The sequence below is a fragment of the Humulus lupulus genome, chromosome 8 (assembly GCF_963169125.1).
Source record: "Humulus lupulus chromosome 8, drHumLupu1.1, whole genome shotgun sequence".
Classification (NCBI taxonomy): Eukaryota; Viridiplantae; Streptophyta; class Magnoliopsida; order Rosales; family Cannabaceae; genus Humulus; species Humulus lupulus.
In genome coordinates, this window is record NC_084800.1 from 32,574,615 (window position 1) to 32,718,793 (window position 144,179).

At 37.0% G+C, this 144,179-nt stretch overlaps 8 protein-coding genes and 1 long non-coding RNA gene across 14 annotated transcripts; 7 read left to right on the forward strand and 2 right to left on the reverse strand.

Annotated features, from left to right (window-relative positions):
- Positions 1 to 7,429: 7,429 nt before the first annotated feature.
- On the forward strand, positions 7,430 to 9,111 carry LOC133793657 (uncharacterized). Of its 2 annotated transcripts, XR_009874914.1 has the most exons (4): positions 7,430 to 7,555; positions 7,658 to 7,710; positions 8,181 to 8,242; positions 8,960 to 9,111. It is a non-coding gene; the product is annotated as an uncharacterized LOC133793657 (long non-coding RNA). The 2 variants fall into 2 exon arrangements; XR_009874913.1 differs by lacking the exon at positions 7,658 to 7,710 and having other exon boundaries at positions 7,448 to 7,555.
- A 6,449-nt stretch (positions 9,112 to 15,560) lies between these two features.
- On the forward strand, positions 15,561 to 20,850 carry LOC133796689 (acetyl-coenzyme A carboxylase carboxyl transferase subunit alpha, chloroplastic-like). The gene is made up of 11 exons (XM_062234315.1): positions 15,561 to 15,715; positions 16,100 to 16,530; positions 16,784 to 16,858; positions 17,336 to 17,443; positions 17,525 to 17,685; positions 18,030 to 18,144; positions 18,240 to 18,394; positions 18,627 to 18,678; positions 18,764 to 18,832; positions 19,181 to 19,258; positions 19,661 to 20,850. Exons 2-11 carry the CDS (start codon positions 16,147 to 16,149, stop codon positions 20,678 to 20,680), a joined length of 2,217 nt encoding a protein of 738 aa, XP_062090299.1. The 5' UTR covers positions 15,561 to 15,715; positions 16,100 to 16,146; the 3' UTR covers positions 20,681 to 20,850.
- A 27,988-nt stretch (positions 20,851 to 48,838) lies between these two features.
- LOC133796690 (DEAD-box ATP-dependent RNA helicase 8-like) lies at positions 48,839 to 54,240 on the forward strand. Its single transcript, XM_062234316.1, has 10 exons — positions 48,839 to 49,693; positions 50,520 to 50,580; positions 51,729 to 51,963; positions 52,274 to 52,512; positions 52,618 to 52,869; positions 52,957 to 53,137; positions 53,347 to 53,435; positions 53,508 to 53,581; positions 53,675 to 53,787; positions 53,875 to 54,240. Exons 1-9 carry the CDS (start codon positions 49,368 to 49,370, stop codon positions 53,751 to 53,753), a joined length of 1,536 nt encoding a protein of 511 aa, XP_062090300.1. The 5' UTR covers positions 48,839 to 49,367; the 3' UTR covers positions 53,754 to 53,787; positions 53,875 to 54,240.
- A 4,558-nt stretch (positions 54,241 to 58,798) lies between these two features.
- Positions 58,799 to 61,688, forward strand: LOC133796691 (transcription factor MYB17). The gene is made up of 3 exons (XM_062234317.1): positions 58,799 to 59,187; positions 60,221 to 60,350; positions 60,711 to 61,688. Exons 1-3 carry the CDS (start codon positions 59,052 to 59,054, stop codon positions 61,429 to 61,431), a joined length of 987 nt encoding a protein of 328 aa, XP_062090301.1. The 5' UTR covers positions 58,799 to 59,051; the 3' UTR covers positions 61,432 to 61,688.
- Positions 61,689 to 62,095: 407 nt separating this feature from the next.
- LOC133796692 (remorin-like) lies at positions 62,096 to 64,703 on the reverse strand. Its single transcript, XM_062234318.1, has 5 exons — positions 64,491 to 64,703; positions 63,309 to 63,359; positions 63,122 to 63,209; positions 62,829 to 62,910; positions 62,096 to 62,629 (listed from the first exon to the last, which is right to left on the reverse strand). The coding sequence occupies exons 1-5, from the start codon at positions 64,654 to 64,656 to the stop codon at positions 62,435 to 62,437; spliced, it is 582 nt and encodes a 193-aa protein (XP_062090302.1). The 5' UTR covers positions 64,657 to 64,703; the 3' UTR covers positions 62,096 to 62,434.
- A 13,918-nt stretch (positions 64,704 to 78,621) lies between these two features.
- Positions 78,622 to 79,504, forward strand: LOC133793659 (uncharacterized). The gene is made up of 2 exons (XM_062230960.1): positions 78,622 to 78,807; positions 78,889 to 79,504. Exons 1-2 carry the CDS (start codon positions 78,751 to 78,753, stop codon positions 79,351 to 79,353), a joined length of 522 nt encoding a protein of 173 aa, XP_062086944.1. The 5' UTR covers positions 78,622 to 78,750; the 3' UTR covers positions 79,354 to 79,504.
- Positions 79,505 to 83,114: 3,610 nt separating this feature from the next.
- Positions 83,115 to 84,848, reverse strand: LOC133795242 (uncharacterized). Its single transcript, XM_062232696.1, has 2 exons — positions 84,618 to 84,848; positions 83,115 to 84,497 (listed from the first exon to the last, which is right to left on the reverse strand). Exons 1-2 carry the CDS (start codon positions 84,846 to 84,848, stop codon positions 83,115 to 83,117), a joined length of 1,614 nt encoding a protein of 537 aa, XP_062088680.1.
- Positions 84,849 to 92,146: 7,298 nt separating this feature from the next.
- LOC133796693 (tRNA-specific adenosine deaminase TAD1) lies at positions 92,147 to 100,364 on the forward strand. Of its 5 annotated transcripts, XR_009875525.1 has the most exons (12): positions 92,147 to 92,364; positions 92,511 to 92,631; positions 93,034 to 93,224; positions 93,348 to 93,479; positions 93,564 to 93,677; positions 93,946 to 94,112; positions 94,185 to 94,261; positions 94,349 to 94,468; positions 94,546 to 94,633; positions 95,196 to 95,305; positions 95,778 to 96,975; positions 97,158 to 99,338. XR_009875525.1 is itself a non-coding variant. In XM_062234320.1 (11 exons), coding segments are annotated over exons 1-11 (1,299 nt in total). In that variant the 5' UTR covers positions 92,147 to 92,186; the 3' UTR covers positions 99,354 to 100,364. The 5 variants fall into 5 exon arrangements, 4 of the variants coding, with proteins under 4 accessions (XP_062090304.1, XP_062090305.1, XP_062090303.1 ...); XM_062234320.1 differs by lacking the exons at positions 95,778 to 96,975; positions 97,158 to 99,338 and adding an exon at positions 99,353 to 100,364; XM_062234321.1 differs by having other exon boundaries at positions 95,778 to 99,339.
- Positions 100,365 to 102,079: 1,715 nt separating this feature from the next.
- On the forward strand, positions 102,080 to 105,233 carry LOC133793660 (uncharacterized). Its single transcript, XM_062230961.1, has 6 exons — positions 102,080 to 102,379; positions 102,481 to 103,052; positions 103,816 to 104,008; positions 104,212 to 104,276; positions 104,459 to 104,669; positions 104,742 to 105,233. The coding sequence occupies exons 1-6, from the start codon at positions 102,164 to 102,166 to the stop codon at positions 105,099 to 105,101; spliced, it is 1,617 nt and encodes a 538-aa protein (XP_062086945.1). The 5' UTR covers positions 102,080 to 102,163; the 3' UTR covers positions 105,102 to 105,233.
- Positions 105,234 to 144,179: the final 38,946 nt, after the last annotated feature.

Sequence of the window (144,179 nt, forward strand, 5' to 3'; positions counted from 1 at the left end):
ATTACCTTTGTCGTCCATCCATTTCTTGAACTTGGCGCATTCCTTTTTCTCATGTCCCTTCTTTTTACAGAAGAAACACTTGATGGAATCCTTCTTTATTTCGCCTTGGGGAGGCACTTTATTTTTCCCCTTGTCCTTCTTGGATGGTTTGCGTTTCTTCCCTTGGGTGGCTGTAATGCCCCAAATTTCCTAATAAGGTTTATGTAATGACCCACTAATCTAGACTCTTGGACCATTATCGAACTATACATACAAATTCTTACTAAAACATACATTTGCGAAAATACCATAATTTATTATAAACTTGTAGAAACAAAGGTTACTTTCATAAAAATAAGTAGGATATGGGTACCCATTGTCTTTAAAACAAAAATAACTTGAAATGAAAAGAGTTACATAGAAAATGCGGAAAATACATGTAAAACCATAAAAAAAAATAAAATGAGACTACATCCTCGAATCGAATAACGCTCGGCCCCTTGACTCCATTCATCATCGATACACATCCTCTAAGCGTCACGAATCTTACCGCCTCTAAAGCTATTTTCCTGCACATAAAACAGAAAGGAATGAGCCTAATGCCCAGCAAGGAAAATCTAACACATAGTCATACACATAAATTTCATAATAAACGTAAAGACATATCATAACACTTAATACATACACTTATTATAATGGCCATTATTACTTGGGGTCCCATAGACTAAACAAGCTTATGCCCATGAGATTAGTGGGGTCCTACTAGCTAAGTAGGCATATGCCCATAATCTTTTTGGGGTCTTGTTAGTCAAATAGGGCATAAGCCCAAGCCTACAAACATACATATTAATAACACATTTAATAACATATCATATTTCATAACATAACACATAAGAGAACATAAGCAATACACATATAGATTCTATTCTATTTTCTTTACCAAAGTTACCGGGATATGTGGACTGAGTTGGGACTTTTGGGAACACTCCTAATAACCATTAAAAAGAGTGAGTCTAAAGAAGAAAAGAGATGAAATGAAAGGGATGGAAAGACTAAACCATTGAAAGTTACACTTACCAAAACTTATGTGCTCAAGAGCTTAGATTTCCTAACCAAAATAAAATGGGGTTAGGAGACTGAGTAGAAGATTAAGAGAAGGGAAAATAACTTAAAACAAATGAACTAGAGTTTTGGTTACCTCAAAGACTTGTAAGATCAAATTACACCACAACCGAAATACTATAGAACCTCACTTCCCAAAGTGTTTGATAAGCTTATGATGTTTAAGCTTATGATTTTCCCAAACCAGGTGTTTACACTCTCACACTCACTTAACACTAGCAGTTTCTGAACTTAGAGCAAAAGGTGAATAATGGCTGGGTACTAGGTCCTATTTATAGAGTTTGGGAATGAAAGTATCTTGATTTTACTTGAATAAAAATAATGGCTTTCTAGGTGAAAATCATTTGAATAATCGTTCAGCAGAGGCTGAAGGCTCGTTCAAAAGATGCTGGACTTTTGAAGAAGTTTGAATGGCTGAAAGGAAAAGAATTCAAAAATGTTTGAATTTATGCTGGAGGAGGCGATATATCGCCTGGGCCAGTATGCCCGAGGCGACCGTGCATCGTCTCGTGTTTTCCGTATCTACGTGCTGCGATATATCGGCACACGCTGAATATTTAAACACGAAATTACACATTTTTAGCTAAGTTTGAATGGAGTAAACAGCCTTGACTAAGCCTTCAACGTATTCAAAGCTGCTGGCTGACCCTATAACATTCAAACTTTACCCTTATTTAATTTAATCCTCAAAAATACTTAATCCTTAATTACCCATTCATAACATGTGCTTAAAATCCTATTGGTTGATATCTAAACCTTATAGTATAATAAATATAATCCTTAATTATTAGTCATATAATCAAACCTTAGGTTATACTTAATATTCTTAAACTATAGGTTATACTTAGAAAATCTATAAGTACTACTATGAGTGTCCAAATAATTCCCGGTCTGAACCAAAAATCCACAGTAACAAAGATAATACTAAACATACTATAATACTACTAAACAATTAGTTAAGTAAAGTTCTTGGACTCTACAGTTTAGGACCTTGATTAGGAGGCCGGGAGGGCCATAATTGATTTATTATAGTATTTAATGATTATATGCATGTTTACGTGAATTATATTATTATATGATGGTGAATGCATGCATATGGGCTCATATAATAATTATGAGGGTAATTTGGTAATTTGTCCACTGTGGGCGTAATTGTATATTTTGGGTGCATGATTGTGATTAATTAATTTAGCCACATTATAAGGTGGATTGGTTCGAGCTATTCGACATGAGACGATCATGAGGTGTAAGTGTTCGGTCTAGTCATAACGGGTTTAAGTTCGGGGCTCGGGGTGAGTCTCGGGGTGAATTTAATGATTAGAGCATTACCGGGAATTAAAGGGTAATGGGATGTGATTTATTGGTATTTGGGAATATTGAGAATAGCGGGAATTGGAGAGCGTTAATTATAATTAACGAGATAGGCGAGAAAGGACGGTTTTACCCTCGGAAGCTTTTAGAGGGGTTTATTTGGCTTAAGGGCATTATGGTCTTTTGACCTTAAGGATTTATATCAGCCTAAGGGAATTTTGGAAGGCTGTGGAATGATAATAAAACAGAGCCTATCTTCATCTTTCTCCCTTTCTTCCCGTACAAGTTCTTCCTTCATCCTTTCTTTGAATTTTGAGAGTCATTTTGAGGAGTTGAGCTAGGAGATCAAAGGTGGGAGTTAGGGAACTTGATTCAGACATTTAAGGGGACTCAAAATCATTTCTAAGGTGAGTTCTAGCTATTGAATTCAGGTTATGCTCTGTTTTCCTTTTGGTTTTCAGCTTAAGGTTTTTGATGTAGAAAGTGGTAATCAAGGGGAGTTTTTGTGTATGTTTGGTTGGGTTTTGATGAGGGGGAGTTATGGGTGATGTTTAGAGGTTTAATTGAGTGTTTGGAGAAGGTTTGGAACTAGTTTGAAGGCTTGGTTCTAAGGGAATATGCAGGGGAGGTTAAGCTGATGCGTTGCTGATTTTTGGCTGATCTGGGTAATGAGCCGCGACCTGTCTTTTGTGTGCCGCGGCCTAAGGTGACTTCTGAGGCAATTATACCTCTGTCAGGGAGATGAGCCGTGGCATGGCTGTGGTGAGCCGCGGCCCATCAGGGCATATTTGGCTAAAATTGTGTTTTTAGCTAAGGGATGCTTGCCATAGGCCTCGGGGTTGAACCTAGTACCCGGTTAAGTGGGGATTGATGTCTCGGAGGCTAGATATTGGTTTGGGAACTTATGTTGATCATTTTTATTGATGATACCTTATATTAGGTTATGGCTAGGTGACCGCTAAAGGACTAAAAGTTGATCGTTCTCAAGGGTCGTTCTTTTAATCGTTCTAGCTCGACTTTGAGGTAAGAAAACTGCACCATGTGTATATGTGACATGCATGGCTATTATGACGCATGTTGGTTGATTATTGAGTATGACATGCGTGGTTATTATTGATGCATGTCGGTTGATTATTATGTATGACATGCATGGCTATTCTTGATGCATGTTGGTTGACTATTAAACGTGACAGGCATGGTTGTTATTGGTGCATGTTGGATTGCTGGATATACTGCATATGATGCATGAGAAACATGTGATTAGGACGTGCTTTGCATACTGGGTATGATATTGTTCAGAGCTTGAGCCTCTGTGGTTGTAAATGGTCCTAATCGTACTGGTATCTGTTTAGTAAGCATGCTAAATACCTTGTTTATGGATATTGAACATGTGGTATATGTTTGGTGGCATGACTTGCTTGTGTATGGCACTGACTAGTCAGGGACCGACTCTAGAGTCGAGATCATGCATTGAATGGCTCTACGGCATTAATGCTAGACCGACCCTAGGGTCGAAGAACTTATAAGCGCTTGCCTGGTCTAAGACCAGATGATTTCAGCCAAGGTATATCACCCCGGTGACTGTTTGTCACATGGCTGGGGGACGCTGTCCTTAGTTACGACTCTAGAGTCGAGAGGATGGTTATGTTGGTGACTAATCACCATCCACCTATCCTAATCAAGCTTATGAAGGAACCACCTATCAGTTAAGCCCTGGTGACCCTATCGTCACATGGCTAGAGGAAGCTGTACCCATTTCTGTGACTTTTGGCTATTGTCACCTACCTATTATGGACCGTTGGTCCTGAATGGCTGTACAATTACTGTTGATATTATATCAAGTTGTCTGTTGACATTATATCATGTTATCTGTTGATATTATATCATGTTACCTGATGATATTACGTCATGTTATCTGTTGATATTATATCATGCTAGATTGTGTTTTCTTGCTGGGCTTCCGCTCACGGGGGCTACGTGGTGCAGGTAAAGGCAAGAGGAAGCTGAACCATCCTTGAGTTGGAGAGCTTAGGTAATGACGTGTACATATGCAGCTGCTCGTCCGCCACGGCCGAGGTTTAAAGTGGAACTAGGGTTGAACCCTGTTTTGCCGCTTAGAACGACCTGTTGTAAATATTTTCTGTAATAAACTCTGAAATTATATTTTCGGGATCCCAATATATATACTAAACGTTCTAGTGAAACGTTACATCCTAGCCAAGGTTTTTAATCCCTAAACCGCTAATCATACTTAGTTACACATTTTGGCCAAATGACTCGATTAGCAAGTTTAGCACTGTTTACAAGGCACACCGTAACGGTCCCTGGAGTTTGGGGCGTTACAGTGGCCATGTGAGCACTTTCACCTTGTTCCTGCAGGAGCCTTGCTTCTTCTTGAGCACACATGGTTATCAGTTCATTGATACTCCATTTGTCTTTATGTGTGTTGTAGGAAATTTTGAAAGGCACGTATTGAGGTGGAAGATTGTTAAGGATATAGTGGACCAGGAAGGTTTCAGGAATGACTACATCGAGCTTCTTCAGTTGAGCAGAAATGTCCATCATCTTTGAAATATGTTCTCTAACTCCTTTGACACTAGTGAGTTTTGTGGATGAGAACTGGTGGATGAGGTTGTTGTAAAGTGGTTTGTCCGAAGTGTCGAACTGCTCATCGATCAGTTTGATCAAGTCTTTGAATTTCTCAGGTTGCTCCACCGATCCACGCATTCCCAGAGGGATCTTGGACATAATGAAGATGATGCTGAGGCGATTGGATCGCTCCCATTTTTCATATAGTGCGATCTCAACAGCAGTGCTAGTCGCAGTGATTGCACCAGGTTCGTCCTTCCTTATTGCGTAGTCCATGTCAGCGCAGCCTAAATGAAGAAGAACTTGTTCCTTCCAGATTTTGAAATGATCACCCCTAAGCTCAGGAATTTCGGTAAGGATTTTAGCAAAACTAGAAGATGATGAAGAAGCTGCATGAATAAGATTACAAACTTAGATTTTGAAGATTGAGGCTTAATGAAGTCATGTTTTACCAATGTATAACATGTTGAATAATGAAATTTTATTAAACAAAAATTGTCTGTGGGCTAAATTTTTAATTTAATAAAATTAGATGTATAGGATGATAGATTATTCAAACGAATTATTTGGGATAAATTAAGGTTTGATACTTTATCTATATTAAACTTTATGATAAAACTATTAAATTAATTTTCATAACTCCTGTGGGTAAATTAAGAAAATTAATTTAATATATTATCCTAATCAATTATATAAACATAATAAAATCCTTGTGGAGTAAAATTATTATATCTATATAATCAATTACAATTTATGTCCATTATGTGATCCTTTCAAATTAATATATAATTTTATATAATTAAAGATGCTGTGGCTACTCCCTAATTATTTAAAATTATATGGTTCACTAGACATTATGTTTTAGGCTATAAGGAAACCTAAGAACAATTTCGTTATAAACATAATAGGCAATCACAGAGAGTAGTGCTCCTAGTGTGGCCGTCCGAAGATCATTAAAAACCGTTATAGATTGAGCATTTGTCTCGGTTTCATGCGTTCTTATGTCAACCACAAAATTGTTTATGAATTATTCATAATTTTATTCACCCTAAATGTTTTATGAATATTAATGTGCTAAATATTATTCAACCTATCTTAATGTTTGAATATAATCTAAATATATGTAGCACAATAATGAAATATATAACGTATTTAAAATAATAAAGTCATATATATAAAATTAAAGATAATTATACTTAGAATAAATTTGCATGATTAATAACAAAATAATCATACAATTAGCATAATTAACTATATGTATGAAAATAAATACAATAATTCTATACATATGCTTGGCAAAAATATTCATGCATAAAATAATTGCACAAACTTAATAAGACAATAAAATCATTTATTGATTTTGTGAATTAATAAAATAATTGCACAAATTTAATTGTAAAACAAAAAATAATTACATTCTTAAAATAGCACAATTATTTAATATTGCATGAATAAAATAAATATACCATCCAATAAATACACCAAAATCAAGTTGTTGACCGCGTTTTTGGCCAACGACGCAAGAACTTCAAAAACGACAAACCTTCAAGAGAAATAAAACGACACAGACGGTTTTTGAACAGAAAGTAAATAACACACGCAATTTTTATAGTGGTTCAGCCCCAATATGTTGGTAATAGCCTAATCCACTTAGAGTTGTGATTATAGATCCGTACTCAATGTAGCACCCACATTATTTTGATATAATATAGCCAATAATCACATGATTGCATTGCATTACATATCATACAATATGTATAATTTGAGCATATGCATATTCTTATAAGTGTTTTCATGTATAAGTATAAAAGTTGTGTATGTGATGTCTATATGTATGCTCAATATTATTAACCTTGTGGCATTTGAGTTGTCTTTTATGGGTGTTTGATGTGCTCAAGATATAAGAAAGTATGAAAAATATGGACAAGGCATGGAATTAAGTGGTGAAAGTGAGATATAGAAGGCAAAATAGTTTAAGTAGTGAAAAATAGTACAATGTCGATTACTAGTATTTCGGTGTAAAATTGAGTATTTATGGATTTACCAAATGTAATCGAGGTATGATTAAGGTCTCATTGATGATGTAAAAATGGTTTTAGAACCATTAGATCAATTCTTGATGGGAGGTATACATAATCAGTGGTATTGATGCAAAGTCAAAACGAGCTTAGCATAAGTGCGCTACGCTCGATCGGGTAAGCATAACTATTGGGTATGAAGTCATATGAACCTAAGGTTTGGTGTGAGTGTTTTACACATAAGGATAATAGGCCTAGCAGATGATTAAGTCGAAATTATTGAAGTGATAAGGTTTTCATAAGTCAAAAGGTGAAATGATGAGATGAAAGGTGTCAAATTTTGATACAATAAGGCTAAATCATTGAAAATAAGGAATTTTCATCAACCTTATCACTTTGCACGACCATTATTCTGAAAAAAAAAAAAAAAAAAAAAACCAAAAACCATTTCTTGGGTGGTTTGAAGAAATTCTAAGGAGATCCAAGTGAAAGCAAAGCCAAAGAAGTAGATTAAGCTTAGTTCTAGCCTTTTTATGGTAAGTTCTTGTACTTGGAAGTTAAACCATGTTTTTGAATTTTGCTGAGAGTTTATCTATGGTATTTTATCTTTTCTAAGATATTTCTTGGTGGTTTCCAAGTGGTTTGAGGTTTAGAAAAGCTTGAAGAGATTGTTTTCGCCGAAAGTTGCTCTGTAAGTGAAATTTTATGTTTTATGAGGTTTTTGGGGTTATTGAAGTACAAGCTGATTTTTGGTTATTTGATTGAGTTTATAAGAGAGTATATATGTTTATAAATGTTTGAATAGATGTGGAGACTCATTTAATTTAGGTGATGATCTAGGAAATTAGAATTTTATCAAAATCGGTATATGATAACTTTATGATGAATTATGTTGGTATTTGGGATATATATGGTTATGGCAGGTTATTTGATGTTGATTATTGGTTGATTTTGATATTTGAGGATAGCTAAAATTAAGGGGAAACTCTGTCAAAATTTCTCCAAATGTCTAAGATAAATCTAATGCTCGTTCTAGGTGGTTTAAGGCATTTTAGGCATGTTTTGGGTATGAAATTTGATATGATGTTTTGTGGGTATTTTTAAATGAGAGTTCAATGTATTACTGCCATCGTTATGATGAGAAATCCATGCCATTTTCAGGATAAGCACATCAATACCTAAGACATCACTTGTTACACGGTGAAATATATTTTGGACAAAAGGTAAGTAAAGTACTCAACTGCAACACAAGAATTACATGTTATGTGAAAGTATGCATTATATGAATATTTTGTGAGTAAGTGGTATTAACATACATTGACACTTCATCATAAATTTGTATGCATGGCATAATAGTGATATGGTAAATTATTATATGATATAAGACCATGCATGATATTATGATGATTAATTATATGATGCCTTTGCAAGTTTTGTGCAACATAAAAGAAAGTTGTAATAAGAAGTTTAAGTTCAGTGCCACTGTTTTGAAAAGGCAAATGAAAGTGTTAATAAGTGTAAACGGAGGCCTATAGTAGGCTTATAGTGGCTGCCCAATAATTTGGGCTAGGTTTTAGTGAACCAATAATATTGTTTGCCATGTTTCCGTTTTATTTCTCCTCCATATGAGTTATTGTTATATGTATTGACACCATAGTGTGTGGCCGCCTTAACTCTTGAGCCCGACGGGGCAACGATGGAATAAGGTTTTTAATGTGCCCTACTGTGGTGATGGCTAGCCGGAGGAGAACCCATGTGATTTTGTATTATATGTGTAACAAGCCCTGCAGGCATTGACCAATTCAAACAGTGTGCACAATATTAAGGGGCCCAAAATTTAAAAAGAAGTTGTGTATGTCCATTGATATTGGGTAATCATTAGCATTGCATGCATTACTTTGCTTACTGAGCTTTAGGCTCACAGTTGTCTTGTGTTGCAGGTAGAGAAAGAAATGTGTGAATGACATGAGGAGAACTGAAGCATGGTCCTGACCCTGATTTGTACATATGAACATATCGACCTTTTTGTGGGTTATTTCAGTTATCAGTGAGATGTTTGTAATAAAGTGTGAAGTTATGTTTTGAAAACAAATTGGGTTATTTAATACTTATGTATAATATATTTGAGACCCACTTTATGTTTAATGTAAATAATGTGAAATAAGTTTTCAAGTTTAAAAAAAAAAAATGTCCACACTTTTGCAGTAATAAATTATGATATAGTTTTAAAACGTAACACCTCAAATATGGTTTTAACTAAAATAAGTGAGGGTGTTACACTCAAGATCAGATGAACTGAGCCAACTGAGTTTCTTCAGTACAGATTACAAGAATACAAGAATTCGTTATGATACCAGCACTTTCTCTCTCTAGAAAACTCAGACCCAAAATTTCCCAAAAGTCTCTCAAAAGAAGAGGAACCCCTTTCTGATCCCATAAGTCATATATTTATAGGCTTAGGATCATACATCTGATATCCCCTAGAATCGGGATATTTTATTATATTTATTACATTTAAATTACAAAAAACATTCAAAATGTAACAAAACCCCCAATTTGTGGGAAGAATGAGAGATTATCGCGCGTGCCAAGACCGATTCTTGTTGAAGCCGTTTCTGGGAATCTTGACTTAGTCCTCCTCTATCTGGTCGACCCATATCTCCTACTGACCACTCATGCAAGTGCTGGTCGGACACATGCATGCTGGACATATGCAAGTGTTGGTAGGACATACACTTGCTGGTAGGACATGCACTTGCTGGTCGGACATGTGCATGGTAGTAGGACATGGGTAGGACATGCACTCCTCTCCTCTAACATGGTACGTTCTCTCTAGTCTAGCATGCCATGTCTCTCCTCTAACATGGCACTCTCCTCTAGCATGCCATGTTTCTCGTTTAGCATGCCATATCTCTCCTCTAACATGGCACTCTCCTCTCTGCGGACCAAGATCCGAGCACCACCCTTGGGCTCTCCTCGGACCAAGGTCCGACCACTCCACCTTGGGCTCTCCTCGGACCAAGATCCGACCACACCATTGGGCTCTCCTGGAACCAAGATCCGACCACCACCCTTGGGCTCTCCTCGGACCAAGGTCCGACCACTCCACCTTAGGCTCTCCTCGGACCAAGGTCCGACCATGCCCTTGGGCTCTCCTCGGACCAAGGTCCGACCATGCCCTTGGAGTACTCCTCGGACAAAAGTCCGACCGGGCACACCCTAGCCCAAGTACTCTCCTCAGGTGCACTTGGCTTGGACATGCCACCTCTCAAGCAGTCCAAACTTTTCACTGATGCACTGGGCTGCTGCTAAGCCAGATCACCCAACTACTCCATGCCACTTGCCATTTCTATTGCCACATCATCATTTTCAAATTTTTAGGATAACACAAGTAATTGCACATTTTAATTAATTTCCAAATATATAATTTACCAAAATTATATGTTTTAATTAAATTGGCATAAATTAAAAATGAAATTTATTGTCTAAATAAGCATTAAAATCAAGAAAATAATAAAATCCCAAAATAAATAAATAAAATGTAATTTTTCAAAATTTTCTTCAATTTTTCTTAATTTTAATTTTTTTTAAATCTACCACGGGGAAAACAACATGTCGTTTTTCCCCTTAGAATCGTCGTATGACCCATCAAACGACGGGTCATTTTTCTGCGGCAAAGACCAAAACGACATGTCATTTTGGTCATCTTCTTCAGCCAATCCAGGTCGTTTTGACCCGGTTTCCTACAAACGGGTCACGTGACTCGGTCTACAAACCCAACTGGAAAACCCCATTTTGACGTCGATTTTCAAGATTTTAAAGCCCGGATCTATTAGAAAACCTTATATAAAGTGATTCATGGGATTATTTTGCATAAAAAATAACTAAAATCGGGCTTGAATTTCAAAAAATAAAATCGGCCATAAACGGGTCCGAACGAAAAATCCCGAATGAAAACAACGCTTTTTACATCCAAATTCATATATTTTCGCGCATAATAAATCTAAAGCAATGTCTAAAGAGATTCATGATGTTTTATTACTTTAAAAACAAATAGAAACCAAACTTTAATATCATAGAAAACTTTTGGTCATTATCGGGTACATGAAGGTTTCAAAACTAATGTTGGATTCTCAAAACTTGATTTGGAATAAGATCATTAGAAAAAATAATCCAAAGGATTTCTAATGCTACTTATATTGAAAATTAGTTTTTGAAACAAAATTAAAAAAAATTGTTATGAATATGGCCAACTAAAACGAAATATATATATATATATATGAATATAAAGACATATATAAAACAAATAAATATATATATGCAGATAAAATTAACAAGACAGAGATAATTATGACTCTGATACCAAATGTTAGAATAAAATAAAATATAGGCATATGAACAATTTTATACGTAGGCGGAATTGATATATATATAGATTGAAGATATACGAAGAGAGGATCGAATATTATATGCTTCCAGCCATTGCAATTGATAATCTCGAACGAAAATAATTAGAACGAGTAATCGGGCTTATAAGCTCTCACTAAGTCTTTAGATAGAGTTACTGAAAGTCAGAATGAGTAGTAAGCTTGGAGACCGGTACTCTATAGAATGAGACATACTATAAAGTCTTTGCCACACTTACAGAAGAAGTTGAGATATTCTCTCAACTTAATTGAGATATTTAAGAAATTCAAATTAAATGTAGACCATTAATTTTGATATATTAAATGAATAAAATATTCCAACATTAATGACTGTGAAAGCCTCTTTCAACGATTTATTGAATAGAAATCGACTGTCGCCGACTCTCTGTCGCCCGACTGTCCCTCTAATAAATAGTTACCAAGTGTCAATTACTTCCCTAATTCACGTGACTAGTAATCTACTTCACATTTGTTAATTCTCATCCGTTTGGACATTTTAACAACACATGTGAATATAAAAACATTCTATCATATATCTAGTAAGTAGTGTGTATTTAAATATGTTATTTTATTAAAATTATATTGTTTTAAATTTTCTTTATTATTTACTTGTAATAACATTTCGTAGCTGTCAAAATGATATAAAATAGTATATAATGTTAAAAATTATATTTGAAATACGTTGACATCCAATACTTTTTTTATATATAATTTTATAACAAATTTATTTTTTTGTTTTTTTATTCAATTATATGTTTAATATGATATTATTTTAATAAGTGATTTTAAGTTTAATATTAACAGTAAATTATATTATATGTTTAATATGATATTATTCTAATAAGTGAGTTTAAGTTTAATTAAATTTTATTTACATTATAAAATGTATGCTTTTATTAGATTTAAATAATTATTATTGTAAAATATATCAAAAATATCATATTTTAATTTGTTTAATTAATTATTATTTTTAAATAATTATAATTATAAAATATCTAAAAAATATCATATTTTAATTTATTTAATTATTTATGATTTTAAAATAATTATAATTGTAAAATATCTCAAAAATATCATATTTTAATTATTTTATTTAAGTTTAAGTATTTACAAACTACCGTTAAATATAAAAATATTATGTTAAAGTTAACATTAAAAAAAGTAAAAAACCGTTAAAACCAATAATTTTTGTTATCTACACACTTATTATATATAAAAGAAATAAGTAAAAAAAAAAAGATTACTTGTAACGTATAAAAAATTGGTATTTTTTTTAAAACATGATATGACTTACAAATAGAGAATAACAAAATTTATAACAGTAATAAATTAAAGTATTTTATTCTATATATAACTTTAAATAATTATTTTAAAAAATATATATTTTGTATTAGAAATAAAAATTATAAATATATTAAAGAATCAAAGTTGATGGTATTTTTAATTATTAAAACAATTAATTTGCACAAAAAAGATACTATTTTGAACTAAAAGCAATAAAATTAATTTTAATTTTTTCAAGAATCATAGATAAACGCAGAATTTCTCTATTGCTTTATTGATAATCTGACTTTTAAGTCTTATTTAAATTTTAATGAATTTTTTTATTATAAAAAAGATATAAAAGATTATAAAATATAAATATATTTAAAAGTAGAATTCCTAAAATACCATCAACGTTCATACTTTAATATGTTTAAATTTAGTCTATAATTTTTATTACTAAGAATTTTTTTAAAAATAATTATTTAAAGTTATATAAATAAAAATTATACATAGAATTGAAGAAAAAAACAAAGAAAGAAATTTGTTATAAAATTATATATATAAAAAAACGTATTGCATGTCAACGTATTTCAGATATAATTGTTAACATTATATACTATTTTATATCATTTTCACAGCTACGAAATGTTATTACAAGTAAATAATAAACAAAATTTAAAACAATATAATTTTAATAAAATAACATATTTAAATAGTTACTACTTACTAGATATAATATATGTGATAGAACTTTTTATATTCACATGTGTTAAAATATCCAAACGAAGGAGAATTAACAAACGTTAAAGAAGAATCGTTAGTCACGTTAGAAAAGTAATTGACACTTGTTAACTATTTATTAGAGGGACAGTCGGGCGACAGGGGAGATGGCGACAGTCGATTTCTATTCCGATTTATTACTCGTGACAAACGACTATATCTGCAACCCATTTACTCGACAGTGGTTCCTTCTTCCCAAACTCCCTCCACGAGCAGGTTATTCTCTCCACCATATGTTTGGGTTGTCGTGCGAGAAGGAGGAGGAGAAGGTACTAGACACTAGTTGCAATAGATTATTCAAGTACAGGGTTTTGCTTGTTTATGATAAGCTCATACCCCAACCTGATCAAACTTTTCGCTTTCAGTACAATGTGGTCTGTTTCCGTTCGGAGACTGGAAAGTGGAGCCTATCAACTTTTCGCTCAACACGTCAAAGGATTTCCGTGGTAGAGGAAGGTGGTAGCGACAAGGTCATTTTCTTCAACGGAAATTTTCACTGGCTTATGAAGTGTTCCAAAACCAAAACCATCATTATCGTTGCCTTCGATCCCGATCGAAATGTATGTCGGCGTATCAGACTCCCCAATACCGATGACTTTTGCGCCACCGTCAGTTCAACATCTAAACCCAAATTCTTCCTGGGAGTGAGTGAGGGCCGTCTACGGTTAGTTAGGGTAGAACAGAAGGAGCGGGAAAAGTGCTTGCGGCAAAACTTGTGGAAGGTTTGGGAAAAGAAGGACGATAATCTTAATAATCGCCAAACGACGTCGTCGCGACGGTGGTCTTGGAGTTTGGTGCACAACACGGTAGAGGAAGAGAAATGCAGCATGGATACAGATGCGATCTGTTTTCATCCGGAGAATGGCGACGTTGTTTTCTCCATCTCAGAAATATTTAGACGTGTCTTTCGTCACAACATTCGAAAAGGAACGCGTGAAGAAATATTAGAAATTGTCAAAAAACATGATATTGTTAATTTTCGACCACGACTTGATCATCAGATCACCTCAATAGAAGTCACCTTAGCTGACAATGGACGATCTCCTTTTCCTTTCCACCTTACTCGTCTCACCCCGCCAACTCCACTTCCTACGCTTCCTTCTACTTGATTAGTAGTATTTTCTTTTCATTGTTAGCTTTTTGTTTTACTTTAGTTGTAATTGTTTAAATTGAATGTTGCCAGTGGATGGTGTTGTGTTTTTTATTTTCTAATTTCTAAGATTTTTTTTATATTCATCTTGTTAGTAGAAAACTGGTAATGCATGGAGTGAAAACTGAAAGCATATTGATTTTTGTAAAGATACACTACATTTTTTAGTTATCCCTACTTTGGAAAAACATATGCAGGTTTTAAGCATTGATTATGAGCAGTTTTTTGGGTGACATGAGTACTCAATCGTTAATTGTTGGTGGAAAAACTGGAGCCAACCATAGTAGCTTAATTGTTAATTAGTGATTTTTTAGTAGTTGTTCCATAAGAAAAGGAAATGGAATTTGACCAAAATAAAGATATAAGAGATTAGAAAAAAGGAAAAGTTTCTGAATCAGCCGTGGCCGCATTTGACTTGCCATCATCTCAATTGCAGCCAAAACTAGTTACTCTAACGCTTGTTAATCTTAAGCAGAAAACTAGGACAGGTGGCATGCTTATAGCATAGTTCATTTCCCACTAGACCTTGTAATGTTTTTTTTTTTTAATTTTTACTTTATCAGTATCATATTTTAGATGCATAGCCTTTGGATGTCTTATGCCTGATATTGGTGTGGAAGATAGAATTATAGATGTCTTATGTTTGTAAACAAGGCAAGAAGGAGGTAATTGATATTAGAGCAATATATCTTTAAATAATTGATGAGATATGGAAGAGGAAAATTTGAGGACAGGTGATTTTTTTTATGATTGGAGGGGGTTTATCCATTTTGAGGCAGACGTGTCTATAATTCTATCTTCTCAAAAGTACCACCAACTTCAATTCCACCGATTCCAAGAGCACGTACATAACACGCACCAATTTCACTTAATCCATTCCCACAAACCAATTACCCATGGTCTCCTTCCCGTGAGATTTACACGCGCCTTTTTTCTTCAACATATATACATATAACCCATCAATCATTGTTGACTTTCAGTTTTATCTGTGTTATGCATTCAAAGCCAGCTCCGTACGAAAATTGAGACATTTTTTTTCAACTTTGAATGTCAGCAGCTCTACTTATGATGAGGTAACCAAATTCTTGATATTCTGTTTGCTTTCTTAGCAGATTGAGAATAAAAAATGGGAACTTAATCTATCTGACATATTGTTATGGTTGTGTATATGAGAAGTGATTATTGAATGCTAATTGTGCTTTGATTAGCATTGGTTTGCATGAAACTTCTCATGCCCTTTCATAAAAATTATGTTATTTAATTGCTTATCTCGAATTTGGATGTGCCAGCTTTATGTGGTGTTTTTCCTTACCCAATTTCTAAATTCTTTTAGTTTTCCTTTTTAATTTTGCTGCTCATCTTGTCCATGGAAATGCATGGAGTGAAAAATGAAAATATATTGATTTTGTTAAAGATATGCCACATTTAGTTGAGCCTTTACTTTTGATAAAATACAGGATCTAAATATTGATTATGAGCCATTAAGTTTTTGGATGAGAATTAGATGAGTACTCAATCGTTAATTGTTGGAAATTGTGGTGGAAGAACTGGAGCCAACCATCATAGCTTTGCACAGACCCATTTGTATTCTGGAAAGGGTATATTTGTTTGTGATTTTCTTAGTAATAGTTCCATAAGAGAAGGAAATGGAATTTGGCCAAAAGATATGAGAGGTTATAAGATTAGAAAAAGGAAAAGTTTGTGTGTTAATGCCAAAGTTAAAAAGGGGAAGAAGCATGATTATCCCTGGCCGGATGACATTGATCCAAATATCAGCACAGGGCATTTGAATTACCTTTCTCACTTCAAGCCTCTGACTGAAAAGCCAAAACCAGTTACTCTAGCTTTTGAGAAGCCACTTGTTGATCTTGAGCAAAAAATCATTGAGGTCAGTTGTCGTTGTTGTTTCTCACTTGTTTCCTCATTTTACTAAATTACTTCAAGCTGTTACAGTGGCTTAGAGTACATATAAGTGCTGCTGAATTCCTCTGTTTAGTTTAAAAGTACTTTAGACATTTTAAACCTTGCATATTTTAAAAGGATACTTTCATAAGGGTTGTGTACTTGTTTTTTTTATCCTTAATTATGGGTATGTTGTTTAAGATTTTTTTTAATATTGCATCAATTTTTTTTCTTTGAAGGTAAGAAGAATGGCTGATGATACTGGTCTAGACTTCAGTGATCAAATTGTTGCTTTAGAGCAGAAATATCACCAGGTGAATTATTCAATTTTGGAGCTTCAATTGCATTCTCTTAGTGTCATTACACCTTGCAAGCATTTATTAGCATTATCAGTATAAAGAATTTTGTTTCATATAATTATTGGTGATTATTTTGTCTTCTGTCATTATTTGTTTCAAACAACTTAATTCATTTTTAAGTGTCTGATTATTGCAGCTGTGATATAGAATAGGGTATCAGGAGACCTCTTTTTCTGAATCTGATAGTTTGGATTGAAGCTAATGTTGGCTGCCAAATCAAGAACTGATTACAGAAGCATTTTTGTAAAACTAAAACGTAGGTCCTAAATTAAAATAAGATCTAAAACCCTCGTCCGGTATTTGGGGTAACTGATTCTTTTAGAGACTCGGAAAGCAATTAGTTGTTCCTAACAATATAAAAGTCTACATAATTGGACAATTTCCTTTTAACAATAGTGTGATACTAACTTGAAGATCTTCTCTTCTACACAGGCTCTGAAAGATTTGTATGCACATTTGACACCGATTCAACGTCTAACTATTGCTCGACATCCTAACAGGCCAACTGTTCTTGATCATATATTAAATATCACAGAGAAGGTATTTCTTTATATTTGTTGCATGTCTGGTCCTGTATGGAAATGGTTTTAGTTTACTGTTGTAGTGTTTGATGTTATATAGTGGGTGGAGCTCCATGGAGATCGTGCAGGCTATGACGATCCAGCTATTGTGACTGGTATCAGAAGCATTGATGGCAAAAGCTACATGTTTATAGGCCATCAGAAAGGTAGAAACACAAAGGAGAACATTGCTCGCAACTTTGCTATGCCGACTCCTCATGGGTACGTGTTAATTGGAAAAGAGTTGAAGTATTTTCAGTATTTATCAGAATCAAGAGCTTATATGCTAAAATTATGTTGAGAATCTAAGAAGTTCTATGCAAAGTAAAGTTCAATGGATAAGTATAATTTTCCTGCTTAAAGACTTCCACATTTTTTCTTGGAATTGGAGCTGTTTTTCCCTTTTCCTTTCCCACTGTTGCAGAAATGAATTTAGGGGTGGCAAAATATTACTGTTCACTAATAGAAAAATAATTATAAGAATTACTGTACATTAGCCATACACATCACAATTTAGATCTACAGGAAAAATTGCTCTGCTTGATTGAATTCCTTTTTGCAAACAGATATCGAAAGGCTTTACGAATGATGAAATATGCTGATCATCATGGTCTTCCAATTGTTACATTTGTTGACACTCCTGGGGCTTTTGCTGATCTCAAATCCGAGGAACTTGGTCAAGTGTGTATTCAGCATTTCTAATTTGGTACCACCATGGTTGTTTCACTTAGTTCCAATGTGGTCTTGGATAATATGTTCTTTAAAACTTGATGCAGGGTGAAGCAATAGCCCATAATTTGAGAACTATGTTCGGCTTGAAAGTGCCCATTGTAACAGTTGTTACCGGTGAAGGTGGTTCTGGAGGAGCTCTTGCTATTGCTTGCTCTAATAAACTATTAATGCTAGAGAACTCAGCTTTCTATGTTGCGAGGTGATTATATTGTTCTGTTATCTTTTTGTTTGACAAGATATCAAACAAATATAACTTATCTATCAGCAGCCCTATTTCTTGAGTTTATAAATTAAAGAAACTGCTTCCCTTCTTAAATTTAGTATTTGCCAATCCATTTCTTGAGTTTTTTTTCCTTAAATACAATCAATACATGTATTTTATGCTGTGGCTCCTTGTAATATATTTTTGGTGGCTCTATTCATCTGTGAAGCCCTGAAGCATGTGCTGCAATATTGTGGAAATCTTCTCAAGCAGCTCCTAAGGTATTCAAATAAATGATTATATGATGAGATTATTCAGTGTATGGACCAGTTCTGCTCAACTTGATTCAATTTTAAACTTATGTAGGCAGCTGAAAAGTTGAGGATAACAGCTCTAGAGCATTATAGGCTCAAAATCGCTGATGGTATCATTCCTGTGAGTTTTATGTTCTGTTTCTTTTGAGGTTGATATATATATATATATATAAAGTTCATACTTTCTAAGAAAAAAGAGATCGAAATCAATCGTATAAGATTCTAGAGCTCTATTATGCTAGTAGCAATTTTTCTATCTTGTTAACAAAGATAATTGGATCTGATCATAGAAATATATATGATGTAATCGAATCTATGTGACTGGTCTCGATTGTCATCCAAGGATTTGTCATTATTAGTCTCTTCAATGTTTTCTTATAGATCTTTACTTAGATCCTGATATAAATCTGCAAATATCTTAGCTTGAGTTGTAATTTAACATTAAAAGTGATGTTGGTGCTGTTCACAGGAGCCTCTGGGTGGTGCACATGCTGATCCTGCATGGACTTCCCAACAGATTAAGTTTGCAATCAACCAAGCAATGGAGGTGTTTGCTAAAAATCCATATTTTTCATGCTCTCTGATTATATTTCACAAAATAGGATTATTTTTTTCCCAGTCTGACCTACATAATCATTTATTCAACAAAATGAAAATACTAAATGGTGATGGATCTTTTAGAAGTTCTGCCTTATTAGGTGGAAAGTTCTAAAGGTTTTCTCTCTGTCATTGTCCTCTTCCACCCTTTCCACATGACAAATATATGCTACATTAACATTTCTGCTTGATTCTTTAATTGAAACCCAACTGATCAACTAATTTCCTCATGAAACATTTATGCATAAGCATTAACTATTAATCATTGTTTGACCACTCAAATAGTTACTTAACTTTTGCTTGTTTGATTTCCTAGTCACCTACCAATAACAGCTATATCAAATCTACATAGGAATTGACAAAGATGGACCATGATGAATTGCTCCGCCACCGAATGCTCAAATTCAGGTCGATTGGCGGCTTCCAAGAAGGCAAACCTGTGGACCCTAAGAGAAAGCGAAATATGAAGCCATCTGAGGCAAACATGCCAAAGGCTGCTGATATAGAGTCAGACATTGAGAATCTAAAGAAGAAGATTGTTGAAGCAAAGGGATCATCTGATCTAGTTATTATCCAATCAATTGAAAAGTTGAAGGAAGATGTAGACAATGAGATAACTAATGCATTCATTTCAATGGGATTACAAGAGAAGCTTGAATCACTCACGTTGGAATTATCTAAAGCTCTAATAGGCCCACCAAACCAGCCCCTTAATCGTAGTTTAAAGGAGAAAGTTGATAAAATTATGGAAGAATTTACACGTAATTTGTCAAGACCAGGTGTATATCTTGGTTTGAAGCAGAAGCTTGAAAAACTAAACATGGTTAGCAGGCTGATTGAGCTGAAGGAGAAAGGTGAGAAACTGAAAGCAGAAATTAACCAGAAAATTCCTGATGAGGTTAAAGCAAAGATGGGCCATTTGAAGAAAGCTCAGGAAAACTTGTCAAAGGGTGAAGCATTGGATAAGGATTTGATGGAGGAAGAAGTTGAAAGAGCTAAGGAAGAGTTGATGAAGGTTATAAAGTCAGCTAACTTGGAGATTGTTGGGGTGACCAAGAGAAGAATTGCCACACCTCCTCCAGACTTGAAAGAGAAGATGGCAAATTTGAACAAAGATATTTATCAGGAAATTGATAAGGTTATAAATCAAGATGGTCTTAGCACGAAAATAGAAGAGTTGAAGAGCAGCATAGAAAGTGGCTCGAGTCCAAAAGACATACAAAAACTGGAAGCAGAGGTAAAAAAAGAGATTCTTGCTACTTTGGATAGCAAGAAACTGAAGGAAAAGGTTGAGAATCTAAGAATGGAATTGACATCAGCTGAGGAAACTGTTAGAGAGGGTAAGCCCGGTGCCGAAAATGGAAGATATTAGAATAATGTGAGATAAAGAGGGTGGCAACCAATAAATATAACTTCATATATTTATGTATATGAATAGAAATCTATATCAAATTGATGTTTAGCTGTTTGAATCTCACTTTTCGAGTTGTGAGATGTTTGTATGAGGATGTCATGTATTTGATATAAATAATTTTATTGTATCATTACTATTTGTTTATGTAAGTTGGAGTAAACAATTGAAGGGAAGAGTATATAGAAGATGATAAGATAATTACAGACATAATAGTGACAAAAAATGATGAGATCAGGTGAAGTGGTTTGCCAAAAGCAAAAGCTACATACAAAAAAAGGTTGAGGTTAAAGGGGTAATATACAAGGTTATTATTGGATATGATTACTCAATCACTTTCCACGTAAGAAAATGGCTGATTTTATGCGAAGGAAAGTGGATTTAGGAGAAAAGCATCCTTTTGCTTTAAATAATTTGCATGGTGGAAAAATGACATAACACCAGTACTTATCTTTGATTCTGCTTTATGTTATTCTTTGTTTTCAGGTTTTCTTTTTTGGGTTTTAGCTTTGCAACCGATCACAACGGATTACTATATTATTTATATATACTATGTTTCTACATATATATATTACGTCAAATATATCCCATCAACAGTTACATTAATTTTTATCATTGTTATTTAATGATTGTAAAAAAATTAATTGGTATTAATTAGTTACATGTAACCTGATACTATTAGGATCATATAATTTCTTTAAATACTTTTTCCTTATAAAATGTCTATTAAGATTTATTTAATTTAAAAAATAAATTTATTATGATCACTAATTAATTTCTGACATTTTAAATAAAATTGGTATAAATAGTAAGGCACTGAATTCTTAAATATGACCTTTTTTAAAAACAAAAAAAAGTAAATAAATATATTGATGGGTTTTATATATTTTTTATAATACAGAGTTTTATAATTTTAATTATGCTAATTATTATTAAGTTTTAACTTTTTGTAGTATTTCTCTCTCTCCTAGTCCGAGAGATTTATACTGTCTTTTTCGACATTTTTTTATTTTATTTTATAGATATGGTCAGATGCAATATGTATGGGAAACTTTACTATTTATGCATAATAGTGGGTATAATTACTAAATAATACCAGTACTAATAAATTTTTTAAATTGGTGTTAAACTTTCACCGAGTACCAAAAATACCCCTCTCATTTTTTTCCACTCAAATTTTTTCCCACACAAACTCTCTCACTCTCTCAATCCCTGAAACCCAAAGGAAACCCTCTGCGATAACCATCACCGTCGATCTCAAGCTCTCTCTTTCTCTTCTCCGAAGTCGGCCTGTCGAGCCAACGGCGATAACAAAGCTCGAAACCCATGTCGTCGAACCCATCAATCGAACCCATTTCTCATTAAGGTATATTCTTGAACCCTCGTGATTATTTTTTGTTTTGATCCCTTTGAATCTGGTGGTGTGGAATGGGTATGGTAGTTCTTTGGTCTGGGTTTTTCTGTGGTTTTTTCTGGGTTTGAACCAGTAGCTCGATAGGTTCGATGAAGGTTCGATAAAAGCTCGATGTTATCTATGGTAATATATGAAACTAGCTCGATAGGCTCGATTATGGTTCGATAGTAGGCTCGATAGGGTAGTTTGAATGGTTCAATGGTGGATCGATAAGAGCTCGATGGATCTATGGTATTAGGTTAAAAGGGCTCGATAGGTTCGATAGAAGCTCGATGTTATCCATGGGTAATATATGAAACTAGCTCGATAGGCTCGATTATGGTTCGATAGTAGGCTCGATAGGGTAGTTTGAATGGTTCGATGGTGGATCGATAAGAGCTCGATGGATCTGTGGTATTAGGTTAAAAGGGCTCGATAGGTTCGATAAGGGTTCGACAGTAGGCTCAATGGATCTGTGGTATTAATAAACAGGGCTCGATAGGTTCGATAATGGTTCGATAATAGGCTTGATGGTTATTTATGTAGACAGATTTTTCTTAGCTCAACAGGCTCGACATTGGCTCGATAGTGTATGTTTCAGCTCGATTATAGCTCGATAGAGCTCGATGACAGCTTATTTCAGTTTTTTGATGAATTTTTTTTGAATTTTTTCTTGATTATGTTTAACATTCTGTTTTCTTACCAAAAAAAAATTCATGTGTTGTTGCAGATGCCTAAGTTGCTTGTTCCGTTCAGTGATCACTTTCCTGGTCGAGTGACATATCGGGGTAGTAGTAGTTTAAATCACATTAAGACTAGGTTTGTGGAGCTCGGGCTGCTTGAAAGGGCTAAGGAATCCCCTTTCAAGCAGTTCTTTTTGCTTCGGAGTTTAATTTCTCCAGAGTCTTGGTGCATCAACTGTTGCTGAGGAAAATCTCCAGCAACAACGAAGATGAGGTGCATTTTTTCTTAGGGTCGCAGTCTTGTAGATTCGGCATGGGAGAGTTTACCCTGGTGACGGGGTTGAATTTCAGTACCTTCCCGTCACCAGAAGAGTTGGAAGGGTGTAATCTCAGCGACCGGTTGATAAAGGAGTATTTCAACGATGCTGAGAAAGTAAAGCTCTCACAGGTGGACCATGCTTTCAAGATTTGTACGGTTGTGGAATATGTGTACAAGCTTGGTCTATCTTTGTTTGTTGAGGGGGTTCTGAATGCCATTGAGGGAAAGTTGCACATTTGGCGAGATATTCTGAAAATTGTTGAGGACATAGAGTACTTCTTCAGCTATCCATGGGGGAAGTACTCTTATAGGAGGCTATTGCAGTCTTGTAAGAAGGACATGGTGAAGCAAAATGCCAACTATGATGCCAAGAAGGATGCCAAGGTGCAACAATAGTCCAAGTACAGTATGTATGGTTATGCCCCGACCTTACAGTACTGGGCATATGAGGCTATCCAGCAGCTTGCGACGGAGCTTGTTGTGAGCTCGGGAAACATGGTCCCGAGGATGCTTAGTTGGTCGCATCGGAGGAACAAGGATTTCACCAAGTTCGTCATCGTACCGATGTTATTGAAGAAGAATGTAAGTTATATTTTTTTTATCTATATGCTTATCTTTTATCATTATTTGAGTTAACCAAATGTTTTATGTTGTTTGCAGTTGATTGTCCTTCCGATGTTGAAGCCTCGGCCAACAGGAAAAGACTATTATTTATCTTTGACAAAGGGAGATCTTCCCCTTTATCCTGGGCTTAGCCAGGATCCCTCGGAGGCTGATGAGGAGGAGGATGCGACTTTTGAGAAAATCGCGGAGATAGTTTCTCAAGCAGCCGAGGCAGCCAAGATATTTGATGATGCTGCCCCGGGGGAGGAGGTTGCAGGTCCCACCCTTCCTTTTGACCCAGCCTCAGCCTTCACCCCAACATCAGCCCCAGCCTCAACGTCAACCCCAACACCAACCCCAACACCAGCCTCAGCCCCTAAGTTCGCCGACTTGATTGAGCGATTGGATAGAGTCGAGGGTCGATAGAAGACCCTCCTGAAGAACCAGTCAGTGATCTTGGACGTAGTCAGTCAGACCCTGACATTTATTAAGGAGAAACCGAGGGGCTCCAATGAAGATTCAGACTCAGAGTCATTGGATATTCCTCTAGACTATGTTGATGATCCAACCACGCCTCGTACCATCATTGTGACACCTGATGCTAGGACTCCGGGAGTCGTTATTGTCAACCCTGAGGATGTTGCTGGGGTTCAGTTTCAGAGGACTAGACGCCAAAGACGTAAGTCAGATTGGTTTGAGGACTACACCGATCCCACAAGGAAAAGACCTCGCACTGATGCAGTTGCACCAGCAGAGGAGGCTACACAGGTGTTGGACCCTCTCAAGAAGCCAGATCCCAAACAGTATAGGACAATGTGCAAGTGGCTGCTTGGAGACATGCCCAACAAGACCCCGAGGGATGTAAAGACTGGGAATCATGGTCCAGCGTGGTTTCTGACGTGGAAGACACCCCAGTCGTGGCTCAATGATGGGGTAAGCCATTTATACATGTTCTGTTTTTACTGACTCGATATGAGCTCGATGATAGCTCGATATGAGCTCTTGATGGGAGTTTCCAGGATCGAAGTGAGCTCGATAGGAGTTTGATAGGGATGTTAAAATAGGGTTGTTGTTTACTGTTTGAGCTTAGCTCGATGTGAGCTCGATAAGAGTTTGATAGGGATGTTAAAATAGGGTTGTTGTTTACTGTTGAGATTAGCTCGATGGAGCTCGATATGGATGTTAAAATAGGGTTGTTGTTTACTATTGAGATTAGCTCGATGTGAGCTCGATGGAGCTCGATAATAGTTCGATAGGGATGTTAAAATAGGGTTGTTGTTTACTGTTTGAGATTAGCTCGATGGAGCTCGATAGGAGTTCGATAGGTATGTTAAAATAGGGTTGTTGTTTACTGTTTGAGATTAGCTCGATGAAGCTCGATAGTAGTTCAATATGAGCTCGATAGTAGTTCTATGTGAGCTCGATGGAGCTCAACAGCAGCAATTTATGATGGTCTTTGCTAACTTTTTTTATCGTACTCTCTTTGTAACATATTGGTGCGGCAGAAGACATGATTCGTATGCATCGCAAGTATTTTCTCAATATATATCGATAGAATGCAGTTGTGATGAACAATTATTTCTCACAAGTGATACCTGCTCGATATGATCAGTACAGGGAAACAACCGACAAAACAAAGTATACTTGGGATTCTGACATTATGTCCATGTTGACCGGCATCGAGCAGCAGTTTCTAGCATCTTGGGGAGGAGCTAAGGATGTATATTGGTGCCAGAACTATGGACAACAACATTGGTTTGCCATTGAGGCTTCCATTTCTAGTTGGACCCTGACTGTTTATGATTCGGACAACTCGGTGATTAGTGGCGCAAAGCTTGAAGAAATTATGAGTCCATGGTGATTTTTGCTTCCTTCTCTGTTAATGCAGAGTAAACTGTTTACTGATAGCTTGATGTTGAAGATTCCATCAACAGGAAAAAGGTCGCATCAGTTCACATGGCGTCGCAAACAGAAACACTAGCTCACTTAGTCAAAGAGAAGGTAACAAATATCATCTTCATACTAAATTTGTTTCTAACTAAAATTATAGTAATGTACACTTAATGTTTACTTTTTTTTTACAGTGGGGATTATGGTGTGTATGCTGTCAAGCATATTGAGCATCTAATGGTCAGTTTTCCATTGGAAACTATCTGCGATGAAAATATGGAGGTGTTCAGGAACAAGTGGACCACAGACTTGTGGTATCAAAATTTGTTACCTTGATGATTGTATATATACAGGGTCTTTACATGTACAGTTTCTTGTTCACATTTTTTTTATAACTTTCATGGGCTGTTATCGAGCTAATATCAAGCTATATCGAACTGTTATCGAATTTTTATTGAGCAATATCATTTTCATATCGAACCATTATCGAATTACTATTGAGTTATATCGAGCTTCAATTGAGCAATATCATTTTCATATCGAACCATTATCGAGCTACATATTATCGAGTTCATAACGAGTTTACATCAAGCTTAACATAACTTTTAAGAAAAATCAAATAAAAAATGAGGGAAAACAAGCTAGGTTATTAATACAACAAGTCCAAATGGGAAAAAAGAGTTTATAGCCTAGCTTTGTATGTAGCCCTGTTGTGGCCAAGACCACCACACATGCTACACTTGCTCTCTTTGCGAATGATTTCGCCACTCGATGGGTAGCGATTTGTCTTCCTTCTTCCCACCTTATTCTTCTTCGGTCAACCAACTGGTTGTTTTTCAACGGGAACCCCAACTTGCATTTTCTCTATGTTCTCGGGAACTTCCCAATCATCCTCGTTGCCATTTGGGTAAATTGTTTCTTTGTAAGGCTCCATCCACATCTCAGTAGTGTAATATGGTGAACACAGTGAGTAAATGTTGACACTGCGCAAGATGGTCGCAGCAACACCATGAACACAAGGGTAACCCATTATTTGAAACTGGCCACAAGAGCATGATTTGGTCATCAAACTCACCTCACCATCACCTTCTGGGTCTACCACATGAAATTCAAACTGTCCAAGAGGATGGACTTTCAAGTACCTTGCATCATCCGCAATGCCTGAGACATCTTTCTCATATATTGTTGATAATTTGGATGTGCACTTCTCTACCTTCTCACAACGCGCAGCAAACCATGATTGAATTGTGAAACAAATGAATTCCACAAAAGTAGTGACTGGGAAGGTTCTTGCGTCTCTGGTTTTGTTGTTGAAACTTTCAACATAGTTGCTTGTCATTACATTGTATCAATTCCCGGGAAAGTAAGCACGAGTCCACTTATCGAAGCCACCTTGAGATATTGAGCTATGGCAGGATCCATTTGCTTTATATTGTTGAAGAACCTGTGAAATTTTGACTTCCAAAATGCATAGGCCGCATTCCACATCTCCTTGTGACAGTGATCGGTCTTGAACTTAGCGATTACATTCATACTTATGTGATGGTAGCATACGCCATGGTAGGCATCAGGGAAGACCAATTCAAGAGCATGAATAATGCTAGCATGCCTGCCTGATACAAAAGACAGATTATCAACAACTCCAATGGCTTCCTTCAATTTCATCATGAAATACTTCCAAGAAGCATGATTCTCACTGTCAACAATCGCGAATGCAATTGGATAAATGTGGTTATTTGCATCCAATGCGACAGCACACAACATGTGGCCACCGTACCTTGACTTCAAGAAAGTGCCATCCACACATATAACAGGACGACATGATGTAAATCCCCTTCTACAAACTCCGAGTGAGAAGAAACAGTAAAGAAAGCGACCGTCATCTGTGACAAAATCAGTTATTGTACCTTGATTCTTTTGCTGCAGCATGTACAGGTAAGAAGGTAACTTGGAGTATGATTCTTCAGGTGTCCCTCTGACATAACCGAGTGCCTTCTCTCTGCATCTCCAAGCCTTCATCCAACTCATATCGATCCCAAAATTATTCTTCATATCCTCATTTATGCTGTTTTGTGGGTAGCTAGTGCCATCAGTAGCATATTTGTTCTTGATAAGGTGCCCAATGACAGAAGGTGCTGCTTGACGGTGGTCTTTTTGTCGCAATTATAGTGAGCAAGTATGTACACTATTATAAACAGTGATCTCAAACATCTCCGATCGCGCTACTTTTTTCCCTCTTATTCTCCAACCACAATCAGGATCCTTGCAGGCGATATATAACACATCAGTACCAGACTTCTTAGCCATAAACTCAAAATTATTCTTCATTGCAAAGAGAGCCGCTTTGGTTTTCAATTCCATCTTGTTCTCAAATGTCTTCCCAAGATGTAATTCCATCAACGCTACATCGGATGAGGGTGATTCAAAACAACTAGAAGTCATGATATCTTCTTTTGTAAACATGGGAGCACTCCATTTTCTGTGATCTTCTGTTGAACATATTGGAATGTTCCCTGCATAGTTATATTCTGTTCCACCAGGACGACTAGAGCTGGTGCCAGGTGTTCGACGTCCTTGACTTGGTGGGTTCGCCCGTGCAATATGACGTATTGGTTGTTCTTGTGCTTGTTCTACTTGAAAATGTTCAGCTACTGGATCATCATTCACTGAATTGTATCCTAAGTCCTCATTGTGTTCAGCTACTGGATCGTCATTCATATAGGGGTTGTACTCATACTGGTTGTCCCTCAGGTCACCAATAGGACATCCTAAAGTATTGGCTGCTCCCTCAGGTCCGGGAGTGGAATATGGGTCTGCAATGACAATCTTTTTAACAGGAGTGACACACAAGGCCAACCTTTCTTTAGATGTTACTCCTAAGAATGCACAGACACCAAGATCACTTTCGACGTGAACAGGTGTAAACGGTTGGTCACCGCATGTGTAAGGAACCTCCAATTTCAACTCATACATCTGTTTATCAACTTTAAGTTCCTTGTGCAATATGTCAAGAAGTTGCAAGTACGTTACTGTTGGATTAGCTTATACAGGATCTTTATTTATTTTCATGTATATCTAATATTAAAAAATTAATACGAGATAGCCTAAAACATGTTTCTAAAATTGAATTCAAAGAGAAACAAAGAATAGAATACTTACAGTATACGCAGCGGAATTAAAGAGTCCTTCCTTCAGTTTCTCTAACTCTTGTATCCTCTCTGTCGCAGAGTATTATCAAGAAATTGAACCGATCTTCTATTTTCTTCACAATCTTCCAATGTATCCTTAGAACCACCTAGACTAGTGTGGGCAATTCTCAACACATGAGATAGATATAGAGAGAAGAAGAGAAAATAACAAAGAGGCTTAGAAAAGGACTTGTGTTTAGAGAGAATCTAAAACTATCAGAAAATCTGACTTGTGACTTATCAAACTTATATTTTGACTTCTCTCTAAGCACTCATTTTATAGACTCAATTAGGCCATTTAATTTAATTAAAAAATAAATAAAATAATAGTCATTTTGAAGCCCTAGGTCGAAATTATCATGGGCTATAGGCCCGTGAAATTTCCCATTTGATTATAATCCCATTGGACTTAAAATCAAGGCATGTATTATTTTCTATTGATTTAATTAATTAAATAATTATTTAAATCCTTTATCAAATTAATTATTTATAATTTGAACCTTGATTTAAATTTATTTATTAATTTAGATACCAATTTATCTTAATTAATAAATCTGCCATGATTTCTCTTTTCTTCTCAAAATTACACAACTCTGTGAAACTATCCAAAATTGACCTGGTCAACTTTGATAATTCCAATTGATGATTAAATCAATTAATTGAGACTATCTAGATGATTTTATCCAAGGTACAATGGGGACCATGGGCCTATGAAATCAAGCTTCAATAAGTTATCATAAATCTAATAAATAAATTTACTAACTTATTAATTCCTCATGACTCCACTATAGACTTGGAATTGCACTCTTGACTTCATAGAACGCTCTATAACAAATATAGATACGCTATTAATTATCCATTGTTACAACCATAATTGTCACTCAATCCTCTATAGACGATCTACAATGAGATAGGACTAAAATACCGTTTTCCCCCTCATTGTATTTTATCCTTAAAACACTTAGTTCCTTGTAAATGATATTTCAGTAAACTAATTTAATTACTGAAATGAGATCTCTATCATTTAACACCTTGAACCAAACTAAAAGGAAACCATCGTTTCACTTCTTCATCAGAAGCTATAGATGTTCATATCTATGATTAACACTCCCGCTCAATTATACTACCGAGTTCTCAAGATGTAAGTATGGGCTAGTCCGTAGGGTAAGCTAGTAACGAACAAGTCAAAGAACTCAAATAATACAATCAGTTAGAATATTAACCACTCAAAATTGAGATTGAATTGACCTATGGTCAACTATATGATATGACTAGAATAGATAATAACGGTATGTTTACTTATCTTATCAACTGTCAATATCGGTCATGTCCGATGTAACAAATACATCCGATCTTATCTACTTTGCTAATGTTCTGGAAAGAACATAACACTGTAATGTGTAAGTAGATCATATCGTAGATTGGCAAGTCAGTGTAAATCCAGTGCACTGACTAATCAAAGGACTAACTTATTTTGAACATATAATCATATTTATATTCTACTATGATTACGTCACTATAAATAAGATTAGCTATATGCTCGGGATTCAATAGAAGTTTATATTAAACAAATAATCATGAAAATAAAACATTTGAGCAAAGTGATTAACCAAGTCAAAAAATGATTTCTATTCTTTTATTGATAAGAAAATGAGATTACAAAGAATTTGGGTTTTAATTAGGGCATAAAACCCCAACAAACTCCCACTTGCACTAATTGAAACTAATGCCTTAATTCTACTAATCTCATTTCCTTGATATGCTTATCAAATGTAGCTTCTGGTAGTGTCTTTGTAAACGGATCCGCAAGATTGTCTTCAGTTGCAATCTTCATAACCTTCATATCTCCCCTGGCCACATATTCTCGAATAATGTGATACTTCATTTCTGTATGCTTACTCCTCTTGTGACTTCGAGGTTCTTTCGAGTTGGCTATCGCTCCTGTATTGTCACAAAACAACACAAGCGGTTTATCCATTTTTGGAATAACACCAAGATCCGAATAGAACTTCTTTGGCCAGACTATTTCCTTAGCTGCTTCTGACGCAGCTATGTACTCAGCCTCCATGGTGGAATCTGAGATTACAGACTGCTTTACGCTTCTCCAAATCACAGCTCCACCCCCAAGAGTAAACACCATTCCAGAAGTAGACTTTCTGTCATCGACATCAGTCTAAAAATCTGAATCGGTGTAGCCTACAGGGTTCAGAACACCACCCTTGTAGACTAACATATAATCCCTAGTTCGTCTCAAATACTTCGGGATATGCTTAATTGCTATCCAATGTTCCGGTCCTGGGTTTGACTGATACCTGCTCACTACTCCCACTGCATAGCAGATATCTGGTCTAGTACACAACATGGCATACATCAGACTTCCAACTGTAGATGCGTAAGGAACTTTTCTCATTGCATCTTCCTCTTCAGGAGTCTGGGGAGACTGCTTCTTTGAAAGATGAATTCAATGGCGGAACGGTAGACGCCCTTTCTTGGAATTTGTCATTGAGAAACGTTCAAGCACTTTATCAATGTAAGCTGCTTGAGATAAAGCTAAAAATTTGTTCTTTCTATCCCTGATGATCTGGATACCTAGAACATAACTTGCTTCATCCAAATCCTTCATCTGGAATTGAGTGCTTAGCCAATTCTTCACATCTGATAATTTCTTAACATTGTTTCCAATGAGTAAGATATCATCTACATAAAGAACCAGGAATACCACTATTTGATTTGCCTTCAGTTGGTAAACACAGGGCTCATCAATATTTTGTTCAAAGCCATAGGTTTTCTTTATTTCATCAAACCTAAGATTCTAGGAACGAGAAGCATGCTTAAGTCCATAGATGGGCCTATTTAACTTACAAACTTTTCCTTCTTGTCCAGATACTTTAAATCCTTCTGGCTGATCCATATAAATGACCTCGTCAAGCTTTCCATTAAGAAAAGCTGTCTTGACGTCCATTTTCCAAATCTCATAGTCGAGAGCGGCTGCTATGGATAGGAGGATGCGAATGGATTTGAGCATGGCTACCGAACTAAAAGTTTCCTCATAGTCCACACCTTCTCTTTGGGTATAACCCTTTGCCACTAATCGAGCTTTGTAAGTCTCGATATTTCCATCAACACCTCATTTCTTCTTGTAGATCCACTTGTACCCAATAGCCCTAAAGTCACTTGGTGCTTCCACAAGATCCCAGACGGAATTTGAGTACATAGACTCCATTTCCTGTTTCATGGCTTCGAGCCATAGTTCCTTTTCAAGGCTTGCCATTGCCTGTTTGAAAGACAACGGATCATCATCACTAGTGTCACCAACAACCATATTTGTTTCACCATCCAAACCATAGCGAACTGGGTTCCTAGAAACCCTCCCACTACGACGAGGCTTCGTGACTGTTTGCTCAGGAACAGTGGTACTTTCTTCATTTAAATCGACTTGCGTCGGTTGTACATGAAGAGTGGGAATTTCATCATCAACTTGCGTTGATGACGATGGAACATTGGTTGGAGTCAATTCTTTAACCATTTCCTCTAAAACTACTTTGCTGCGAGGTTTAAAGTTTTGGACATAGTCATTTTCCAGAAAAGTAGCATTTGTAGAAGTAAACACTTTCTTTTCTGAATGACTATAGAAAAGTCCACCCCGAGTATCTTTAGGATAGCCAACAAACATGCAAACTTCAGTTCGCGGTTCTAGCTTTCCCTCCTTTTTCCTCAGGACATGAGCGGGACACCCCCAGATTCTATAATGGCGTAAACTAGGTTGGTTTTAATTAGGGCATAAAACCCCAACAATTGCAGTATCCTCCATCGGTATCACCATGCATTGAGGGTCCTTGAAAATCTACTTATTCCCTTGTAATTCTCAAACACCATTGTAGGATACAAAGACGTAGACAATAGAGCCTGTGTTGGAAAAAAAAACATTAAAATTATCAGGAAAACTGTCATTTTTTCAGACATTCATGAAAAAAGAACATTATCGAGCTTTATCGAGCTATCATCGAGCTTTATCGAGTTAGCATCGAGCTCTTATCAAGTTAGTATCGAGCTACCATTTCTTAAACTGAACATAAAACCTAACCAAAACCTCCATCGAACCCTATCGAGCACATATCGAGAAAACCTAAACCTATCAAGAAAACCTAAACCTATCGAGCTATAATTGAGCTCAAATATTGTAGGGTCCAATCAAACCCTTATCGAGTTTCCATCGAGCACAATCGAGCAACAAAAACTAAACCTATCGAGTTATAACCGAGCTCAAATCGAGCTCATAAAAGACCTTCTTCTACATACCATCGAGCTCATATCGAACCGTTATCGAGCAAAAAAGTTGCAGAAAACCCAAAAAAATGCAGATCGCGGAATCTCTCTAAAAATCCCAAAAAATACACCAATATAGACTCAAGTTTGTTCAAAATAGCCAAAAAAAGTGTAACAAATAATACCCAACACATAAAATGTACAATCTTATTACCCATGGTTTTTCTCCTCCAAAAACTCTCAAAATAGATGTTGTCTTTGATATTGATGACTTCACAGAGACAATGGAGATGACTAACAATGATTTTGACAAGAAAATTAAACAAATTTGTAGATTTTAGGGATGATTTCGTGAGAATGAGAGAGAGAGGAAGAGAAGGTTTTAGGATTTTTTTTATATAATGGGAGGGGTATTTTGGGTATGAGAGGAATGTTCAGCATCAAATTGAAAATATTAATAGTGCTAGGATTTTTTAGTAATATTAGGCATTATTAAGTATTATTTGTGAAATTTCCCATTTGTATCGAAGTTACATGCTACTAAAAGTTAAAATTACAGTTAACTTTTATGTTATAATTAACTTCGATTTACAAATGTGACTCGTGTATGAATTCAAATTATCTTTTATTACTAATTTCTTTGAAAAGCTTCACATGTATATAGCCTATAACCATTCATTATATATTTTTAAGGTGTTTTATGATTTTTTTTACATTTTTACTAGCTCATTTTTTTTTAATGTTTCAAAATTATAAAAATACGATTTACACTAAATATCAACCCACAAAACTTAACGTTAAACAAACAACAGGATATCAACACGACAACAACCCTCACAACAACAAAGTGCAATCCATTGCAGCTACAAAAAAACCAAAAAGCAACATAAAAAAACTCGTTCTTACATTTAAAAAAAAAAAAAAGCAACACACTGCAATACAATATCAAAAAAGCAACTTAAATACAACACGACGACAACCTCACAACAATACAGTGTTGAAAATGCAATTAGATATCAATTCATTGCATTAACTCAAAATAAACTAAAAAACAACAACAAAAATAACCTCCAAACAATTTTTTCCTGCATTTTTAAATATGTCAAAAATAAACTAAAAATATATCTCAAAATTACTAAACATATATCCAAAATAAACTAAAAAAAAAAAAAAAAACAATTGGAAAACAACTAAGCATTAACCCACAACATACTAACACATTAAAAAATAAATAAAAAACAACAATTGGGCAACAACTAGAAGTCAACACATAGCATACTAACATTTTTTTTATAAAAAAATAAAAAAATATCTGAAAACAATTAAACAATAATTAGACATAAACACAACAACAGAACAACTATATATATAAACTTAAACAACATGAAAACATCTATACATAAATCTAAACAACACAAAAACAACTAAACTGGCCTGAAAAAAAAATTATAAAAAATTTACTCAATTTGAAATCAACTAGACATCAACCAAAATTATAGGAAACTAAATATATATAAAAAAAATCAATTTACACAACAAGAATAAAAAATAAAAATAAATTATATTTATAAAAAATACACTAAAAGTACAAAATCAACTAAAAAATCACACATAAAAACACACATAATTTAATTAAACATAAAAAAAAACCAAAAATCAACCTATCCATATGTTTTATTCCTTTTATAACAAAGCTACCATTTTTTTCTTTTCCTTGCATTAAAATTATTTTGTAACGCCCCACGTCACTATGGCTGTTTCTTGAAATGACGATTGGAAAACTTCCCAGGAGGTCACCCATCATAAGATTACTCCAGGTCAAACACGCTTAACTTTGGAGTTTTCAAGTGATGGACTACCGAAAAGAAGATGCATCTTGTTGGTATAAGTAATACTCATTAATCCATTTAAGTCATCTTCAACTGTGTAGTCTCATACCTACAGCCTTAGAATCATCACACTTTACCTTCCCCAGTCGATGTGGGATTGCACAGTTTTTACATGGTCTTTCCTTCTGCGATCACGGGACTCTGACTGTCACAGTTTTATACTAATTATTTTTTATTCTTTCATGTTTTTTTAGAACTTCTTTCATATTTTTGCTACTTAGTAGTTAGTATTGAGTTTATGTTTAACTTGTTCTGTGACTTTGGATTCATTTTGATATTTACACTAATTAATAAGTCATAAAATTAGGAATAAATTTAAGTTGACTAACTTAGGGACGAAGTGGTCAAGAATAGAAATAAAATAGTATTTATTTTCTTATTTTTTTAGTGAAATTTTTTAGAATTATTTATCTTATTGTGTAAATATTAAAAATTTAAGTATGACTAAAATATCAAATATCAAATACTTAAAGAATCTTACTCGTAAAAAAATTAATCTACATAATAAGTTGTTTACATAATAAGTAGTATCTAGTATACCTCTTCTATATAAAAAGTGTGTAGATAAATCTGCATAATAAGTTGTTTACATAATAAGTAGTAAATTTAGTTTTTTTCTAGAGAAATAGGATAAATTACAACCATATTTGTAAATTATAGGGAAAATGGACATAAAGTCAAATGATATGGGTAAATGACTACTTTCAAAAGTGAGGGGGCACGAGGGTTATTTGTCCGATATGCTATTAAACAACACAAAAAACTTTGTCATAAATGATGAATTTATATGGTTTGGAAGAAATTGAAAAAAATTAACTAGTATAATAATAACATGAATATTTTTTGGAAGGGATGAAAACATGATAAGGATAGATATTTTTTCACCATATTTTGTGTAAAAAAACATAATAAATATGATTTTTACCTTCAAATTATTACCATCACTAAATTGTTGTTTTTTTATTATTAAAAATTCTCCTCGAACCATTACTACTACCAAATTATGCCTCTTGTCCAAAAGAGCTGACATGGAGTGCTAAGGAATTGACAAGTAACGTTTTCATACCCTAAAACATTGTCATTGTATAATTGTGTCATTTAAATTATTATTACATTGTAGAGTTGTAACCCTGAACTATTACTAATACAAAATCATGTATCCCAAAGTTTGGACAAAGGATCTATTTCTGATAGGTTTAATAGCTTAAGGACAAATTTCAACAATTGAAAAAATTCTAAAGCAGAATTTGGTAGTGATAACTTATATATTAAAAAAAGAGTAATGATATATGTGTTGGTATTAAATGATCAAATCAAATGTACACTATGGAATATGTGGACCAATTTTAATAAATATTAATACCAGTCAGTATCATATACATATGTAAATATTAAATCACATACAAATAGATCATGGACTACCTCTTGTAGCCTATCAAGTGTTCTTGAGTCTTTTTGTATAAATCAACGATCTTTCTATCCAGTGTTCCGAGATCTCACACCCTGATTGTAATGACCCAAATTTGCTAATAAGGCTTAGGATCTTGATTAGCGTGCCTGGAGAGCAATAAGTGATTTATTGTCATAATATGTGAATTTGTGTGAATATGTGATTAGTGATGCATGTTTAGGTGGATTAAATATGCATGTGGGCCCCGTTAGGTTATTAGGGGCATGTTTGTAATTTTAGCTTGTGGAGAGCATAAATGTGAATAATTGTGATATGTTCGTGAAATATCTGTGTTGCACGATCTGAGACAGTCCTAGGGAGCGGTTATCTAGAAAGTCACAACGAGGTCGAAAATATGACTCGAGATGAGTCGACGGGCATTTCGGGTATTAGACATTTTATGGGGTTATCGGGTTATGGAAATAAATATTTGGAGATATATTTGAAGATAGAATGCTTAGGAGGGAATATTAGGGAAATTTACCATTTTGCCCTCGGGGATGTTTTTGGTACCCCGAGCCTTGAGGTAACCTTAGGAACTTGAGTTAAATAAAACAAAACCAAAAGAAGCCTTAGAAAAAAAGAAGAAACCGACCCTCCCTTCTGCCTATTCTCTATCTTTATTTCCTCTAAGTCTTATCAAGGGAAACTTTGGTGGAAACTACTCAAAACTAAGGAATTGGGCTGGGAATCTTGGGAGCTAGAAGCTTGAAGCTTGAGGACCTAATTCAGAGACCCAACTCAGCTCAAGGTAAGCTTTAATCTTAGTGAATTATGCTGCTTTTAAGCTGAAAATTATAAAGTAATGCATGTGTGTTGAGTGAAGAATTGACTTTGAGTTTGATAAGGTTTTTGGCTTGAGTTCTTGTTGGGTTTTGTTGCTGAATCTATAGTATAACATCTGTGATGATTAGTTTGGATTGTTGGCTTGATTTTGGGGTTAATTGGATTGGCTTTTGAGGTAAAAATGGTGAGTTTTTCTGGGCTTGAGGGGTCGGGCCACGGTGCTGTTCTTGGTGAGCTGCGGCCCCTTTGAACATAGGGGCGTCTGGAGTTGGAGGTGCGCCGCGGCGCCCTTCAGGAAGGGCCGCGACGCGTGTAGGCTGATTTGAGGCAGGGCCTCGGGTTGAGCTGGGGGCCGCGGCATGAGTTCCTAGGGCCGCGGTGCTTAGTGCATTTTTGGGTTTTAAAGAGGTTTTGGGCTCGGAAATTCAATAGTTAAGGCTCGGGATGAATTTTATCACCCGAATTGATAGAATTCAATGTTCCGGAGACTAGAATTATGACCCAAAACTATTCAATGGATTATAACTTGATGGGTGGAAATTGTTAATGCGTTGTGACTAGGGTTTTGGCGAGGCTCGGATTAGGGGACTATGCTTGGGACATCGGTGCTTGGAAAGCTTGGGACACAGGTAAGAAAAATACTAGGGGTGAGCACGGTGTGGTTTGGGCGGTTTGAACACTTTTTAATACACCACGCCACAAGCGGTTTAGTAACTAGAACACACCATGCGGTGTGATTTGGTTGCACCAAACCGACCAAACCAAACCATTTTTTGCGGTGTGGTTTGGGCGGTTTTCCACGGTTTGTGTTAAAAAATATGCCATAACAAAATTTAAATTTTTTAAAAAATATTAAATCCTTAGTTCATGACAAATCCTTAATAAGTTCTAAACAACATCACAAGTTATCAATTAAGTTCAGTGAAACACAAAAAAAATATACAAGTCTCCCATATTGGGTAACTATAAAAAATGATATATATGTAAAGTTTATTTTTTTTAATATATTTGTAAGTATGCGGTGCGGTGCGGTGCAAACCAAAATTTCACATCGCCAAACCGCGCACCGCACCGCACCGCACGGTTTAGCTAAAATACAAACCATACCGAACCATTACACTTTTGACACCGCGGTTTGCGGTGTAGTATGGTGCGGTGCGGTCGGTCACCGCGGTTTGCCGGTTTAGATGCTCACCCCTAAAAAATACTGTTCCCATAAAGCTTGAGTTGCAGGGCACGACCCTTTATGATTGAGTTGCAGGGCTCAGCCCTACATGATTGTGTTGCAGGGCGTAGCCCTTTGATTGAATTTATATGTGTTTAAGTATCTGTTTAGTTATATTATGTGTACATATAAATGAATGAACGGCGATGGCCGGGAATGGCGAAGGCCGGGAACGACGAAGGCCGAGAACGGCAAGGGGCCGAGCGCAGCGTTTAGCACGCGGAGTGCGAGTTGCCAGGGCGAGACCCCAAAGGATACCTAGGATATCCTCACGGTGCAAACCGTGAACCTAGGGCCTGGTAAAGTGCATAGGACGGCATGGTCGTATGTGTATAGCCTGATGATGGCTTGTTTATATGTTAAGTGTTTGATATGCATATATTATCTGAGGGTTTTCCTGCTGGGCTACGGCTCACGGGTGCTCTATGGTGCAAGTAAAGGCAAGGGGAAAGTCGACCAACCTTGAGTATGGTGAGCGTGATGAGCGGCGCGTACATGTCTGGTCTGCCTGGCTGCCATGGCCAGGGGTACTTTTGGGAGATGATTGTACTAAACTTAAATTTTGTCGTTTAGCCGACTCTGGTTGTAATATCCAACATTTTCATTATACATTTTTTTATTATAAATCAGAGTTTTAATACATAAAATGTACAACTTTACAAATTTAAGAAATAGTAATGGAAAAATAGTGTTTAAAATATGATTTTATGTTTTTAATGAGATTAAAGAGAGAGAAACTTGAGTAGTCAAGTATTGGACCCAAATGTCATATAATTTTAATTGGGGATTTTTATAAAATTAAGAAAGTTTTGCTAAAGGGCTTATTTGAAAAGAATTTTAGTATTTTGGGTCCAAGTGTAATTTTTAAAAATAAATTAAAAAAAAAAAGGCTTCAGCCTTTCTTTTTACCCGAGCCCCTCTATCTCTCTCTCTCTCTCTCCTCAGAAACTCTCTCTCTCTCTCTCTCTCTCTCTCTCTCTCTTTCTCTCTCTCTCTGCGTGTTACTGTTGTCGACGACGTAGGAGTGCTTTCCGGCCACCACTTTTAGCCACGCGCCGGACCGTTGGATTCAGAGGCCTCCGAACTATCGACCTACACGGGAATCTAGAGCTCACTCGCCGATTAAACGCCTCAACCACTCGATTTAAGTTCGGCCACCCCGCGACTTCAAAGTTGCGATTCGGCCACCTCGGGCATCCGTTTGCCGATCCGTCACCACCATCGTGCTCCTCGTGTTGTGGGCTTCAAAACCCAATAACTTGTTCCTACATCTACCATAGTTGGGTGGTGGGCCCACCACGAGCCACCGCGATCCACCGTAGACCGACGGTCGAAACTTAGTGTTCGAGGTTTTGAAGTACGTTTTGAGTCTCAGAAAATCATCGTTTGACTTGTTGTGGAACCCGATCACTTTGGTATAATTTCTTTTACCTATATATTGTGATTTAATTGTGATTGATTAGAATAATTGTTATTATGTGTATTTATAGTATATAATTATATATTATTGATATATGAAATATTTTTCTGTAATTATACTGGCTGTCTGGGATTATATATATTTCTGATACAGGTTTTGATTTTGGGTTTGTCCACTTTATAGCCGTTGTGCTGTCTAATTTTCTAGAAAATATTAGATATTAAATAAAGTATAAAATACATATTTAATTGATTTTATATTAATATGGAAATTATTATGATTAATTAATTTTAATTATTATTGTTATTGTTTTGTTAAGTAAATCAAGAATACAGATTCATATATATATATATATGAAAAGTATGATTTATAGTAAACCTATTATCTAACCATTATTATTGTATATTAATATTTTTATTAATATTTGAATATTAAAATAATATCAAATATTATTTTCTTACAGTTATTGATATTTGTAAGACCAGTGAATTTTGGAGAAAGTATATTTATTATATCACTGGAATTGATATTATGACTAATTAATAATAATATAAATATTTATATTTATATTATTATCATTATATTGATTATTACAACTTTATGCTAAAAATATAATTTCTTTTATAAAATGATTATTTGAATATATACATTTATATACGTATTGCTATTGAAGTATTTTGTTATCAATATTGAAATAAGTTTAATTATAGACGATAATTATTATTGTTGTTTGGATTATAATTATTATTATCATTTATATAGTTTCTGGTATGATTAATATACACTATAAATAGTGTATATTTACGGATTAGATAGAATTTAATAAATTATGTGCCTTGAATAAGATTTGTATGGATTTGATTGATTGACTCTTGGTGAGCCGTTTTAAAATAAGCTAAGGACCTAAGGTAAGTAAATCTCACCTTTTGTGCTTAAGTGTAAGATGCATGACTGCATTGATTGTGTACATCTGATGAGTTAAGTATGGTATGATGATGATGCATATGATAAGTATGTGAAAAATGGTTATATGAACACCATAAGGGTGTTGTGTGATATGTAATTGATGAATTCTGTGATATGTGAAAGATGTCTTACTTGGTCAAGAATGATATGAATTATGTGCAAGTATGTGTTCTTATGTTGATGGATGTGTGGATTACTCTAGGTTCATGATTTGTTATATGTTATGATATATGAAGCGTTTAAGTTTTTAGGCTGGAAACCTTAGACCTGAGCCATAGCTCTACGTTAAGGTATAACAACGCCACCAACCCAAAGCTTCATATATTATGACTAAAGATGTTTTGAGTTATATGAGATGTGATACAATGCCTTGATTGAATACCATCAACACGAATCATGAACATGAACATTGGCATTTCAGCATCAGCATGTATGCATGGCATGTACAGTTATGTGATACATTATTATGTGATATAAGACCATGCATATGAATATGAGAAAAGTTATGAAATGCCTTGAAAAGTCTTATGTAAAGTTAAACATTTTAATGACACAAGGCTTAAGCAAAGTGATAATAAGATGTTTAAAAAGGGTGCCACTGTTTTGATGAAGCAATCAAGTAAGTTCAGTAAAGAAGACGGAAGTCTATAAGACTTACAGTGGCTGCCCACTAGTGTGGGCTAGGTCAGAGTTGACCATTCAGATATGTTTGCCATGTTTCCGTCTTTCTCCTCCATATGTGTAATAAGTATGGCAGCTATGGCAACGATGAAATGAGTGTTATGATGAGCCTAGCTGAGATGATGGCTAGTCGGAGGAGAACCCATGGGATTCTATATGATATGTGTAACAAGCCCTGCAGGCATTGGCTGAATCAAACAGTGTGCACAAGTGATATTGGGCCCATAAAAATGTGAAACTAAAAGAAAGAGCATAAAAGTAAAGTTTGAAAGTGCTTGAGCAATAAATGAAATGCATAAGTATATAAGTCAGCATATTAGTATATGTGCACTACAAACTCACGACATTCATGTGTATGTGTATGCATGAGATTTGCTTACTGAGCGTTAGCTCATTATGTTATTTTCCAACATTTTTCCAGGTGTGGCTTTAGCTGTTGAGCAACTTGTGGAGCACGGACTCAGTAGCAATGCAATAATGGTTTAGAGTTTTCATATGGCTGCCTTAAATTTAAAGTATTCATACGTGTAATAATTTCTACTAATAAGTTTATATAAATGTTTTAAATTTTTCTGTATTTCTTCGTATCATTTTATTTAATCATTTTAGTCAAGTGCCTAACATACTCGTAAACTCTAGAATTACGAGTATGTGACGAACGTACCCTACCTTAGGGACGTTACACTGGTTATTATTTTGAATTGTAAATATTTCTAAATAATATTTTTGGGATCTCAAACGTTAAACGCCTTGTAATTTTTAATGAATGGTTTATTTTCAAGTTTATGACTCTGATTATGGTTTAATTACACTTTTGCCCTAAAACCTCGATTAGCGAGTTAATTGCACATTTTAAACTCGCTTAGTAACGACTCTAAGGCAGTAGGGCATTACACTGATCTTCCACACCAATCCTCAAACACACAAGGACGTGTGTGGACAAGTAGGATTCAAAAGGTTGATATATGTGACTCCCTAGATGTACTCAACACATGAGATCTAGAGAGTTGTGAAAGAGATAATGTTTAGAGAAAACTATCGTTTTAGAGAGAGAGTCTGATTATCCATCACTATTCTGAATATCACGTATATAAGATTTTTAAAGATATTTAATTTAATTAAAATTAAAAACTAATTATATATTTTTATTTAATTATCTATTTAAATCATATTTAAAAAGAATAATTAAATAATTGATTAAACAAATTTATTTGAAATTCAAAATTCAAATCTTAGGGATAAAATCCCTGATGCTAGGCGCCACACACTATACTGTACAGTGTGTGTCGCTCAACCCTATTAGGGTTGCCATAATTTTCTCATTTGTTTATTTAATCAACTTTTTAGACAAATATATTTATTCTAACATAAATATAAGTTTTAAATTAAATAAATAAATATCATATTATAAATAAGATATTTATTATTTTATCTTTTTATATTAATCCAAACAATATTAATATTAATTTTAACCTATAGTTTTTCAAAATAAAAACTATATAGTTAAATAATTAATTAATTCATAATTAATCAATTACCCATAATTATCAAATAATTATTTCCTTGCCCTGTAAAATTAATTCCTTTGCAATTTAGTAATTTTTCTTAACAAATCTTTCTTTTGACATTTTTACCCTTGACATTGTAGGACAGAGGTGATTTAGGGACCATGGAACTATAATACGAAGCTCCAATAAACCAGATTATTAATTAAACTCTTTAATCTAATAATTTTATTTATTAATTCCATGATTACTCCATTATAAATATGGAATTGCACTTTAAGTATTTATATAATTATATTTACAGAGTTTTCTCTAGTAGTCCATTAATATAATCAATATATGTAGTTTTGTCCTCCATTATTGGTTCGTTAATTAGAGCTGGTCAAAATTACCGTTTTACTCTTCTAATTACCTCTTGATCATTTAGTACCATTAATTCACTAGCGAATAAATAATCTATAATCTAATTATAGATTTGAGCTCAATAACTATCCAGTTCCAGAATCAACCCTTAAGGGAACCAATATTCAATCCGTTAGGAAAGTATGGATTCTAATATTGTAATTTATGTTCCCAGTCATCCATGATATTAAATATCGAAAACAAAAGTCATTAGCCATTATTCTAAGAGACCTTAACGAGTGAATCAAAAGATCCAATAAACATAAACAGGAGTTCATGAATACTCATGATTTAGACTGATCTACAAATGATCATCTACTATAACAATAATTAAATATTTATGTCAAACGACAATTTTATAATGATAATTAATTCTCATTGGACCTGTCATATATAATCTCTATTATATACAACACATTTACAAAGATGTCTATCCACATCAGTAATCCGAATCTAGAATACTTGCATCTCGTATGCTTAGCAAACCGTACTAGTAACTATTCATTAAAGATTCATTACTTTAATATGTTACTGACTATTTTATTCATTATATGTGATCTTAATTCTCTCGTACTAATACAAGATCATATTCTCATGAATGACTACGGAAATTTTTTGATATTATTATATAATTAATTCAAACAATAATTATAACATTCAAATGTAATAAAATTGTATTTTTATTTAAAACTAATAAAATATTTTTACATGCTTTTAGGGTATTAATCCTAACAATATGCACACACAAATTATACATAAACACTGCATATACTTATTTGACAAATTACTTCAGCCAATCATATTTATATAACACACAAATATGATTGGTTAAAGTGATTTGCCACATAAGTATATATAATATTTGTGTGTAGTTTGTATGTACATTTATCATTCCTTAAAAAAATCCGCGTCAATTCTTAAAAATGTCATTTTAAAAAAAAGTATATAATTTTTCCTTGAACTATAGCTCTTGTAGAGTTTTGCCCTCCGAACTATTTTTTGTAGCAAAAATGCCCTCCAAACTATGGCAATCATTACAAATATATCCCTTCAATTACATTTTGTTTTTTTAATCAGATTGTTATGTGATCATATATCACATGCATAGTTATAGTAAAAAAGTCTATTTAACTAACTAAAGTTAGTAGAAATTAAGTTTATTGATGCTAAACATACAAAAATTAGTTTTAAGAATATATGTATATATATTCTCAAAATTTGTCATTATATCACTATCTACGTATGTATTTGACTGTCTGAATTGTCAAATCCCCTACATTAGCACAATATCAGTGTGCTACATGGGCAAATTGTGTTAAAAAAATGAACAAAATGCAATCTAATGGGCACATTTATGATAGTTTCTATAGTTTAGGGAGATTTTTATCACGAAAAAAAAATTAAGGGTCAAAACTCTACAAAGGTCAAAATTTCCTATTTACTTTTTTTTTTTTCAGCAACCCAATATTAAAGGGAAATTTGGGTATTTATCCATAGTGTGGATTCATATATCCAAAAAGTATCATCTTATACCAACATTGCAAAATAATGATACTATTTGCTTGGTTTCCAAAAATGCCCTTTCATTTTTTTAGCCTCCATCCCTCTTCTCACTCTCTCTGTTGGTTCACCATTTAATTATTTGGAGAGTCATGACAGCCACCACCAAAACATCATCACTACCAAATTTATTTGAAAAAAAGTCCATAACTTTGGTATCCTCCTCCGTTTTTTTTCTTCTCTTTCTTATTCTCTCTTAAAGTATTCATGGAGACTAAAATAAAACATCCCATGATAGTTTTTGATGATATAAAACTTAAACTCACTAAAAGTTCAATCAAGACACTAATTTATGCATTTTGAATAGATTTGGACATGATTTTTTTTGTAATTTTTTCACAATTTTTTAAATCTGAAACGTAAAAATTTGCAGAAAATTTGATATACCTCGATACACCTCGATGCCTAGCTCGATGAGCCCTTAAAAATCATGATTTTCATGAAAAAAACCATCTGTCTCAACACACCTTGATGCACATCGACAGAACTCGATGCAATTCATTGAAAGTACATAACTTTTCACTCGGGTGTCTGTTTAAGATTATTTTTTTTATTGAATTTGTGTATTTTTATGATCTACACGCCTGAGATGCGTACACACACATTTGGAAAGTTCAAAAGTTAAAAACATACCCAACTTTGAAAATATATGGGTATTGTTTTGAATTTTGGGGTGTTTTCAAGCTTTCAACTTTCCAAACGTGTTTGTACACATCTCAAACGTGTGGATCTAAAAAAAATACCCAAATTAAAAAAAAAAAAAAGACATAAAACGGACACCTGAGTGAAAAGTTATGGACTTTCTATGAATTGCATCGAGTTCCATAGAGGTACATCAAGGTGTATCGAGGCAGATTTTTTTTTTCATGAAAATTATTGTAATGCCCTGGATAGCTAAGACCATTACGCTGTATATTTTAAACAGTGTTGGACTTGCTAATAAAGTCATTTGGACATAAATGTGTAACTAGAAGTGATTAATGAGTTAAGGTTAAAATTTTTGGTCAAAGGAATATTTACTTTCATTAAAAAGTTTAAGTTCGTACATGAGATCCCAAAATAAACTTTTAAAAAATCCTTTACAATTCAAAAGGGTGGTTACAACTCATGCCAGCCTAAGCGGAAAAACTAAGGTTTAACCTTAGTTCCTTTTTGAATCTCCGGCCATGGCGGTCGAGCAGATTGCATATGTACACGCCGCCATCGAAGCTTCCCATTTCCCTTACTTGCACCACATAGCACCCGTGAGCCAAGGCTCAGCAATAAAACTTAGACATGCTCATAAACAGTTTATAATATATTACAAAATCATAATTAGCATGTTTAGCAGTAATAACCTTACTCGTGCATGCATTCAATCCAGATAAGTGACTGTAGAGTCACCTCGGGGCTCGTTGCCCTATTCTCTGTATAACCAGCCATAGGGCTTGCTAAGCGTACCTGGCGCTTTATTTTCCAAGTGACCATAGGGTCGGTCAAGTGTATACCACACTCCTGGATAGGCTAACCATATCGGCCTACGCTTAGCGCACTATTTTCGCCCTTGACTCATAAGTCAAGCCTTTCAATTAAGTAAAACAGATAAGCATACATTATATATTACAAGTATGCACAACACAGTTAACATGTATAATAAAACAGTCCATGCACAACACAGTTAACATGTATAATAAAACAGTCCAAGCATGATCATAACCATGTTCAATAACCGGGCCAAGCCTTAATCACATACTGAGTGTAGTTTTCTTACATTTGGTCAAAGAACTGGATAGATAAAAATGACCCTCGAGCACGATCATGTCCCGAGCCCTAGCGGTAACCTAGTCACAACCATAAATAATATCCTCATTACGATTCAATTCCATAAACAAACTCCAGGATCAATCCCGTGCCCTCGGGACCTCCAATTCCACCCAAAAGGGTGGTGGAATCGTCCCTCAAGCCCCCAAGTTATTCCTTAGCTCTAAAAATGAGGCTTGCTGAAATTGACACGGGGCAGGGGCACCCAAAGCAAGGGCAGGGGCACCCAAACAAGTCAGAGAATTCCCAGGAACTCCCTTGCATAGCGCAGGGGTGCCCAGAACAAGGGTAGGGGTGCCCAAGCAAGTAAGAGTGCCCCCCAAAGCCCTCTCCTACTTAGCGCAGGGGCGCCCAAACCCAGGGCAGGGGCGCCCAAACCCAGGGCAGGGGCGCTACCTCGCAAAACCATAATTTTTGGGTTTCCACCTGCGTTTTCTCTGAGCTCAACTCATCAAAACTCACCCCAAGTGCCAACCGAAGCCAGAAATGAGTACCAAAGTCAACATAATACAACTTAAGCAACACACCAAAAACTCACCCAAACTCTCACTAAAACTTGAAACCCAAATCTTGAGCTTCAAAGCTCAAGAACACAAGAAATCCACATAAATCAAAGGAGAATTTTTACCTCAGCTATGTAATTCGACCCCTAAGCTGCTCCTAACTCAATTCTCAGCTTCAAGCCTCCAAATTCCAAGCTCATTCTCCTCAAAATTCAAAACTTCACCCAAGTCTTCCAATAGCTCAATGGAAAACGAGGGAGAGAAAGTAATGGTGCTGCCTTTGGTGCTTTCTACCAAATTATGTGAGTTTCCACTTAATTAAGTCACCCCAAAACTTAGAAAAGACCAAACTACCATTTGGTCAAACCTAAGTCATTTATTGCCCTCAAGGGCAAAATGATATTTTGCCACCATTTCTCACTAATCCTAAAATCACCTCATAATTTCTCAATTAATTCTAATATTCCCAAATGATTACTAAATAATTTCCAATCCTCGATAAATTCCGGTAACTTACTAAATTACCCAAGATACGCCTAGGCTCACCCCAAGCTGGATATTAATCCCCATTGTGACCAAACCGCTAATTTGCTCGATAGGGTCGTCTCGTATCGAATAACTCAAATATATCCACATAATAATGTGATCTAAATCACAAAACACATATATTCACAAATACACATTTAACGGGTCAAAATTATGAAAATACCATTCTAATAAGAAATGAGCACTTGAGTGAAAAGTTATGCATTTTCTATAATTTGTATCGAGTTTCGTCAAGGTGTGTCGATGCAGATGGATTTTTTTCATGAAAATCATGATTTTTAAGGGCTCATCGAGTTAGGCATCGAGATATATCAAGTTTTCTGCAAATTTTTATGTTTCAGATTTAAAAAATTGTGAAAAAATTTGCAAAAAAATAAAAAAAATTATGCCCAGATATATTCGAAATGCATAAATTAGTGTCTGAATTGAACTTTTAGTGAGTTTAAGTTTTATAACATCAAAAACTATCGTGAGATATCTTATTTTAGTCTTTATGAATACTTTAAGAGAGAAGAAAAAAACGGAGAAGAATGCCAAAGTTGTGGACTTTTTTTCAAATAAATTTGATAGTGATGATGGTTTGGTGGTGACTGCCATGACTCTCCAAAGAATCAAATGGTGAACCAAGAGAGAGAGAGAAGAGAGATGGATTCTAAAAAAATGAAAGTGGTATATTTTGAAACAAAGTAAATAATAGAATTATTTTGTAATATTAATATAGGGTAATATTTGGAAACAAAGTAAATAATGGAATTATTTTGTAATGTTAATATGGGGTGATATTTGGAAACAAAGTAAATAATGACATTATTTTGTAATGTTTGGAGTGACATATTTTTATTTTTGATATATGAAGCCACAATACGGATAAATACCAAAATTTCTCTTATTAAATAAAAAAAACTCATTGTGGATAAAAAATGAAATAATTTAAAAAAACATCATTGCTTTATGAAAATATAATAAAAATAAAGGACGGAACAGCAAATAATGCACAATCTTTATGACGACGCCCTAGAGAGAACGAGAAAGAGGCTGTTTTTGTTTTGAGACGGTTTTGATTTAGAGTTGCACATTTTTGCTTCTTCCTCCTTCATTCCTAATTTTCATTTCTTGGCCATGGAACTCCATTTCCTTCCTCTTCTTCTTCAACTATCTCTCGCATAATCTCTCTCCTTTTCCTTCTCACTCTGTAAAAAAAAAAATTATAGGTAACTCATTCTCGTTCTAGATCCGTAGACGAAACCCTAACATTGTTTGTTTTGCTAAAATTGAAATCCTTTCTCTTGTTTTTGCTGATTTCGGGTTTTTTTTTTTCGTTAGAATTTCTGCTCGAGTTTAGGATTCTTCCTCCGCAAATTGATTTTCTATTTCGTCGTTGGACTTTTTTTTTTTTTTTTCCTTGAAATTTTCCGTTGGGAAATCATCTTGAAAGACCTTCTTTTGTTCGATCTTTCCGCCCAGGGAAACCCTAGTTACCTTCGCCTCCTGTATTTTTTCTGATTGGTGGTGATTTTTTTTGGAGGGTTTTTAGGGTTTTGGTTTGTTAAATCTGAGAAATCTGAATCGTGAAATGAATAATAATAATAATAGAGGAAGGTACCCTCCGGGGATCGGTGCCGGCCGAGGCGGGCCCATGAACGCCAATCCGGCGTTTCAGTCTAGGGGACCTCAGCAGCAGTACGTGCAGAGAGGTTTGGTTCAGAATCAACCCCAGTATTATCATCACCAGCAACAACAGCACCACCAGCAACAGCAGCAACAATATCATCAACAGCAGCAGCAGCAGCAACAACAACAACAACAGCAGTGGCTGAGGAGAGGTCAATTGGGTGGAGTTGCTGATTCCAGTGTTGACGAGGTCGAGAAGACCGTACAGTCAGAGGCCGTGGACTCCAGGTGTGTGCATTTTCATTTGATCTTGTTTAAATATTTTATTGTAAAAATGTGTTGGGTTTTTGAATGCTGTGCGAGTTTGTGGAAGTGGGTTGTACTATTCTTCTATGTGCTGGCGTGATTTGAGTTGGAGAATTGAGATGGTTGTAGAAACGTAACGTGAAGAAGAAATAGAACAACTATAAGCTGTGGTTTGGAATAGAGCCTATAACTCAGTTAGAATGAGTAACCATTGTAAGCCCATGAATCTGAAGCACTTATTTTATGGATTAGATTGATGCTTATGTTCGTAAGTTTTTAGTATGGAGTTTTAAGGGAGTATATGATGTAATTGCTGATAAATATTGGAGGTGAGTCTTTTATAGTTTGTTGTTTGCATTTGGTTCTGCATGGGTCGAGCAAGACCTTCAGATTTTCTGTCACGAAATGGGGTTTATGAAACAACTTTCAGGAGGCTTGTCGAGTTAGTAGTCTAATAAGAGTTTGTTTCCTTCTTGCCAGTGAAGATTTTGGTTCTATGTTATTTATATATGATTTTTGTAGAAATAAAACATATTTACAAATCTTGAAGATGATATTCTGAAATTTTATTTTGTCGAAGCTGTTTCCAGATATTTGTTTAATTTCAGAGACTGTATATGAATATTTTCTTGCTGCCGATATTGATATTCAGTATTTTTGGCATGCTTTCTAATTTGGGGTGCTTATGGTTTTGTTTTCATCCTGTTTTAAATTTATTCACTATCAAAAATGTATTTGCGAACTTTTTCACTTGCAATCTAAAATTTTTTTGCTTTTTGTTTTTTTCTTCTTTTACTTTTTTCTATAGTTCTCAAGATTGGAAGGCAAGATTGAAAATACCACCAGCTGATACCCGATACAGAACAGAGGTTGGTTCAAATTCACTGCTTACGTGCTTACTTTTTTTTGTGTTATTTGACTTGTATTTATTTTTTACTGGTTAAATAACCAAGCTGATTTTAAATTTCTTAGGGTTGAGTTGTATGAATTTAATTAATTAGGTTCATAGTAAGTTGAATGCACCTGCACTTAAAGAGTGTTGCTGGTATTATGTTTAATGTTGTATATTTGTAGTTTTATGCTCTTTAGTTGTTCATAGTTCTTACCCTCTTGTATTTTCCTGCAACTCCTTCCTACTATTCTTTTCTCTTGGACCCTAAAGTATGTGTTTTATAGGTTTTATATTAGAGATGCATGATAATTTAAGTTGAATTTGTTAGGGGATTCGTTACTGTGGTACTTGATTAATTATGGGTTTTATAGCTTTAGGTTTGACTATCCTTAAATAATCGTATAATAACTTCTAATGAAGCAAAATTTTATTATATAACATATATGGGAAGTTTTGTCTGAATTGGACCCTAAAGTAGTTTTATATGAATTTCTTAAATTATATGTTTGGTGTAGTATTTACGTAGTATTTGGTTAAGTGATCTTAGTTTTGTATTTGGTAAAGTTAAGTGCGTGGAAATAGCGAAGTTGGCTCCTAATAGCTTCCTCGACGACTCTGAATCTCCTCAATGGTGAATACTAGGCTAAGTCCCTGAAAAAGTTGCTGAGTTAAACATTCAACTGGTTTGGCTTAGAAGTCAGGTTGACTCGTTTCTATACTGAAGAATGGATGTGCAATGGATCTTTACCATGTATTGATGTACTTGCTTTCTCTTGCAGACCTAGATAGATAGAAATTTTCTTGTGCCACCATTCCCAAACCTGAACTAATCTTACATTACTTTTTTTTTTAGATTTCCTGTGATAAGATAACAGTTCTAGTTTTTTTTTTTCTTTACTTGAGTTTTGTCTTGGTAAATAGTTGGGGTGATTGCACAAGCTTGGATTGGATTTTTATTTGGTTACATGATTTTATGGTGGAAAATTGTGGAGCCTTTGCCTGTATAAGAAACTACTGTTTTTAGTCTTTTTTTAATGACATTTAAAGAAGAGAGAAAATTATACATGTAACAATATCTGTATACCATCCTAATAGTTCAGATCCCCTTATTAATATTTTTTACAGGATGTGACGGCAACTAAAGGAAATGAGTTTGAGGACTATTTTCTGAAACGTGAGCTGCTAATGGGAATATATGAGAAAGGGTTTGAAAGACCGTCTCCTATTCAGGAAGAGAGTATACCAATTGCTCTTACTGGTAGTGATATTCTTGCTAGAGCCAAAAATGGGACTGGAAAGACAGCTGCATTTTGCATCCCTGCCTTGGAAAAGATTGATCAAGATTTAAATGCAATACAAGGTCAGTTCTCTTCTCTTTACTGCCAAGTGTGTTAATTACCTTACAATATATGCCGAACCAAAAGATGGTGGTTTTACAACTTGTTTATTAAATGGGGCTACTTGATTGGGTATGCTAATATATCTACTAATGATTTTCAAGCACGAAACTTGCTGCAATGTTTTTTCTATTTTATCCTAGATGTAGAAAATGCATGTATTTTTTCAGCTAAAGAGTGTGTTACGGGAGAAATAGTTGGTTGTCCATGCTTTGATGTTGCTGCTATTGTGCTGATTTCATTTCCTAATTTAAATGCGCCACATTTCCACAGTTGTAATACTTGTCCCAACACGTGAGTTGGCTCTTCAAACATCACAAGTCTGTAAGGAGCTTGGGAAGCATTTGAATATTCAAGTTATGGTTACAACTGGAGGTACTAGCTTAAAGGATGATATCATGCGTTTATATCAACCTGTTCATTTGCTTGTTGGAACTCCTGGAAGGATTTTAGATCTTGCGAAGAAGGGTGTTTGCATCTTGAAAGACTGTGCTATGCTTGTTATGGATGAGGTATATACTTGACTGTTCCTTTAGTATGTGTACGATAACATGGTGGTGATGGTTTCTGGTGGTGACCTACATATGAATTCTAATGGCTCGTTATTTATTCCTCAGGCTGATAAGCTACTGTCTCCAGAGTTTCAACCATCAATTGAGCAGCTGATTGGGTTTTTGCCTGGAAACCGACAAATTTTAATGTTTTCAGCGACATTTCCTGTCACTGTTAAGGACTTCAAGGATAGATATCTTCAAAAGCCTTACATTATTAACCTTATGGATGAGCTTACTCTGAAGGGTATTACACAGTTTTATGCATTTGTTGAAGAAAGACAGAAAGTTCACTGCCTGAACACTCTTTTCTCCAAGGTTGGTTCTTGATTAAATTACTGATTTGTGTCTGCCATTTTTATTTTCTGATTGTTATTATAACATTATCATGATATCATTTTCCAGCTTCAAATAAACCAGTCAATTATCTTCTGCAATTCTGTAAATCGAGTAGAACTGTTGGCCAAGAAAATTACAGAACTTGGCTATTCTTGCTTTTATATTCATGCAAAGATGCTCCAAGACCACCGTAACAGAGTATTTCATGACTTCCGTAACGGTGCATGCAGGAATCTTGTTTGTACTGGTATGTATAATGTTTGTACCATCTGATTTCCTTTTGGTTTAAGCTTATGTAAATCAATTAGACTTTTTTTTTCCGTTGTCAGAGATAGTTAAGCTTGCCAGTTCTCTTTTTCTATTGTCTTGTGGTGGTTAAATTATTGTCATTTCTTAGAAATTTGAGGTTTGATTTTTTGTTTCTTATATTTTCTTCATTTTGTGGGGAAATTGCAGATTTATTTACTAGAGGAATAGACATTCAAGCAGTCAATGTTGTAATTAACTTTGACTTTCCCAAGAACTCGGAAACATATCTGCACAGGGTATGTAAGATAGCTTTTACGCAGATTTTGTCACCTCTATAGTTCTGTCCTTATGGTTCATTTCTCATTTAGGTTGGTCGGTCTGGAAGGTTTGGGCATCTTGGTTTAGCTGTGAATTTGATCACATATGAAGACCGCTTTAACTTGTACGTTATATTTAGTTTATATTGGATTTTTGAACCCATCTTATAAGTAGCTGATAATTTTTAACTTGCACAATATGTAAAATTATCCTACAGGTATAGGATTGAGCAGGAACTTGGCACTGAGATAAAGCAAATTCCACCCCACATTGATCAGGCAATTTATTGCCGGTAATTGGTTCTGGAGGTCATGATGTGTGGTCAACAATGTGAGTAATATTTGATGTTTCCATAACATAATTTTACACTTCTTCGGGACAAAGGATAACATGGTTTTACCATCTGTTTTTTTCAAGGTTGATAAAGCTACCCCAATCATGAAGGAGACAGCACTGCACCAAAAGAAAACAATCTCAGAATTTGGTATTTTTGTTGAAAACTCGTGGTTGATGTGGATGGCGTCTTCTCTCATGGAATGCTTTTATTAGTTTATAACTTTTGTAGCCCTGAGACATTAACAGGACCTTAAGAGAATTCTAGATTGGCTTATAAAATCCCCAGGTAGATGTTGGGTCCAGTTCGCAGTCTCCTTTGATTCTATATCATACTGGTTTGGTACTACTATTTTCCTTTCATTCTAGTTTGGTCAAAGTTAAACAGGTTGAAAAGTGTACTTTATGCAGCCAGCCAACACTTTGAGAAAAAAAAGATTATTTGCTTTTTTTTGGGGGTTTTAATTTTCGTTCTTGCTGCTCGGCTTAATATTATTATAATTATTATTATTTCATGTTTTCATTGCTTGATGCATTTGACCGGGTTAAGATCCACTGTCTTTGCATAATTCATCAGTCTTGTTAAATCCATTAATTTGCTTTTTGTACAGTAATCATAAAATACAGTATGGTTGGTGATGGTGGCTGAAAAATGAACAAGACACAAATTAAGATATTCGTTACTTTCAAAGAGTTTTTCCAATCGGTTTTAGGTCTGTGGATACAAGTACTGTAAATTGAATTAAATTGCTATACGCCTAGTAGCGCTGTGTATTCGACCAGATTAGGCTTCCCTTTTCTTTTCGAGGCTTGTGTTTTGGCTACAGTCGTTACTGGCCCTACTGGTACTGCAATCTTATACGATAGATAATAGTCTTTACCTCAACCCAAACACTGCCCTTTGTGTACAAAATTTAATTGGCGGCAGTCTTTTTAAACTTTTAGAGGCTCGTATACAGTTTTGGATTGATCGCACTAGTAACTCTCAGATTTTATACTTGCCCCCTATCCCTAAAAAATCTCAGAATTCTCAGAATTTAGTCATTGTATCACTTTTTGAGTTTTTACTCCGATTAATTTTTTGAATTTTTGGAACATTGAAATTGAATGGTCTCAGCTTGTTTTTTACTTCTTTGTTGTACTCATTATATCAATAATTGATTAAATTCGAATTTTAAGCTACTCCCAACTTAGTTGTATATTTGGCAGTCTTCACCATTTTATTTAAAATCAAATTTAAGCGTAGTGGAGAATTGATAAATTATGATTTATCTATGTACTTTTAGTATTTAAGTGGTTAGATAATAATTCACTTTCTTTTCCTCGTTGCATTAAGTTTTATTAAACCATGTCCGCGAAGAAACATCAAACAGGAATTAGTTACGTGAAGTTGTGTTAGATTTTATATTTAAAAAGCACAATCATTAATTTTTGAAAAGGAAAGCTCAATCATTAATTTTTGAAAAGTTTCCTTGAGCATGGGCAACCATATTCCCAAGTCTAGAAACATGACAGCATATACCACCTTCAACTAATGAGATCAAATCTTCTCTCAACACCAAAAATTCAGCATGTAAAACTGATTAAGTCATTCCTGAATTGGTAGTACAAAATACCACTACCTAACCATGAAATCACTAACAACAATCCCACAACTTGTCTCAACTGAAGCTACCTCAATTATTATAACCTTTAAATTTGCTTATTTTATATATAGATATAGTCTCATAAAAATGTATCAACAAAACAACTGTGCAACATTAGTTTTATCCAAGGTAATGCACCAGAAAATTTGACGCGAAAATAGTATAACAAGTTAACAACTAAAACTCGACCTTATTAATCACATCTTAAAATAACAGTAGAGTAAATATAAACTATTCAGTTATTTTATTTTGTATTGCGTTGGATTTAAAAATTAATGTCTCTGGTTACAGAGGTTTATTGAGGCAGAAAGAAAATAAAGTTATTCCAACTTTATTTATTAACCCCAGGACTACCTTTATTCTAAGTAGTTATTGAAAGCATAAAATGATGATGGGAAATAATAGAAGGGAATATACTTATTTGGTATCTGTGTTTTTGCAAAGTATTATTTTGGTATTTTTTATTTTCAATAATGCTCATATGTTACCCTGTATTTTAAAATCGTACATATTTGGTACCCGAAACTCAGATTTGATAGATAAAATTTTGTCAATATGATCAAACTGTTGTCATCAGTTATATGTAATTATGTAATTAAATTTAAATTTGTAACTTATATGATTGACAGCAATTTAATTAAATTGACAAAATTTTATCTATCAAATCTGAGTTTAGGGTATCAAATATGTATGATTTTAAAATACAAGGTACTATATGAGTATTATTGAAAACAGAAGGTACCAAAATAATACTTTGCAAAAACATAGAATACCAAATAAGTATATTCCCATATGGACATTGAATTTATTTATTTATTATTATGGAGGAAGGTCTAATGCTATTGTGTCCCCCATGATTGAGCAATAATCTTAATTATATCATGATTGACCAATGTAGTGGTTAAACCACTGTATAGTGGTATATAAATAATAATAATACTACTACTAATAATAATAAAATGGAATCACGATTATTTCAGGTGCACATGTAATTACAGGTCAAGAGTGAAGAAAAATAGGGGAGAGATCTTGAAGATAATGAAGGAGACTACAGACAACAAGTTCAGATGTAGTTCCATGTCTCAATTGAGATTGCAGAGAAGTGATGAGATGGATTCCTATATTTGACTTTTCCTTTTGACCACATTTATTAGGTATATTAGATTGAATAGACTTTTCACACTATTTGGCTGCACTCATTTATTGTGGTTCATTGTGAATGCTTGTGCAAGATGAGTTTTATTTGTTTTATTTAATTAATATTTTTTTTGTTGGATAACTTTTGGATGGGATGTGTGCCTTTTGGTTATATACAGTTTGTGTTTAGACCAATTGTTGCGTGAAGATATCAAAATAATTTTAAAATGTTAATGAAAGCGCTAATGAAAAAAAAATTGCACGATGAATCAATGTATACCCTATATATATTTATATATATATATACACATGCATGCATATGTAACTTAAAAAAGCATTAGATATGTTTGGTTGGAAGAAAAGAGGAGTGAAAGATGAAAGGAGAGGTGTATGAGAGATGGTAGGAGTAGGAGGGAATAGAAATCCTCTCCCACTTATAATTTTTAATCCTTCTATTATTGGAAGGAAGTGAGCTTTGTTTCCCATTTTCATGCATAATGACAATTATAAAAAACTTCTATAATTTCTCATTCATATCTTCAATCCTTTCTATTTAACAATCTAAAAGTTTACATTCTCCTCTCTTTCCTTCACATTCTCCATCTATCCTATTTTTCATCTATCCTACAGAAGATGGTGTTAATAAACTTAATCATGTAAAATATCTCTCACTAATATTCATCATCAATTTTTCTAACTTTTTATTTTCTTTCCTTCTTGTAGAATGAGATTTTCAAAGATTATTAAACGATAGACAATACACAACAGAGCTAGCTTTGTTTGGGCAAAAGCCATTCTTTTCCTTTATGCACAGGCATAATTTGAAGGTGTCACAACTCACGTGTCAAGTCGCGTCTGAACAAAGTTACACTTACACTTTTACTTTTCCTTCTTTCATTTCTAATAACTCTCCTATTTTCATTTCCTAAACAAAACCACATAAGTCTACTCTAGTTTCACTTCCATTGATCTTTCAAATGCATTTAAACTTAGTAACGTTCATATTAAGAAGAATAGAAAAGTAAAAAAAAAAAAAAAGAGACTTGAAAGTTAAGCCCCATTTTGGCCCAAGACTAACCCTGTAATTTCGTTTTCTCTTTTCACACGTACTAGCCTTTCGGGTTTTTTTTTTTTTTTTACTACCAAATTGAACAAGAGTAACTGGTAAAAAAACTTTAAGAAGTAAATCACTTTACCAAGATTTGTACTTTGACTTTCGGCACCAAAGATGAAGTTTATAAATAGAAATTTGAATAAGACGTTCTCTTTTATGTTTCTTCTCGTTTCTTACTTTGTGTTATTAGTTTTATCAGCTAGTGAACTCTGTAAATAATTATAGAGACAGATAATTAATCAACATTTATTACCACACATCAAATTATTGGTGTAATTCATCAAAATGTAACGACAGTACGGTCAAATAAAACAAAAATCAATTTGACTATCTCAAATGGAGTCAACTCATTGCATAACACATGTTATAATGGAGATTTAGGTTACACAACAAACTCCTTTACTTAACACTACGTATTCAAAAAATTGAAGAAAAAAACTGAGAACAGAGTAACGTTGAGCTAATAACAAGCATCTCACTAGTTAAAATAATTATTGATATGATACATACATGATACATCATGAGATTATTACTGGATCATGATCATCCACTTTATAATGATAATTTTGATACAAAGTGATCTCCAATCCATAAAGTTACTCATGATATTGCCATATAATGCTAATCCAGAGCAACTTTTATATGTCATATATTTATTTTGGTTTCATTCACAATTGGAGTAATAAATAAAAGGAGAAAGAAAAAACAGCGAAAGGTAGCAGGGTTCCACTTCATGGGGTTGTCCGTACTCTGTATGTCTTTGTCACAGACATTAATGCTCCTCTATTTCTCTCTCTCTCTTACAGTCTTCTTATTCTGTCACTGTTCTAATTAAATAAATCCCACTATGTCTTCTACTTTTCCTCCTTAAAGAGGATCAGCCATAAATGCTCTTTTCACACTCTTCTTCTGCACTTGTCATTACCACTTACACGTAAAATTTAAAAAAGAAAAAACAGAAAAAAGAAACCCCAGCATTTATATCTCTCTCCTCCATTATTTGGACAAGATTTTCCATTCAATGATGATTCAATTCTCTCAATGTGGTTTCTTCATCTATACCAAAGAACCAGCATTTATTGCCATGGACAGCTTTAAAGGCTCATAGGCCCCCCCTACTCTGCTCTTTGTCCTTCTCTTTACTTCACCACGTCAATAATTATACATACACATTTCCTATTTTCCCAGATTGAAATAAATAAATTAATACACATTATGCTTCAATATATATATATATATATGTGTGTGTGTGTTTGTTTGTGTGTTTATTAAAGTCTGAAAGCTTTTTGAAAGTTTGGTTCTGATCCTGGTGTTCTGTTCGGTGGTTTTGCTTTTTGAGGATTAAAAGGAAGAGAAAGAGAGAAATGGGAAGAACACCATGTTGTGACAAGAAGGGCTTGAAGAAAGGGCCATGGACTGCTGAAGAAGATGAGATTCTTGTTCAATACATCAAGAAAAATAATGGCCATGGAAGCTGGCGTTCTCTACCTAAGCTTGCAGGTTTTGACACTTTCTTCTTCTTCTTCTGTTCTGTTCTGTTTTGTTTTGTGGTTTTAGATCTTGGTTAGCTGTTCTGAAACATATGCACTATACTTGGCTTTTTGGAAGAAAAGAAAACAAAAAGTATGCTTCAGATTTGTAGTTTTGTGCTGAGTAATAAGACAAAGAGTTTCAAAAGTTAAGGACTGACCTCCAAATGGGGTAGTAGAAATACTGAAATGTTGTCTTTAGAGAAATTGCCTTTTCGTTTGACTTTTATTTTTTTGCTATTGAGTCACTAAATGTCTTGTGTTTGTTTAAGTACTCCTTTTTCTGTTTTCTTCTAGGCATGTTGCGTAGATGCATTTCTTGTCTTAGTTTTTGTTGGTTTCTTTTTAAGTTTCTCCCCCTTTTTCTTCACCCTTCAATGTCCTTGCAGGTCTTGCTTGAGCTGCAAGAAAATTATAGGACACTTATACAACCCTTTTAGGTGAGAAACCTGATGTAACACTGGAATATCCCTTAACATAATTTTTTCCTGGAGTGAGATATAGTTGGAGTCTTTCAAGTTTTATATTAAACGGTTTTTTTTTCTCCAATTTCATACAGGTTCCTTGAAAAAAAGACCATTATTTTGTTCATTAAGCTTTCTCATATGTATGCATGCAGACATGTCTTTCTTTTCTTCTAGCCCCAAACCCCTCTTTTGGTTTGCTTCACGAGTCAACTTAATAATCAGTATGGAAACTAATATCAAGTTCTCCGTTGCTTGCTTTTTTACAAGAGGGCATTTTCAGGTGTTCTTAGTTCATTTTTTGGGGGTTAATCTTTATGCTAAAAATATGCATATTTTTAAAAGCATCTTTATGCTATATTTGTATTCACATAAGTTATCACACCTATGTGTGAAACTGCAGTCCAATAAATAACTGTATGCCACTGATAATTAGTAACAGTAATACTGGACCATCTCTCCAATTGGGTCTACAGTAATATTGCTGTTTAGTCATTTACACTTCTATTGAATAATTTAGGTTTTCTCTTTTGTTTTTAGGTCTTCTTCGTTGTGGGAAGAGCTGCAGGCTTAGGTGGACAAACTATCTTAGACCAGACATTAAAAGAGGGCCCTTCACTCAAGACGAAGAGAAGCTTATCATTCAGCTTCATGGCATGCTTGGAAATAGGTACTTTTATCTGATTTCTTTGCCTCCTTTAGTCCTTTTCAGTTTTCCCTGCATAGGATAACTAATGTATATGGATTCAATCTATATATAGACTTCAAATTTAGTTGTGTATGTGTAAGCTTCTTTCCCAGTAGATAATTTCTTTTCAACTATTTCTTAGTACATTCATTCAAACCAGTTGTTTGTTCTTTACGAGTTGAACAACTTGCCAAAGAGGCAACTGCCTAAACATTACATTTTAGCATCATTAGACTATGTCTCGCCATAAAATACTTCTCTTATACTAAAAAGTATAGCTAGTTGATTCTGCATTCTGATCACATTACTATATAAATATGTATATATATGCATGTGTTTCAGGTGGGCTGCTATAGCTTCTCAACTTCCAGGAAGAACCGACAACGAGATCAAGAATCTATGGAACACTCACTTGAAGAAACGCCTCCTCTGTTTGGGACTTGATCCTCAAACTCATGAACCTTTCAACTCAAATTCTCACTATCCATCCACTACTTCTTCCCCTGCGTCGCCCACGACACGGCACATGGCGCAGTGGGAGAGCGCTAGGCTCGAAGCTGAGGCGCGCCTCTCAAGGGAGTCGTCGCTCTTTACTTCTACTGCTCAACCTTTCACAACAAAATCCAATGACTCTGACCACTTCCTACGCTTGTGGAACTCCGAAGTTGGGGACTCATTCCGAAAGGTAGCAGCAGTTACCAAAGATGACAAAACGACTTGTTGTAGCCCAGTTTCGCAGGCTTCGGTTTCAGCCTTGACCACTGAGGCTGGCCCGAACAGGCCTGGGTTCGACACCGTGGCCGGTGACCAAGCCGAAGACATGGATTGCAAGAGCTACTTCATCAAGTACTGTGAGGATGATCATCATCACGTACTTCTCGGTGCAGGGTCGGATTCGTCATGCTCGAATGACATGGAGGATTCATCAGATAGTTCTGCATTGCAGCTGCTGCTAGACTTTCCCATCAACAACGACATGAGCTTTTTGGAAGAGAATTGCGGTGATCATTTCGCCACCGATCCAGCCATGTTGTCGGAAAATTCTTTCATCTGCCGTCTCTAAAAGCTTGGGCTTACAAAAGTAGTTAGGTGTTAGGCCATGTTAATCGCTGTTTTTTTTTTGGAGGTTTTTTGCATTTTATGATGTCAAGATAGAATGGGTTGGCAGCACTAGTAGTACTAGTAACTATGGTGATTTTGGCTTTAAGAGCTAGCTAGACAATGGAGTCATTAATTAATATCAGGCCAACTAAGTAGGATTCAGTTTATATGTATAGACAAGACTTATATGTATAATATTATTATTGAAATCATATAATATTTTAGACTCTAATTGAAAGGAGTATTCTTCGAAAAGTCCAAAGTGGAACACGAACTTGTTGTTCTATTTAAATGTTATTTATTTATTCCCATGTTATTATTAGCAATTATTTGGTTGATTCTTATTTTTTCTTTGTGGCTAAATTCAAGTGTTGCTAAAATGAGAGGAAAGGTTGGTGGCACGAAGTTGGCAGAGCTTAGAGATTTTTTTTTCAAGAGAGGACAGTGTAGGTAAGGAGTGTGATGGGAAAGTACCCAAAAAAACGACCATATATGACAAAGACAAATGTTTAAACTCACTTCTGGCGCTAGAAGTTTTTACCTTTGCAACTGTTCGTCATAAACTAATGAAATAGGATCCTCACTTATGAAATTAACCAAGGTCAAAATTTAAAAAAGAAACAACATTAAAGCTTAAGAACGACAATGGCCTTTTGCTATTATTTTCAAAAGCACATCTCTTGAAAACTAATATAACAAACATATTGCAATCGTTGGCAGATGAATCGAATATAATTTGTTCAGCAAATCTCAAAACATAATAACAAAAATTCCAAACTTTTTTTCTTCTTCCTCCTCTTATGTAACAAACATGTTTTTTCTACACAAACTTGGGTGATAATGAACAAGTTTCTAGTGCCCAGCTGATATTTTCACACAAAATAAAAGAAACCAATGAGATTAAATTGTACAGAGCAAAATAAGGAGCCTTCATAAGATTGCTTGGGCCGCAAGTAAGAAATAATTTAGAAGCAGCCAAGGAACTTCTTGGGAATTTTCCCAGTAGCACGGAATTTGGCAGCTGTCTCCTCTGCTTTGAGAATTTCTTCCCCACGAATAGCTTCAACCGATGCCCTTTTCTCCTCTGCTTGTTTGTGAATCTCAGCCACTTTGTTCTTCATTCTCTCTCCATACTCTGCCTTTCTCTTCTCCAATTGTTCCTGTTAATTATCAACTTGATTATGAGCTTCTACATATGTATTCAGGACTCTGCTCTACAAGTGCCACTTTGAAAGAAGTAGCCAGAAAAATGTCTAAACAAAGTACTAGCGAGTATAGCTATCTCTCATTCATATATAAATGAATACAAAACAAGGTCTATAAAAGTATCTAGAGTAACTCATACAAGAAGATAATCACCTCTTTTTTTCTCAGCTTGGCTTCTAAAGAAGCTTTCTTGCTGTTTTCCCACGCAGTAACATTAGAGAGTTTCTTGTGAGCCCTGGTTATGACATTACAGTCATTAATTAATTCCTTTTTACATATATATATATACATACAAAAAAAATATATATGCCTTTTGAAAAAGGTTTGGACAAATGGTTTTTTTCTTTTTGGCAAAGAACTAAAACTAATGTGATCAAACTATAGAACTTAAGAGTTATACAGTGATAACAAGTAAATCAACTAAAAACTCTTGTTAAAAGCCTTACTTGTTTTCAACCTTAGATTTTTCACTTTCTTCCCATGCTTTAACAAAAGACAATGTCTTTTCCTTTTCAACCCCTGCAAGAGCAATATCTGAAAGAAAAATCATAAAATTAGAACATAAAATATCCATATATATATACACATATATATGTATATATAAGAGCATTTGAGGAAGATGAGTAGACATACCTCTGTCAATTGATCCACCAGAGGGTTTCTTTACCAATGGCTCTGGAGTCTCTGTCATATTGGAGAAAACAGATAAGAACTACAGGGAAGGATTGGGGAACAAGAGAGCTATAATTGATTAGGTGTTTTCTATAGGAAAAGCAAATAGTGATTTTCAAACAACTATGTTCAATCTCTTCTTTATATATAGTATGTTAATGTTGATGTAAAATGATTGATATTGATGTACCGAATTGTATTCTTCCTTTTTTTTAAAGACCTGTAATGCACTAAAGATGTTTTCTAAAGCGATGATTGATTATAAAGAAAAGGCAAAATATATATATTTATATATATATATATGGCCAAGGACAACAACTTGGACATCTAAGGATAATTATCTTTGGTCCTTTGAATGGGGGATCGATTGAGATTCTCCCTTTGAAAATAAAAATTTGAAAGTTAATGCTTTAAAAGAAAAAGTATATGGACCTCTCAATAAAATTGGAATAATAAAGATAGCTGTTGGATAAATTAATGCAAATAGAGAAAGAAAATAAACATAATTATATATAAAAACCAATAATTATATGATTTTAAGTAACAATTTGTTGGGAAAATGTACAATATTCTTGATTTTGAGTTGGAGAGAGGGCCATCGCTAGATATTTTATCAACCACTTTGAAATTAAGTCATTAATTTATTAAGACTCCACTCACAAGACACTTTGAAAAAAGAAAGTACATAAACCAAAAGAAAATATGATCCAAAGGAAGAACACCTACACCTCTCAAACAAACCATTTCCAAATCACTTTCCCACAAGGTTGAAATTACAAAAGCAAAAAAGAGACAGCCAAAATAAGAATCAATAAGTACAATATTGGAATATATTTCATTAATTAATTTATAAATAATGTAAAACTTGATTCTATTGATATATATATATAGACAGGTGATCAAAAAACAAAAACTGTTATTAGCCTAATTCATTGTACTTTTTCGATTCTAAATTAAGGAGTTTGTAAATTATATTTACATAATTATAAACTTTTATCATCGTCTTATTTCGAACCAAACAAATCTATAGTTAACTCAGCCATTTCACATACCAAAGGAATCTAATCTTATCCATAAGTGTATTTCCTTTTACTTTTTCTCGGCAACCAAACAGATAAACATATAAAAACAAAACAAACTTACTTGGTTCAACCACAACTAGAGATTTAGAGTCATCAGTCTTTGCCTCAGTCTTCGGCTCAGGAGGTGGAAGAGCGGGCTTCTCAGAAACGACGTCGGATGGGGGTTGAGCCAAAGGAGCGTTCAGTTCTTCTTCCATACTAGCCTCCTTCTTCAGCTCCGTCTCCATATGATAATCCCTTCCTCTTGCTGTTTGGTTTCTGTAATATATATCTATTTAGCGGGCCAATTTTTCTTTTTGTGTGATTAACCGGATAAAATTTTAGAATTCATTTAACTTTTTCTGTTTTTGTCTTATTATACAGCGGGGCCTACAGTGTTATTTAGAGTGGGCTATGATTGTGTGTGGCGAGTACTACCGTTGGTCGATGCAACCGGCCTCTGAGAGCCGTTGAAGTGCTACGGTGTTTATGAGTTCAGTGGCTGAGGTGTAAGGTGGGGTGGGGTCCGATATAGGGAGTTAGTGCAATAGTGCTTGGTTCATGCCGACAGGTATTACAGGTAGTAAGTTGATTTTGGTAGTGCCGCGTATAAAGAGGTGTGGCTGAAGCGTAGCTAGTTACGTCGGTAGAGAAGAAAACGACAACGTTTACTAATTGGGTCCCACCTTAAAGATTTCTTTTTGACTCGATTGTTGTGTTGTGTTGTGTTCCTTCTCAATTAATTCATTTGCACAGATAGAGAGTGTACTCTCACGCTCACTTCAAACGCGTGGAGTATTACAAATTGCTTTTGAGAAATATCACTGGTGATAAGACGTTAATTTCGGTGATTATAAGTATTGGGGGGACTTTTTAGGAGATTTTACTTAATAATCATTGTGAAGTTTAAAATAAATTAACCCACCGTTATGCAAAAGAGGAGCATAGTTTTGATCAATTAAATGGGTATTAGAAACTAATTGGATCTTTAAATCAAACAATTTTCATTAATAGCTCAAACTTCATTATAATGATCAATAAAACCGATTTTCTTACAAATGGTGTTCTATTAAAGATCATGAAGAAAGTACATAATTTCACAATAAATACAATTAAAGCTATATTCATTAATTATATTACAGCAACTTCCAGCATAGAAATGTCCATATTATTAAATACTTTGTAAGAATATATTTTTTCTTCAAAAGTCCTCTTTAACTATTTGGAATTTCACAAATTAGTCCCTAAACTAAAAAATGATAATAGTCAATCAAATTTCTGAATTTTGTAAATAATATCATTCAACCCCAAATGTTAAACTTAAAGTTTATCCAAAGGTAACGAAACTTGTAACGTGACATGGTATTAGCCTAAACATAGAAGAGTCAAATCCAATATCCATTGATAATACTGAGATTAAATCATATATATAAAGTTTAGGAATGTGAATATTGAAAGGTTAAATTATAAAACACGTAAATATAATAAAATTAAAACAAACAAAATTCACACAAATGTAAATACAGTAAAAGAAAACATTGATATATTTCAAAGGTGTAGTGCTAAGAAATACACTTAATTTATATATAAATTATGCACATAATAATGTGTCTTTATCTATAACCACACAATTTAAGAAGTGCGGGTCTGATGTTAATGACACAATATAATGTATATATTTTATGTGTGAATTGAGAATCTCCTTAAAATTACTCATTTAAAAAAATGCCTTGCCAAATAAGTAAATTTTGTTAAAACATCAAGTAAACTAAAGTAGAAGAAAAGTCCTACCAGAGAGAGACGGAGGAAAAAGAATGATTAGAGAGTTGTTGGTCTCAAATATCAATCATTTAAGAGCTGTGGTTTCAAAGTACTTCACATTTTCTTATTGTAAGTATCACATATTTTTGCCAAAAAGAACATAGGCTTCTTAAACATATAGTGAAAAACCCTCTTTGGTTATCCTCTTCTTAAGCTATTTATGCCTATAAAATTCAATCATTTCTAACTAGAAGTTTAGGATCTATTTTTGCAAGGGCCTGGCTACATTCATGCCACTCCAAAGGCTATTTTTTTTTCTATTACAACTTCTACGGGAAACGTTGTCCAAGCCAATAATAAAACTTGAGTGTTTTCTAAATTTATCATGTGAAGTAGGTTTTGGATGTGTAGTTTTCTTTACGGATTGATACTATTTAACTAATTTTCTATATTTAAATGTAATTTTATATCACTTGGATCATTTTTTAAAGAAGAGTATATCCTACCTCACATTTACAATATCTCTATTCTTTAATTTTTTTTTTTTTTTTGAGGAAAACCATTATTTAAATTTTAGATTAATTATCAACTTCATAATATTGACAAATATATCAAAATACTCGTAATTTTCTATATTTTAATATATTTACAATTTTCATTTCAAAAAGATTATTGCAATTTCATCCTCATTTAGACTACCATATAACATATGATTGATTATAAATTGGTGGGTGAAGTTATTTTTATAATCATTAGCTACATGGTAAAAAATAATCATAAATAAAAATATTATTTTAATACAATTTAGTTTTTTTTTAGCATACATTGGTGGTGATTCTAAAAGTGTGCTAAATAACATTAGCGCTAAATAACATTAGCACATGCATTGGACATAATCTAAAGAGGCGTATTACATAATGGGTTCAAATGGTTGATTCTTGTTTGTAACCCATCTTGACTATTTTTATTTGAAAAAATATTAATTTTGTCCATCTGTTTTATCTGAATACTCGATCGACTCATATATTTTGTTAAATGACTCGATCCACTCATATATTTTGTTAAATAATAATTCAGACCCCATATTTTACAAAACAGATCAAAATAATGCATTGAGTTTGATTTTAGTCAAATAAATTTTTAAAAACCAAACGCACATGTAGCATTTGTAAGATTTATTTATTCATTTGTTTTTTAAGTTATAATATATAATGTGTATCAACTTAAAAAATTATTTATTATTTGGGATTATAAATAATTGTGCAATAGCTTAAATACCTTTAGCACATTGAATTATGATTGAAGTAGTTTGACCTTTGTGTTTTTCTCGAATACTCAATCAGTTCTTATTTTTTATTAAATGATAATTTGGACCCTATATTTTACAAAACATATTAAAATGATATCCTGGGCCCGATTTTGATTAATATATTTTTCAATAAGAATAAAATACCTCTAAATTTTATTATTTACTGAATTGTAAATTACTCTTAATAAATTTTATATATTAAATTTTTTTAAAAAAATAATTTTAATTTAAAATACATATATGTTATTTTTAAAAATGTAATTGAAACAAAAATTAAAATCTCCTCAAAAAGAGAATCTAAAAATTAAACTTCAACCAACAATTTCAAACCTAAAATTTAACTAATAAAAACATAAAAAAACTAAATCTAAAAAATTATTCATCTTCTTTCCGAGAACCCTCACCCTCGAACCCACAAAACCCATAACCCATTTTTTCCCCAAAATCCTCCCTCATATTTTTCTTGCCTTATACTCAGAACCCATTGCCCTCCCTCATCTTATCTTTCCCTCATACCCAGAACCCGTTGCCCATCCCTAACCTACTCCTTGCCTCGTGTCGATATGAGGATGACCACTGGGTCGATGAAAGGTGAGCATGGCAAGGTTCTGAAGGTTAGATTTGAGCTAGAACGCACCATTTGAGAACAGAATTGGATATTGTAACGCCCTGCTAATTAGGGTCCGTCATCAAGTGTGTTTAAAACCAGTGCTGGACTTGCTAAACAAGTCATTTGGACTAAACGTGCGGTTAAGCCACCTAAGGTTTAGGCATTCAAATTTTTGGTCAACTCATAAGTATTTTCATTAAGTTGAAAGCTTGTTCTTTACACGAGATCCCCAAAAAAAATCATCAGTTTAAAAGTTAGTTACACAATAAGCCGACCTAGGCGGCAAAAGCTGGGTTTAACCCCAGTTCCCTTGAGCATCTCGACCGTGGTGGTCGAGCGGACTACATATGTACATATCACTGCTAATGCCCTCCGACTCATGGCTGGTTGAGCTTCTCTTTACCTTTACCTGCACCACAAAGCACCTGTGAGCCAGAAGACTCAGCAAGAAAACATATTTAACAGTTCACATAATAAAGTTCCTATCAAGCAGTATTAACTGAAGTTGGTGTGTTCATTAAGCAAATTGGTAACCATGGAGTTACACAAGTGCGTATCGCACTTTCTTTCAAGTTGTTGGCATCCGAGCCAGTCAAGTGCGTGTGGCACTCCCAGGATGGCCCATCCATGGTGGCCTGCACTCCACGTGCACTATGCCAATCTTAGCTTATAAACTAAGTTCTTTAAGCCCTTGACTTATAAGTCAAGCCACCACGTCCATCCAACTTATAAGTTGAAGCCTTGGGACTCTCGACTTATAAGGCGAGTCTCCCGGAGTCCAATATACTCTCAACTAATAAATTGATATTCACTTAACATCCTAATCACCCTCTGGTTTATAAACCAAGCTTCAAGGTCACAATAAACAATCATATATTTCACATAGCATACATATCAACAATTATGATGCATTATAATACATTCCAACGACAGTCATAGGCATAATCATAATTATGCACATTACAGTGTACCTAATTAGATATTTGCAAACATAATTACAATCATGTTCATTAACAAAGTCAAAGCCTTATTCATCTCTATATTCACCACATTGATTAAGCTCTAATCACGCATTCACATAACGGGTGCAGTTTTCTTACCTTCGGTCTGTATGCAAGTTACTAGCGACGCCCCTTTGAGTACGATCCCCGATTCAAGCCCTTAGCGTAAACCTAGTCACAACCTTAATAAGGAAGTTCCATCAACAACAGGTAAATAAAAGCTTCTAGACCAAATCTTAGCTTCCGGGACATCGAATTCCACTTAACAAGGAAGTAGAATCGATCCCGAGCCCAAATGGTTAAGTCCCCCAACCTAAAAATCCCATTAAGGCCACAATTCCCCTTAAGGGCCGCGACCCCAAGAACCCGAGTCGCGGCCCGCCTCTAATTCCAGAGGCTCGACCTCCCTGGAAACCAACGCGCGCTGCGGCGCGCCCCTGAGGCGCTGTGGCTCGCCTCTGCCTCCGAGCCCTCCTGGCTCAAATTTTCCCTTCAAGGGCCGCGGCTTAGCCCCACGAACCCACAATTTTCTGGGTTTTTCTTCAGCCGAACCCAACTAAAAATCATCCAATTCCATCCCAATCTTCCAATTCAATTCCCACAATCTATATACTCCTTCTTACCACTCAAACCCAGCTAATTGCCATAGTAAAACTTGTTGACGCGGTTCTTTGCTAATAGGTAATTAAGAAAATAAGAGGAAGGGATTAGTGCTTATGTTGAACCGAAATAGATGAATAATCTTTCTAGGAATGGGCTGGTGACACAATTACGTTTTTAGGTGGTTCAAAGGTTAAAATCATTCTACTCCACCAGTCAATATTATTGCTATATGCTTGGTATTCTTTTACAGGGTATTTCTTACATAATAGAATCCAACCCTTTGCAACTCCCAGGGTCTCCATATTTATAGGAAAGGGCACCTGGGAGTTGGTAAGAAGGTCATCTCGTGACCTTCTTACCTATCATGTCAACTCTGTAACATTCATGATTAATTCTTAAAACCTGACACATGAAGTGTGGTCTAATCAATAGGTAAGGGGGATAATGGGCCGCACGGCCCAACCCAGTCATGGGTGTTTGAATGCGCACGTTCATGCTGCGTGTCCGAGAAGTCAGGGATATATCAGACACGTGATGTCTGATATATGCACGTTTACCTTGCGTGGTTGACTTTATAAAAGGTCACAGCCTCCAACCCTAGCTCGTACCACAACCTGGATGCTTCCCTCGACCTGTGGCCTTCAGAGACCAAACTCAGTCTGATCTTGGCGAACCCTTAGGCTACCTCGAGCTGAGGAGGTAGGAACCTTCTATGGCAGCTCCGGTCTTGGGGATGTTCACGTGGTAGATATGATTAGGTCGTACATCAGCTTGCTAACAGCCAGTGGGAAAACTAGGGCGTACAAAACTCATCAAAATTCTCAAACCCAACCTCCCAACTATCAAGCATGCATGAACACCATAGCTCTAGATAATTCAGCAGAACTAATCATGAGGAGTTCAGATTAAAACCCTTACCTCAACTAAGTTAATCCTCCTGAGCTAAACCTCTAGTTTCTCCAAGTTTGGCACCTTAGTTCCCAAGCTTTGATCTTTAATTTCCCCAAAAATTCCTCAAGCTTCCATGGTGAAAACAGAGAAAGCGTGGGGGAGAGAGAGAGAGAGCTGCTGCTTTGTTTTTCCTTTAGTTCCATAACCTTCCCAAACATTCCCAGCTGACCTTAAACTATACTTGGACAGAAAATGACTATTTTGCCCCTTGCCTTTAGCTTATTCATCAAATGTTCACAAGGGCAATTTTGTCCTTTGCCTCAATCCCGCTATCCACAATTTACATCTTATAATTCTTGCTACTTCCAATATTCTCACATGGTTACCAATAAATTCCCATTACCCACTAATTCCCGATAATGTACTAAATTACTAAAATAACCCTAAGTTCACCCCGAGCCGGGTATTAAAACCCCGTTGTGACTTTTCTGCTAACTTGCTCATCGGGATCGCCTCTCGTCGAGTAACCCAAATATATCCACTTAATAATGTGGTCTCAATCACACAAACACACATTTGCATTTATCCCCTAAACGAGTCAAATTACTAAAATACCATTCTTATAAGAACACATGCCCACATACACATATTTAATATCTCCAACATGCAAGCATAATTATATTATAATATAATTCACATAATAACTCAATTATTGCCTCTTGGCCCCCTAATCCAGGCACTAAGCCACATTAGGAAATTTGTGATGTTACAGATATGGACGAACCAAAAGCGAGGCATCACAAGTCCTTCGTTTCTTTGAATCTATCGTCGTCGTCCCCGACCAACCCATAACTCCTAGGTTCACTCACTCACTCATATTTATCAACGTCATTGCTAGCCAACCCATAGCTTCAGATCTATTATCGCCATCTACAACTACTATCCATTGATGCTCTAGATTTACTCCTAGAAGTCAAATACTAGGTGAACTTTGGGGGTGTGCTGCTTTTCAAGGTTCGTGGATGATAGGCGGAGATGACTAAGTTTCGTGGGGACGACGAACTAGGTTGATCCAGGTTGCTGATTTTCTAGGGCTGAGAAGTGTAAGACGGATGATTGGGTTTTTCGGCCAGTAGCTACATTGAAGACGAAGAACAATATATGATGAAGAACAAGAAGATGATGAAGAAGACGGAGAAATGAAGAACAGATTGATTTTTAAATTTATTTTTAGCTTTAATTTTATTGTGTTTTTATTAAACTTGATTATTTATTTTCAAAAAACATAAATTAATTTTTGTTAGTATTTAAAGTAGTTTTTAATTATTTTTTATTTTAAAATTATTTTAATTTATTTCATTAGTTAAACAAAATGAAGGCATTTTAGTAATATTAAAAAATTATTTGACCAAATCGAGCCGAGGGTATCATTTTGATTTGGTTTGCAAAACACACGGTCTGAATTGTCATTTAACAAAATATATGAGATGATCGAGTATTCAAGCAAAACACAGAGACCAAATTAATATTTTTCCCATTAATTATGACTCTAATTTTTTTTATGACGGTGTTCAATTTAGTTATAGCAGACCTCTTATAAAAATTTGGGAAATTTTAAATAATTTATGGTGCTAAAATTAGAATTCAAACAATTTATTTTCTACGTGTATAAAAAATATGATCACATATGCAACAAGTTATTTAAAATCTAATTCAAGCACCATAAATTATTCAAAATTTATAATTTGCAAGAGATTTGTTAAGACTACAACTATCACTCTCGTAAAATAATTGGGTCATAATTAATTTATCGTAGCATACCAATAAAGTAAAAATTGCATACTTTAATAGATACTCAGAAAATAAAATATCCTTTTAAAAAAATAAAAAAAATAAAATATCTGTTTTTTATTAAAGATTTTTTGTTATTTAATTGTATTGCGCGGAAAGTACACGCGCTATAAAAAGCGTGTTTAGTATGTCTTGAAAACACGTTGGATGTTAGACGGGCCAATTGGATATGGGCTGGTCAGCATGTGAACTGGGGCCACTGCACAGTGAATTGCATTCATGTATAACTTGGTGTTGGTGGCCAACTGGCACTTAACGTTTACATTAGTTTTATTTTTATTTTTAATTATTAAGTGTTCATTTTAAATTGAAATTTGCATTTCCATCATTTCTTTTCCATATAATAATAGTATAATTTATAATATGGAATCTCCTTAGATATCTTTTGGGAACAAATTCATTGGACTTTGCTGTTCATGTTCTGTAATAGCTTATACAAGACGTCTTTGCAATTATCATTTTATGTGTTGCTTTTTTTTAATCAATAGTTGAATATGACACAATATTTATTGTAATATTTTTTATCAGATATAAACAGATATTTTTCTTTAAAAATAATAAAAGTAATAAGATGTAAAGTGGCTGGTAGCCCTGTTCTGAAATGTATTGTATTTATTGTTATTTATGGAAAATAATGTTTGTGGTGCTCATAAAGTGGAGGGAAGTGTGCATTTGAATTATTATTATTGTTTAAGAGGAACAACAAACAAACATATTTAACGAAGGTTCTCAAAAACAAAAACACTAGAAAAAGACAAGAAACGATTGACGCGATATAAATAGGGGCATTATATGACATGTATTTGTGTAGATATTATATCGACATGTTGTAATTTTTAACTGTAAATATTTAGCAGATGTGGGCAAATTTCACTACCAACAAACATTCCAAATTTCAATCTGGTAGGAATAGCAGATATTAATATTTCTTGGTTACAAGACAACACCAACTGATCTATCACAATTCACAACACAACTTCGGAAGATCCATACTCCTTACTCTTTTCTTTTATGACTAGAATTAAAAACATATTAATAAGTACCATTCTTGTTCGAGAAATTTGCACAAATTATTAAAAACTATTGATCTACGTAATAAAAAAAAAAGGATGAGATTTTTATTTATTCAAGAGTTTATGTTTTTTTGACCATACGTTTTGCCTCATTATTTGTTTGAACTTTGTATATTTTAAAATAGTTTAAATAGACTCTTAAATGATTTTAATAAAAAAAAATTTTGAACTAAAATCACAAATAATTTATTAAACTAACAACTCAGAATAAAAATACAATCATTTTACTTATATTTAATTTTTTGTTCATCAAAATCACGCTTAGGGGCTTATTTAAACTATTTTACAAAATATAAAGTCTAAAAAATAATTTGTTAAAACACAAATTCCAAATAAGTTGACAAAATTTATAATGTAACAATGTATAACCAATTTATTTAAAGCATTTGAGATTTTTTAAGTTATATGGAAAATAATCATTCTTTTTATATGGAGATTTTATAGATATTTGTTTATATTTATGGATTTTGCAGGTACCAAAACAAGGTAAAGGAAGCTAGATAATTGTTCGTTTCGATCTCCCTCGTGGTCGACGGACGGTTGTGGTCGACGGACTCCAGTGACAGGCACGTAAATTTTGTTTTATCAGCTTAAAATAAAAATTATATGTATTAACTAATAATAATAAATATAAAAATTATGACGGTCTACTTTAAATAAAATTTATAGTTATTTGTAGAAATTTTATGTATTTTGTGGGGCTTAAGTGTTAAAAAAATATTTATAGGGTTCTTTTGTTAAGAATTTGTAAAACTTAATAAATTAATAAAATATAATATATATTTTTTTTTAAAAAAAAAATTTGACCCAACTGGGTCCGTCGCCACCCTCATGGTTGACATTCATGGTCCTTTCCCTCGCACTATCTTTACTCTCACTCTCTCGTTCACGGCCATGGGTGTATATGTTAATTATATGGGTTTGATTTTTTTTCTTTTATTAATTTGATTTAATTTATGGGTGTATGAGTTTATGCCTTCATGGGTTTGGATAATTTATATAGCTTTTTGTTCAGAGTTTTTTTTTCTATATTAAAATGTTGATAGCTTTTAGTAATGGAGAATGGGGAATATGTTTGTTATAGCTTTGTGTTCTAAATTCGTATAATAACCTGACATAACCTACTAAAAATTTGAAACTTGAATCGATTTTTTTTTAATATAATTGGACAAGTTTCAATATGCATGTTTCTACGCCCGAACTTGACAAATTTGAACTTGAAATTCCAAAATCCAACATACCTGAACCGTGTGTGCCCATAGTTTGAATGTGACCATTTCAAAAGTTTTAGGAAAAGAAGTTGAAATCCCCTACTATTTTTTTAACAATACAATCTTTATATAAAGACTTAAAGCTTATAATTTGGCCCACTTTTTCTAAAAAATATTCAAATAATTCCCATTATATATAATTAAAATTAGAATAAATAATATTTTTGCTCTCGAACTATGAACGATTCAGATTATACCATTCGAATAATTTATTATGTTAAAAATTTCCTCCAAACTTTTATCATTAGTTAAAATGAGTATTATGTTAGGCTCGAGTCATGTCGTTTACTCGCTGATGTGACATAATGTGTATGGTTATTGAAAAATTGAAAGCAAAATAAATACACCTAAGCAGACCATAATAATTAAAGACATTATTTATTAAGAATTTTACACAAAACACTACATTAATAAAAAAAAGAACATTTATACTGGCACAAGGAAAATTTTACAATTTTACGGTGCCAATTATTTTTTTTAAATTATACGGTATGTACTAGATGACATTGGCATCTTCGGGCTTTATGAAGCTTCATCAAAGCAACTGAAAGCATCCATGGTTTCGTCTTCTCCGGCGGCAATGACGACATCGTTATCTTCGGGCTTTATGAAGTTTCATCGAAGCAGTTGATAATGTCATTTTTTATATTAATATTTGATAAGTTTTTCCATGCTTAGATGGTGTTATGATAGCATTTTTAATAGTTTTAACTTAGTTTCGTGATTCTACAACATATTTTCTACATTGCATTTTATGATGATAAATGTAGAGGTGATTTCCTACAATTGATTAGATGGACACCAGCAACCTGTCAATAACAAAAAGAAGAGAGACGAGAGTTCAATTGGGAGCACCAGTGGGGTGTCAGCCAAAGGGACTCCGACGCTCAAGTCAGTCGGGTTGTAACGAGAGCTAATAGAAAGTAATAAAATTAAGATATAAATAGTCGAAATGATAATGGATGAAGGAGTCGTAAAATGGTCAGAGTGACGGTGGCGATGGCGGAGGAGTCAAGCGACTAGGTCAGGTCCAATCAGACTGACTAATTAGTCTTGCTTGACTGGATTGCTCAGAAATAGAGTAGCCTTCGTTTCAATTAGAGAGTAAAGAAAGTTCAGTGATTATTTTTTTTGCCTTTTCTCAACCTCTGATGGTCTTATTTATTGTCCTCCTTCTCGTTCCGTCCTCCTCCGTCTTTCTCATTCGTTTGACTCGCTCCAAGTGGTTTTATTCCGAGATTCTTGGCGAACGTGATGGGAGCCTTGACTGTTTCAAGGTCCCTGGCTGACTGAGTGTATCCGAATTCGGGTCCGGGTATGGTTTTGGGTAATTGGATGGCACTTTGTATATGCGAGCCTATTTTACATGGGCTTTGGGCCTTCTTGGCTAGTTAGATAGCTTATTGGGCTGACTGACTGCTTGTTGGACTATTATTTTTCAAGTATACGAATTTTGTCCACTACAGTATGTCCCTCACTCTTTGGTATAGAATTCATTCTTTTATCAAAGAGTAAAAAAGAAATTAATTCCATCAGAATTTATCCATTTTCCCAATAGTTACAGAATATGCATTGACTCAATTTTCCTTTTTTCAGAAATTATTCACAGGGGTCTCGCCGAGTGTTTCGTTGGCATGGCCGAGTGCTCCTCCGAGTGCTTTACCGGGGTGGCCGAGTGCTTTGTCGGCATGGCCGAGTGCTTTGTCGGCATGGCCGAGTGCTTTGTCGGCATGGCCGAGTGCTCCTCCGGGTGGGCCGAGTGCTTCGCCGGGGTGGCCGAGTGACTCGTGTGTTTGGGCCGAGTGGTCTGCCGAGGAGGTAGTGTGTTCGGGGGAGATGGCCGAGTGGGCCTAGTGCGCTCAATGTGAATTTTCATTTGTCTCTGAGACTTTAAGTGTCCTTAGGAAGTTAAATCCTTTTTGGTAGGGCCACCTGATGGTTGACACTTGGCACTAATCGGGTGGATTTGTGTGCCTATATAAGGGTGGTTTGTTTTTACCATTGCATTCATTTGAGGGAGGCTTGGAGAGGAGGTGCAAGGTGTGGAGTAAAAGAGATTCTCAAGAGGTAAGTTTTCTCTCATTTGTTTTCCTTTCAATGTCCTTATGCATATGCATGTTCTTTGTGTTCTTCGTGTTCTTCGTGCTAGGTTAGTTTATTCAACTGTTATTTTTGTTTGATCCTGTAGATTTTCTGTTTGCGTTTGATCTGATTGCAATGGTGGCATATGAATTTCTGTTGTTTAGGCGTATGTCTAATTCATGTGTTTCTGTTCCTTGAGCCGAGTGGTATGTCTGACTGATTAGTAGAGACTTATAGGCTGACTGCTGTCTAACTGAATACTTTGTAATCTAATTTGATATAGTAGTCTGTTTTGCCTCGTTTAATCATATGTTTTTTATGTTTGGTCCGTCTGACTGATTGATTGATGAGTCGTCCAGCGCTTCTTGATTGTGTATCAAGCTAAATATTCTTCATGTCTTTTTTGTGTTCCTTAAGGCTTAGATGTTGTTTTGCTCTAGGTGATCAGCTCATTATGTCTACAAGTAGGTGTGATAGTCACGCTGATTCAGTCTGTCGACTGTCTTGTTCGTTTAGTGAAGAAGATTTTTGTTCTTTCTTTCAAAGTTCTGCTGGGATGGTTGATTGCAACCGAATTACAGTAGTAGAATTGGGGGGTCGTCCTTTAGGTGATGTTACTGGAAGGGGAATAGATTCTAACGAACCTATTGATGGTGGTATGCCGGGTTCTGGTAGTATGCTTAGTTCTAATCCTAGGTCTTCCATAAGTTTAGGTGAGTTGACCTATCTTCGTCGTCATTATGAGATCCCTGATACCATCAGTCTGCATGCTCCTGCTAAGGCGGAGCGGCCTGACTGGCACTTACCTGGTTGGGTGTGTCTGTATGAACTTCCCTTCAAAGAAGGGCTTCGGTTTCCTATCCCCCGATTAGTCGTTGAGTTGTGTGAGTACCACGAGATTTCACCCGGACAACTAATGCCAAATTCATGGCGGATTTTGATGTCTCTCGAAGTCCTTTGTGAAAGGCACAAGATAACACTTGGGGTGGCTGACTTGTTGAGAGCTTACTACTTGAAGGCACACCTTAATGACAAAGGTAGGTACCAGTTAACAACTAGGGGGAAGGACCCTCCTTTAATTATTAGTTTGAAGAGTGGAGATAAGAGGTGGAAGGACCGTTACTTCTTCGTCCCTTTCGTCTCGTTGGGGTTACCTGCTGATAGTAGGATACCTTGTTCATGGTCTCCTGCATGTGAGTCTTTTATGCTTGCCTACTAATCCGTTTCCTTGCATATACTTGTTGTTGTTGTTTTTATTTTATTTTGTGTGCTGATACTTCTATCATTTTGCAGGTAGGCTTTGAGTTGAGTACCTTTGGGATTCGAGGGAGTCTTCTGGTCGACTTAAGAGTATTCTTGCTATTTCTGAGGCGGAGCGTGAGTGGAGTGATTTGTTGTCTGAATCGAGTCTCCGTCAGAGTTCTTTGTGGCGCTCTGTTGAAAAACTCCCTGAAGGTATTCCTCTTCTACAGAGTCCTGATAATCCTCGTGTTGTGTTTATCAAGAGAAGTTTAGAAGTCTTGGGATATACTCCCAATTTTTTGACTGAATTGACGACAAGTGAGCGGTTGTTTGCAGACGTAGCTATGTCCCGACCCTTTGCACTTCCTCTAACCGGTTCCAATGCCTTGGAACGTTTGCGTCAAGCAAAGAAATCGTCCGTTGGGAGCTCAGAAGCTGATAGAGAGGTTGTCGTGCCTCCGGCTGATCCCCCTGTTTTGACGCGGAGTCAGACGAAAAAAAAAGAAGAAGGCTGTGCAGGATGATTCTTCCGACCCATTTAGCGACACCGTTGCCCTTTCGTTCCCTTCCAATGCTGCGGCCTATAGTGAGATTAGGCCTCACTTAGGAGAGATTGATAAGTTGTTGTGGCCCGAAGATGATCACAGAATGGAGCAGGTTGGTACGGATGGGTCAATTGATACCACTGTTTCTCATTTGTTCCAGGTACGAATATTTCATTTAGTTTTGTTTGTGCCGACTAGCTGATTTCTCTTGTTATCTTACATTTTCTTTTTTATGTGTCAGGGTTTGCAAGGGGTCATTTGGCTGAAGAAGAAAATCAAGTCCTTAATGGCAACTTTAAAGGAAGTAAGGAGTCAGAGAAATGATCTTCGGGGTGAAGTTAGTCGGCTGAAAGATTCCAAGAAGGAGTCTGATCAACTCATAGCTGATTTGAAGGCTCAACTAGAATCCAAGGAAGCTGATGTCGAGAAGTTGAGAGTGACTCTTGGTCAAGTTGATGATTTGAAAGCCGAGGTTGCTTCGTTGGAGAATCGGATGTTGGTCATTGGGCTGGAGGCTGAGATCCAATGCCGTGGCGTAATGGCCAGTGAGTTTCGGGATGGTAAGGCTGATAGCTGGGATGTTCCCAAATACATTGCTGATCTTGAGGAATTGGAGAAGATGAGGGCTGAAGAGATAACCCGGGCCGAAGAGTTAGCCACTTCTTTTGGCATCATGACTACTAATGATCTGGTTGTGGATGACTGATTCCTCTTCTACTCGTGTTCATTGTCGTGGGATAATAGAGTTTGTCGGGCCTTTTCTAGTTGTTGTATGAACTTTTTCTTATGTAGTATTGTATCCTGATATAACTGACCTAGTTTTGTTGTATTATGGCTTGTTGTAGCTTCTGTTAGTGTTTTTTAAGTTATTGTATCGAATGCTGATTGGCTGAATGACTTATGGAGTATTAGTGTCTTATTCCCCCAATCTAAGTATAAAGTGACTTAGTCAATTTATATTTAGATTTGTTATTGAACTGTTCGTAGTATATATATAAAGAAAAAATGGTTGTGATAGGGGGCTGCGCTCCGTGGAGCTGCCTACATACCCTTTGCAGGGATCAAGCCCAAATGTAGTTCTGACACTTCCTGCATTATAAGTGTCAGTATGTTGCTCGAATGAAGATCTTGTGAGATTACTGATGAAAGAAAATGAAAGTAGACTGGGTTAAGTTAAGAGTGATACAGTCTCAAGTGGATAGCATTCCAGCTGTTGTTGATATCGCGTCCCTCCTTTGTTTGTAGCTTGTATGCTCCATGTCCGACTACCTTTGTGATGAGGTAGGGACCTTCCCATGTCGGGGCGAGCTTACCTGCTCCAGCTTCCTTAGTGTTCTGGAAGACTCTTCGTAGAACCCAATCTCCTACTTTGAATGTCCGAGTGCGGATGTTCTTGTTGTAATGTCTGGCTATGCTCTGTTGATAGGCCGAGACTCTTAAGAGTGCTTTGTCCCTTCTTTCGTCGATGGTGTCGAGTTCATGGCACATGTTTTCCCAATTTTCTTCGTCTGTAGTTAGCTCATATCTGGCTGTCGGAACTTCGCTCTCAGTAGGGATGACTGCCTCCATCCCGTAAGCTAATGAGAATGGTGTCTCCCCTGTCGCAGTCCTGGTTGTGGTTCGATAGGACCACAGGACTCCTGGCAACTCGTCAGCCCATCTTCCCTTAGCTTTTTCGAGGCGCTTCTTGATGTTGTTCATGATGGTCTTGTTGGATGACTCTGCCTGTCCATTTGCTTGGGGATACCTTGGTGTCGAGAAGCTGAGCTTGATGTTCCAGAATTTGCAGAAGTCTTGGAAGTCGAAACTGATGAATTGAGAACCATTGTCTGTCACAATTTCTTTTGGTACTCCGTACCTACAGATCACATTCTTCCAAAGGAATCCCTTTACTTCTTTGTCTCGGACTTGGTGGAATGAGTCTGCTTCGATCCACTTGCTGAAGTAGTCGGTCACTGCAAGCATGTACATTTTCTGTCCTGGTGCGGTTGGAAGCTTGCCTACTATATCCATCCCCCATTTCATGAATGGCCAAGGGGACGTGATTGAGATGAGACGCTCCGGAGGTTGGTGGGATATCTGAGCGAACCGTTGGCATTTGTCGCATCGTCTGGCATAGTCAGAGGCATCAGCTCGCATGGTTGGCTAGTAGTAGCCTTGTGTTAGGGCACGGTGCGCCAAGCTTCGTCCTCCAGAGTGGTTGCCGCACTCTCCTTCATGCAACTCAGCCAATACGTATTTGGCCTCTGCAGGGTTAATGCATTTCAAATATGGACCAGAGAATGAACGTTTATATAGTTTACCTTGTATAATAGTGAAGCGGGCTGACTGAGCCTTGACCCGACGTGCTTCGTTCTTATCTTCGGGAAGTATGTCATGTTCTAAGTACTCGACTATTGAAGTCATCCATGTTCGGTTGTTGGAGATGTCATTAACTTGCTCTTCTTCATCTTTCCAGACAGCTGGCCATTGGAGATATACTACAGGTATTGTCTTGGGGTCGGTTGTCTGGATGGAGGATCCAAGGTTTGCTAATGCATCTGCATGGCTGTTCTCCCCTCTTGGTACTTGGTTGATAGTGAACTCGTCGAAGACTGACTGCAACTCTTTAGTCTTGTTGAGGTAGGCAGTCATTTTGTTATCCCGGGCCTGGTAGCTACCTTGCATTTGGTTGACTACCAATTGAGAATCACTGAAGACCACGATCTTTTTTACTCCCATGTCCTTGGCTAGTCCGAGTCCTGCTATCATTGCTTCGTATTCAGCTTCATTGTTGGTAGCTTTGAACCCGCATTGGACTGCTTGTTCGATTATGTCACCTTGGGGTGAAGTCAGGACGAGTCCGAGTCCACTTCCTCTGGTGTTACTTGAGCCGTCTACTTGCAACTTCCAGATTCCGACTGATTGTCCCTCGGTCAGACAACAAAGTTCTTTTTATGCCTGCACATGCATGTTAGGTGTAAAATCTGCAATGAAATCAGCTAATACCTGAGATTTGAGGGAAGTTCGTGGCTTGTATGTTACTTCGTACTCGCTGAGCTCTACCGCCCACTTGGTCAGTCTGCCTGACAGTTCTGGTTTATGGAGGATTGTTTTGAGTGGGAAGGTGGTCAAGACCGTTATTGGATGGCACTGGAAGTATGGGCGTAGCTTCCTTGCTGCGTGGATGAGTGCTAGTGCAAGCTTCTCCAGCTGGCTCTATCGGGTTTCTGCATTAAGCAAAGCTTTGCTTACATAGTAGACTGGAGACTGCTTGCCTTCCTCTTCCCGGACTAGGACTGCGCTAACTGCCGTCTCGGATACTGCTAGATAGATGAATAATGTCTCATTGTCTTTTGGCTTTGAGAGGAGAGGTGGGCTGGTCAGGTACTGTTTTAGCTGGCCCAGTGCCTCTTCACATTCAGCTGTCCACTCGAAGGTTTTTGATTTCCTTAGCGTGTTGAAGAAGAGGTGACATCGTTCTGAAGACTTTGAGATGAATCGGCTGAGTGCTGCAATGCGTCCAGTTAGTTTCATTACGTCTTTTATGCACGTTGGGGAAGGAATCCTTCGGATTGACTCTATCTGTGCTGGGTTTGCCTCGATTCCCCTTTGGGTTACTAGGTACCCAAGGAACTTTCCTGCAGTCACACCAAAAGAACATTTAGTTGGATTCAGTTTCATATTATATTTCCTGAGAATGTCAAAAGATTGTTTTAAATGGTTGATATGGTCCTCTGCAATGAGGGATTTGACGAGCATGTCGTCAATGTAGACTTCCATCGTCTTCCCCAGTAATCCGGCAAACATCTTGTTGACTAGTCTCTGATATGTTGCTCCTGCGTTCTTCAATCCGAATGGCATGACCTTGTAGCAGAATATGCCTAAGTTGGTCATGAAGGCTGTCTTTTCCTGGTCGTCTGGATGCATCAGGATCTGGTTGTATCCTGAGTATGCGTCCATGAAGCTTAGGAGTTCATGACCGGCTGTGGCGTCTACTAGCATGTCTATGTGCGGTAATGGGAACGAGTCTTTTGGACACGCCTTGTTGAGGTCTGTGAAGTCAATGCAAACTCGCCATTTGCCATTCTTTTTTTTCACAATGACTACGTTAGCCAACCAGTCGGGATAATGCACCTCCCTCACGAACCCATTATCAATAAGCTTTTGAACTTCTTCGTTAATGGCTTTGTTCCTTTCAGGGGCAAATTTTCTTCTTTTTTGCTTCCTTGGTGGGTAGTCTGGATCAACCTACAATTTATGGACAATTATTTCAGGGTCAATTCCAGTCATGTCCACATGGGACCAAGCAAAACAATCATAATGGGCAGATAAAAAGTCAATGAGCTTAGTTCTGATGTCAGGATCCAATCGTGATCCGATGTGGACTTTGTGATCTGGAAACTCCGGATGTATCTGGACTTCGTCCAACTCCTCCATGTCTGGTTGGTTCAACTGGGAGTCAGTCAGTCTGTCTTCCTGTAATTGCTATAACTGAGCGGGTTTGGGTTTCATGGTAGTCTGGTAACACGCTCTCGAATCTTTCTGTTGGCCTTTAATTTCTTTTACTCCCCACTTAGTTGGGAACCTTAGAACTTGGTGGTATGTTGAAGGGACTGCCTCCATTTCATGTATCCATGGTCGTCCTAGTATCACGTTGTAAGCAGACGGAGAGTCTACTACCAGGAATCTTGTGCATAGATTGACTCCTTCGGCATAGACAGGTAGCTCGATCTCTCCTATTGTGTTCTTTTGTTCTCCACTGAAACCGATGAGGATTGTAGTCTTCTTTATAATCTTTGATTCATCTATCCCCATTTCCCTGAGAGCACTTAAAAATAAAATGTTAGCTGAACTACCATTATTAATAAGTATACGTTTAGTAAGACAATTAGCAATGTAAAGTGCAATGACAAGAGCATCATGATGTGGGTTGAGGAGTTTGGTTGACTCTGTTGTTGAGAAACTGATGGTTTGAGCTGGTAGGTTGATGGTATTCTTCTCTCTCTCGCCGGACTCTCCTTTGACCCAGTTGGTCTGCCTGGCATGTCTTTTGGCTGCTGAATGGGTGACTCCGCTTACCTCAGAGCCACCAGTTATTACGTTCACCGTCCGTTCATGAGTAGGTGGTTTCGGCGGGGTTACTTCTCTTCGGACGACTGACCTGTCTGCCTCCTGCTGGAATGTTCTTTTGCCTTTGTCTGTAAGTAAGTCAGTCAGGTGACCACGCTTTAACAGGTTGGATACTTCGAGTTTTAAGGCAATGCACTCATCCGTTCGGTGACCGTGGTCATTGTGGAATTCACACCATTTTGCTTTGTCTCGCTGGTCAGACGGAGTCCTCATCCTTTCCGGCCATTTCACTTTGTCTCCGAGTCCTTTCAGTACGCCAACGACTTCAGCTGGTGAAATTGAAAGATTGTATTCTGGTATCTTTGGTCCATCTCGCAGACGTGTCTCGGACGACCGGTTGTACTCCCTCCTTCTGTTCTCTGATCTGTTGGGATACGGGTATGGCTCGGATCGTCTATCACTCTGCCGTCTGCCTGCCCTCGAGTCTCTTCGAGTGTCTTTCCTCGGAGAAGAGTGATAATAGTTAACTTCATCCTCCTCCCACTTGATCTGTGCCCAGGCTTTGGCGAGAACGTCTTCCATCGTCTTGCAAGGATACTTGGTAAGTTCTTTGTATAGGTCTGAGTCGTACCGGAGTCCCTTGCGGAAGGCTGAGATGGCTGTGTCCTGATTACAATGGGTTATAGAAACCTTTTCTTTGTTGAAGTGGCCTACGTACTCTCGTAAAGGCTCACCCCGTCGTTGAACTATGATGTAGAGGTCTTCTGCAGACTTTTCAAGTTTCCTGCTACTAGCAAACTGCTCAACAAAAGTGTCAGTCAATTGTGCAAAAGTAGAAATAGAATTATTAGGTAAATTAGTATACCACTGGAGGGCTGGTCCAATCAGACTAGAACCAAACCCCTTACACATGCATGCTTCCCTCATATCACGTGGGATGGCAACGGTGAACATCCTCTGCCTATACTGTGCGATGTGATCATCCGGGTCAGACGTCCCGTCAAACATCTTCATATTTGGGAAGTTGAACTTCTTTGGCATTTCCACTAGTGCAATGTCGTCTACGAATGGAGAGTCCGCATAACAGCTTGCTGCACTCTTCTTAATCGGAGCCGGCATCCCAGGAATCCGTTGAATGAGCGCCTCCATCTCAGCTAACTTTCGAGCCAACTCAGGATCTTAGATTGGAAATGAGCTTGTGGTTGCTTGGCGGATTGGCTCGCTCATGACTGGGTAATTAACTCCGATTGCCTGTTGCTCAGGTATATTCTGACCAGCTCCAATGATGATCTGGCTGGCTCCAATGGTAGGCTGACTAGCACTTGGAACCTGCTGCTGTCCGGGTCCAGTGGCTGGCTGGCTGACTGGCTCCTGGAATCTGTTGCTGTCCGGGTCCAGTGGCTGGCTGACTGGCTCCTGGAATCTGTTGCTGTCCAGCTGCACCGGCTGGCTGGCTGATTCCCAGAATCTGCTGTGATCCGGGCGCAGATGAATGTCCATGTTCAGTCATGGTTACCTGTTCGCCTGTATTGACAACATAATTTTGAATGTTAGACATGGTGGGTGGAGTTTGATCATTCCTTACCGAGGGTGATGGAACTGTCTGATTCGGTCCATCACTGTTAGAGATAGGAGTGAGGTCTCCCAGAGGTTGCATAGGGCTGACTGGGCCTCGGAAGCGGGATGGCTGAGCCTTGGTGGCTTGAGAGGACATGGCCTCCATTCGTACGAGCAGGTCAGCATTCTCAGCTTCGAGCCTCCTCATTTTCTCGCGTTCTTCATTCATCTGGGCAGTAAGAGCAGCGAGTTGAGCAGACAGATCGGGTGTCTCAGTCACGTCTGACATGGCTCTTAAGTGAACGTTTTGATCTCTTTGTCGATCGTTTGATTGCTAGGGCCCCACGGTGGGCGCCAAATTGTAGAGGTGATTTCCTACAATTGATTAGATGGGCACCAGCAACCTGTCAATAACAAAAAGAAGAGAGACGAGAGTTCAATTGGGAGCACCGGTGGGGTGTCAGCCAAAGGGACTCCGACGCTCAAGTCAGTCGGGTTGTAACGAGAGCTAATAGAAAGTAATAAAATTAAGATATAAATAGTCGAAATGATAATGGATGAAGGAGTCGTAAAATGGTCAGAGTGACGGTGGCGATGGCGGAGGAGTCAAGCGACTAGGTCAGGTCCAATCAGACTGACTAATTAGTCTTGCTTGACTGGATTGCTCAGAAATAGAGTAGCCTTCGTTTCAATTAGAGAGTAAAGAAAGTTCAGTGATTATTTTTTTTGCCTTTTCTCAACCTCTGATGGTCTTATTTATTGTCCTCCTTCTCGTTCCGTCCTCCTCCGTCTTTCTCATTCGTTTGACTCGCTCCAAGTGGTTTTATTCCGAGATTCTTGGCGAACGTGATGGGAGCCTTGACTGTTTCAAGGTCCCTGGCTGACTGAGTGTATCCGAATTCGGGTCCGGGTATGGTTTTGGGTAATTGGATGGTACTTTGTATATGCGAGCCTATTTTACATGGGCTTTGGGCCTTCTTGGCTAGTTAGATAGCTTATTGGGCTGACTGACTGCTTGTTGGACTATTATTTTTCAAGTATACGAATTTTGTCCACTACAATAAATCTGACATTTTGATGGCAAGTGTGGTTAAAATGAAGTTTTAGTAGTATTCCAGGCTTTCGGGATTGAAACGTTGAAGTGGCGGCAACGTACAAGCTATCTAAGGTCAAGAATTGAAGAAAGGGCGCGACACTTTAATTGGAATTGACGTTTCAGATTTTTCTGTTCCAGACAGGCCGCTGCTTAGTTTTTTCAAGGCGCTACCTAGTGAGTCAGGCCACTGCCTAGTTTTTTCAGGTCGCTGCCTGCGTGACCAATTTCTGCACATATTTTGTTTTAGGCCGCAGCGCGAATTTTCCAGGCCGCGACCTGCGACGTCGTTTTCATATTTTTAATTACTTTTTAATTATAATTTAATTGAGAATATAAAAGATTATTAGGGTTAATTTTAGATTAAGTTTTTTATTACGGTTTAGGAGAGAAAAATATTCAGAAAGGGCTGGAGAGAAGACTACAACACTATTGTTCATCAATCTAGTTTCTTTTCTTCCCTTAATCTCTTTAATCTTAATTATAATTATGTTTGTGATTATGATTACTATTATGGAGTATGTTCTTTTTAGGTTAAAGGTTAATTCAAAACCCAAGACATGAATTCTTGATTGTTGATAATGAATATTATTCTTTAATTTCTCTCAATACTAAATTGTTTCTATTTTTCTAATTGAATGTTATGAATTTTGTGATTTCTTGTTAGGTGGCCAACTAATTAAGGTTTCACATTATTCAATTGTCATCTTAAAATTACTACTCACCTAATAGTTTAGGATTCTAACTGTATGTGATAAATTGCAATTGATAGTGATGTCAAAAGAATTGTTGATTGTGATGAAAAATATAACCTAGGTTAAATGAATTATATGTTTAATAAATTATTGCTTAGATTAACTTGTATCCATAGGACTTAATGCTTTATCTAAGTTAAATAGATTGTATGCTTCATAGATTTATTGCTTAGCTAAAATAGTTAATTATTGAGTGCTTCGCCTTGATTACTTATAATAGGGATATTGGGATAATTGTCTGCTTCAGCGTTATCTGCGGGATTAATAGTTTAATTGAGAAATTGGAATAATATTTATTATTAGTGATTAGGAATGATTGTTGAGGGTGGAGATTAACCTTTAACTGTTTCTTAATATCGTAATATCAATCTTTATTTGCTTTCTAGTTTATGTTATTTAATTTTGAGTTCAAAATCAAAATCCCCTTTTAAGTTTTAGTGTTAATTATTGAATAATAAAGTGAACGATAGTCCTCGTGGGTTCGACCTGTGCTTTCTATTATACTAAAATAATTGGAAGTATTGAAAGAAAAATCATTGCTAAATTTGTTGTGGTATACGACACCTATCAGCAGGTGAAAGCATCCATAGTTTCGTCTTCTCCGGCGGCGGCGGTGACAACGAAGTCATATATTCCAATCGTTGGATTTGTTTCTCGGTAATTTCCTTGAACAATGGTCGACGTCGGGATACCCTCCACAGTGCGATGACGACAACTTTTTCTCCATCAACTTCACTAACCAAGATTAATGCTAGGAAGGTGAAGGTGGCACAAAAGTTGGCAGTGTTGGTGTGTAGCTGTGACGGAGCTTGGGGAGTCAGGGTACGACATTGCCAAAGGTTAGAAGGAGAAGATTTTAGCATCTTGCTGGTGGAGTCTTGCTTGGCAATGGGCAATGGGCGAATGGAAGGAGTTGGCACATTGGGAGCTAGATGACTTTGGTAGATATAACATGAGAAGGTGATGGTGTGTTGGTGGCAAAGGGTTGGAAGGCGATGACTTTGGAGGGTATGTAAATGGCGGGTGGAGGTTATGAAGATGATGAGGTTTGATACTAATATTAATGCATGGTAACGTATTAGAAATAAAGTGAGATATGTTTTATGTATTTACTTAGGTATATGTTTATCAACACTTGTTTTTTGTTTTAGTTTTTAGTATATTTGCTATTAAGTTAATTTTAGTTTTTTAAGTATACTTATAATTTTAGTTCATATTTAATATATGTTGAGTTGTTTAGATTTATGTATAATTGTTTTTCATGTTATTTTTGTGTTGTTTTAGATTTATGTATGGTTGTTTTCACATTGGTTTTTAGTTGTTTTAAGTTTATATATATATATATATATGTGAGTGTGACAGTCAGAATCCCGTGATTCGCAAGGGGAAAGACCGGGTAAAAGCTATGCAATCCCACACCGCTTGAGGAAGGTCAAGTGTGATGATTCTAAGACTGTGTAGATATGAGACTACACAGTTGAAGATGTCTTAAATGGATTGATGAGTACTACCTATGCCAACAAGATGCATCTTCTTTTCGGTAACCCATCACTTGAGAACTCCAAAGTTAAGCGTGCTTGACCTAGAGTAGTCTCATGATGGGTGACCTGGAAGTTTTCCCAAGAAGTGTGCAAGCGAGGACAAAACACGCTGGAAATATTCGTGTTGGGTTGCAGAGCCAGTCGTCATTCCAGGAAGTAGCCATAAAAAAAACACGTTAGTATGCAATGAGTTGATTATAGTTGTTATCAAATTGTTGTTTTTTTAGTTATTTTTAAATATGTGTAGTATGCAGTGGATTAATGTTTAGTTGTTGCAATATTATTGTTTTTTAGTTGTTTCATTGATAGCATATTTTTGTAAATATAAAACTTTGAAAATAATATTTTGAAAAAAATAAGGTACTGCAAAAAAGTATAAAAAAAACAACAAAAAAAAGTATATTTTCGAAAAAACCACTTATTTATTTGTATATATATATTTTTATTAGAAAAAACATTATTTTCTTCACTCTACCCTATTTTTCACGGGTTTCATCTCTTCAAACCCTAGGTTTATTTCTTAAATCTGCATTTGTCTTCATCAAGCATCATAAATGCCATATTCTAGTTAAAGAATGTATGAAGTTCAAAGGAGTCCCCCTCTTTGTCGTTGTCGTTGTGAGGCCGTACTAGACATAGCTTGGACTGCATACAATCCGAGAAGAAGATCCTATACCTAAGATGCAAGGTTTATTGTTTCATTTGTTTTGACAAGCTTAATTTCCTATAATATCTATTATTATTATTTCTACATAGAAATGGTTGTGGCTTTATGTATTGGATAGACCCTCCTAGTGGTGAAAAACATAATCGTGATAATAGAGAGTTGTTTAAAATGGTAGAGGAGATTGTCAATTTTCTCCAACAACATATTATTGTTGAAAAAAGAGATCAACAAGTTAGAAGAATTTTGATGTTGATGGAGGATGTCAAAAATAGGTTTTTGTATTTTTATTGTGATTCTTTCTTTTGTTTTGTATTTGGTATTGTGATGAAATGTAATTGTTGTTTTGATTTTTTTGATTAAAAAAATGTAATTGTGTTCAAAGAATGATATTTTAGTGGTTACATTAAACATCAATTATGATTCTCTCTATTTTATTGAAACTGAGATCTTTGGTACCATAAATATTAGCTAAGTTGTAATGAATTTTGATTAAAAAAATGATTCCAATTAAGAATACAAAAAACAAAAAAACTAAAAATTGAGTCCACATTTTCATTCAATAAACTACTATCTATTTACAAGAAAGTCACTTTGGCCAGGATCCACACTACACTAGGACACAATAAAATTTCTTTGACCATACCCATTTGGAACAAAATGACCAAATAACCTCTTTGTGCTGGTATAAAGCTATTAAAGATTCCTTCTTTCGTTTAAGCTACCCATCAATCCTCTCCATCTTCTCAAACCCAATTAACTGACCTGATACAATATTAAAAAGAAAAAGAAAAAAAAAACAAAGACGAAATGCTCTCCGTAGACGAGAATGGCTTCCTCATCCCTGGATTCCTTTGGGTCTCCTTTACTTTTTGATACTCTTGCGTTATTCTTCTCCATTATCATCAACTACAGATTTTCTTTCGTTAGCTCTTGCTTTCTTCGTTTCAATCGGAATGCCCTAAATTTGCCCCAAACTAATTAAGTCGATATATGAAAACCTCTCAAAATCGACTTCTCATTTCCCTCCAAAAAGCCTGATATTTGGCATGTTAAAATTGACTTGTAATGCCAAATAATTCATACAATTACCACATCAACCCATATATTGCCACAACATGTAGCCTATTGGTCTGTGTTATGCCATATCAGCATGTATACTGAAAAATTGTGCGGAATGTAATGGACGACCCATAAAATTGTAATGGAAGACCCATAAATCACTAACATTAATAGTTCGAATTTTTTTTTTAATATTGAAATCATTTTAAAGCATGATCTGTTAGTGATCATGGTTCTACGGAAAAAAAATACTATTTATTATTAGAATTACATTCTCCCATCCTATAATAAATTTCGCCCACAAAATTCATAAAATTAGTTACTATATTTACAATTAATAATAAAATTTTCAAAATTAGTATCCAAATTTTTATAACCTTGGTAGCTGATTTCTATAAAAACGATTAACTGGTTAAAAAAAATATAACTATATGATTTTGAAATATTTTGAAGAAACTTAATTAACGGTTTAATATCCAAAAAAAATACAATTTTTTCAGATCTTTAGGGTCTGATTGGTTCGCGATTAGAAAACTGTATTTTTGAAAAGTGGGATTCTGAAATGAAAATCTGAATTTAGTGACTGAAAACATGTTTCTGAAAATGTGATTGGTTTAATGTCAGTAAACTGTTTTTGAGTTTTAAAAAACTGAATCTGTGATTGAGATTAAATTTGAAAATATAACAGAAACTGAATATGTGATTGGTTTAGCTGAAAGTAAAATTTAATTATATTGATAAATTAAAATTTAATAATATTGCATTAATTAAATTCATAACAATATTGCATTGTCATTAACTTTGATTTTTTTTATATTAAAGTTATATTTTTTTAGGACACAATTGATTAGTGATTTAAAAATTGTATTTTGAAAAAGTATGATTCTGAAAAAAGAATCTAGATTTAGTGTCTGAAAATATGTTTATGAAAATGTGATGAATGTATTGTCCGTTAACTATTTTGTAGTTTTATAAAATTGAATAATTTTTTGGTAGAAAATCTAAAAATTGAATATGTAATATATATATATATATATATTTGTATAATAATAATTGAAGTGAAAATATTTTTTTATTTATTTGTTGTAATTTTTATTTGATCAATGATTTTTTTTAGCAAATATATTGTAAATTAGAATTAAATTATATTATGTTATATAATTTTATAATTAATTATTTTACTAAATTTATATAGATAAAAATTTTAAAAAGTAGATTGACTTGTAAAAATGACAAAAGTAAAAAAATCAAGACTATAAGAAAAATAGCAAGAATTTTTTTTTTTTTAAATAGTAAGATTATACTGAAAACATTAAGGGGCTAATTGGTAATTAATTCAAAAATATAATTTTAGAAAATTATTTTCAAATCAAATGATTTGAAAATAAAGAAAACAACAATTTGTTGTTTTCTCTTTTGCTGAAGGATTTTAACTTAGTTTTCAAAAACGGTTTTTTTTATTTTCTAAAACAAGTGTGCCAATCAAGTTTTCATTGCTGTTTTCATTTTTTAAAATCTGAAAATGATAAAACTGTTTTTGAATCCCCTACTAATCAGACCCTAATATTTTTTATTTATTTTCTTCATAAAAAGTTAAGTAAATGGAAATTTATGTTAATTTTCTCATATTTTTTCAGAAACCCCTTTTTCAATAGGAAATGCTCTAATCCGTTTTCTTAAGGGCTCACAAGGTGGCCCAAATGCTCAAGGTCCAACTCTACTTTCACTTCATAGGAAATTAGGCCCAAACCCATGTCTAGACTCTATCTTCCGGCTCCGAGTCTGTACAGAGAGTTCTGATTCTGAACCACGAACATGGAGTGCTTCCCTGAAACGGCGTCGTCCTCTCCTTCTTCCCCAACAAAACTACAATGTGGGAATAAAGTTTCAGACAAGGTTTTCTCGCTTTACAAGTCTCTTCCAAAGAAAGGAAAGCCTCAAGGTCGCGAAGTTACCGTCTTAGCTGCGTTTCTCATCTCATCCCCTTCTCAAGGTCCTCTCTTATACCTCCTATTCACAATTTTTTCTCTACATGTTCACGGAAAATTAATTCAGTACTTTTCTTTATTATATGCGTATATATATATGCATAAATCTATATATATATATATATATATATATTTCTTTTGGTGCCAACAGAATTGGAAGTTGTAGCACTTGGAACCGGAACGAAATGTCTTGGGCGATCGCGCTTGACCTCCCATGGTGATGTAGTCAACGACTCTCACGCAGAAATCGTTGCACGGAGATCTTTGTTAAGGTCTTTTCTACTTCCTATTTCTCTCTCGAGTGATTTTGCTATATATGCTTGTTATGTATGCGTGTCTATAGTTACATACATATATGCGACTATGGACTTCATTGACAGTGTTAATTTTATTGATTTTCTATTGTATGTGAATGTATTTATGTCAGGAAATTAGCTTTTCTGTTTGTTAAGTTTCTCTTCTGAGGTTTAGAATTGGTATTGACATGAATGCATTTTCCTTACCTTATGTAATGTTGGTTTGCCACGTGGTGACTTCTTATTTAATATTTGAATGAATTGTATGGATGTATCTCCTTTTTTTTTTTGGCTGATCCATAGTGCATATTACAAATTCTGTGACATGTTATATGGAAAATAATACAGTTTTTTGGCTTTTTCATTCTATGGTAACAGGTACTTTTATACGCAGATTCAGCGAAATTCTGAAATTTACAGTAAACAAAAACTTGGTGATGGAAACAAACAGTGTGAAGGTGATGATGATGAAAACATGGTTTTGGAACTGGACCAAGATAATACGAGGAGAAGAAAATACAGAATGAAGAAGGGTTGGCAATTACACATGTATATATCACAGCTTCCATGTAACTATTTGTAATGCTTAAGTACAATAAACGATAACCTTTCCCATGGTTATTGCATTGGTTTAGATAATGCACATTTCTGAAAAACTTGTTAATGATGGAGCTTTCTTGTGTTTCATGTAGGTGGGGATGCTTCGGCTAGTTCACAATTTGCACCTGAGAAGAATGTTTTACCAAGAGAATGCGGTTTTCAGCCATCTTGTGCTGAGCTCAAGGATTCCATGAATGGGGAGGCTCCAATAAAGATTTTCGGGGGTGGAGCTTTAAATTTTAGCTTAATTGTATTTCTGCTTTTGATCATTTAATGTATTAACTGACTACTGGATTATTATTCTTCAGGTGATGCTTCAGAACTTGGTAACTCGGTCCAAAGAAAACCTGGTCGAGGCAATACAACATTATCCGTCAGCTGCTCTGACAAGATATGTCGTTGGAATTTTGTTGGAGTTCAAGGTATGTTCTTAAATACAAAAAGTGCATCCCAGGTTAAAAAATAGCTAAATGAAACTAAAGAGAAACTTGAAAGAAAATTGTAGTAGTTTAAAATTTTCATCATAACATATTGCCCGTGCAACACATGCTAATTTTCTAGTAGCGTAGAGCATTTCTGCACCTGGCTGCGAGGAAGGTGTGTTACCATTTAAGTAATCTTCAATATATCATGGTAATATGAAATTTGTTGAGTATAGTTAAAAAGACGAGGTCATTCATCTTGTTTCAGGAGCTTTGCTTTCTCACTTTCTGCAACCCGTTTACCTCTCTTCCATTACTGTTGGTCAATCTAACTATTCTGGAGAGATTATTGTGGAGGATTGCTTGAGGAAGGCTTTATATGATCGAATTCGACCATTGTTGAATGAGCTGACGAGTCCCTTTCAAGTGAACCAGGTTTGTGAATTCATAATGTCTGATACAATTATCAGAAGGATAGGGTAATAAGTACTGTAATGTCACTTGCAGCCACTATTCTGGGCAGCTCCAATACCACCGAAGGAGTTTCAACATGCGGAAACTGCTTCAATCACTTTAACATGCGGGTATTTGATTTTTGAACTTGATCTGTTCTAGTTGCAGTTATTTCTCAACTGGCTGTTGCTACATATAGATTTATAATTGGCCAACAGATATTCGATATGTTGGAATAAGTCTGGCTTGCATGAAGTCATTCTCGGAACAACAGGAAGAAAGCAAGGCACATCTTCCAAAGGGGCATTGTCTCCATCCACTGAGTCTTCTTTATGCAAGTAAGCTGATATGATTGTATAAGATGATTTTAGCTTTAATTCAATTATTATCCTGTTATTTTATTTTTATTCTACAGAAAGCGGTTATTGGAAATTTTCTTGTCTCTGAGATTCGAATTACCTCCTGAAAACCGAGAAGATGATATTTCTTATCAAGAACTCAAGGTACAAATACAATAATATCAATGCGTGAACATCTTTTAATTTAGTTTACTATCCTGATTGATAAATAAAGTCTCCCTGCCTCTTTTCCTTGGGACTTGGGAGTTAGGATGCAATTTGAAGGAATCTGATGTCAATTTATATCAATTGGCTAACTCGTATATTAAATTTCAATGAATTGTCATCTGTGCCAGCATGAGATTGGTTGTGTGTGTTCGGAAACAGTTTGTGAAGAAGGGTGAAGTTTTAGTATGGCTGGTAATGTAATATTTGTAGGTGTCACATTCACATCAATACTGAAACAGCCAGTTCCAACAATCTGGATTCTCTCACCTTATATTTATTTGGTTTTAATAGGAATTTATCTTATTGTTTCATTGTAATTATTAATAAAAAAATTATTCTTCTTGAGGGAAAGCTGATTCTGCAATGTAATAGCTTCTATTCGTTCAGAATTGTTTTTTTTTTTTAAATCAAATATATGACCATATAAGACGTATAAGCAGTTCTTAACCTTTTAGTTTTAATTGTTCACATCAACTAGTATATGTGTTATTTTGTGCAGGAAAGAGCAGAAGAGTACAATTTCAGCTCAAAAATTCTGAAAGGAAGACCACCTTTCAGTAATTGGCCGTTGAAACCTCTAAACTACGATGTCTTCGCTGTTTTGAAATAGTGAGAGATGTTTTCCTCAGTTTTTAGTTGTTTAGTCTTTATTGTTGTACTTTATTTGGATATGCTTTAGTTAGTTATCTGAAATTTACAAAGAAGTAAACTTATCTTTGATAGGCCGTTTTGTATTACTTAGGATTGCTCACCAGGTGACTTATTTTGCAACTCTTGAGCAGCAAGACTTCGTTGTCAATTATGCAAATAAAATCAACGAATCAGAGTTATTTCACTAAAAAAAAGAGTTATATTAATCATATTTAGTCGATTGTTAATGATAACCAACATTCTGTTTAGTTGGTTAAAATCAAGATTAGCTGTCTTAACAGCTTTTCTAACTGAATTGTACTCTTTCCTTTCCTATAAATAAATTCTCTTCTCAGAAGTTTGCTTATGCTTTTTAGCAAAACTTCTCTGAGTTTTTCACTCAAATTCTCTCAAATAGATATGCTAAGCATAAGCTTGTTCATGGTATCAGATGCCCTTGATTAACGTCTACGATGGATACTAATGATGCTTCGTCTCACGACATTGCCATTGACACCGATGAACCACTGTTCCGCCAGCCCCTCCCGCTCCCACTGTTCCTGCTCAGGCGGTCTCAGCAATTCTCATGATTCTTGCGTGGAATCCATTGTCTAACTCCTTAACTTCTTCTCTTACTTTGAAACTTGACAGAATTAATTTTCTTGCCTAGAAATCCCAAGTTGTTCCCACTGTTATAGGGCATGCTCTTGATGAGTTCCTATTCAGTAATGTTTCTCCCCCATTGAAGCTCCTCTCTGGAGAAACGAATCCTGCCTACACTCAATGGAAGCGAAAGGATCAGCTCCTCCTTTCTTGGATACGTTCCTCAATGACCGAAGGGATTCTTGGCACGGTGGCTTCTTACACGACCTCTTACTCGATGTGGAAGGCTCTTGAGCAAAAATTCTTGAGTCAATCGAAAGCAAGATTGTTACAACTCAAATCACAACTTTCCAACATTCAAAAAGGTAACTCAATCATCTCTGATTACATTGATTAAATTAAATCCATCGGTGATTCTTTGGCTATAGTTGGTCATCCTGTAAGTGATTTTGATCTTGCTATGCAACTCCTCAATGGTCTGGGATCGGAGTTCGATCCAGTTGTTTCTGGCATCACATCCTGTAGTGATACGCTAAGTCTTGAAGAAGTGCAGGCTTTGCTCATGTCCAATGAAACTCATCTTGAGCGCCACCACTCCATGAATGATCTCTCTGCCAAAATGCCTGCCAATTTGACTTTTGGTTCATCAAGAAATAGGGGTTTCAGATCTTACTCCAATCAAGGTCGTGGCACTACTTCTGATCCCCCTCACTATACTGCTCGTGGCTACTCTCGTCCTCAGAATCCTCCCAGTCGACCATTATGCCAAGTTTGTATGAAGTATGGCCGTACAACTGCCATTTTGGAGGTTTGATAAAAATTGGGTTACTCCTAAGCCGGGAACTACACAACCCCGTGCCTATATTGCTGAACACGAATGCGATGCTGATCCACAAGCCTATGTTGCTCAATCTGTCCCTGATTTTGGTGATAATGGTGCCTGGTATGTTGATACTGGTGCAACAAACCATGTTGCCTTTGGAATGGAAAATCTTGACTCAGCTACTCCATATTTGGGTCAAGAGAAACACTACCTATTGGAAATGGTAAGAGACTTGTTATCTCCCATATTGGTAAAGCCAATATATCCTCAAGTTCATCTACTCCTTTACAGTTAAATTATGTTCTTAAAGTTCCTTCTATAACCAAAAATCTTGTTAGTGTTTCTAAACTTACCAAAGACAATGATGTGTTTCTTGAATTTCACAAATCTTGTTGTTTTGTCAAGGACAAGCAAACGGGGGCAGTCTTGATCAAAAGGAAGGTTAAAGATGGCCTATACTTGCTAGGAGATGACAACCCGAATCTGTCCATCACCTCCTTACAGTGCCACTTAGTTACCTCTTCTAGTTCTAGCTCTACGTTGTCTAATTCTTGTACATCTTCCTGTAGTAGTTTCAATTCTTGTATCAATAATGTTTCAACAGTTCCTAAATATACCAATTCTACTATGAATAAAGTTGACATTGCACCACAAGTTTTTACTTCCACTCTTTCCTCAGATGTTAATCTCTGTCATTGTAAATTGGGCCATCCAACCCCTGCAACTCTAAGCAAGGTCCTAAAACAAATCAATATATCTACCTCACTTAAGGACCTAAGATTCTTTAATGCTTGTCAACAAGGTAAGAGCCATAAACTACCATTTCTATTATCCTACATTCGTGCCAGTCAACCTTTAGAGCTTATCCATACCGATCTCTAGGGTCCCTCCTATATATCTTCAAAAAATAATTTTCGATATTATATTCATTTTTTAGATGTTTATAGTCGGTTTACTTGGGTATTTCCCCTAACTTTAAAATCTCAAGCCTTTGAAACTTTTCTTCAGTTCAAAAGTCTTGTTGAGAAACAATTTGGCTTACCAATAAAAGGAGTGCAAGCAGATTGGGGTGGTGAGTACCGTCCTTTTGCTCAATTTTTAAGTGATCAAGGTATTAAATTTCAGCATCCCTTCCCCCATACACATGAGCAACATGGACATGCTGAGTGAAAACCCAGGCACATTACTGAGATTGGTTCAACAATCCTTGCACAATCTGGTTTGGACATGAGTTACTGGTGGCATGCCTTTCAATGTGCTGTCTATAACAGTTGTTCTTGGTGATTTGAGTCCATATGAGTGTTTGTTTAATCAAAAACACGATTATGGCTTCTTAAAGCCTTTTGGATGTGCTTGTTTTCCACATCTTCGCCCATACAATAATCACAAACTTCAATACCGATCTGAACAGTTTATCTTTTTGGGATACTCCCTAAGGCACAAGGGATACATGTGTGAAAACAAGGATGGCAGACTCTTCATTGCTCGAAATGTGGTTTTTCTTATCCTCAGTGTTTTCCTTCAGCTCAATTTAATACAACTTCTCTGCTTAATGTTACTACTTTTGTTGATGTGTCCCCTATTGTTGATGCGACCATTTTTTCTCGAGCACTTGTCATCTCTCCCCACATTGCTTCAGCTGTCTCTCTAGAGGTCCAGGTTTCTCCACAAAATAAATCTCTTCCAGCTTCCTCAGCTCCACATGTTGACTATGTTGCACAATCGGGTTCTGTTCCATCAGCTCAGCATGTTGTCCCTCCAACCATCTCCGTTACAGCTACATCAAATGCCTCTGACCATCCTGCAAATGTCTTATTGGAACCTCCTCTTCCAGCTACTGCTTCAATTAGGACTCATGCTATGAAAACTAGATCGTGTAGTGGAGTATACAAGTCGAAGGCTTACCTTGCTACCAAGCATCCTTTGGCTGAATCTCTTCTTCCCACTTAATCGAAGTCCACTCGTACTGCTCTTCAACATCCTCATTGGTTAGACTCCATGCAGAAGGAATATGATGCTCTTATTCACATAGGGACATGGACTTTAGTTCCTTACACTAATGATATGCACGTCATAGGCAACAAATGGGTGTACAGAGTTAAGTTGAAAGCTAATGGAACCTCAGAAAAGTTCAAGTCCCGACTTGTTGCTAAATGATATCTCCAAACACCAGGGATAGACTATGAGGATACATTCAGCCCTGTAGTTAAACCAACTATGGTCCGTTTAGCTCTAGCTTTGACAGTATCATCCAATTGGGAGGTGAGGCAGTTTGATGTTGGAAATGCCATTCTAAATGGGACCTCGAATGAGACTGTTTTACATGTGTCAGCCCCAAGGTTTTGTTTATCCCAACAAACCAACTCATGTTTGTAAACTAAATAAGGCAATCTATGGTCGTAAGCAGGCTCCTAGAACATGGAATGAAAAGCTCAAAACTACTCTTTCAGGCATCTAAAGCTGACACTTCACTCTTTGTTTATGGGTCCTCTTCTACTTTGGTCATTGTACTAGTCTATATAGATGACATATTAATCACAGGGCCTAACCAGCCACTGATTAAGACACTTGTGGCTGATTTGAATCATTGCTTTTGCCAGATACATCACTGATTTGCTTGTTCTTTTACATCTTGAGGGTGCCAAGAGCTGCTCCAATCCTACTAGTACTGCTCATAAACTAGCTTTGTCTAAGGGCACACCATTTGAGGACAAGACACTATACAGAAGCACTTTGGGAGCTCTCCAATACCTAACTCGGTCTGATTATTAATAAACTTAGCTAGTTTATTCATGCTCCCACCAATGTCCATTCACCAATGTCCATTGGGGGCTTGTAAAAGATTACTTCAGTATCTAAAGGGAACACTTTCTGAAGGCTTACTTCTTAAACCAGCTCCGACAATGTCATTAGAAGCTTACTCATATGCTGACTAGGCATGTTGCTTGGATGATAGAAGATCTACTGGTGGTTATGCAGTCTTTTTGGGTGGCAATCTCATCTCTTGGTCGGCTAAGAGGCAACAAGTAGTTGCTAGATCCAGGACGGAAAGTGAATTCAGGGCATTAGCTGATGCTACTGCCGAGATCAAGTGGCTCATGTCTCTGCTCAGTGAGCTTCAGATTACACTTGCACACTCTCCAATTATATGGGTAGACAACCAAGGTGCTTGGGCTTTAGCTGCAAATCCAATCTTTCATGCCCGCTACAAACATATTGAGATTGACCAATATTTTGTTTGAGATCAGATTCTATGAAAAGAACTCTCAATCCGCTATGTTCCCAGCTTTGATCAAGTGGTAGATATACTTACCAAGAGTTTGCCTCATGATCGTTTACAGTATTTGAAGACCAAACTCAAGGTGGTATGGCAGATATACTTACCAAGAGTTTGCCTCATGATCGTTTTCGGTATTTGAAGACCAAACTCAAGGTGGTATCTACACTTTTCCGTTTGAGGGGATGATAACCAACATTCTGTTTGGTTGGTTAAAATGTTAGTTAGAGTTCTTTTCTGTAATGTAATCAAGATTAGCTCTTAACAACTTTTCTAACTGAGTTGTACTCTTATCTTTTCCTATAAATAAAATCCTCTTCTCAGAGGTTTGCTTATGCTTTTTAGCAAAATTTCTCGGAGTTTTTCACTCAAATAGATTTGCTAAGCATAATTAAGCTTGTTCAGTTAATGTTCACTTAATTGAGTTTAGAGAGATTAGTCATTTAAATGAGGGAATATGTTACACCCACCGAAATACCCCCTAAAAAAAAAGGCTAACTGCTGATACATATAATATTTCAGTAAAAAAATTAAACTAACATTAGTAGCAAGGTGCTCGATCTAATCTAATTACTTTTTCACAAATAAATAGTTACATATTACACGAGAACATACGCCTTTCCTCACTTCAAAGGCTAAATCCTAAAGCCATAGATACAGAATCAAGTCTATTGCAACAGAAATTATTATGAATTCAAGCGAAGTTAGTAACAGCTTCACCCATGAACATTAAGTTAAGTTAAAAGGAGAAAATAACTTGATGTTCATAATTCTTATTAACATGTATGTCTTTCAAAATTTTAAAGTTGTAAAGATTTGTGACTATTTATTTATAAAAATTTTAAGAGCACTTGAAAAAATTATATTGAGCACACAATACACGAAAATATTAGCTACACGGAAAATCTTACTATTCAAACAAAGTTCATGAATCATGACCGCATCCACGTTATTTAGCAAATCCTTGATACTGCAGATCACAATATTTATCACCAACCTTAATTCTAGACACGTTTATTTACCATGTATATTAGTATTTGAGTGGCATGTAATTAACTTAATGAGGACATTCACGAGGGCTTTTATCTGCTCTGTAAGTTCTCTTTAGCCGTCATTTTAATCATGTGATGAAACAGAAATTTCCTAAAACTTCCAATAATCTTTAGTTTCGAAGAAAATCTGCAGACTTAAACCCATATGTTTTTAATTTATTATTTTGAGATTTGTTAAAAACAAAATAATAAATCTGTGAGTTTTCATTTTAATCAACTCACGCGCGGATAATATTATTAGTAGCAACTTATTTATTTTTTTTTTTAAAAAGAAGAGGTATTATAACAAAAAATTAAGCTTTATCTGTGGGAGCCATTTTGGTCTTGGACTCCCATCAACCTTTTAGCCACGGCCAACTTATCCACGAAGAACAAATTATTTTTCTAGAAAAATTAAAACTTAAATGTAGTATAATTTATTTTAAAATTTACAATAATTATAAATATATACAATAAAAGAAATTATTAAAAAAAATCTCAAAATCTAATTTTGTGAAGAACATTTTTCTTCATTTTTTTCCTTCATATTCTTTCTCATAAAAAATTTCATTATTAAAATCCAATGTTTCGTGGAAAATGTTAAACCGCGGCTCGCCCTACACTTAGAGAATAGTACTAAATTTTAGTATGAACACGAAAGTAAATTAATTTGGAAAAAGGATGTACTTAATAAATGAATATCAACTTTTTTAGTCCCTAGAGTAGGACTCAGGAATTGACCTGCCAAACTATTTTGGACTTGGTAAATCTTCTTCTCTTGTTTAATTTTTTTTCTTTCTTTTTGGTGATCTAGCTCTGCGTTAAACTGACGGAGTAAATTGTGGGCACAAAACGTGAATCCCACTTTAGAAACTAGAAATCACTATTTCCCATCCATTAAGTACTTTAATTTATTAGTATTAGAGTGAGAACCCTATAATTGAAAGTAATTGCAATTACTATTTAAGCACCAAATATTTTTCTCTTAAGAGAGCTTTCTATGAGATCGATATCGATCTCATAATCAACATATGTAAGTTCTTTTTCAAATTAGTTTCTTTCAAAATAACACATTAGAGTTTAAGAATCATAAAAAAAAAAAAATGAAAAGGAACAATGATCAAAAGGGTTCCGGTGGCTTCTTCAATGACGACGAGTCATCAGAAATAATAGTACTCCATGATACTGGAGGAGGTCGTTCGCCGCGGCCTGTATCCAAGAAGAAAGCAGCCGCCGCAGCTGCCACCGCTGTCCTGATCGTTTTTCTCTTCTGCTCTTTCCTTTTCATTATCTTACTAGTTGGAGGCTGGATCGATGTTGTAAGTCACACTATATATATAACTGTACATAAATTAATGACACATTCATGTGTCACTAATTTGAACGACAAAGTACACTATATTTAATCTGAATTATGCAGTCTTTTTTGCCAGGCATTTCCTCCTATAAAGCGATCATAACACTAACAGACAAAAAACCAGCAGCCAAAATCCCTGATGAATTTCCACTTATTTGTCCTAATGGAAATGCAACAAATAAAGCTACTTGTCCAAGAAACTACCCTACTCGGTCATCGTTAAATCCTAGCCGTCCGGCGAGTAACACTACGTCGACGTGCCCGTCATACTTCCGTTGGATTCTCGAAGATCTGAGCCACTGGAAGGAGAGTGGTATCACAAAGGAGATGGTGGAGAGAGCTCGGCGGACGGCGCATTTTCGGCTGGTGATCGTGGACGGGAAGGCCTACGTACAGAAGTATAGGAAGTCAATACAGACTAGGGACATGTTTACTATATGGGGTATTTTGCAGCTGATGAGGCTGTACCCTGGTCGGTTGCCTGATTTGGAACTCATGTTTGACTGTGATGATCGGCCCATGGTTAGAATGAAGGACTTCCGGCGACCCAACCCCCGACCGCCGCTGCTTTTCAGATACTGTTCCGATCGGTTGAGCATGGACATTGTTTTTCCTGATTGGTCTTTCTGGGGCTGGTAATTCTCTTACGCTATGCACTTGCTCATGTTCATCGATTTTAGCCATGCACGTGTTTCTACGTATTGGCCAGCGGTTGCCCTGCATGTTATTATATTGAAACTTTTGGTTTAAATATTAAGGTGCTCCTCCTTACTATTTTTGGCTAGCGTGGTATTTTCGGCAATTTTATGGTATGTCTGTGTGTAAATTTTTTAAAAATTTTGTATAATTTATGGTGCTGAAATAATGTTCAAATATGTTGTCTTCCCCACACATAAAAAAAAAACAGTCACGAATGCAACAAATTATTTGAATTTTATTTTCTACACTATAATATATAGAGAATTTTCAAAAATTTTACAGAATACTCTAAATAACTAAAATATACACAACTATAAGAATAATTTGCGCCGAAAATACTTCCCAAGCCAAAATCTAGAAGAGAGTGCACCAATGTATCCTTTTTTGAGGTGCACCGCATAAGTACCCTAAAACATATTCTAATACGTTATAATATTTTAATCAACGATATCTTATTATAAGGAATCATTAGGGTAAATCCGTAAATATATAAGATGAATTGATGCATGGTCTATTTTCATTCTTGTTGTGCGAAAATGGAAAGCTTTATCATTTTGTTTCAATTTTTCTCAAGTGCTTAATTAATTTCTAGTAGTAATGGTAATAAATCAATTGACATGATCAATGTATGTAGCTAGGAAAATGGGGTTAATAATTAAATAATATATATATTAAGCTCATCAATAATGGGATTGGCAGGGTTGAATGCAATATAAAACCATGGAAAAATGTGTTGGCGGACATAAAAGAAGGTAACAAAAGAACAAAGTGGAAGGACAGGGTACCCTATGCATATTGGAGAGGGAACCCGTATGTGGCTCCTACAAGAAGGGACCTTCTCAAATGCAATGTTTCCGAAAAAAATGATTGGAATACCCGCCTCTATATTCAGGTTATATATAATTAGTTTATATATTATCTTTTTTCTTTATACATTTTTAACCTAGATAAACTCCTGAATAAAATATATATATTTATATAATAAAATACTAACTGGACACTAGGATAACTATCAGAGAAATCTAAAAATTTATATTTTGGTAGTTTGGCTTATATATTGACTAATTCTTCGTTTTTATTTCTTTATTATTTTAGAGTTGGGATGAAGAGAAAAAACAAGGGTACAAGAAATCCGGTTTAGAAGACCAGTGTACCCACAAGTAAGTTTTGAAAATTTAAATCTAATAAAATATATGACCATTTTTTCAAATTTCCATGCTATGATAATAAAAGCTCTTTTTCTTCTTTCATTTTCGAAATATTAATCTCCCTAGCCCTACTAATAGCTGATTGTTTGACCGAAAATAAAATAAAATAAATTATGATGAACGTTTGTATATAGATACAAAATATATACAGAAGGATGGGCATGGTCGGTTAGTGAAAAATACATATTAGCTTGCGACTCAATGACCTTATACATCAAGTCTCGTTACCACGATTTCTACATAAGAGGCATGCAACCATTGCAGCACTACTGGCCTATCAGAGAAAACAGCAAGTGCACCTCTCTCAAGTTCGCTGTAGATTGGGGCAACAATCACACTCACCGGGTAATTTTTTTCATAAATTAATTTTGTAATTAATATATGATCGAGTATATATATATAATTATATATGTTTAGGCAGAAGCGATGGGGGAGGAAGCAAGCAAGTTTATACAAGAGGACTTGAAGATGGAGTATGTGTATGACTACATGTTCCATCTGTTAAACGAATACGCAAAGCTTTTCAAGTACAAACCAACCATACCTGCCGGAGCCCAGGAGCTATGCGCCGAAACCATGGCGTGCCCGGCCACTGGGACATGGAGAAATTTCATGGTGGATTCGATGGTGAAGTCTCCTAGCTCCTCCATTCCCTGTACTTTGCCTCCACACGATCCTCAGGCTATTCCTCAGTTGCATCACAAAAGGGATAGTTCTATTAGGCAAGTGGAGATGTGGGAAACTGAATACTGGCAGAAGCAGGAAAAGCCCAAATAAATGGGCGAATTGGGCCTGGCCTGGCATTGATGACCGCTTGGGTTAGCATTTTATGTTGGCCCAAAGGCTTAAGGGGTTTGTTTACGGGGATTTTTCGTCCTATTAATGTCCAAAAATATAGAAATTGTACTTTTTTTTTTTAGTTTGAATGGAAAATTTTATTAAAGAAAAAAATAAAATATAAAAAACAAAATTACTGAGAAATTTAATTAAGAGTAAAATTATGACATAAAACAAAAGTAAAAATTCTTAAAAAAATTCATAAAATAACTTTTTTTTTCTAAAAAAAAACCATATTTTTGTAAACTTTATTAAAAAATTCATATAAAATGTAATTTTCCCTTTGTCTATTGATAACAAAAACGGAGATCAGTAGTATTTATATGTAGTTATTGCCGCATATATATATATATGTGATAAGTCAGCTAGTTCTTAACCTTTCAATTATTAATTTAGTTCACAGGATAAGCCATACCTTACCAAGGATGGATAATATATATTTAGATGCATGATTAAGAAATTTATTGTCGAGTTGTATGGATGATCACTTCTTTTTATTATTTATATAGGTGACACGAAAAATTGATGTGTGCTATATATAATATGTATAATTTTGTGTAACTTCAGACTTAATATAGTCTACACACTAATGCTATAATATTAAATTACACAATCAATAGATTAATTTATGAGTCATCACATTATCATATCTAATCTCAAGCATGTTTTACTATCTTAGTCCGGGTACGCAGTCGTTCTCTTCTGATGGTGGACCACCCATCAGAATCATATTCATCCCACTATATTGAATAAGTAAGATCACCAAATACATAATATATTATTTGTGTATGTGAATATAAATAAATATCTGCAACTTTCTTAAATTTGTATTAATTTTCGTAATAGCTAGGAATGGATGAGTTATATGACAGTAAAATTACTTTTTTTTCTCTCTCATATATATAAGATGAAAACAATTGATATCATTATCATTTTTTTCTCTCACCGGGTGATATAGTAGAAATCCCTAACTATATTTTCACGTTTTTTCTAAGTCAACCGATTGTGTCCTTCTCATCATTCGTCACTGGTTGTTATAACAAACGAAAAAACGACAAACGACATATATAAATTCATTACTTGCCATAATTTATAAAAGTGCATGCTATTGACTGGTTAGAAGAAGAAACGTAGATATCTACCTACTTATATGTATATATTATTAAAATATATCTATTTGCATATGTATATAAAGAGAGAAAAAGACATTTCACCAACGTAAGATATGTAAAATATATGACTTATAGATTTATAATATACGTTATTGTTTTAATTCTGATAGATGGCATATGGTTGTTGAATACGAAACTGTATGTAATTTGCACAGCTAATAAAAAAAAATGAAATCAAATATTTTCTATAAATTGATTAATTAATCACTGAGAAAATTAAATAATATCTCCGTACCAAACAATGATTGTCATGCATGATTTTCATTAGTTCAAGAGTTTATTAAGTAGTAGACGTACGTAGTGTCGTATGGTCATGAAATAGCTTTAAACTTTAATTATACTTCCATATATCGATCGATTGCATGGTTGCAGCTTCGTAATATAGTCAAATAATAAATTTTATTTTCTTGACCAATGCTAATTAACCCTCGCAAACATTATAATTATTCAGTAATTTTTTTTAGTAAAAAAGACATCCATTAAAAATTAAGCCAGACACAAAAAAAGAAATGGATTATCCCAATTCAAACCATATTTAAAATTCTAATCTTCAAACAAAACTTTAGACAGACCATGGACAATTGAATTAACCTCCCGCCCGATACATATGACTAAGTTGAAGTTGAGGGAAGGAAGATAGTAAAGATTGAATATAACCCAAATAATTTACTGTAGTATATATATATATGTAGGAAGTTTTTATAGTGGTGACATGGATTTCTTTCTTATTAGTAGGGATGTTTTTATTTTTGGCACGTGAAAAAATTATAATTAAAATTTTTTATATGACGGTGTATAATGTAGTTACTTCTCACTAGTTTTCAGAAAATTTTGAATAATTTATGATACTTAAAACATGTTTCAAAATAAATTATTTCACGTGCTATAATATTATTTATTTGGTATATAAAATCAACTAATTGATTTAATATATTAAAGTCAATATTTAATTTATTGGCAAAATATTCTAATTAATGGTCAATATTGTTTGTTACCTGATTTTGTTGTTACCCGATTTTTCATATCCCAACTGATTGAGGAAATATCTCAATCTGTGGCAGAGACTCTGATGGTATGTCTCACTCTATAAATATAGAGTACCGGTCCCCAAGTTCGCTGCTCATTCTGACTTTCAGTAACTCTATCTAAAAGAGTTAGTGAGAGCTTGGAAGCCCGTGTACTCGTTCTAACTTCTGTTCTTTTTCTTTTGTAGATCTAAAGCTAGATCGAGGTTATCAATAGAAATGGCTGGAGGTATACAATATTCGATTTTTTTTTTGTATATGTTCATTCTATATATTAATTCCGCCTACATGTATATAGAATTGTTCATGTCTACTTTCATATTAATCTAACATTTGGTATCAGTCGTTAGTCTACATCTCTGCTTTGCTAATTTTATCTGCATATATATTTATTTGATTTATATATGCTTTCATATTCATATTCATATATATATATATACATATATCTTCGGTTTTGGTTGGCCTACATTTAACAAAATTTCTTTTGGTAATTTTATTGTGTTTGTATTGTTTTGTGTTTACATATATGTTATATCTAACATATTTTGGCAATATAAACAAATTATTCACATATATATTCATTTGTGTACATACCCAAATTTTTTTTATAATGCCTTAATATTTTGTTTTTTGGGTCAACACCGGTTTTTCAATCTCCACATCATGAGAAATCCTTAAGTTCATATTTTTAAATTACTTTATGCATTAAAAACGAGTTTTCCAACTCATTGTATTGCTGAATTTTGAAGAATCCGGTTATGGCCAACAGCACAACAAACGACCCGTCATTTGACGGGTTATTTGACGATTATAAGGGGAAAACGACAGATTTAAAAAAAAAAAATTTGAAGAAAAATTACGAAAATTAATTTTTTGATTTATTTTGGAATTTTGTTATTTTCTTCATTTTAATGCTTATTTGGACAATAAATTTTATTTTTTAATTCTTTTGCCAATTTAATTAAAACATATAATTTTGGTAAATTATATATTTGGAAATTAATTGAAATGTGCAATTACTTGATTTTTGTGTATTTATTGCATGATATATTTCTTTTATTCATGCAATATTAAATAATTGTCTTATTTTAAGAATATAATTAATTTTTACAATTAAGTTTGTGCAATTATTTTATTAATTCACGAAATCAGTAAATGATGTTATTGTCTTATTAAGCATGATTTTTTCTGCCATTAAGTATATATATGGAATTATTGTATTTTCGTACATATAATTAATTATACTAATTTGTATGATTATTTTGTTCTTATTCATGCAAAATTTATTTTTAGTATAATTATCTTTAATTTTATATGTATGCCTTTATAATTTTAAATACATTATATATATTTCATTATTGTGCTAGATATATTTAGATTATATTCAAACATTAAGATAAGTTGAATAATATATAGCACATTAATCTTCATAATTTATTCATAAAATATTCATAAAACATTTAGGGTGAATAAAATTATGAATAATTCATAAACAATTTTGTGGTAGACATAAGAACGCATGAAACTGAGACAAATGCTCAAATCTAGAACGGTTTTTAATGATCTTCGGACGACCACACTAGGAGCACTACTCTCTGTGATTGCCTATTATGTTATAACGAAATTGTTCTTAGGTCTTCCTAGAGCGTAAAACATAATGTCTAGTGAACCATATAATTTTATATAATTAGGGAGTAGCCACAACATCTTTAATTATATAAAATTATATATTAATTTGAAAAGATCACATAATGGACAAAATTGTGATTGATTATATAAATATAAAAATTTTACCTCACAGAGATTTTATTATATTTATATAATTAATTAGGATAATATATTAAATTAATTTTCTTAATTTACCCACAGGAGTTATGATAATTAATTTAATAGTTTTCTCATAAAGTTTAATAAAGATATCAAACCTTAATTTATCCCAAATAATTCGTTTGAATAATCTATCATCCTTTACATCTAATTTTATTAAATTAAAAATTTAGCCCACAGGCAATTTTTGTTTAATAAAATTTAATTCTTCAGCATGTTATACATTGGTAAAACATGACTTCATTAAACCTCAATCTTCTAAATCTAAGTTTGTAATCCTATTCATGCAGCTTCTTCATCATCCTCTAGTTTCGCTGAAATCCTTACCGAAATACCTGAGCTTAGGGGTGATAATTTCAAAATCTGGAAGGAACGAGTTCTTCTTCATTTAGGCTGCGCCGACATGGACTACGCAATAAGGAAGGACGAACCTGCTGAAATCACTGCGACTAGCACTGCTGCTCAAATCGCACTATATGAGAAATGGGAGCGGTCCAATCGCCTCAGCATCATGTTCATCATGTCCAAGATCCCTCTGGGAATGCGTGGATCGGTGGAGCAACCTGAGAAAGTCAAAGACTTGATCAAACTGATCGATGAGCAGTTCGACACTTCGGACAAACCACTTTACAACAACCTCATCCACCAGTTCTCATCCACAAAACTCACTGGTGTCAAAGGAGTTAGAGAACATATTTCAAAGATGAGGGACATTTCTGCTCAACTGAAGAAACTCGATGTAGTCATTCCTGAAACCTTCCTGGTCCACTACATCCTTAACCATCTTCCACCTCAATATGGGCCTTTCAAAATTTCCTACAACACACATAAGGACAAATGGAGTATCAATGAACTGATAACCATGTGTGCTCAAGAAGAAGCAAGGCTCCTGCAGGAACAAGGTGAAAGTGCTCACATGGCCACCCAAGGAAAGAAACGCAAACCATCCAAGAAGGACAAGGGGAAAAATAAAGTGCCTCCCCAAGGCGATATAAAGAAGGATTCCATCAAATGTTTCTTCTGCAAAAAGAAGGGACATGCGAAAAAGAAATGCGCCAAGTTCAAGAAATGGATGGACGACAAAGGTAATCCAATTTCATTCGTATGTTATGAATCTAATATGGCTAATGTTAATATTAACACATGGTGGATTGATTCTGGATCGACAATTCACATTTCAAATTCCTTGCAGGGTTTACAAAACCTAAGGAAGCCAGTGGGAAGTGAGCAAAGCATCTTATCCGGAAACAAGATGGGCTCACATGTGGAGGCTATAGGAACGTGCCATTTAGTTTTAAGTAGCGGTTTTGTTTTAAAGTTAGAAAATACATTTTATGTACCAAGTTTCTCTAGAAACTTGATTTCCGTTTCAAGACTTGTACCTTTTGGTTTTTCCTTTACATTTTCAGACAAATCTTTTAATTTATATAATAAATCTGAATGTGTTGGAAATGGTATTTCGTCTGATGGTCTTTTCTGCCTTAATTTACAAAACAATACCGCTTATAATACTATGCACGTTCACGCTGGCAATAAAAGATGTGTTATGAATGAGAATTCCTCTACATTATGGCACCGGAGATTGGGACATATCTCTATTGATAGAATTAGAAGGTTAGTAAATGATGGGGTACTCAATACCTTAGATTTTACTGATTTTGATACTTGTGTGGATTGCATTAAGGGAAAGCATACATCCAAGTCTAAGAAAAGTGGTGTCCATAGGAGTTCTGACCTATTAGAAATCATACATACTGATATATGTAGTCCAGACGTGGACTCATATGGTCAGAAATACTTCATCTCTTTCATAGATGATTACTCACGCTACATGTATATCTACTTACTTCATAACAAAAGCGAAGCGTTAGATGTCTTTAAGATATTTAAAGCTGAAGTAGAGAAACAATGCAACAAGCAAATTAAGATAGTGAGATCAGATAGAGGTGGAGAATATTATGGTAGATACACTGAAGATGGACAAGCACCTGGTCCTTTTGCAAAGTTTCTTCAAGAAAATGGGATTGTTGCCCAATATACCATGCCCGGTACACCCGAGCAAAATGGTGTTGCAGAAAGGAGAAACCGAACATTGATGGACATGGTGCGAAGTATGCTTAGCAGCAACCCTAAACTTCCTAAATCCTTGTGGACTGAAGCTCTAAAGACATCCGTGTACATATTAAATCGAGTTCCAACCAAGGCAGTCTCCAAAACTCCTTTTGAATTATGGAAATGTTGGAAACCGAGTTTGCAACATGTACGCATTTGGGGATGCCCATCTGAAGTTAGGGTATACAATCCACAAGAAAAGAAACTGGACCCAAGGACCATAAGTGGATACTTTATTGGTTACGCTGAAAGGTCTAAAGGTTACAAGTTTTATTGTCCATCTCATAGCACTAGGATTGTGGAATCAAGGAATGCAAAATTTCTTGAAAATGCCTTAATTAGTGGGAGTGATCAATCCAAGGACTTAGGTTCTGAGAAAGATCCTTTAGAACCCTCCACCTCAAGAGCAAGATTGATTGTGGTCGATAACACCCCTGCAGTCTAAATGGATGTTGAACCACCACAGCCAATTGTTGAAGATCCACAAGTCAATGATGAAGTTCAAATGGATCAAGTTGTTCAAGAGTTGCCTATAATTGTTGAACAACAAGCTGAACCACCCGCTCCTCAAGAGCCTGCTGGTGTAGCCTTAAGAAGATCCACTAGGACAATAAAATCGGCGATACCTAGTGACTACATTGTGTATTTGCAAGAATCTGACTACAATATTGGAGCCGAAAATGATCCAGAAACGTTTTCACAAGCTATGAATAGCAAAGAATCGGAACTGTGGTACAATGCCATGAATGAAGAAATGAATTCTATGAAAAGCAACGGAGTCTGGGATCTTGTTGAGTTGCCTAATGGGGCGAGGGATATTGGGTGTAAATGGGTCTTCAAAACAAAGAAAGACTCATTAGGCAACATTGAGAGACACAAAGCGAGACTCGTTGCTAAGGGATTCACTCAAAAAGAAGGAATTGACTACACGGAGACCTTTTCTCCGGTATCTAAGAAAGATTCCCTCAGAGTTATCCTGGCATTAGTTGCTCATTTCGATTTAGAACTACAGCAGATGGATGTGAAAACTGCCTTCCTAAATGGTGACCTAGAGGAGGAGGTATACATGAAACAACCAGAAGGATTCTCCTCTAGTAATGGTGAGCATTTGGTGTGCAAGCTTAAGAAGTCCATCTATGGTTTAAAACAAGCGTCCCGCCAATGGTATTTAAAATTCCATGATGTCATCTCTTCTTTTGGATTTGAAGAGAATGTCATGGATCAATGTATATACCAGAAGGTCAGTGGGAGTAAGATTTGTTTTCTTGTTTTATATGTGGACGATATTCTTCTTGCAACCAATGATAAGGGCATGCTACATGAGGTGAAGCAATTTCTCTCAAAGAACTTTGAGATGAAGGATATGGGTGATGCGTCTTATGTCATTGGCATTAAGATCCATCGAGATAGATTCAAAGGTATCTTAGGTCTATCTCAAAAAACCTACATTAACAAAGTTTTAGAGAGATTTCAGATGAAAGATTGTTCACCAAGTGTTGCTCCTATCGTTAAGGGTGATAAATTAAATTTGAGCCAGTGCCCAAAGAATGATTTTGAAAAGGAAGAAATGAAGAACATCCCATATGCTTCTGCTGTTGGAAGCTTGATGTATGCTCAGGTGTGCACACGACCCGACATTGCCTTTGCTGTCGGAATGCTAGGAAGATTTCAGAGTAACCCGGGATTAGACCACTGGAAAGCTGCAAAGAAAGTTATGAGGTATCTTCAGGGTACTAAGGATTACAAACTCATGTTCAGACGAACCGACAACCTAGAAGTAGTTGGCTACTCAGATTCAGACTTTGCTGGTTGTACTAATTCATGTAAATCAACTTCTGGTTACGTGTTTATGTTTGCCGATGGAGCTATATCATGGAGGAGTAACAAACAGACCTTGACTGCTACTTCTACTATGGAAGCCGAGTTTGTTTCGTGTTTTGAGGCTACATCTCATGGTGTATGGCTAAAGAGTTTCATTTCAGGCCTTAGAGTTGTAGATTCTATATCTAGGCCATTGAGAATGTTCTGTGACAATTCAGTTGCTGTATTCATGGCTAAGAACAACAAGAGTGGTAGTCGAAGCAAGCACATCGACATCAAGTACTTAGTTGTGAGAGAACATGTTAAAGAAAATAAAGTGGTCATTCAACACATTAGCACTGAATTAATGATTGCTGATCCTATGACGAAAGGCTTGCCACCTCATAAATTCAAGGATCATGTAGTGAACATGGGACTTGGTTCCCTTATGTAAATTTATTGTACAAACTGAAGTTATTATCAATGAAACTCTTATTTTGATGTTTTCTCATATTTATGCGCAACTTAATTTTATTTGAGAAAATTTTATCTTCATAGGACCTGAATAAACATAAGGTTTATTCGTTTAAGTACATAGCCACATAAATTACATTGTTATGTAATAAATATATTGTAATACATGGAAGATAATACTCGTCATAAAAAGAGGACCTATCGCCATGATTCATGTGTTTATTATCTAATAGGGATGATCGTCGGGCTTAAGTAATACATTAATTTAAATGCTGACCAAGTGGGAGAATGTTAGAATATTATTTATTTGGTATATAAAATCAACTAATTGATTTAATATATTAAAGTCAATATTTAATTTATTGACAAAATATTCTAATTAATGGTCAATATTGTTTGTTACCTGATTTTGTTGTTACCCGATTTTCATATCCCAACTGATTGAGGAAATATCTCAATCTGTGGCAGAGACTCTGATGGTAGGTCTCACTCTATAAATATAGAGTACCGGTCCCCAAGTTCGCTGCTCATTCTGACTTTCAGTAACTCCATCTAAAAGAGTTAGTGAGAGCTTGGAAGCCCGTGTACTCGTTCTAACTTCTGTTCTTTTTCTTTTGTAGATCTAAAGCTAGATCGAGGTTATCAATAGCAATGGCTGGAGGTATACAATATTCGATCTTTTTTTTGTATATGTTCATTCTATATATTAATTCCGCCTACATGTATATAGAATTGTTCATATGTCTACTTTCATATTAATTCTATCATCACGCGCATATAAAACAAACTTTAAAACAACCCGTTTCATGTTTTCAATACCGTAAATTACTCGAAATTTCACAAAAATTTGTGGCAGGTTCTAAATAATTATACTGTACACGGTCATATAAAAAATAGATTGTAACCTATTCATGTGCCGAAAATACAAAAATTAGTTGTTTTGAAGCTTGTTTTATACGCGCGTGAAACAAATGGTTGTGAAGTCTATTTTTGGCACTGTAAATTATTTGAAATTTCCTAAAACCTAGTGAAATGCCTACTATAGCTACAATGTACACCGTTATATAAAAAAATTAAGTTATAATTTATTTACATGCTAAAAATAAAAACATCCTACCAGTGGGACAAAACCTATGTCCCTAGTAGGTATTAGTATCCGATCCAATCCAATCCAATATTTTTGTGCTAATCCAATCCAATTAAGCATCAATTCTAATCTAATTAGTTATTGGATTGGTTCAGTTTTTTAATTGAATTTCGAGTTGGAACTTGATTTTTTTTTTAAAAAAAAGAGTTGGAATTTGATTTTTAATATTAACTTAAAAATATACAAAAAATCATTTAACAACTAAATAACACTATTCATTTAGTTTCAAACTACATAAAGTTATCAACCTTACAAGTTCAATCAAACTAATAGCTTTAAGTAGTATTGAAAAAGTAAGAGAATGAGGAGAATAGATGCGTATTTTTAGTATTTTCTCATCTAATTAGATGTGGAAGTGTATAGGGGAAGACTAATAGTTAGCCAATAATAATGTATTAAAATAAATATAAATATATTTAAAAAAATATAAATAATTAAATATTTTTTAATATATATTATATATAATTGGATTGAATCAGTTTTTAATTGTATTTTGATAGTGTCACCCGCCATCCGATCCAATCTAATTATTCAAATTCAATCCCAATTGTAATTAAATTGGATTGGTTTGGATATTTGCCCACCCCTAGTCCCTCCTATAAAATTTTCCTATATATCTCTTTTATTTTGTTTTTTACAAATATTTTTCAACTTCGTTATTTCTCTTGTGGTTAATTTCTTGATTAGGAATTGCATGTGTATAAGATGCTATGTATGTTTTCAATAATGAGATGCTTTTTAACTTTATATATGTTTTGGTAGAGTAGATTTATATATATATATATATGACATTATTATTGTAATAATGTAATAACATTTATTTTATTAATTATGTCGTTTATGGTTCATAGCTGGTGAAGAAACAAAGAAAAGTATTATTTTATTTTTATTAATTTGTATATGTTTGAATATTTTAATGACATTAATGCTTAAACTAATGTTTTATGTTGCAGAGAAGTGAGGACACTAGGAGATGAGCAATGAGATTGATTATAAAAGTTGAACTTGTAAGGAATATATGCTGTCTTAATTTTCACCCTGTCTAATTTAGTTTTTTTTACGTAATTTTCACTCTATCTTAATTTTGTACCTAATTCTTTATTAATTTTGTACTAATTTAGTTTTAATATTTTATAAACAACTATTTATTATTATTCTATACTATGTGACAAATCGGATGATTGCTAGATCCGGCTTATTTTGATATAATCAACAAGGATTCACTTATTATTATTATTATTTACGAAAATCATATATTTTTTACATGATGATTTAATCTATTTTTTTATTTAATTATTGTACTAAAATGGCAAGAATATAATTTAAGGCTTAATTCAAACAACTAATTTTATGTTGAAGATAACAAAACATTTTAATCATAATTTGGTTGCGTAGTTGGACATGGGCTTCATAATCATAACTTCAAAATGGGGATAACAGTGTAAAATAAAAGAGTAATGGTTTTTAAATTTTGAGTTGAAAATATTGATTGAAATAAAAATGGTCTTCAAAAAATTGATATGTCTTTTTTTTTTTTTTTAAATAACTTTTTTAATTGGTCCTACCAATTTATTATATAAACTCAAAGTGCATGACCAAAATGTGAACACAGAAAGTGTGAGTTTAGCGGTCAATTTGGGTTATAAATATTTAATATTTAATAGTTAGTTGGATAAAAGTGGGGCCATGATATTTTTTTTTATGTGGAATGTAATGGATATGCCTTGGGAGTTGGAAGCCAGACAAAATTGTAAAAGTGGGCATCTTCCTTTAACATTCCTCGAGCTTGTTCTACCCTTTATTGTCATTGGTAAATATCATGCCACGTTTAAGCTTGAACTATTGTCCATATCTCTCTACCGAAAACACGTAGTTTTTTTTTTCCTCTTTAACTTTATTGATCGAACTCTAGTACAAAATACACTTTCTATTATTCCCTTTAATGTCTTGGTAAGACATTAATAGTGTGAGCAGGTCTTTTATATCTTAGTTTTGGAGACATAATTTTTTGTTTGTTTATAACTATCACTGTAAGACATACAAATTAGTGAGAGACGTTGAAAATTGACTGGATAATGTTTCATGTCTCCCGTGGGAAGATATTGTAGGGAGACGTGAGAGGTGAATATGTTAACAAAACATTCTCACGCATATATCTGATTTTTTATTTGGGCGTGAAATTCTGTTTTTAATAATTACTAAATTAATTAAACTACGTGAATTAATTAAAGTGCGGAATTGTAATTAATTGTTTATACAGATTGTAGTTCTGTTGGAACAGAATCCGAACTTGTCACGACAGAACCTGAACACAATAAAAAGACAGTGCAAAACAATAAAGAACACAACAAATTTTTACAAGGTTCAGAATCACAAGTACAAAATATTGACTTAAACAAAACAAGACTCCCTCTTGAGATTTGCCGCAACTTTGTTGTACTTCTCTTTACTAATCTGATCTTGATTGAAACACTCAACCACTTGAACTCCCTTCAATGGTCAGCGAGTGCTTGCATCCTCCCGATGCAAGACTTGTAAAAATCTTCTCCCGAAGACTATAAAAGTTGTGTTCAAATTACAATGTGTATTCACTCATGTACGTGGTATAAACTCACCACAAAAAACTAAACACTCATATTTCTACAAGATCACGTGAATAGTATGATCTTGAATACAAATAAGGAACTCTCATAAATATTAAAATACACTCACAAATTATGCACCTAAAAGTTTACTTTTTCTCAATGTCTTTAGAGCCTATTTATAGAGTCATTTTTTGTGTTCATAAAGGTTGAGAAAGAATCTCCTAATAAAAACAAGAATAATTGAAGATATTCTTGATTGATGAAGAATTGTTTTTTTTAGAAGATGCTGATCCGACATATACGATTTTGGTGAGGACAGCTCAGACTTGTGTCGGATCAAAAAGCTCAAGATAGAAATAACAATTAATGATAACAAAGATTTAGTTTCCTGATTTTTGTAAACTTAAGCTGCACGAAAATATACAGACAAATATTCCAGAAATGATTTTAAGTAAGTACGGAATATTTGCAAGATATTACTTCCCTTTATAAATAAATTGTGATAAAATACAACTAAATAATGAATGTAAATATTCCACAAATCACAAGAAAGGGAAAGTGAATTCCGAAAAGCACAATAAGGGAAACAAAAATTGATCTTTTAATAAAAAAGATATTTCTATAAAATATGCCAATTTTAGAATTTACAGTGTGTATTTGAATCTTTATGAACAATGCAACGATGTTTTTTTGATGCAAAATCAATGATGTTTCGATGCTTTTCTGATACAATCATAAAAACTTGATTTTTAGCCAAAATGATGATTTTTCGATGCAAAATCGATGATATTTCGATGTTTTTGCGATGTAATAATGAAAACTTGATTTTTGGCCAAAACTATGTTTTTCCGATGCAAAATCAATGACATTTCGATGCTTTTTTCTATGCAATCATGAAAACTTGATTTTTGGCCAAAACAATTTTTGTTCGATGCTCTGCACTGAAATTTAACGAAAACTTTGGAAGTTCATATCTTTTTACTCAAATGTCCATTTCAGATTTTTTTTTTAATTTTGGTATTTTTTTCTAGATCTACAAGATTAGATCATGTAAAATCTTAAAATTTGTATGTAGACCGTACAATTTTGATAATTGTATTTTGAATCTATAAGGACCAATATTTTCAGTATGACAAATTAGGTCAAATCACGTCTGGAATTGTTTTATGTTATGTCTGGAGTTTATTCATTTTTAGTTAGTGTCCGCGTCAGCATGTGTGTAAAGCAAGGTTGTTAGTGAGTAACAGCTGTTAGTTGGTTCTGATTTATACCTAATTGTAGCTAAGGATATATATTGGCATGGTTAATTAGTTATAACCAACTCTCTTTGATCGAAAGATTGGATTGTGTGCTTTGGATTTTATCTTCTTTTTCTTCTATTGATTTTTGCAGATTTTGGCAAGAAACTCCATTGAAGATAGTTGAAGGTTTCTGTGCAAGCTCTGGAATCAAGCCGTGATTACTGAAGGAGTTCAGCTGGGTCTTGATGCTATAGATCCGAAGGTTTTCGGATATGAGATATTGTTGAAGGGAGTTCAACATTGAAGTAAGTGGATCTTGCATCTATAAAAGGAATTTTGTTGTTTAGGGTAAAAAGCTTCACTGTATTTTGAGATAGATTGTATAGTTTTACATATTGATTCTTGAACTGGTTAATGTAAAATTACTTTTTAATATAGTGAGAGTTATTACCCTGGTTCAGGGAACCCAAGCACTAGTCGGCTGGAATGAGTTTTCAGTGCAGACGAAGCTTGTAATTTCGTGTGTCAACTTTTATGATTGTGTTGTTGATGTTCAAGCATAAATCAAGATAAAATCTAGATGAATATTGTAAAACTGAAAAGATAGGCTAAAACTTAGGTTTTTTAGAATCATTAAAACATAAAAAAAATAAAGAAAAATATTCGATGGGGTGCTTTAATGGTGATGGAAAGTGGCAGCCCCAATGAAAAAGACGATGGTGATGTTGGCAAGAGGGGAGGTGGTGCTTTGCTACCATGAGGAAGTTGTGGTGGCCCCGAGTGATGGAGAAAGGAGAGAGAGATAGAGAGAAATGTGTGTGAGGTTGAATCTAATATATTTAAGCATATTTTGAAATGAAAATTATATTTTTGTCCTAAATATGATAAAATATAATAGGTGAAACTGTGAGGGAAGTGTTGACAAATCTTAAATTAAAAAGGCTCGGACGAAATGGGTCTCATTTCCTTAATCAATTCATAAGGGTTTTAGTCTGCTACATGGGATGCAGCAATTGCTCAGAGGTTGTTAGTGCAAAGAGGGTGTGAAATGCGTGAGAGAAAACTAACCAAAAACGAGCGGGTCCCACTTCCGTTGGCGCGTGTAGCAACGCGTACATGGTATTTTTGGACCTCAAAATGAAATGATGGCTTTATTAAATTATATCTCCACTTCCATGAATTACAGGTGCCATTTCGTTTTCTGTCCGGATCCGGTACGTATAAAATAAGGTAATTACTCGAATTTAAAATTCTACGCAAAAAATGCTCTACAAAAAAAATTCTAAAGAAAAACAATAAAAGCTTATATCACACCTCACCATCTCCTTCGGCTTATATGTACTTTTGAAATCTAAAACTATTAAAGGGCTAGAAATATCCATTTTGAACTCTTTGTTTAAAGAAATTTAAAAATATAAAATTATTAATCTATTAATGAAAAAAAGGTATACAGAACCTTATAAAATCAAACTTACATTTCAATCCTGGGATGTTCATCAAATTGCTTACACCGCATTATAATTTATGATTTGAAATCTTTCATGGAACCAGTTTGTATTTTTGTCAAACTGTATGGTGTGGTACAGTTTGCGATTTTGAATTTTATAGATGTAGTTCAAACTGTTCGTACCGCATCGTTATATATATTAATTTTTTTATATATATTTTTTAATTTTATTACATTTAAATGTAAATACATACATATTTATATAGTATAACATACACAATATAATGCCCTACTACTTAGGGACCGTTACAGTGTGCATTTTAAACAGTGATAAACTCGCTAATCGAGTCATTTGACCATAATTGTATAACTAAGTATGATTAACGATTTAGGGTTAAAAAATTTAGTTAAGATACAACGTTTCACTAAAATGTTTACTGTATACATTGGGATCAAAAAAATATAATTTAAAGGTGTTTACCGAGATTTTCGGAAACTATATTAATAAAAATTAAGAGAGATTAATGACAAGGGGTTTAGAAGATATAAACAAGATTTTTACGTAGTTGGGGCGTTAATGAGCCTTAGTCCACGAGACAGTTGTATTAGAGCTTAGAAAGTCTATAACAATGGAGTTTCTCTTCGTTTTAGCAGAGTAACTGTATACACGCCAAAAAGAGATCCCTTCCCCGGTGCTCTGTCACATGTATCTGTAGGTTCACAAGAGCATTGCTCTTGGGTCGGGCTGACCCGGGCCCAATAAAGGTATAAATACTACTGGCTTATCTATCGAAAGCCCAATTCAAAGGATAAAAACATAAAAGACAAACATTAACCAGAGCCCACTGGGCCAGCCCAAAGCCCATCTATCACCCGACAAATTAGGGCTTTTGGTCTGGGCATTTCGAGTTACGAGGCAGATTCAGGGGACAAGATCGGTCAGATTAGTGGCGGCACAAGTCTGAACCAGCGGCGTACAATCTCGATGTGGCCTTTTGCGCAGGTGAAACGTGGGGACAACTCCCACGCTTCATGGGGTGGAGTCAGGGTCACGGATGTTTTATCCTGCCAACCCTGAGGACTCGACCCGAGTTTGTTTACCTCTATCCCCTTCGTTTACCGTAAGCCCGGATCATCCACCAGGAGCCCGAATTGTTTACCAGGCTTCGGGACCGTTTGCATACATCCCGACCGTAACCCCAAACAGTTGTACGTCTCCCGGATGAACGTCCCGGATCATTCTTCCCGGACACCTTCCGGGTCTGGGCCCACACTTGGGCTGTCGATGTCAATCACTTCCTGCCCAACGGGCCTGGGCTAGGCCCAACCTCAATTACCCAGCTAGTGGGCCTGGATCACGGTCCCAGGCCCAAGGCAGGAAATGGGGATAACAAAAGGTTAATTACAACAAAAGATTTACAACCAGCCGACCTAAGCGGCAAAATAGGGTTTAACCCTAGTTCCTCTTTAAACCCTCGGTCGTGGTGGTCGAGCACCCACATATGTACACATCGTCACCTAAGCTCTCCAACTCAAGGATGGTCCAACTTTCTTTTGCCTTTACCTGCACCAGATAGCACCCATGAGCGGAAGCTCAGCAAGAAAACTCAATATGTACATGAACAAGTAATAACATGTTACTAAATCACAATAGGCATGCCTAGCAGTAATAACCCTACTCATGCATGCAAGCAGGTACAAATAAATGTTTGTGGAGTCCTGCGCTTTGAGTAGATAACTAATAAGTCACTCGCTCTGAGGTATATGTCTAATAAGTATCTCTGTATAGATGACAAATTCCAACCTTCAAAACCTGATTCCAAATCTCAACCAAACTCACAAATGAACCCAAAAACCCATTCTACAAGTCTTAGGCATCAAAACCCAATCAATCTTTCCCAAAAACTTCATTGAATTCTAAACTATCCAATTCAAAAATTCCAACTGAAAAACAATTGAAAAACAGAGCAAAACTAGAGTTTCCATGGCTGAAATCTTACCTCAAGCTCAAGATTAAACCATCTTCAATGGCCGAACACAATCCTAAACCCTCAAGGCTTGATTCCCTAGCTTGAATCCTCAAATTAAGCTTCAAAATTTCAAAGGGAGAAGAGAGAAGACGATGATCGTGGGGGAGGGAGAGGAGTGCTATGTTTTGCGTCTAAGGTTTCTACAGCCATCCTTAAGTTAACATATATCCCTTGGTCAAATGACCAAAATGCCCCCAAGCCTATCTTCTTTTCTTAACAGTCCCAAAGGGCAAAAATGTCATTTCCCGTCTATCTCGTTAATTATAGCTAACGTCCTCCAATTCCCGTTATTCCCAATATTCTCAAATACTAATAAATCATATCCCATTACCCTTTAATTCTCGGTAATGTACTAATCATCAAATTACCCCGAGACTCATCCCGAGCCCGGAAATTAACCCCGTTATGACCAAACTGCTAACTTACGCTCAAATATCGTCTCATGCCGAATAGCTCGAACAGATCCACATTATAATGTGGCCTCATCAATAATTCACAAACATGCATGCAAATATAGAAATATGCCCTCAATGGGCCAAATTACCAAAATGCCCTTATAATGAAAAGTGGACCCATAGGCATGCATTTATCATCATATAATGATATAACTCACATAAGCATGCATATAATCATTTAATGGCATAATAAATCAATTATGGCCATCCCCGCCTCCTAATCAAGGTCATAAGCCTTATTAGGAAATTTGGGTCATTATAACTATCCCCTTCTTATAGAAATTTCGTCCTCGAAATTTATCTGAACAGCTTGGAATACAAATTCCGCATAACTGATTCCAATTTCCCAGGTCCTTCCCTCGACCTCACTATTTCTGTATCATACCTTAGCTAAAAGTATAACTTTGCTTCTCAGAACCTTGTTCTTTTTGTTAAAATCTGAATTGGCTATTCCTCATGGGATAACTTAGCCTCAATCTCCAGATTCTCATAACTCAACACGTGAGTCCATCTAACCCATGTCCTCAACATGGAAATACAAAATACAATGTATACAACCAACAATGCCAAAAATAAGGCCAATCCAAAGACAACCTGACCGGTCCTATCCAGGATTCAAACGATCATATTAATCTAGGGCTCAACTTGCCCTTAACTCCTCACCCCTTTCCATGGTGATACTTTAAGGAAGATACAATATTCTACTTGGAACTCCATGTTCCTGCATCTCAAATCAACATAACTTTTCCCGGACAAGCGGTGGAGCCGCTTTAGTAGCCCACTTTTCGTTCTCGATCTAGGTCTCGTGGTTCCCCGATGAACCCAGACCTGATCCGGAGGGGACTCCAAGCAGTCCGTAGGAGACCCCTCGTACCTTAACCGACTTTCTTGGGTTTTGGTATTGACTGCTTGGTTTGTCTTTTCTTTGCTCCCAGATCATCAACCATGACATCGGGTGTCACCCTTCATTCGGAGGAGGAAGTCAACAAGGCCCCTGTCCTCCTTCCCGGGTCCCGGACCTCTAAAGGCAACATATGGGAGATGGACACGGTACCGAACCTGTTCCGGTACTATCGGATGTTGTACATCCTAGAGAAAGGCCTAGGCATAGAGTCCATTCCTAGACTCTTCCACAACCCCCTGGCCAGGATAGAGGAGTGGGCGCACACCTCCGTGAGCGGGTTCGGGGTCTAGAGCGCAGGCCACATTAGTGCGGGAGCTACACTCCCGCTTCACGATTACTTCGTGCGGTTCCTAAAATTTGTGGGGATCGCACCTTTCCAGCTTCTGCCCCATGCCTACCGATTGCTTGCGGGATGGCGCGCCTTCTGCGCCGCGAAGGAGATCGTGGAGCCGACCCCCGCGGAAATCTTGTACTTCTACAAGATGGAACCGCATGTCAACGCCAAGGACAAGACCTTGGACGATTTCTACAGGCTGAAGCCGCGGGGCTACAATCCCGCTCCTACAAGCGCCTAGAAGCACCCCCCGAACGTCCAACATTACTGGTTCATGACATCCGGGTTCCTCGTAGATAAGAACCCCACGCTGATGCTGGACTTCCAGCAAGTGGGTAAGTTCTTCCCCGACCCTACATTGCCTGTTCCTATTTTTTTTTCTTTTGTTTCTCACTATTCTACCTCGGGTGGCAGGACCTTTTGCCCAGACTCCTCTCACCCAGTTCATCTTGGACCAGAAGAAACTCTACTCCGAGCTGAGCGTAGAGGACCTGGATGTAGGGGTTACATCAATACCGACAACCTCCGACTGATCGGACTGCTCGTGGCCCATCAGAAAATTGACGCCCCGAGCCTTCGGGGAATACAGTGCGAGAAGAATCCCGCCATAAGGGAGCAACTGGCCCTGGAGCACATCAGGGAAGTGGAGGTTGCGGCACTCGCGGACGCGGCCAAGTGGAAGAGGGACTTGGCCTAGTCGAAGGAGGTGGCCGCTTCCGAGGACCCTCGAGGCTAGCGTATCAAGGCGAGGTAACTCACCTTTGATCTTAACTTATGCTCCCCAAGTTGGGGACTTAGCTAAGGATAGGCTAGCACTTCGAGGTTCTGCGTTCGGGGCTGAGGGGAGACGAGACCTTCGTTTCCCGTTCCCGTAGGCTCAGAAATTCTCATGCACTTGTCCGGGTTCCTCCAATACGGGAATTTCCTGAACCTGGACGACATGGGGGATCTAGTCTACTCCTTCGCGTAAGATGAGTTGAGTCATGTCCGGGGCTTAGATAAGGGTTCGTCCCGGGTCACTTTTAGTTTTGACCTCTATTTTCCTGTTAATTGTACTGACTCCTTTTCATTTGTGTTTGTTTCAGGAGACTCCGACATGTCTGATCCCGTGGATGAGATGAGGTAGTTTCTTGAGGTCCGGGCTGCCAGGGCCGCGGCAAAGGAGGCTGCCAAGAAAACATCTGAGGCGCTCGGCCCGGATCTCCCCCACAGCAAGGAGACGCCAGGGGCGGATCCTCGACCCGGCTAGGTCGCAATTGCCGCGGTTCCTATTACGGTCGTGGACCCGGCCACCGTCCCCGACCTCGTTCACCCCCCGATGATCGATCTAGAGCCGGAACCTGCGGTAAGCCAAAGTTCTGGGAAGAGGGCGGCGCGGCGGAGGCAGAAACTGGGAACAAGAGGCCCTGGACGAGGCAGGCTGGCTCAGCCGGAGAGTCATTCGGTGAAAGTCGCCTCTCCGCGAAGGAGATTCTGGCGACACCAGCCCTTCCCATCCATCCGGTGTTACCTGAGGAGGGGGAAGCCGTCTTGTGGGATGAGCAGTCCAAGCTTATTTCCCGAACCTGGGAGAGTGGCCGAGAAAGAAGAGACGAGACCTACAAGGCCTTGATGATTCGTCGTCAGGTTGAATTCGCTGAGCGCCCGGCGGCCTTCAGTGCCCCTCAGCTGATCGTGGATCGGCTAGTTGCGGAGACGTGCTTTCACCCTAAGCTGGGGCAGGACACGACCCCATTCACGGTGGACCTGCTGGATCAGGTAGGGAACACCATGTCCAACCTCCAACTGAAGTGATATGCCACCATCGCTAACTTGGACATGTTGTTTATTTCTCAAGTTCTCCGCCATCAAGCCACTGCTGTAAGTTTGCTTTGTACCCTTTTTTTTCCTTGTTTAATAAGGATTCTTCTAACTTTGATTTGTTCCAGGATGCTCTGCTATCCCATCGGAACGCTGACCTGGTGGCCGAGGCGGCCATGAAGATGGAGATGCTCCAGCTGGAGCTGGAGGCGGCCGTGAACCAAAGGGAAGCCACCAAAGAGGCCTTGGCCAGGGAGATAGCCCAGGAAAATGAGTCCCTGGCCAAAGCGGTTGCTCAGGCTGAAGCGGACCACGCGGAGCTCGATCGGGCCACTTTCCGGCATGAAGAGGCCATGTCCCGGAAGGAAGCAGAGGCTGACGAGAAGATGGCCCTTCTGAAGGCGGAGCTTCTTCGGGTAAAGACCGCAGAGGAGGCAGCGGCGGCTCAGTCTATCCAAGACCGGGAGAAGATCAGAGGTTTGGAGGCCTGGATCCATGAGCTGGACGACTCGCTTTACCAGGAGAAGAAGGCGCATGAGGAGACCCGCCGCGCAAAAGAGCAGGCGGACGACATGTTGTGCGTCACCTTTGAGGAGGCCATCTACATGGCCTGGCGCGAGGACAAGAGCATGAACCTCCTGATCTTTCCTGATCCAGACTCGAAGAGAGCCGAATTTGAGGCCAAGGAAAAAGAAGACGCGGAGCTCCTGGATGATGTAGCCTAGACCCAGATCTTCACCTGGCCTTTCTTTTTCTTTATTTTGTAACAACACTTTTACGGACGCGTACGCGTCCTAGACAATTTGTAGTTTTTTATCCGGTTTATGTTATTTTCGTTACTCTTTTTTTTTATATCACCGTGCATGACTGATCTGAGGGTTTGGTCCTGGTTCCAACGGTCTGGACTAGCTTGTCAACTTGCTTTAATCTTGTCATGATGAATCTACCCGTCCAGTTCTCAACTTCGAAAATATGATAGCCCGGGCCATCGAGGTTCGATTAGTTTATTGTAAGACCTAGTTCCCTAACTCTAATAGTCACAGGCTATGCCCTTGCCCTGAGGCATACCAGATGCTCTTATCTCCCGGACATTGTTCGTCCGGGGCGGGATTAGCCTGAGGCTAGGTCCTCTTTTTTAAACCCCCGGACATCGTTCGTCTGGGGCGGGACCAGCCTGAGGCTTGGTCCTCTTTTTTATTATACCCCCGGACATCGTTCGTCCGGGGCGGGACCAGCCTGAGGCTTGGTCCTCTTTTTTCTTATACCCCCAGACATCGTTCGTCCGGGGCGGGACCAGCCTGAGGCTTGGTCCTCTTGTTTATATCCCCGGACATCTTTCGTCCGGGGCGGGACCAGCCTGAGGCTTGGTCCTCTTTTCTATTATACCCTCGGACATCGTTCGTCTGGGGCGGGACCAGCCTAAGGCTTGGTCCTCTTTTTTATTATACCCCCGGACATCGTTCGTCCGGGGCGAGACCAACCTGAGGCTTGGTCCTCTTTTTTATTATTCCCCCATACATCGTTCGTCCGGGGCGGGACCAGCCTGAGGCTTGGTCCGCTTTTTTATTATACCCTCGGACATCGTTCGTCTGGGGCGGGACCAGCCTGAGGCTTGGTCCTCTTTTTTATTATACCCCCGGACATCGTTCGTCCGGGGCAGGACCAGCCTGAGGCTTGGTCCTCTTTTTTGTATTATACCCCCGGACATCGTTTGTCCGGGGCGGGACCAGCCTGAGGCTCAGTCCAACGGGGTTTTTAGCCCCCAGACCTCACCGGTCTAGGTCGAGACTAGGCCTGAGCCTTGCGCCCCACCTAGTATTTATTCATACTGGGGATACCCCCCACAAGTGAGCGGAGACTGGTCTGGGGTCACTTGAGTAGAATTTTCATTGTCTGATAACATTTCTTTATGGCGTTTTGTACATGCCATTTTTATTATTCAAGGAATCACCCTGAGGCGTACATTATTTACAACGAAAATATAAAATTGGAACACGTTCTCCTGACTACTGATAGTATTTACAGAGATGTTTCGCGTTCCAGGCTCTTGGGACTTCTGTGCCATCGAGCCGCTTTAAACGGTATGTCCCGGGGCATACTTCGTGCTGGATCTCGTACGACCCTTCCCAATTCGGGCCCAGGACCCCTACTCCCGGATCTTGGGTAGCAGGGAAGACTCTTCGCAGGACCAGATCGCCAGTTTCGAACCTTCGCCTTTTTACTTTTGAGTTGAAATGCCGAGCGATCTTGCCCTGGTACATCTTCAGCTGCACTTGTGACTCTTCCTGGATCTCCTCGATGAGATCTAGGGACTCCTGGAGTAAGGCGTGGTTCTGGGCGGGATCGTACGTGTCTCTTCAGTGAGACGGGATGGTCGTTTCGACAGGGATGACGACCTCGCATCCATAGACCATGGAGTAAGAAGTGTGCTCGGTGGATGTCCTTTCAGTGGTCCGGTAAGCCCATAACACGCTGGGCAGCTCTTCGGGCCACTTGCTCTTACAGGCTTGGAGTGTTTTCTTTAACGTCCCTTTCAAGATTTTGTTGACGGCTTCTGCCTGCCCGTTTGCTTGGGGCCTGTTGATCGCGGAGAAGCTTTTGACAATACCATGTCTTTCGCAAAAATCTGTGAAGTGGACGTTGTCGAACTGCTTCCCGTTATCGAACACAATCTTGTAGGGGAGGTCGTACCGACATTCAATATTGTTGATGACAAAATCTAGGGCCTTCTTCGAGGTGATCGTGTTCATGGGCTCCGCCTCAACCCACTTGGTATAGTAGTCGACGGCCACGATGGCATAATTCACTCCTCCCTTCCCGGTCGGGAGCGATCATACTAGATCGATTCCCCACACCGCGAAAGGCCGGGGCTAGTCATCAAAGTTATTTCTGTTGGAGGGTCCCGCAGGACCTTCACGTATCTTTGGCACTGCTCGCACTTGCGGACGTAGTCAATATAGTCCTTCTTCATAGTTGGCCAGAAATATCATTGGCGCAGGATCTTTTTGGATAGACTGAGTCCGGCTGTATGGTCTTCGCAGAAGCCTTTGTGCACTTCATGCAGGATGGCGCTTATTTCGGTCCTGGCCACGCACCTGAGGTATTGCATGGACAACCCCCTGCAGTAGAGTTTTCCGTCCATCATGACGTACCTGTGGACCTAGTACTGAAGCTTCCTGACTGCGGCCCTGTCAGCTGGCAACGCGTTGGTTGTCAAGTAGTGGACAAGGGGTCTCATCCAGGACGCGGAGTGGTCGATGGCGTTGATCGTGGAGATTTGGATGCTTGGCATCGGGAGATGGTTAACGGGGACCAGTCCGGACAGCTCCGCTTCGGCGTCGGTGGATAATTTTTCTAGCGTGTCCGCGAACATGTTCTGTTCTCTAGGGATCTGGTGGATGGTGTGTCTCTTGAACGCTTGCAGCATTTCTCTCATCTGAGTCACATAAGCCGCCATTCTCTCCCCTTTGGTTTGATATTCTCCTGAGACCTGCCTGACAACTAGCTGGGAATCGCTGTAGATCTCCAGGTTCGTGGCCCCTACCTGCCGGGCCAAACGCAACCTGGCCAGCAATGCCTCGTGCTCGTCTTCGTTGTTCGATGCTTTGAAATGGAAACGCAGTGCGTTTTGCAACTGGTGTCCCTGTGGCGACACTAGGATGATTCCGGCCCCTGCTCCATTCTTGTTTGAGGCCCCGTCCATGAACACCTTCCATACTGGCGCTGCGGGATCCGCGGGGTCGTCCGCCTGGGTGATCCCAGAACATTCCACGATGAAGTCGGCTAGGGCTTGCCCCTTGATTGAAACTCTGGGAATGTAGGCTATATCGAACTGACTTAGCTCCATGGCCCACTTTAAGAGTCTCCCTGACGATTCGGGCTTCTGCAACACTTGCCGCAAAGGGTGGTTGGTCAGAACTTTTATGGTGTGGGCCTGGAAGTAAGGCCGGAGCTTCCGGGACGCCATCAGTAGACAAAATGTCAATTTTTCAATCAGCGAATACCGTGACTCGACCCCCAACAACCTTTTACTCACGTAGTAGACCGGGAGCTGGGCTTTTTCCTCCTCCCGCACCAGTGCAGCGCTGATCACGTGGTCGGTCACTGCCAGATAGAGATATAGGGGCTCTCCATCCACCGGTTTCACCAAGATCGACGCTCGAGCCAGGTGCTCTTTCAGGTTTTGAAAAGCCTCTTCGTACTCGGTAAACAATTCAAAGCGTTGGCTTCCCCGAAGAACATTGAAGAACGGGATGTGCTTGTCCGTGGCCTTAGAGACGAAACAGCTCAGGGCGGCTATCCGCCCGGTTAGACTTTGCACGTCTTTATGCTTTCGGGGAGAGGGCATATCAATTAGTTCCGGATTGGCCTCTATTCCCCGGAAGCTCAATATGAACCCCAAGAACATCCCGGAGGCCACACCGAAAGTGCACTTCTTGGGATTCAGCTTCATCCCATACTTTCGAATGACCGCGAAGGCCTCGGCCAGGTCGTCTGAATGTTTCCCGGATGTCCTGGACTTGACCAGCATATCGTCGATGTAGACTTCCATGTTTTGCCCCAGCTGGGCCCGGAACGTTCGGTTGACGAGCCTCTGGTAGGTGGACCGGCGTTCTTGAGCCTGAAGGGCATTACAATGTAGCAGTATATTTCCTTGTCGGTTTGGAAACTGGTATGTTCCTGGTCTGCCACATGCATGGAAATCTGATTGTAGCTGGAGTAGGCATCCATGAAGCTTAAGATCCCGTGCCCGAATGTCGCATCCACCATCTGGTCGATCCGGGGAAGCGGAAAGCAATCCTTCGGACAAGCCTTGTTGAGATCCGTGAAATCGATGCATGTCCTCCATGTCCCATTCGGCTTTGGCACCAGAATGGGGTTGGCGAGCCATACGGGGTACACAGCCTCGCGGATGAAGTTGATTGATGACGGCTTCTCTACTTCCAGCTTGAGGGCCTCGGCCCTTTCTGTTCCCAAGGGTCTTCATTTTTGTCGGACCGAGGTCGCGTCCGGGTCGATGTTCAATGCATGGCAGATGATGTGATGGTCGATCCCCATCATATCTGAATGAGACCAGGCCAAGATATCATGGTTCTATTTTACTTGGGTGATTATGGCGACTCGGACCTCTGCCGGCAGATTTTTCCCTACTTGGATTATCCTAGTCGGATCGGTGTCAATAATGCACACCTCCTCAATCTCATCCATGGGCTCTAGGACGCGGTTGTAATGCCCCGAATTCTCTGTTGTGTTTAACGGCGTGAATAGTAGGCCGGGAGGGCCATACTTGTTTAATTATGTTATTAATTGATAAAATGCATGTCTATGTTGATTATATTATAATATGATGTGAGATGCATGCATGTGAGTCCATATTTCTAATTACAGGGGTGTGATGGTAATTTGGCCCGTTGAGGGTAAATTGTTTATTTGTACGCATGTCGATGATATATTTTGAGACCATATTATGATGTGGGTTTGTTCGAGCCATTCGGCATGAGACGATCATGGTGAATTTAATATCGGTTTGGTCATAACAGGCTTAAGCTCGGGGCTCGGGGTGAGTCTCGTGGTGTTTTAATGATTAGAGTGTTACTAGGCATTAAAGGGTAACGGGATGTGAATTATTGGAGTTTGAGAATATTGAGATTAGTGGGAATTGGGAAGCGTTAATTATGATTAACGGGATTAGTGGAAAGTGCCAATTTTACCCTTGAAGTGGTTTTAGAAGCTTTAAAAGACCTAGGGGTATTTTAGTCATTTGGCTTGGATATATTTGAAGTTTAGATGGCTGTAGAAACAGAACAGAAACAGAGCAACACTTTTTCTTCCCGTACGTTCATTTCCCTCATTTTCTTCTTTGGAGTTTTTGAGCTCAAGGTGTGGAATTAAGCTAGGAAATCAAAGGGCTAAGGTTGTGGACTTGGTTCAGCCATTGAAGACGGTTTAATTCCAGGTTTGATGTAAGTTCTATCCATTAACTTTCTAGTTATACTCTGTTTTAGTTTTAAGTTTTCAGCTTGTAATCACTTGGTTGTTAGTTGGAATCAAAGGGAGTTAGGTTGATGTTTTACTTTGGTTTTGATGAGGGTGAGTTATAGGTGATGTTTAGGGGTTAAATTGGGTGTTAGGTTGGTGTTTTGGATTGGTTTGAGGGGCTGGTTCCAGGGGAACACGCAGGGGCGGTTTGCTGGTGCGTTGTTGGTTTTAGGCTGAAATGCGTAATGAGCCGCGGCTTGGCTAGGGTGTGCCGCGGCCTAAGTTGGCTTCAGAGGTGGAAACGCCTCTGTTAGGAGGGTGAGCCGCGGTCCATTAGGGCAATTTTGGTCAGATTAGTGTTTTTAGCTTGGGGATTCAAGCCTAAGGCCTCGGGGTTGAACCTACTACCCGGTTGAGTAGTGTTTGAGGTCCCGAAGGTTAGGTTTTGGTTTGGGAACATTTTATTATTCATTTTATTGATGGAATCCCATAATTGGTTATGACCAGGTAACCGCTAAAGGACCAAAAGGTTGATCATTCTCAGGGGTCGTTCTTTTATTCGTTCTAACTCGAACCAGAGGTAAGAAAACTACACCCCACACGTGACATGCATGGTTATTCATGAGGCATGTGGTTAAATGAATATGGACATGAATTGATTATGGAATACTTAGCATATGTTGCTCACTTGTGCATGGTACTGACTCATTAGTCATATTTGGCAAAGGTGCTAGTATTAACTGTGAAGCTGTGACTTATTAGTCAGGTTCGGCAGTGGTACTGGGCACTGGTCACGTTGCACTGACTTATTAGTCAGAACGGCCTTAGCGTGTATCACGCAAGCCAACAGAGATTAGATCTAATCGACTATCAGCATTGAATGACTCAAAGAGCATTAATGCCAGACCGACCCTGAGGGTCGATGAATGAAATAAGCGCTTGGAGGCTAGTGGCTTACCTAGCAGCCACTCTCCCACTTGAAACAGTGACATGTTTGTCAGTCACTCAGTATGGTTTACCAGAACCTGTTGAAGGCTAGTGGCTTACCTAGCAGTCACTCTTCCATTTGAATTAGTGACTTGCTTGTCAGTCACTCAGTATGGTTTATCAGAACCTCATGTGATGTTCACTCACTTGTTTGAAAGCTTTATGCTCAGTGTGATTATAATGATAATCATTTGATAATGTTTATGAATAGTGTTATGCTTTCTTGCTGGGCTTTGGCTCATGGGTACTATGTGGTGCAGGTAAAGGGAAAGAAAAGCTCACCTAGCCTTGAGTGGAGAGCTTAGGTGGTAATGTGTACATATGCGGCCGCTTGACCACCACGGCCAAGGAGTTCTCAGAGGAACTAGGGGGTTTACCCTATTTTTGCCGCTTAGGTCGGCAGGATTGTAAATTTAAAATAGTAATGACCATTTTGTACTGAAAGCGACTTATAAATGTTTTGATTAGCTCTGCAGAGCAGTTTGTAATGAAATTATCCATTTCCCTTTTTATTGGTTTTATACCTTAACCTGTTAATTACACTTAGAGCACGTTTTTGACCAATGGACTCAGGTAGTGAGTCAAATTTCCGGTCCACCGTTCACCGTAACTGTTCTGGGGTAACCAGGGCGTTACAGCGGTCATCTCCTATCCTTGGGTCCAGTTCATCTTCCTCCCGGACCACTCTTTCTACGGGGGGATGGAGAACCGGGCCGATAACTTCCTCGAAGGGTTCCTCCCAGACCATGTAGATTGGTTGGGAAGACACGTGGTAACACTTCCGAGCGCTCTTCTGATCCCCCCGGACTGTCCCCACCCCTCCGTTGTCGCAAGGGAAATTCATGCAAAGATGACGGATGGAGGTGATCGCCCCAAACTCGACTAGTGCGGGCCGCCCGAAAATGACATTGTAAGCAGTGGGGCAATCCATCACCACGAAAGTGAAAAACTTGAACGAGTGCTGCAACTCGCTCCCCAATGTTACGGGCAACTGGATCTTTCCCATGGGGAGCAATGCGTCTCCGTTGAAGCCGTAGATTTGGGTTGGGTATGATGCCAGATCCGCTTTGGTCAAGCCAATTGTGGCAAAGGCAGGCTTGAACAAGATATTGATGGAGCCTCCGTCGTCCACTAGCACCCGGGACACCAGCTTGTTGGCGATCTAGGCATCTATGACCAGCGGGTCATGTTGTGGGAAATGGACGTTACGGGCGTCATCCTCCATGAAGGTGATAGGGAGGTTCATCAGTTTCGGGCGCTGAGCCGGGGCCTGAACCAAATCACACACCTTCTGATCGTGGTCGAGCTCGCTTAGGTAGCGTTTCTGATCATTCCTGGATGGTCCTCCTAGGTGAGGCCCGCCCGAAATGGTGGCCACATGCCCGTCCACGCGAGGGGGGGCTGTCCCGGATGGATAAGGAATTCCAAGGCTGGGTGTTGGCGTGACGGGGGCCCTCTGAGGGGTCTACGCCACCGGGCCCTGTGCATATCCTCCCGGAGGCAGATATGCTTTAGGCGCACCCTGGACTGGGGGTTGTCCGGGACCTGCTGACAGGCCCGGGACTCCCACGGGCATCCTGACCCACTGGTGGAGATGCCCCAACTTGATCAGATTATCGATCTCATCCTTGAGCTGTCGTCACTCTTCAGTCGTGTGGCCCACGTCCTTGTGGTAAGCGCACCATTTGTTGGTATCTCTCAGATTCCTCCCTCGTTTGAACATGGGGGCAGGCTTCCAGTAGTGAACCGCCCTTTCTGTGGCCAGGAAAATGTTCTCCCTAGTGTCCACCAAATTGGTGTATTCTAAATACTGGGGCTCGTAGCCCCTCTTGCCTTTCTTAGCCGGCTCAGACCGATTTTGGCCATTGCCGGACCTCTTCCCCTAGGAGGGGTTTACACTTGCCTCAGCCCCCCCCCCCCCACCTAGGACTGTTGGGCCCCGACGGGGGCAGCGGTGTGACCTGCCGTGGCTCCATATCCGGAAAAGGGGGCGGACTAGACCGGTGCATATCCTGAAGAGGTAGGACCGTACACTGTAGGCGTGGTGTAGGTAACCCCGGGCGTAGCCGCCGAACCTGGGGCAATCAGTTGAGTGACGTAGGGCTGTGCCGGGAACTGCACCCCGTATCCCGGGAATGCCGGGGCATTGGGCTGAGTCGGCAGCGGCCATCCGAACGCCTGGATCTGAGCCTCCTCCCAGTTGATGAAACCTTGGGCCCTCCTTATGAATTCTTCTAAGATAGCAACCTTGCTACGCTGCATGTCATCCCAGAGGGGGGACCCGGCCCAGATCTCGGATTGCAATGCCACCAGGCGTTGCCCATCGTCCACCTTGGTCTTGGAGGCCTCCTCGGTGAAACGTTGGATGTAGGCCCTCAGTGTCTCCGCGGGGAGCTGTTTAAGGTTGGCGAGGGCACTGATTTGCATGTCCATCCTCATGGCGGCCACGAACTGTTTGCGAAACGCCGATTGTAGCCCTTACCAGGATTGGATGTATCCAGGCTTGAGTCTCTTCCACCATTCCTCGGCGGGACCGCCTAGAGTGATAAAAAAACAGAGGCACTTGCCACCATCACTAACGTGGGCCACGATCATAAGTCAGTTGTACCAGGACAGATGATCCCTGGGGTCGGTGTTCCTGGTATAGGTAGTGAGGCTAAGCATCTTGAACCCCTTGGGGAGCACAGCGTCCAGGATATGCCTCGCACATGGCTCTTTGTCCTCTTCATCAGAGTCAGTGTTCGCTTCTTCCTGCTTGCGGACCAAGCGCTTTGTGACTTTTTTCAGAGCGGCCAGTTGCTCCATTAGCTGCCTGGCCACGTCATCTTCTAGGGGAACTCTCTCGTTCCTCCTGTCGTTGATGTTGTTCCTAAGGTCGCCACCTTGGGGTAGATCTTTTCCTTACGGGCCCGTTCCTTCCGAGCGTTCAGCCCATTGCGCAGGTCCACCCGAGACGTGTCGTCCCTGAAGCTAAGAGCATAATGCTCCTCGCTATGCGGGCGTTCCCAGCGATTTTTGTTGACCGAAGCACTGGGGTGCAAAGACCTTTCCCGTCCGGCTTGCCCTGGGGCATATCAGGGCCTAGCATCCCGCGGCCGCGTCCCTTGCGAATTGGTCGGGTGGCCCTGTCCTGGGACGGGGCGCACCTTCTTTTACCTAGGGAGCGGCCGGGGATGGGTCCCGGCTCTCGGGACGGAGGGATTTTTCCTTTGGGTTTTTCCCCCGGCCTTCTTTTTCTCCCAGTCCGGGTTTCCTGGGTCTGGCTCAGGAAACTGCTCCGGGGGAGGGGTCGACCCCACATCTTCGGGGGCTCCGGTTCTGGCCTGCGGAGCGGGATGTTGCACTCTCGGAGGTGGGCCAGCTAGGAGATTGGTCACTGGACCGTGCGCGGCTATGAATGCCTGTAGGGCTTGGAAGGATTCTTGCATCCGCCGAGAGGCCTCCGCCTGCTCAGCAATCCTGGCTTCCTGGTCCAGGACTTGCTAACTCAATCTAGTCACCTCCAGATCCTCCTGGTTGGGGTCCACTCCTGGGATGTCAGGATCCTCAACTTCGTCATGGTATTCCCCCTCATTCCCCTCCTCCTCTTCATAATAGTCCTCCTCAAACTCTGTTCCACCTTCGTAGTCTTGTGACTCGTCAGGGTGGGAAGTCTGATGAGGAGCGTCCTCAGGTTTACTTTGAGGAAGAGGTTGGGGGGGCAGTGGCTCTCCATTGCCCTGTTCTGGGTTAGTAGGGTCGAAAGTGGTGTGTCTTGTATTCACCATTGTTGCAGAGGTCTGATGTCAACGCTAGCTTTCTCAGGCTCTCAATGAAAGCATCAAAATGTTTACCGAGATTTTTGAAAACTATATTAATAAAAGTTAAGAGAGATTAATGATAAGGGGTTTAGAAGATATAAACAAGATTTCTACGTGGTTGGGGCGTTAATGAGCCTTAGTCCACGAGACAGTTGTATTAGAGCTTAGAAAGTCTATAATAATGGAGTTTCTCTTCGTTTTAGCAGAGTAACTGTATACACGCCAAAAAGAGATCCCTTCCCCAGTTCTCTGTCACATGTATTTGTAGGTTCACAGAAGCACTGGGCTTGGGCCGGACTGACCTGGGCCCAATAAAGGTATAAATACTACTGGCTTATCTATCGGAAGCCCAATACAAAGGATAAAAACATAAAAGACAAAAATTAACCAGAGCCCACTGGGCCAGCCCAAAGCCCATCTATCACCCGACAAATTGGGACTTTTGGTTTGGGCATTTCGAATTATGAGGCAGATTCAGGGGACAAGATCGGTCAGAGTAGTGGCGGCACAGGTCTGAACCAGCGGCGTACAATCCCGAGGTGGCCTTTTGTTCAGGTGAAATGTGGGGACAACTCCCACGCTTCATGGGGTGGAGTCAGGGTCACGGATGCTTTATCCTGTAAACCCTGAGGACTCGACCCGAGTTCGTTTACCTCTGTCCCCCTTCGTTTACCGTAAGCCGGGATCATCTACCAGGAGCCTGGATCGTTTACCAGGAGCCTGGATCGTTTACCAGGCTTCGGGACTGTTTTCATACATCCCGACCATAACCCCAAACAGCTGTACGTCTCCCGGATGAGCGTCCCAGATCATTCTTCCCGGACACCTTCTGGGTCTGGGCCAACACTTGGGCTGTCGATGTCAATCACTTCTTGCCCAACGGGCCTGGGCTGGGCCCAACCTCAATTGCCCAGCTAGTGGGCCTGGATCACGGTCTCGGGCCTAAGGCAGGAAATGGGGATAACAAGAGGTTAATTACAACAAAAGATTTACAACCAGCCGACCTAAGCGGCAAAATAGGGTTTAACCCTAGTTCCTCTTTAAACCCTCGGTCGTGGTGGTCGAGCACCCACATATGTACACATCGTCACCTAAGCTCTCCAATTCAAGGATGGTCCAACTTTCTTTTGCCTTTACCTGCACCACATAGCACCCATGAGCGGAAGCTCAGCAAGAAAACTCAATATGCACATGAACAAGTAATAACATGTTACTAAATCACAATAGGCATGCCTAGCAGTAATAACCCTACTCATGCATGCAAGCAGGTACAAATAAATGTTTGTGGAGTCCTGCGCTTTGAGTAGATAACTAATAAGTCACTCGCTCTGAGGTATATGTCTAATAAGTCTCTCTGTATAGATGAAAAATTCCAACCTTCAAAACCTGATTCCAAATCTCAACCAAACTCACAAATGAACCCAAAAACCCATTCTACAAGTCTTAGGCATCAAAACCCAATCAATCTTTCCCAAAAACTTCATTGAATTCTCAACTATCAAATTCAAAAATTCCAACTGAAAAACAATTGAAAAACAGAGCAAAACTAGAGTTTCCATGGCTGAAATCTTACCTTAAGCTCCAGATTAAACCATCTTCAATGGCCGAACACAATCCTAAACCCTCAAGGCTTGATTCCCTAGCATGAATCCTCAAATTAAGCTTCAAAATTTCAAAGGGAGAAGGGAGAAGAAGATGATCGTGGGGGAGGGAGAGGAGTGCTATGTTTTGCTTCTAAGGTTTCTACAGCCATCCTTAAGTTAACATATATCCCTTGGTCAAATGACCAAAATGCCCCTAAGCCTATCTTCTTTTCTTAACATTCCCCAAGGGCAAAAATGTCATTTCCGTCTATCTCGTTAATTATAACTAACGTCCTCTAATTCCCGCTATTCCCAATATTCTCAAATACTAATAAATCATATCCCATTACCCTTTAATTCCCGGTAATGTACTAATCATCAAATTACCCCGAGACTCATCCCGAGCCCAGAAATTAACCCCGTTATGACCAAACTGCTAACTTACGCTCAAATATCATCTCATGTCGAATAGCTCGAATAGATCCACATTATAATGTGGCCTCATCAATAATTCACAAACATGCATGAAAATATAGAAATATGCCCTCAATGGGCCAAATTACCAAAATGCCCTTATAATGAAAAGTGGACCCATATGCACGCATTTATCATCATATAATAATATAACTCACATAATCATGCATATAATCATTTAATGGCATAATAAATCAATTATGGCCCTCCCGGCCTCCTAATCAAGGTCATAAGCCTTATTAGGAAATTTGGGTCATTACAACTATCCCTTTCTTACAGAAATTTTGTCCTCGAAATTTATCTGAACAGCTTGGAGTACAAATTCCGCATAACTGATTCCAGTTTCCCAGGTCCTTCCCTTGACCTCACTGTTTCTGTATCATACTTTAGCTAAAAGTATAACTTTGCTTCTCAGAACCTTGTTCTTTTTGTTAAAATCTGAACTGGCTATTCCTCATGGGATAACTTAGCCTCAATCTCCAGATTCTCATAACGCAACACGTGAGTCTCATCTAACCAATGTCCTCAACATGGAAATATAAAATACAATGTATACGGCCAACAATGCCAAAAATAAGGCCAATCCAAAGGCAACCTGACCGGTCCTATCCAGGATTCAAACGGTCATATTAATCTAGGGCTCAACTTGCCCTTAACTCCTCACCCCTTTCCATGGTGATACTTTAAGGAAGATACAATATTCTACTTGGAACTCCATGTTCCTGCATCTCAAATCAACATAACTTTTCCATTTACTCTGAGAAGCGAGCATCCAAGCTCTAATCTTTTCAATAACCTCAATGGTCCTCTGAACTACCTCAAGATCCAAATATAACATCTCACCCATCTCATAAGATGCCCTTCCAATAAATGGATAGCTCTCTCTCTGATTTACCATCAGTCTGAGGATAATAAACTGTATTAAATTCCAACTGATACCCATCACCTTTTGCAATCTTTCTCAAAACTTGGAAGTAATAATAGAGTCTTCATCTGATAAGATGGACCTCGAATTCTATGAAGGCGTACTACCTCTCTTACGCAAAAATCTGAATACTGATTAGTTGTGTTACTTATCCTTACTGATAGAAGTGAATTCACTTTAAATACTGGTCCATAATGACCCAAACCAACTCATGCTGACCCATTATCCTAAGCAGCCCCACCGCGAAACCTATCGCAATGTTTCCTTATTTCCACTATGAAATATTCAAAGGCTGCAATGGCCTTGCTGGTTTCTAATACTCTGTCTTGACCTGCTAACAAGTTAAGAGTTTGTCATGTATTCCATTACGTCCCTCTCCATCCCAAGCCACCACCATAAAGCTTTCATATCTTAACATATCGTTCATGATGCCTGGATGAAGAGAATAAGAGATAGTATGAGATTCATCCAGAATCCCTCGTTTAAATCCAGTGTCCATCGGATCACAAGTCCGATCCTTATACTACAATAAATTCATAATTGACACTGCATAGTCCTTAGCTAATTCAGCTAAGACATTCTCCTCAATTCTCCCATTTATGGTTCACTTAACTGTTTTCCTTTAATCCTTTCTAAAAGAGTAACTCAAACATAATGTTGGCCACCTGGCCCACCAATAACTCTACTCCAATTCTGGTCATATCCTTCAAATAACATGATGCATAGGCTATCACCTTTTCCCTGTCACTGAGGTGTCATAACAACCTACAAACTGATTATGATATGTAAGAAGACTCAAAACTCTTTTCCCAAAGCATATGTAATATCCTTCCTGTCCAAGGAAACTCCTGACCTCTGAGGCGTTCCTTGACCTTGGGCAATCTCCAACTGAGAGTATACCACAATACCATCGATCAGGATGATCATAATTCCAAATTCAGATAATTCTTGAATACTCTATTCATCTAATTCATCAAAACAACTCGGCATTAATAAAATCCTCAAAACATAATCCAGCACTCCTAGTGCCCTTATCTAATATAAAAGCAGTCTTTTGCATATCCTTCTCTCTAATCTCTAGCTCGTAACAACCAGATCAAAGATCCACCTACGAGAATACCATCTTACTCAATAATTGAGCCTTTAGTTCTTACAGCTTTGCTGAATCCATTCAATACAGTGCCCTAGACCTGATTCCATCCCTGACACCAATCCAATCACCATTCAATCTCTTTGGGTAAAGATAATCCTGAAAAAATTCCTAGAAACACTTCTATAACTTCACAGACTAATCCAGCCTATCCTGATCCCACTGGCATAACCTAAGCGGTATCCACCACACTAGCTAAGAGTTTTATGCATCCTCCTGCAATAGATCTCTAGCTCTAAATACAGATGTCATAAGCATACAAAATCCATGCACAGTGCCAACTACCACAAGAGTTTCTATAACGCCCTACTTCCTTAGAGTCGTTACTAAGTGAGTTTAAAACGTGCATTTAACTTGCTAATCGAGAATTTAGGTCAAAAGTGTGACTAAATTGTAATAAAATCACATAATTTGAAAATGTAATCATTCATTGAGAATTATAAAGCGTTTAACATTCGGGATCCCAAAATACTGTTTAAAAATATTTACAATTAAAAAATATGATTAAAGTCGACTAAACGACAAAATATGATTTAGTACAAAACATCTCCCAAAAATACCCCTGGTCGTGGCAGCTAGGCAGGCCGAACATGTACACGCCGTTTCACGCTCTCCGTACTCATGGCTGATCGACCTTTCCCTTGCCCTTACCTGCACCATAGAGCACGCATGAGCGGAAGCCCAGCAAGAAAACTCCACACAAGCAACCAACATATGCATACTAATAAACAACACATAATAAAACCGCCAACAGGCTAAACACATAACGACCATGCCGACCCAGGCGCTTTACCCGGCCCTGGGTTCGCAGTCACCGTGAGGATATCCTAGTTATCCTTTAGGGTCTCACCCTGGAAACTCGCACTACGCGTGCTTAACGCTGCTCCCGGCCCCTTGTCGTACTCGGCCTTGTCGTACCCGGCCTTGCCGTTCTTGACCCTTGCCGTTCATTCACAAATATGCACACATAGCATAATTTAACAAATACTTAAACATACATAAACATAATCAATGGGGCTATGCCCTGCATCACAATCACATAGGTTCATGCCCTGCAATACAAACTATAAGGTCATGTCGTGCTCTATGGGTACAACAGTTTTATTACCTGTGTCCCGAACTTCTTGAGCACCGGAATCCCGAGCACAGTCCTCTAACTCGAGCCTCGCTGAAAATCTAGTCACAACACATACATAACACTCTCGTTACTAACCAATTCATAATTGTATCCTGGAACCAATCCCATGCTCTCGGGACCTCCCGTTTCCCCACACAAGGTAGTGAAAGCATCCCCCGAGCCCCCTGAGCGAAAACCCTAAAAACACAAAATCCCCATATCCTGAAAATGACCAAGCGCCACGATATAACCCTATAAGGGCCGCGACGCCCAGCATGGCTCCCCTGTCCTGATTTAACCCAGCATCGTGGCACAAAAGAACAAGGACACGACGCTCATACGCGAACCCATAAAACTGGGTCTTTCCCAACATTTTTACCGAGCCAAAACTCAACCAAATCACTAACAAAGTATACCCAAGTCCCAATTCGGCCTAAAACCTCAAATAAACAGTATAGCAACTTAGAAACAGCAGCAACAAACTCAAACACTCAATCAAACCCATAAATCACCTAGTGGTTTAAAACTTCATAAAACTTAAACCACCCTTCACAAAGCTTAAACCACAAACCAGAAAACTTAAAACCATATCAGAATATAAACCTCAGAAATACATGGAATTCTTACCTCAAGCATGAATTCGACCTTGAGCTACTTTTAAGTCCAACTCCAAGCTTAAATCCCTTGATTCCCAAGCTGAACCTTGCCAAACTTCATCCCAAGAATCCACAAAGCTAAACAAAATTTAACTCACTAATTCAGCACTTCCAACAGAAATTCATCATAGAATTGAGTTAAAGACTTACCCTTGATCCTAACTAAGCCCCTGAGCTCCTGAGTTTCTGTCTTATGATCCTCCAAAAATCAAACACCTTAGAGAGGGAGAGAGAACCGAATAGGGGAGAGAGAGAGAGCTGAGGGAATTTAATTCTTCTTCCTTCCTTCCTCTGCTTTCCTAAGTGGTTCTAGAGTCCCCAGCTCCTAAATTGTATATACCTTCTTGCTAAAATGACTGAATTTCCCCCCCTAAATAACCTAAGTCCTCAAATATCACCAAGAGCAGTTTAGTCATTTGACACATCCCGTTAAGTCCTCGAGTACACCTAAAAATTCACGTTAATCCTGGCACACTCAAATCATTACTAAATTACTACCCGATACTTAATAAACCCCAAACTCAAATTATCTACCCCAAATACCCCTAGGCTCCTCCCGAGCCGGGTATTTGACCCCGTTGTGACTTTCCAGCTAAATTGTTCCCTAGGACCGTCTCGAATCGTGCATCACAATTATATCACCACTCACACATGGTATCAATCACAATATATACAAATATTGCATTTATGCCCTCAGTAGGCTAAAATTACAACCATGCCCCTAGCAACCAAATGGGGCCCACATGCATATTTAATTCACCTAAACATGCATTTCTAATCACATACTTATCAAATTCACATATTAACATAATATATCAATTATTGCCCTCCAGGTACGCTAATCAAGGCCCTAAGCCTTATTAGCGAATTTTGGGACGCTATAGTTTCCCACTCTCAAACCCAAGAGTTACTATCACTTCTGTAACGCCCCAACTCCAGGGACCGTTACGGTGTGCCTTGCAAACAGTGCTAAACTCGCTAATCGAGTTATTTGGCCAAAATCGTGTATCTAAGTATGATTAGTGGTTTAGGGATTAAAATTTTTGGTTAAGGTGTAACGTCTCATTAGAACATTTAATATATATGTTGGGATCCCAAAATTATAATTTCAGAGTCTACTATAAGAAAATATTTACAACAGGCCGTTCTATGCGGCAAAACAAGGTTTAACCCTAGTTCCTCTTTAAACCTCGGTCGTGGCGGATGAGCAGCTGCATATGTACACGTCATCACCTAAGCTCTCCAACTCAAGGATGGTCCAGCTTTCTTTTGCCTTTACCTACACCACATAGCACCCGTGAGCCGAAGCCCAACAAGAAAACACAATATAACATGATATAATATCAACATTTATCGTATTAACTATTCAGGACCAATAGTCCAAACAAATAGGTGACTGTCACAAAAGTCACAAATATGGGGACAGCACCCTTTAGCCATGTGATGATAGGATCACCAGGGCTTCACAGATATCAAAAGTCACTAATATGGGAACAACACCCTTTAGCCATGTGACGATAGGATCACCAGGGCTTAACAAATAAGTGAGCATCTCACTAGCTTTAACAGGATAGGTGCATGGTGATTAGTCACCAACATAACCTTCCTCCTGACTCTAGAGTCATAACTGTGGAACAGCGTTCCCTAGCCATGTGACAAACAGTCACCGGGGCCATATGCCCTGGCTCTGAATAACTAGTCTCAGACTAGCCAAGCGCTTATAATTTTCATTGACCTTCCGGTCGGTCCAGCATTAATACCCCATATGAGTCATTCAATGCTGATATCGATTAGATCTAATCTTCATTAGGCTCGACGTTCACAACGCTATGCCATTTCTGACTCTTAGGTCAGTAAAACACAACCAGTGTTCAACTCATTGTGAACTTGACTAATAAATCACAGTCTCACAGATGGATCTAACACCATTGCCGATTCTGACTAATAAGTCAGTGTCACACACAAGTAAGCCATGCCACCAAACATGTATCACA

What these genes read in the sequence shown, in the direction of transcription:
- LOC133796689 (XM_062234315.1), top strand. Translation starts at nt 16,147, where the DNA reads ATGAGTACTCAATCGTTAATTGTTGGAAATTGTGGTGGAAGAACTGGA. An exon ending in TAGAGCAGAAATATCACCAG is followed by an intron (nt 16,859 to 17,335) that starts GTGAATTATTCA and finishes TCTTCTACACAG; the next exon opens with GCTCTGAAAGATTTGTATGC. An exon ending in GCTATGCCGACTCCTCATGG is followed by an intron (nt 17,686 to 18,029) that starts GTACGTGTTAAT and finishes TTTTGCAAACAG; the next exon opens with ATATCGAAAGGCTTTACGAA.
- LOC133796690 (XM_062234316.1), top strand. Translation starts at nt 49,368, where the DNA reads ATGAATAATAATAATAATAGAGGAAGGTACCCTCCGGGGATCGGTGCC. An exon ending in CTATGCTTGTTATGGATGAG is followed by an intron (nt 52,513 to 52,617) that starts GTATATACTTGA and finishes TTTATTCCTCAG; the next exon opens with GCTGATAAGCTACTGTCTCC. An exon ending in TATGAAGACCGCTTTAACTT is followed by an intron (nt 53,582 to 53,674) that starts GTACGTTATATT and finishes ATTATCCTACAG; the next exon opens with GTATAGGATTGAGCAGGAAC.
- LOC133796691 (XM_062234317.1), top strand. Translation starts at nt 59,052, where the DNA reads ATGGGAAGAACACCATGTTGTGACAAGAAGGGCTTGAAGAAAGGGCCA. An exon ending in TTCTCTACCTAAGCTTGCAG is followed by an intron (nt 59,188 to 60,220) that starts GTTTTGACACTT and finishes TTTTGTTTTTAG; the next exon opens with GTCTTCTTCGTTGTGGGAAG. An exon ending in CATGGCATGCTTGGAAATAG is followed by an intron (nt 60,351 to 60,710) that starts GTACTTTTATCT and finishes CATGTGTTTCAG; the next exon opens with GTGGGCTGCTATAGCTTCTC.
- LOC133796692 (XM_062234318.1), bottom strand. Translation starts at nt 64,656, where the DNA reads ATGGAGACGGAGCTGAAGAAGGAGGCTAGTATGGAAGAAGAACTGAAC. An exon ending in TCTAGTTGTGGTTGAACCAA is followed by an intron (nt 63,360 to 64,490) that starts GTAAGTTTGTTT and finishes CCAATATGACAG; the next exon opens with AGACTCCAGAGCCATTGGTA. An exon ending in CCAAGCTGAGAAAAAAAGAG is followed by an intron (nt 62,630 to 62,828) that starts GTGATTATCTTC and finishes GATAATTAACAG; the next exon opens with GAACAATTGGAGAAGAGAAA.
- LOC133793659 (XM_062230960.1), top strand. Translation starts at nt 78,751, where the DNA reads ATGGAGCAGGTTGGTACGGATGGGTCAATTGATACCACTGTTTCTCAT. An exon ending in CTGTTTCTCATTTGTTCCAG is followed by an intron (nt 78,808 to 78,888) that starts GTACGAATATTT and finishes TTTATGTGTCAG; the next exon opens with GGTTTGCAAGGGGTCATTTG.
- LOC133795242 (XM_062232696.1), bottom strand. Translation starts at nt 84,848, where the DNA reads ATGGAGGCGCTCATTCAACGGATTCCTGGGATGCCGGCTCCGATTAAG. An exon ending in TCCCACGTGATATGAGGGAA is followed by an intron (nt 84,498 to 84,617) that starts GCATGCATGTGT and finishes TTTGTTGAGCAG; the next exon opens with TTTGCTAGTAGCAGGAAACT.
- LOC133796693 (XM_062234320.1), top strand. Translation starts at nt 92,187, where the DNA reads ATGGAGTGCTTCCCTGAAACGGCGTCGTCCTCTCCTTCTTCCCCAACA. An exon ending in CATCTCATCCCCTTCTCAAG is followed by an intron (nt 92,365 to 92,510) that starts GTCCTCTCTTAT and finishes TGGTGCCAACAG; the next exon opens with AATTGGAAGTTGTAGCACTT. An exon ending in GCACGGAGATCTTTGTTAAG is followed by an intron (nt 92,632 to 93,033) that starts GTCTTTTCTACT and finishes CTATGGTAACAG; the next exon opens with GTACTTTTATACGCAGATTC.
- LOC133793660 (XM_062230961.1), top strand. Translation starts at nt 102,164, where the DNA reads ATGAAAAGGAACAATGATCAAAAGGGTTCCGGTGGCTTCTTCAATGAC. An exon ending in GATTGGTCTTTCTGGGGCTG is followed by an intron (nt 103,053 to 103,815) that starts GTAATTCTCTTA and finishes TGGGATTGGCAG; the next exon opens with GGTTGAATGCAATATAAAAC. An exon ending in ATACCCGCCTCTATATTCAG is followed by an intron (nt 104,009 to 104,211) that starts GTTATATATAAT and finishes TTATTATTTTAG; the next exon opens with AGTTGGGATGAAGAGAAAAA.